Below are 144,179 nucleotides of genomic sequence, written 5' to 3'. Positions count from 1 at the left end.
TACTTAGAGATTTTGTCACCACCAGGCCTGCCCTACAAGAGATTCTAAGAAAGCACTAAACATGGAAAGGAACAACAGATACCAGCCATTGCAAAAACATATCAAAATGTAAAGTCCATCGATGCTAGGAAGAAACTGCATCAACTAGTGTGCAAAATAACCAGCTAATATCATAATGGCAGGATCAAGTTCACACATAACAATATTAACCTTAAATATAAATGGACTAAGTGGTCCAATTAAAAGACACAGACTGGCAAATTGGATAAAGAGTCAAGACCCATCAGTTTGCTGTATTCAGGAGACCCATCTCACATGCAGAGACACACATAGGCTCAAAAGAAAGGGATGGAGGAAGATCTACTAAGCAAACGGAAAACAAAAAAAGCAGAGTTGCAATCCTAGTCTCTGATAAAACAGACTTTAAACCATCAAAGATCAAAAGAGACAAAGAAGGCCATTACATAACGGCAAAGGGATCAATTCATCAGGAAGAGCTAACTATCCTAAATATATATGCACCCAATAGAGGAGCACCCAGATTCATAAAGCAAGTCCTTAGAGACTTACAAAGAGACTTAGACTCCCATACAATAATAATGGGAGACTTTAACACCCCACTGTCAACATTAGACAGATCAACAAGACAGAAAGTTAACAAGGATATCCAGGAATTGAACTCAATTCTGCACCAAGAGGACCTAATAGACATCTACAGAACTCTCCACCCCAAATCAACAGAATATACATTCTTCTCTGCACCTCATTGCACTTATTTCAAAATTGACCACATAGTTGGAAGTAAAGCACTCCTCAGCAAATGTAAAAGAACAGAAATTATAACAAACCATCTCTCAGACCACAGTGCAATCAAACTAGAACTCAGGACTAAGAAACTCAACCAAAATTGCTAACTACATGGAAACTAAACAACCTGCTCCTGAATGACTACTGGGTACATAATGAAATCAAGGCAGAAATAAAGATGTTCTTTGAAACCAATGAGAACAAAGATACAACATATCAGAATCTCTGGGACACATTTAAAGCAGTGTGTAGAGGGAAATTTATAGCACTAAATGCCCACAAGAGAAAGCTGGAAAGATCTAAAATTGACACTCTAACATCACAATTAAAAGAACTAGAGAAGCAAGAGCAAACACATTCAAAAGCTAGCAAAAGGCAAGAAATAACTAAGATCAGAGCAGAACTGAAGGAGATAGAGACACAAAAACCCTCCAAAAAATCAGTGAATCCAGGAATTGGTTTTTTGAAAAGATCAACAAAAGTGATAGACCACTAGCAAGACTAATAAAGAAGAAAAGAGAGAAGAATCAAATAGATGCAATAAAAAATGATAAAGGGGATATCACCACCGACCCCACAGAAATACAAACTACCATCAGAGAATACTATAAACACCTCTATGCAAACAAACTAGAAAACCTAGAAGAAATGGATAATTTCCTGGACACTTACACTCTCCCAAGACTAAACCAGGAAGAAGTTGAGTCCCTGAATAGACCAATAGCAGGCTCTGAAATTGAGGCAATAATTAATAGCCTACCAACCAAAAAAAGTCCAGGACCAGACGGATTCACAACCGAATTCTACCAGAGGTACAAGGAGGAGTTGATACCATTCCTTCTGAAACTATTCCAATCAATAGAAAAAGAGGGAATCCTCCCTAACTCATTTCACGAGGCCAACATCATCCTGATACCAAAGCCTGACAGAGATACAACAAAAAAAGAGAATTTTAGACCAATATCCCTGATGAACATCATGCAAAAATCCTCAATAAAATACTGGCAAACCGGATTCAGCAGCACATCAAAAAGCTTATCCACCATTATCAAGTGAGTTTCATCCCTGGGATGCAAGGCTGGTTCAACATAAGCAAATCAATAAACGTAATCTAGCATATAAACAGAACCAAAGACAAAAACCACATGATTATCTCAATAGATGCAGAAAAGGCCCTTGACAAAATTCGACAGCCCTTCATGCTACAAACTCTCAATAAATTCGGTATTGATGGCATGTATCCCAAAATAATAAGAGCTATTTATGACAAACCCACAGCCAATATCATACTGAATGGGCAAAAACTGGAAGCATTCTTTTTGAAAACTGGCACAAGACAGGGATGCCCTCTCTCACCACTCCTATTCAACATACTGTTGGACGTTCTGGCTAGGGCAATCAGGCAAGAGAAAGAAAGAAAGAGTATTCAATTAGGAAAAGAAGACATCAAATTGTCCCTGTGTGCAGATGACATGATTGTATATTTAGAAAACCCCATTGTCTCAGCCCCAAATCTCCTTAAGCTGTTAAGCAACTTCAGCAAAGTCTCAGGATACAAAATCAATGTGCAAAAATCACAAGCATTCTTATACACCAGTAACAGACAGAGAGCCAAATCATGAATGAACTCCCATTCACAATAGCTTCCAAGAGAATAAAATACCTAGGAAGCCAACTTATGAGGGATGTAAAGGACCTCTTCAAGGAGAACTACAAACCACTGCTCAGTGAAATAAAAGAGTACACAAACAAATGGAAGAACATACCATGCTCATGGATAGGAAGAATCAATATCGTGAAAATGGCCATACTGCCCAAGGTAATTTATAGATTCAATGCCATCCCCATCAAGCTACCAATGACTTTCTTCACAGAACTGGAAAAAACTGCTTTAAAGTTCACATGGAACCAAAAAAGACCCCGCATTGCCAAGACTATCCTAAGCCAAAAGAACAAAGCTGGAGGCATCATGGTACCTGACTTCAAACTATACTACAAGGCTACAGTAACCAAAACAGCATGGTACTGGTACCGAAACAGAGATATAGACCAATGGAACAGAACAGAGCCCTCAGAAATAATACCACACATCTACAGCCATCTGATCTTTGACAAACCTGACAAAAACAAGAAATGGGGAAAGGATTCCCTATTTAATGAATGGTGCTGGGAAAATTGGCTAGCCATAAGTAGAAAGCTGAAATTGGATCCTTTCCTTACTCCTTATATGAAAATTAATTCAAGATGGATTAGAGACTTAAATGTTAGACCTAAAACCATAAAAACTCTAGAAGAAAACCTAGGTAATACCATTCAGGACATAGGCATGGGCAAGGACTTCATGTCTAAAACACCAATAGCAATGGCAACAAAAGCCAAAATTGACAAATGGAATCTAATTAAACTAAAGCGCTTCTGCGCAGCAAAAGAAACTACCATCAGAATGAACAGGCAACCTACAGAATGGGAGAAAAGTTTTGCAATCTACTCATCTGACAAAGGGCTAATATCGAGAACCTATAAAGAACTCAATCAAATTTACAAGAAAAAGACAAACAACTCCATCTAAAAATGGGCAAAGGATATGAACAGACACTTATCAAAAGAAGACATTCATACAGCCAACAGACACATGAAAAAATGCTGATCATCACTCGCCATCAGAGAAATGCAAATCAAAACCACAATGAGATATCATCTCACACCAGTTAGAATGGCAATCATTAAAAAATCAGGAAACAACAGGTGCTGGAGAGGATTTGGAGAAATAGGAACACTTCTACACTGTTGATGGGACTGTAAACTAGTTCAACCATTGTGGAAGACAGTGTGGTGATTCCTGAAGGATCTAGAACTAGAAATACCATTTGACCCAGCCATCCCATTACTGGGGATATACCCAAAGGATTATAAGTCATGCTGCTATAAAGACACATGCACACCTATGTTTATTGCGGCACTATTCACAATAGCAAAGACTTGGAATCAACCCAAATGTCCATCAGTGATAGACTGGATTAAGAAAATGTGGCACATATACATCATGGAATACTATGCAGCCATAAAAAAGGATGAGTTTGTATCCTTTGTAGGGACATGGATGTAGCTGGAAACCATCATTCTCAGCAAACTATCGCAAGAACAGAAAACCAAACACCTCATGTTCTCACTCATAGGTGGGAATTGGACAATGAGATCAGTTGGACACAGGAAGGGGAACATCACACACCAGGTCCTATTGTGGGGAGGGGGGAAGGGCGAAGATAGCCTTAGGAGATACCTAATGTAAATGACGAGTTAATGGGTGCAGCACACCAACATGGCACATGTATACATATTTAACAAACCTGTATGTTGTGCACATGTACCCTAGAACTTAAAGTATTAAAAAAAAATAAAAATTAGCTGGGCGTGGTGGTGTGCTTCTGTAATCCCCGCTACTTGGGAGGCTGAAGCACGAGAATCTCTTGAACCCCGAAGGGAGAGTTTGCAATGAGCTGAGATCATGCCACTGCGCTCCAGCCTGGCCAACAGAGCGAGACTCCATCTCAAAAATAAATAAATAAATAAATAAATACAAAAATAGAAAAAAGAAAGAAAAGAGGCTAGCATTAGATTGTGATAAATGTTGGCTATGATTATCTTCTGTTTTTGCATCTTCATCTGGAGCTACCTCCTAGGATCCCTCTTCAAAGGTAGGGATCATATTTTATACCCTCTCACCTAGCCTTGGGTGTTGCCTGCAGTTGCTGCTGAGTAAATATTTGCAAGTGCTAGTAACATAAAGACAAGATTGCTTTCATTTTGTTGGACCCCAGCTGAGCAAGAGTGTATGACTGTATCCTCCTCTTAGGCTCTCCTCTCTACCCTTTGTGGGTTTTTCTTTGTAGTACCCAGACATTGTCAAGAGGACAGTAGGAGAGAGCATGAGCTGGAGCAAATAACTGGTTTGTGTCCTTGGAGAGGTTTGTTTTTCTCACCTTTCTAAGCTTCAGTTTTCTCCTCTGTAAAATGGAGATGAGGATGGAGAGAGTTCTGACGAATGGACACTGTGAGCTGTCCACAGTGCTCTGCTTACTTCTTGGAGGGACTGACCAAGCCTGGTTCTTCCCACTCAAGTTCCACTCCCCGCACTCTCGGTTGGGCCCCAGACACTCTCTAGGTAGCAGCATCATTTTCAGTTAAGAATTAGCTGTATGGAGAATCTTCCTTAAGAAGAGTTACAACTAACATTCTTGCTGATTTTCACACACACCCCAACATGTGAACAAAACAATCAAGAAAAATAACATCAAATGCCTGCCTTGACATTGGTGGTTTCAACTAATGTAGAAATTGTGGCCTTGGTGGCTCTGAACTGTGGGAGTCGCTAGATTTGTGGGTCACATCTTATAAAATATATGCTTTGGCTGGAGACACTCCTGGGCAGCAGCTGTCATGGGCGAGACCAATTTTAAAGGCCCAGCTTCACTTTCAGCTGACAAACATTTAAAGTCTGTTGGCTCAACATAGAGAACTGAGGAGGGAAAGCAGGGCTGAGAGCTCCCTGGGAGAGCAGGACTTGCCAGAGTGATAGATGAGGTGTGTTTAGTAAGGATTGTACAAATTGTTTCCTTTTAACAAGATGGAAACCTCCTGAAAACATCATCTGTTTTTGGCTTGCTAATTATGCTTTTGCCTTTCCTCACTTAGCTGAAGCTTTGACGGCCCTAAATTTCCTAAAGGCCTTGTTAAGAAAAATAAAATTAGAATTTAATTATATGAGTATACTACATATATATTATCTTTTAGGCTCTAGGGAATGCCACACATTTATGTGGATTCATTCACTCATTCATCCACTTTTATCAGGCCCCCAGTCTGTCCCAGGCACTGCTAGGTACCAGAGTTGTTATTTACATAGCAGCTGCAAGGAATTGAGACTTGTGGGGACCATTTTTGATGCAGTTGTATCTCATTCAATCACCAGTGTGTCTGTTCTAGCACTGGAGCTAACATTGAGAGCCTAGATTGAGACCAGTCTTGTTCTCAAAGGGTTTGCCATCTGGTTGGAAGGAGAAGAAAGACTGGCCTGCAAGCTTCACAGGTGCTGTAAGAATAATATCATGACCTGCACAGTAATCACACTAGTGGTAAGAATAATGAGAATAGATAACATTGATGTTTTTGTGATACACCAGGTCATTAGTGATCTAAATAGATTCTAATATTTAAAACTCTCATGAACCTAACAAAAGAGGTGCCAATGTTATGTACACTTTGTAGATGAGAAAACAGGGGCACAGAAGTGAACTAGCCTGCTCGAGGACATATAAGTACTGAGGAGCAGCACTGTTCTGTCTGACTCCAGAACCTGCCCACATGAGCAATTCTCTGTGCTGCACACAGAACCTCCATTTGAAACAATGTCACCAACTGCAGCTTTATATACATAAAGCCATTCAATTTTATAGAAGGATTTTGTGAAATGTTTCTGTAAATAGCAAATGCTCTTGACACATTCAAAAGAAGGTTCAGTCAGTAAAAGGTTGATTTATGCTTTTGTCTTCAGGAACATATCCATTTTGTAATGGAAATTCCACCTAGTTATGTGGATATAAAATTTTAATCAGCTTACATATATGGCAGAGGAAGGTAAAAGCAATACAGTGGATACCCCTTTCCTTCTAGTCTACCCGTGAAAACATTTTTGACAGGTTTTTTAATACAGAAAAATAAGAAAATCAAAATGTAAACTATGCCACTATTACAGATCATCCTTATTGACTTTGAACCTTAATCATGCATCTATTACTTTTATTTTTAAAAAGTACAGAGAGGTATAAAATGAAAAATGAAAGCTGTCTTTTCCACCTTAACCCCCTAATATGGATAAGAGTTTCTGGAGAGTCCTTGAGGAAACTGATGTGGAATTGAATGCCTTTTGAAAGGGCTAGAAGGAGTGAAAAGACACTTTCTTTGTGTGCTGAGTCCCCCCAGGAGGTACGAGTCACAAAAACAAATATTACTTTATTTCCAGGCATTAAGTGTGGGGAGTCGGTAGGAAAGAAGATTGTCAAAGAGAATCCTTAACCATTGAGTCTCTTTTTCTTTCTCAAGTGTCTTCACCTGTATCTCCTTTGGTCTCCTCATGTGTCTTCCATGACCCAGGCATTGCTCACTCACTTCCATCCGGACCAAACATGACTCATATGCTTTCAGTAGCCCTCCGACCCAGTTTCCTCATTTTTATCCTTACAACTCTGAGATGAACTACACTAAAATCTGATGGAGACTCTCCTTTCTACTCATACTCCTTCCTGTTCCCTCTTCTTTCCTCTTTCTGTCCCTATTCCTTCCTTCCACTTTCTGTCTCAGTCTCTTCCTCTCTCTCTTTAAGCACCTCCGTGCATTTCCACTCAAGTTTAGACCCTTGCTATTGCCACTTTTTCTGCCCACAAATGGGTGCATTTGATGGCAAGTAGTGATGGTGTTTGAGTGCATGTGTCTTTCTAAAATAGTCTATGGCTTGCCTGATTCTGTTTAAGTCCTTAACAGTATGTACAAATCCTTTGTGGGAGATATTTGGAGTCAAACGAGTCCTCACTCTCATCCTACAGGCCATCGCTGAGTGCTTCTTTCATCAATACACCATTGCTAGGCGTGAAATGGGCTATTTCAGATTTTAAGAGCCAAATGTAAATGTGCTTAATGAGCCTCGAGGGAGCTGTGGCATGGCCAGGGAAAAAAGGCTTTTAGCAGCAGATGCAGACAAAAGTATTGGATTTCAGTCTCTGAGTCTCCTGAAAAGTCAAAGACAAAGAAAATGGAGATCCTGGCCGCTGATGGGGTAGGAGTCAGTCAAAACCTAAAACCCTGAGCAACTGGAGTCTCTTGACAGTTTTCTCTGGTAAAGAATTCAACCAACGGTGGGGGCACACATGGAGTGTAATTATTTGTTATAGTAGTGCAAAGCCCCTGGTACTGTTGGGTATTTCCTAAAAGAGCTCAAGTAAACCAGCGATGGGGAGGAAATCTCTGCAGCAGTTTTAAGGTTCTGAGAAGTCATTTTAAACATTTTTTTAGATGTAACTTGAAAAACTCATCTGAGTATTCAAAATCTGCCTGAAATCTCCGTTTGGCTCTGTCAAAACAACATTCTTTGTCTCTTTACTAGTAAATATGAAGGCTAGTTCAGGCATCTCAGCGCATTAGAAATCTGTTGAATGTCTCAAATTTACTCTGCTGTAGCTTGGGGCTGGAGTCTGGGAGACTTCCTGCCTCTGACAACTGTTTGATGCCTACCCTACTGGGTTGGGCCAGCTCTTCTTTAGTGTGTTGAAAATGGCATGTTTCTCAATATAACAATGCTGATACTTGATCCTGGCAGAAAAAGAAGTGAAAAATAACTCACACACACACCATTTTTTTTATGGCTTTAGGCAAGTCAGTAACTCTGGGCAATCCGTATGGTTTATATTCTGCAGCAGCTGAGCTTCCAGCATTCTTATCCTCTGGGAGGAGGAGGAAGGCGGGGTCACCCACACTGTCTGCTTGATACCCATGTTCCTACACTCTGGTTTGGAAACTTGAGGCTGGCTGTGTCCACGCTCAGCCTACGCACTGCCACTCTTCACATTCCTCTTCCCCAGTTTCTATTCTCTTTCTTGATCTATTTGTACTCCTATGTGTTCTCCACTGGCTGGAAAGCTCTGGGAAGACAGAGGTGGAGTCCTTTTCTTATCTCTCAGAGCACGGAACACGGAATTTTGTACATAGAAACCACTAAGTAGATATTTGCTAAATCATCATAATTTTTAAAAAAGTAATGTATTTTTGTCTTTTTGGTAAGTCCCTGTTCTCTTGACAAGTATGGTTAATTTTATACTCTAGCCACTACTAATAATATGATGATGTCTTGCTTCGTTTTAGGTGTTCATGAGCCTAAATTCTGTGTTCTTTTTTTTTTTTTTTTATGTTCAATTAGAGGAATATCAGATTGTGTGGCTGTGAATAAATCACTTAAACTCTTGGTGTTTCAATTTTTGTGTTTTTTTTTTAAATGGATAGAGCTGTTATAAGGTATTGGATTGTAAGATTGGGAATGATAGGGAATGATGATTGTAGTCCCGGCTTACTCTCTCTGTGATCTTAAGTTAGTTACCTGAACTCTCTGAGTTTCAGTTACCTTCTCTGTAAGGGGATGTGGCTTCGTGTTCAGAGTGGTGGTAAACATTGAATGACATTCTACAAGGTGATGCCTCCACGACTTTTGGAAGAGTGCTTGTACTTATCCAGTGCCCAGTAAACTCCACTAAGAGGATCGACTTGCTGCTGGGATGGTAGTGGGGAGAGCAGGTCACTGGGTCCTGGAGAAGAGGCCATGGGGCTTGTTCTCTGACTGTAACCTGTTCTGAAAGCACAACCTCAGGGGAAATGATCAGTGGCTGCCAGAGGGAAAGGTTTTAGGCCTGGGGTGCTGACCTAGCCCAAAATGTGCAGGCCTCAAGTGCACCTCAGGGTACCAGAGTGGCAGATCTAGAGAGACTATGCAGGTTAGGACAGAGGATACCTCTGTCCCAACAACTCTGGGCAGATGGCTAATGACCCTTAGGGACTCCACGATGCCTTGGAACTTTAAAAGACCCAGAATATCAGCCCAACATGAGGGCTCTCAGCATGCTTGAAATTGCATTTCCCACCACCCAGACAGGAGGAGACTCAAAACTAAGTCAATTTATAGAAATTAAAGATGTGATATTTCTTCCATACTTACTATTTATAACATTAATAATATATTAAGTCTGCCACAGAATTTCACCTATGTGTTGAGTCTATTTGACAATATTTGAGGGCTTTGAGGAAGAATAAAGTTTTAAAAATAATATATTATTAAATAGTTTCTGATTACAAATTTGGTGGTTTTATGTCTTTTCGATTTTTTTGATTTTTTTTTTGAGACAGAATCTTGCTCTGTTGCCCAGGCTGGAGTGCAGTGGCACGATCTCGGCTCACTGCAAGCTCCCCCTCCCAGGTTCACGCCATTCTCCTGCTTCAGCTTCCTGAGTGGCTGGGACTACAGGTGCCCGCCACCACACCCGGCTAATTTTTTGTGTTTTTAGTAGAGACGGGGTTTCACTGTGTTAGCCAGGATGGTCTCAATCTCCTGACCTCATGATCCACCCGCCTCTGCCTCCCAAAGTGCTGGGATTACAGGCGTGAGCCACTGCGCCAGCCATCTTTTTGATTTTTTAACAATAATTTTTGATGCCCGGTGCCATGGACTGACTACTTGTGTCTCCTGAATATCCTTATGTTGAAGCCCTAACCTCCAATGTGATGGTGTTAGGATGTGGGGGACTTTGGGAGAGAATTAGGTTTAGATGAGGTCATGAAGGTGGAGCCCTCATGAACGGAATTAGTACTGTTATAAAAAGAGACACAAGAGAGATGATCTCACTCTCCACCATATGAGGATACAATGGGAAAATGACCTGCAAATCAGGAAGAGGGCCCTTACCAGGAACCAAACCTTGATCTTGGTTTCCAACTTTCTCAGAACTGTGAGAATTAAATTTCTGTTAAGTTACCTAGTCTGTGGTACTGCATGATAGTAGCTTGAACTAAGATACCTGGACTCTGCATAGAGTATGATTTTTACCCTACTATATGGCATGGCCACCTCAAATCTTATGTAAAGTCAGACGGAATAACATATATACTGATATGAGTAAATAGACAATAGATTGTTGATGTAATAATCCCTAATGTAACACCCTACATACTGACAGATTTAGTAAATATTTGGGAAATGAATGAATTAATGATCAGATTCTGACAAATCTTTAGAATTATCAACAGACATAAATTTTGTTCTCCTTAGCTTTAGTGTTAGAAAAACATTGTATTCTAATCCTTATAAAATTAGTCATTGGTGTATAGAATATATGGCAATTCTCCACTAATTAGAATATGAGTAATCAAAATAAATGTATCTTTCCCCGACCATACTGAATAGCTGAGAATTTGTAGAACTAGGTGACACTCTTGGTAGGTATTTTAATACCTCATAAGCTGAAGGCAATATTGTCCTTAGATAATATTGAGAAGCGAGCCACCTTTGTGCCTCTTTAAAAAATTATTACTATTAATATGATTTTTTATTGGCAAATCATAATTGTATACATTTATGGAACACAGTGTGACATTTTGATGTATGTATACAATGTGAGATGATTAAAGCAAGTGAATTAACATATCCATCTCCTTGCTTACCTATTGGTTTTTATGGTGAGACATTTGAAATATACTTTTTTAGTTATTTTAAAATATGCAATATATTGTCATTGACTACAGTCACCCTGCTGTGCAATAGATGTCAAAATCCATACCCCCAATCTTTCTGAAACTCTGTATTCTCTTTTTTTTTTTTCTTTTTTTTTGAGACAGTTTCACTCTTGTTGGCCAGGCTGAAGTGTAATGGTGTGATCTCAGCTCACTGCAATCTCCGCCTCCCAGGTTCAAGCAATTCTTCTGCCTCAGCCTCCCAAGTAGCTGAGATTACAGGCATGTGCCACCATGTCCAACTAATTTTTGTATTTTTAGTAGAGACGGGGTTTCACCATGTTGGTCAGGCTGGTCTTGAACTCCTGACCTTAGGTGATCCACCTGCCTCGGCCTCCCAAAGTGTTGGGATTACAGCAGTGAGCACCACACCCAGCCTGAAACTGTGTATTCTTTGATCAAAAACTCCTCATTTCTTCCTTCCCCAAGCCCTAACCTATGGTAAACATCATTCTATTCTCTATTTTTGAGCTCAACTTTTAAAGATTTCACATATAAGTGACATTGTGTGGCACTTGTCTATCTGTGCCTGGCTTATTTCGCTTGGCATAATGTCCTTCAGATTCAATCATGTTGTTAAAAATGACATGATTTCCCCATTTTAAAGGCTGAATAGTATTCTATTGTGCATATATACCACATTTTCTTTATCCATTCATCTATTGATGAACACTTATGTTGATTTCATATCTTAGCTATTGTGCATAATGATGCAATGAACATAAGAGTGCTGATATTTCTTCAATATATTAATTTCAGTTCCTTTGAGTATATACTCAGAGGTGGAATTACTGGATCACATGGTAGTTCTGCTTTTAGTTTTTTGAGGAGGCTCCCTGCTATTCTCCGTAATGACCATACTAATTTACATTACTACCCACAACGTGAAAGAGTTTCCTTTACTTTGCATCCTTGCCAACACTTATCTTTCACCTTTTTGATAAAAGCCATCCTAACAGGTAAAACATGATGTCTCATTATGGTTTTAATTTGCATTCCCTAATGATGAGTGGTGCTGAGCATTTTTTGTGCACCTGTTGGCCAATAGTGTATCTTCTTTTGAGAAATGTCCGATCAGGACATTTGCCCATTTTTTAATTGGGCTATTTGTCCTCTTGCTGTTGAATTGTTTGAATTCCTTATGTATTTGGGATATTAATTCCTTATCAGATGTGTGGTTTGCAAAAACTCTTATTTATCTTTGTTCTCTCTCATGCCTCTTAGTCTTAGGTGAGAATGTAACTCCCTATGTAACCCCTGTCACTCAGGGGCTTTCCACTGTAGCAACTTGTCTTTGGCATTTTTCTCTGTTCCACCCTCTAATTGTCTTGCTACAAGATTTAGGTAAACAGATGCTCATTGCTGTTTTAGATATAATAGTGAAAAACTGGAATTACAGTAAATATCCAAACAAGTTGAGATAGTCCCAAAATAGATATCATGGGTCATTATCAATGGTGTTTGAAAAAATTATTTCGTAACCTGAGAGAATGTTAGCATCAGTATATCAGATGAGAAATTAGGATATAGTTTAGGTGTGTGGCTCTATGGGAATATCAGGGTAGACTATGGAGTACAAAGAGGAATCATTGTGCTGGCTCCCAAATATCCTTGGTTAATAATTTTTTTTAAGTAGAGTTTTTGAAAAATACTGGGGGGTAGTGACTCTGAGCTCACAATCTTTCTTACAAACACCTGGAATGCAGTCTTTCTATATTGCTGATTAGGAGTAGAGTGTTATTTTTCTAGTTAGAGCCAATATGGGGTTGGTCAACATCCTCATCTGAAAACTAAGGGGCATTGGTCTGATGCATGCTTAAATAAAAGACCCTTTCACCTTGGCTTCAGTGTGTATCAAAAGTATGTATGGGCAAGGTCAAGAATCTCTTCAGAAAATAGTTTTGAATTTCTTTTAACCCAGAGGTAAATGATCAAAGAAACAGATTACAAAAATGCCTAGCAGTAACCATGATTATCTCTTGGTGTTGGAATTGTGGCTTAATTTTCTTGTTGGTACCTTTATTTTCTAATTTCTTGGCAATGAGCATGCATCAGTATTATAATCAGAAAAAATAACATTAAAGCCTTCTAATTTGCTTGTATGTCTGGCTCTCATTGGCCTGTTTGGTCAAAAGTAGGTCACATTTTCAGTAATAGGCATATTATTAATACCATGCCTTTCCCCCCACCTGCCAATGAAAAAACTTAAACTACTTTCCAGGTATTTACAAGAGCCTTCAGTTATGTCCTTCCAGGGTATTGCTTTCTCCCATTCTGGGCTCTGCATCCAGCCATAATGCCCAGGCAGGTTCTCTTACAGGGCTGGATAACTGACCTTTCCTGAGTGACATTGCTGACCTGCACAATGGCCCTGGCCAAGGAGTAGGATTGCTTTGCTTCCTTTACCACTTCCCTCTGTGTGTTCTAGGACACTTCCTCAAATTCCCTAGAAGCACAGCTGAGACTAAGCTGAAAGTTTTTGTAAGAATGGAACAATGGAAGGGAAATCCATTCTAGACACTAGCTTTTAGCTGTGACTATGTGGGATTGTCCTCAAGGCCCACAGACCCAGGGCTACCCTCAGAATCTCCTTCCCAGTGCTTTGCTGTTCCCCTGCCCCTACATCCTGGAATGCTCTGGGCTACTTAGGCCTCAGAGTTCATATCTGTAGGCAACTCAAAGAGATCAGGGGACTTCTTCCTTCCAGATTAAGGCTCCCCTCTGGGGCCTCATTTCTGGTCTCTAATGGAAACTACCAAAGACAATGACAGAAAATATCTTTTCCTTTGGAGAGAAACCTAAGCCCCTCCCCTCACTCCCCTCAAGGGAGTATGGTGAGGTTCTTCAATGCCAACAGGAAAGTTACTATAAATTATCTAAAAATCAATATATTACATTCGTTCTTTCTGGGGTTTTTAGTCATCAGTTCTACATGTAGTCCAGTCCAAATTTCTCAAAGGTTTTTCGATCTAGTTCTTTTTTATGGTCTCTCATCTTGACCTGTCTATGGTCAAGATCAGGTTGGTGTGACTGACCTTTCTCTTATCCTGTCCAACCTGTCTCCTCTGAGTGGTCAGGAAAACACACACACGCACGCACACACATCCTCAGACTCACATAGCTCCCCAAGAACAAGCAATAGTTTGTCCCTGTCAAACAGTACAGTAAAAGAAACATTTCCCTGAAAGAAACAAGTGTGAAGAATCTGGCTAAAACTCATATCCCATGGGTTTCTGTTGGTTTACATTACCAAACAGAACACTTATTTTCTCAGTAGAAAACACCTGCACTCAGTTTACTTCACAGTCTTCTCCAATAACAATAATGGGTGGGAACTTCCTTTCCATTTGTGTCACTAAGGAAGCCCACTTGAAGCAACGATGTCAAATAAAAAAGGAACAGTTTACCTAAAGGTGAATTCTGTTCTCTACTTCTTTGGAGAGAAAATTGCTTTGTTTTTGAAAATGCAGTTTTTCAGCCTTTGAGAGAGAGAGAGAGAGAGAGAGAGAGAGAGAATATTTGTCTTTTTAATTGACACTTTATACTGAGTTTTAGTTATTTGTGCATGAAGCTTGGCTTTACATTTACATGTACCATGTTTTTTCAGGGCTCTTTCTGTTACAACTAACCTAAGAAACAAATGATCAAGAGTGCAACATCAACTAATAATAGCATACTCTTAGTCTCTTCTCAAGTATCATTAATAACTTGGAAGCTACCTTCAGTGCTCTAATCTGGAGGAGTGGCTTGCATAGACACTCCCAGTCCAGGATTGGACCAGGACTAGGATGGCCTTTGGGGCACTGAGGTGGACGTGGGACAGGGTCGGGAGCTGTGTTCACGTTGTCTTCACTACCACTACCTCCAGCCAAGAAGCTGGAAATGCGGCATCTGAGAAAGTCAGCGTTTCTTGGTCCTGCCCAAGTCTCCATGGGGCTTCCATGTTGCAGGAGATGGAATGAAAAGGCCCAATGTGGAGATGTCATATGAAAGAGTGACTTTCGAGAAAGGAAAGCTGGGAGTAGCTTCAAATGAGTTTCAACCATTATGGAGTTGATGACCAACAGAGTTTATGATTGCAGATATATAAAGGCAGAACTAGAAATAATTAACTTGTATTGCCCCAAGAATGATGTTAAAAAGCTAGCAACATCTCCTAATAATAAATATGATTTGGCACAAGAGGATGTGGCGTGCTACTCACAGTCCTATCTCTGTCCCCCTGTACATCTTGTGCCCCTTAATCAACTCTATCACTTATTTTTTTAAAAATATTGTCCACCTTAGTCAGGATGATCACCTTATTACATATAGCATACAATTGTATCCCGGCCCCACCCCCCATACGTTTTTACAGATAATGCCTCTTCCAAGACCTGTCCATGAGTAATACATCCCTCAAGGCCCAGCTTACACTTCCTTTTCCTACACAAGACAGTTCTTGAATGTCTGCACTGAATCTCATAGAGCGTGCATTTTAGTGCTTAATTATACACAGTGAACACTCTTTCCTTTGCATGCCTGTGACTCTTTCCATGGGTACAAGTCATTTGTCATCTGCAGCATTGCACTATTAGTTTCTGTTTTATGTCCACTCAGTCACTCAATAAACATTCACTGAATATCTATTTGAGTCCAAGCACTGTGCCTGGCACCGGTAATGGAAGAAGAGCAAGGTATCGTATCTGGTCTCAACAAGATCTTGTGTTAGTAGAGGAAACAGATGCTAATAGCATTCTCTGGTTTAGTATGTGCCTTAAGAGAGGTATGAAGTGACTGCTGTAGGAATCTTAGAGGAGGGAACACCAAACTCCAACAGAAAAGGCTTCATGGGTACTAGGCTGAATTTTATAGGATGAATTTTATAGAAATTTTCCAGGCAGAGGAGGGAAGCTATTCCAGGAACAGGGAACAAAAGGTGTAGAGGTAGAATTATTGGAGGGGATGATGTCGTTGGTGACTCGTGATCTGAGTTGTGAGGGTTAAGCATATGCTGCATAGATATGGTTTGGACAGTAAAAGAAACAATCAAAGTGATAGCCTGGGGTTGGCTTGCCAGGGTTCTTATCTGCTATGTGGAGTTAAGAAGTGTGTACATTTTATATAAGGTTCTAAAATTTGTAAGAGAAGTGACAGAGACTTATTTGATAGGAAGAGAGTTCTGGTACAGTTATGGATTAGGGACCAGAGTGGAGAGAGACTGGAGGCAGGGAAGTGAGTTAAGAGGGTGAATTGTAGCTGTGAGATGCTGAGGAAAAGACCAGATTCTGGAAAATAGGGAGAGAGGAGAAAAGCCTTCTGTAGCTATGATAGTAAGTTCAGTTAATTGTACTTGCTAGAAGGAGATGTCCAGTAGGCAACTAGAAATAAGAACATTATCTTAGTAGGCAAGTCTCTGCCTTAGGTGGAGAACTGGGAGCCACTGGTCATTGAAGCCATGGCCATAGAGGGTAGAAAAACTTACTTTAGGAAGAGTAAGTAGCCAGAAGAGAAGGCTGAGTGGACAGATGAACAATACAGGAAAGGGAGGGATAAGGGATAATTAGTAACAAGATCTCAGAACTGGAGGACATGGCCGGCAGTAACCAGATAAAAGGGGTTTTTCCCAATGAGATGGGCTGTATTTGAAGAAAGGTGAGAGTCTATGAGCTAGGGTACTAGGCCTGAGCAATTTGAGGGTAGGAACTATCCCTTTTTATATTTTTACCCTTTATTGTTTTTACAACATTGCCTTATATATAATAGGTCCATAATAAATGCATGTTGATTTGTAACAGTTTACATTTTGTGTGTAAAACTCTCCTGTTTTTCCTTCTTATGCTTCATCTGTTTCTTCACAGTGCTAATGCTTAGTAGGTTTATTCTATAACATTTACTTCACAAACAATTATCGTTAAATAGTTTCATGTTTTGGATTTCTTGGTTCCTGGGGGATGGGCCGCTAGAAACTTGCTCTTCAAAATGTGGCCCATAGAGTAGCAGCATGAGCATCCCATGGGAGCTGCCTCGTTGTGCAGAAGGGTGGGCCCTACTCCAGGCCTGCAGAGCCAGAGTCTGTGTTATCACAAGATTCCCAAGTGATCTGCATGTATCTTACAGTTTGGGAAGCACTGTTCTATAGACATTTTTTGAAATTCTTTCCTTTTTGGAACTCTTTATTTTCATAGTCTTTACTTCTTCATCAGAATCTCATTTTGGCTCCTGTGGAGTCATTTTGGTACTTCCAGGACCTATTGTCCCTCGACAAAGTTTGATATATCTGATTTTGTAAAATAGCAAGTGTGGCTGAGTTCGTTCTACTGAAATTCTTCATGTCAATATAAAAAAAAATCTATAATATATTCATCTTATAATCACACAAAGAAAACTAATGCTGATATTTAAAAAAATTATGTTGCATAGGACCCTAAGGGTTTGTGTTTGGTATAACTTAGAAATTCTCAGTTGTGTGTCTGCTTTATTGCTGTTTTCTCTCCCACTGACATGTAATTTGCAAAACCACAAGTTCTACCTTTATGATGTGAAGAGTGTGTCAAAAACAGGAGAGAAAGGAAAAGTTCCCCTGAAGAGTTGAGTTCCAAATAGAAGAGGTTGCAAAAATATTGGGGGAGACAAATCTAGCAATGCATGCACCTTCTGTTCTCATTGCTTTTTATATAAGAGCATTTGGCTCCGTTTCCAGTGGGCACTAACACTGCCAGGTTTTGCTTATTCAATTGACTTTTATTGTTTTGATTCAAGCTTTTAAAATATTTGCAACCTAAAAAGAGCTTATGTAATTCTGGGTACTGATAGATGAGTGTCAAGATCTTTGGAAAACAGTTTGTTAGAAATGATAGATTAAGTGTCTTACCCTCATTTTTATTATTTCTTTTGGGACTTTGTTTTACATTATCACTATGTGAATAATAACTGCTGCACTTACTTTTAAGAAAATGGAGAAAATTGTATTTTTTTCAAAATTGTTGCCTATGATTCTAGGTTGTAACAGAAATCCAATTGTAGATGTATCTTGGCAATGTCCAACATGGCTGGCCTTTATACTTTACTGGTATCATTTGCTTTCAAAAAAGGAGCAGAATTTCTTCTTATTGGATTAAAATTTGTCTTGAAAGTAAAAGCAAATTATGCTGAGCATAGAATTTCAGACCTGAGTGAAAAACATCTGAACGCTGGGTGTTCATCTTTCTAACAAGCTTACCAGATGGATGGGAAGTGGTGTTTGCTGTGTATTTCCTCAACATATCAATATGTGAGGATGTGGTACAAAATATGGTTTTCCTGCAAATGAGCAAAACCATGCCAGAGGAGTATAAGCAATGTGCTTGTGCTCTGAAAGAACTTTAGAAATTGGAAGGCCACTATTGACTTAAAACTTGCCTAGTGCTTTTTACTCCTCAGAATCTTAGAACTGATGTGATAGGGGTTGAAAAGATACAATTGTTTCTGCTATTCATCTAACTATTTCGAGAGCACTTAAAGGGTTCTTTCAGTCAAGAAACACAAGGACAACTGAAAAGCTATCTACATTCACGGCCTTTGAATTAAAAAAAAAAAAGAAACTGTAAATTTAGGCCACCAAAAGAAGCAGTGCGTGTCAAGAGATTTTTCCAGCATTTTAGTGTATGTGTTTATGACCAGTGACCTTTCTTTGGCTGTCAATCAGTTAAGAATTAAGCCACAGTCATGGATTAATGGTCAATTGGTGTTATTTGAGAACAGTTATGGAATTAGTCATAGCAGTGATGCAATGATTTCTGATCGTTGCAGCTATTAGGAAGGGGGAAGTGGCTAATCGGCTTATAAGATCCTATGAACTGTCTATTTCTTCTTTAGGATAAGTAAAACTGTCTTGGCTTTTGTCTTAAATTCTTAGTGCTAGTCCAAAACCTTTATTCTTTCTTTGTTAATTATTATTTCTCAGTGGCTCTCGTTCTTATGGTATTGATCATGGGTTGCCCACATTTCCCGGAAAAAAAAATAAAAAGTTCTCCAAGCCAAGTGAAAGTTATCTTATCATCCCAAGGAGAATAATGAAGTGGCTCAAATGTTGAAAGATTCATGTTCTTACATGTCAAAATTAGACATTTATAGTCACCATATTGCTACTAGTGACCTATAAAAGTTTAATCCATGCCTGGGGCTGAGAAAACCAGATACCTTGAATGCTCATTGTATTCTTGGTCATAAGTTTCCATCATCTTGCTGCCTCTGGGATGGAAGAGGAAATATTCTAAGCCACTTCCACTGGGAGAATTGTATCAGTTCCTGAATTGAAGGTGACTCCTTCGAACTGAGAGGTGGCATGTGTGAAACTTTGCCCAAGTGCTAGTGTTGGGCTTAGGCTGATTTGATGGGAAATTTGACCCTGCAGCTGAAAAGAGGGCCCCTTGGTTCCAGGCCCAGTGAGATCCCATTTTTCTAAACTCTAAACAGATTATCTTTGAATATATTAAAGAAATAGAATATTCTTTGATTTCTCAAAGAGAGTTCATAGAATCATATTATGCATTGAAGTAGATAAGGCAAAGGCATCTGGTCTTTGCATTTTTTTTTTAATTTTTTTATCTATTATTTATTTTTGGAGGTAGAGTTTCACTCTTGTTGCCCAGGCTGGAGTACAATGGCATGATCTTGGCTCATTGCAACCTCCGCCTCCCAGGTTCAAGCAATTCTCCTGCCTTAGCCTTCCGAGTAGCTGGGATTACAGAGCATGGACCACCATGCCCGGCTAATTTTGTATTTTTAGTAGACATGGGGTTTTACTATGTTGGTCAGGCTGGTCTTGAACTCCTGACCTCAAGTGATCCACCTGCCTCGGCCTCCCAAAGTACTGGGATTACAGGCATGAGCCACTGCACCCTGCCTGCAAGGGTTTAAATATCTCCAAAAAACTTGTTTTGTGACTTTTATTCTCTTTACTCTGTTAAACTGTTGTATATAAAACCATTGTTTTACGAAGGAATTTTAAGAAGTAAATGTGAGGCTGTGTACTGTCACAGGTGGAAGACTACATTATGTGTTAGAAGATCTGGGTTCTAGGCCGGGCGCGGTGGCTCAAACCTGTAATCCCAGCACTTTGGGAGGCCGACACGGGCGGATCACGAGGTCAGGAGATCGAGACTATCCTGGCTAACATGGTGAAACCCTGTCTCTACTAAAAAAAATCACAAAAAACTAGCCGGGCATGGTGGTGGGCTCTTGTAGTCCCAGCTACTCGGGAGGCTGAGGTAGGAGAATGGCGTAAACCCGGGAGGCGAACTTGCAGTGAGCTGAGGTCCGGCCACTGCACTCCAGCCTGGGCAACAGAGGTGACAGAGTGAGACTCCATCTCCAAAAAAAAAAAAAAAAAAAAGATCTGGGTTCTAGGCCCAGTTCTTTTCTTTGGTGGTTGTTCAACTTCATAAGGTCACTTGACTGCTCTGACCCTCATTTTTTATGTTTACATAATGGGGGTTCAGTTAGTGGCTGTTATCTATGACCTTGCCCCTTGTTGTTTAGTAATGTAGCTTCTCTAACTTTGCTCTTGGGCAGTACAAAATGGCTAACTGTTGAGACTAATGCCTTTTCAGGCAAAAGAATAAGAAGGACATTTTCAGTGCATTCTAAAATGTTTGGTATAGAAAGCTGTACAATAAAACCCAGGGCAGGGAGAGGGTACCTGTGTCTTAAATGTGTTAAGAATAGAGTCATTATTTCACAAGAAACTGGGTCATGGTCATACAAATGGGAAAGCAAAAATTTATTATGTGGACCAGACAGGTGGTCTTTGGAAAGAAATGAATCCATGTGCTGGCAAGGTGTGTTATTAGCTAGCTTAGAAGAAAACCAGCCATGACTAATGTAAAACCACCATGGTTTTCCCTGGATCAGAGCTCAAGGTGGAAATACTTTTTAATGAAGCCAGCAGAATGGAGACGAAAGCCATGGACATTTAGCAAAATATGTGAAGCTATGCAATTTACAAGATGAGAAAACAAACCAGGAGACTGGAATATGCACAGCTATCCAAGCTGGAGAAATAGTAAAGCCAGTCAATTTCTCTGGAATTTCTTCTTTCCAGGGAGTACTAGAGGCATACCTTATATGGCAGAGAGGAGGAGGCTAAGGGCTTGCATTATACTAATTTTGCCTGGAACTTCTAAATCCTCCAGTCCACGGGTCCCTGATGTATCTCTTTCACTGGGGACCACATTGTGAAGCGTAAAATACAAATGATATAATTGGGTCATATGGTAACAGCAGAAAATAGCCAAGAGTTTCATGCTCTTTCATGACCTTAAAAATAAACCATTGGACTCTCTTCTTAAAAACATTAATAAGAAATTAATGCAATGGGTGCGCTCACCTTATTTCTGATCATCAGGGAAAAGTTGTGTAATGGTTTGATATTTATTTTTTGCTTCTGACCCAGAACCACATTCAGGCAAAACAATCCTAGTTTCTATGTCCTATCCTTAAAAGGAAAAGAGCAGGGAATGGAGTGGGGGCCAAGCTAGGGAAATGAGCATTGGGTATGGGGTGGAGGATCTACCTAAGTTTTAATTATGTTCCTTTTACTGTACATGTCACCATGTCACTTATGTCAAAAGGGACAGTTTTGCTGTTATCATCATCCTGGTCCACTGTCCTTGTTTCTGATTTCTGCTAGGAGATACCACTTGGTTGGGTGGTTCATGTGTATTTCCTTTTCTAGCTTTCTGGTCTATTTAATTCTTGATTCTGGATGTATTCTTAATTTCATCAACTCTTACTGTATTCTTATAGCTCTCAATGATTGCCCTAGTCAATCTCTCAGGAAAGAGGGATTTGGACATTGTCTATGTCATCACATGATTGCAAAGACAGGTGAGATGGTATACGAACAAGTTGCTTTGGAACTAGATGGGTGAGTGTCCTCACAGACAAGACAGCAGTGGGAGGTTGTACTACTGTTTCAGCAATCAAAAGGCCTCTTCAGCAATGGCTGCTTCAGAATGACACAAATGATCAACCATGCTAGAATGACCACCACCGCAAAAACAACAGGAAAATAACCTTCAATTAAAAACTCACTGATATGCCCTGCATATTAGAGCTCATGAAGATTAAATTAGGTTAGCACATAGTAAGACATTCAAAAATAAGAGTTTTCTTCCTTTTATTTGAAAGAGAAACACTTTAAAAATGCTTTTGAACTCTCAAATCGTGGGTGTCACAAATAGAAGTCAAGTCCAGACAGCAAGACTTTCAGTGGCATTTACCTGACTCAGGTTAGAAAAGGTTTTCTTTTTTGTTGTCAGAGAAGAAATCCTGATAGTGGATGCTGTGAAATCCTAATGTAATTATTTTAACAGTATTCTTCACATATGACTGTGATACTCATACTAAAAATCTGTCAAGTAGTACAGTTACTGTCAGCACTGTTAATATGAATTCATTAATATTAACCTTTAATCCAATTTTATAGCTAAGTGGCACGGTTAGATACTTATTCGTTTCTTAAAAGGCGGGAATTTCTATCAGCCCTTAGGCAAGTGTTAGTGGATGAAGCACAGGTCCAGGGTTCCTGGCTCTGCCACATGTCAGAAGACCTAGTCAGAATACTCTGGATGCCAATTTTTGCATCTAACAGTACTACATGCTGTAGGTTAACTTTTGGAGTTTAGTGAGGATCAAGAGAGGTTGTAGAAATTAGACTGCTGAGAAGGCAAAAAGCCTGATGAGGAAAAATCTGACAACTTTGTAATGACCTTTCTTTCAATATAGGTTCCATGCTTTGAACCAGTTTGGTCTTTCAAACTAACCTCTTTATTTAAAATACAGATATACCTCAGAGATACGGCAAGTTTGGTTTCAGACCACTGCAATAAGCAAATATTGCAGTAAAGCAAGTCACACACATTTCTTGCTTTCCCAGTGCATATAAAAGTTATGTTTACACTATACTATAGTCTATTAAGTATGCAATGCCATTTTGTCTAAAAAACAACATACATACATTAATTAAAAAGTCTTCATTGCTAAAAAAAAAGAAATGCCAATGATCCCCTGAGCCTTCAGTGAGTCATGATATCTTGCTGGTGGAGGGTGGAGGGTCTTCAATGTTGCTGGCTGCTGACTGATGAGGGCAGTAGTTGCTAAAGGTTGGGTGGGTTGGCTGTGGCAATTTCTTTTTTTTTTTTTTTTTTTTTGAGATGGAGTCTTGCTCTGTAGCCCAGGCTGGAGTACAGTGGTACAGTCTCAGCTCATTGCAACCTCCACCTCCTGGGTTCAAGTGATTCTCCCACCTCAACCTCCCGAGTAGCTGGGATTGTAGGCACATACCGTCACACCCAGCTAATTTTTGTATTTTTAGTAGAAACTGGGTTTCACCATGTTGGCCAGGCTGTTCTTGAACTCCTGACCTCAAGTGATCCTCCTGCCTTGGCCTCCCAAAGTGCTGGGATTACAGGCATGAACCACCATGCCTGGCCTTTAGAATGGTAAAAGATCATTAGATTCAACTTAAAGTCACCAGCTGCATTTGACTCAAATACGCGGTCAACCTGTCCTTTGAAGCTTTGAAGCCAGACATTGACTTCTAACTATGAACATCTTACAGGGCATCTTCTTCTAATTTAAAGCTATTTCATCTACATTGAAAATCTGTTGTAGCCACCCTTGTCATTGATCTTAGTTAGATCTTCTGAATAACTTGTTGCAGCTTCTCCATCAGTATTTGCTGCTTTACCCCTTACTTTTATGTTATAGAGATGCCTTTTTTCCTTCAACCTTGTGAACAAACCTCTGCTAGCCTCAGACTTTTCTTCTTCAGTTTCCTCTCTCAGCCTTCATAGAATTGAAGAGAGTTAGGGCTTTGCTCTGAATTAGGCTTTGGTTTAAGAGAATATTGTGGCTGGTTTGATCTTCTATCTAGACCACTCAGACTTTCTCCATATCAGCAGCAAAACTGTTTTGCCTTCTTATCATTCATGTGTTCACTGGAGTAGCACTTTTAATTTCCTTCAAGAACTTTTCCTTTGCATTCCAATTTGGCTAATTGGTACAAGAAGCCTAGCTTTTGGCCTGTCTCAGCTTTTGATATGCCGTCCTCAAAAATCAAAAATCATTTCTAGCTTTTGATGAAAGGTGAGAGACATGTGACTCTTTTTCACTTGAACACTTAGAGGTAATTGTAGCGTTAGTAACTGACCTAATTTTAATATCGTTGTGTCTTTGGTAATAGGCCTTAGGAGAAGTAGAGAGATGAAAGAAAATCGTCAGTCCATGGAGAAGCCAGAACAGACACAACATTGATTGATTATGTTTGCCATCTTATGTGGGCACCGTTTGTGGTGCCCCCAAACAACTGCAAAGTAACAGCCAAGATCACTGATCACAAATAGCCGTAACAGATATGATAATAATCAATAAGTTTGAAATGTTGTAAGAATTATCAAAATGTGACACAGAGACATGAAAGTGAGTACATGCTGTTGGAAAAGTGGCACCCATAGACTTGCTTGCACAGGGTTGCCACAAATTAATGTGCAAAAAAATGCAGCATCTGTGAAGTGCAGGAAAGAGAAACACAATAAAACAAGATTTGCCTGTATTAATTTTTAATTTCTTTGTTCTTTTTTGTCATTATAAAACCTATGTCATTGCTGGCCAGATATTCTGAGCACCCTGAGATGTAAATCATACATTTATTTTCTCTAAAGCAGGTTAACGAAACATTCAGTCACAAATCACCTTTTTAAAAGTTAATTCATTGCACTAAAATTGACTGTAATTTTGTAATATTACAAATCATTTACTAAACCGTATTACTAGGTTTGTAGACTTTTTTTGTTTTGTTTTGTTTTGTTTTTTGCCATGTGGGGATTGATAAGCATTGAGCTAAGGGTGGTGGTTTTCAGTGTCTATCTATCTTTATTTTTATATATATATGTGTGTTCATATATTGCAAAGGTCTTTCTTAAGTGAAATAAAATGAAACCTGCATATGTGGAATAGCTAAAATATTGCTGATAGTATTGAACTGCATGCTCCCTTTGCCTCCTACCACTGTCACTTAATGGGTCCTAAGGTGCTGCCCCAGAACTCTTGGGGTCTCAAGAATATAGTTGAGATCCACTGGGCCAGCAGACAAAAAAATGAAGAAAAGCATTTGGATAATTCCTTGATACAGTATCCTCTGTCCTCCTCTCACATGTATTAATAGATAGGAAGTAACAGGGGTAGTAGTAAATGGGTTGAAAGGTAATTTATCTTTGTTTATCTGCTTGGGAATCATTCATATATTGCTCATAAACCAGAGATTTTGACTTTCTCTTCCCCATCCCATTTCTCTAGACATGTAGAGGATGGTGTTCTGTGATCATATTTGGTAGGACTGAATTAGATCATTGTATGGAGAAAACCAGAATGCACTTGTTTACAGAGTTCTGTGCTTCATCATCCTGTAGAATCAAAAGAAAAGATGGGAGACTAATATGGGCTCCCCAGTATTTTATTTTGCCACAAAAAAAGGATACTTCAAAGATCAATCATTAAAGGATACTTCAAAAAGCTTTGATACTTCATAAAGGAAAGGACACTATAACAGCAAAATTTTGGAATACCATAATCTCAGAGTTATTCAAGAGTCAACTTTGGTGGCTACTTGAACAGAAGGAAGAATACTTTCTTTTTGGAATAAGACTTGGGATTCAACCCCAGCTCTGCTATTATTACCTATGTAACACTAGCTAAGATCCTTCCGAGCCTCATCTGCAAGATGAAAACATGTATCTCACATGGTTGTTACAATGCCACCAATGAATAAATGCCACATTCCAATGGTATTTGGTACATAGTTGGTGCTCAATAAATATCCATTCTCTCCCTCTTGCACTGCCTTCTTCCTTCCTCTTCTTCTTATGTTAGAGGATTGTTTTGATGTTCAAATAAGAAACTAATGAGAAAATGCTTGGTGAACCATAAAGCACTATTTAAATTTAAGGTTCATGGGACATACGGTGCTTTGTGTTAAGCATATGCATTTTCCTTTTTATAAGATGTGTAGAAAACTGGCACAATCACACTCAGGAAGCAAAATGTATTGCCTTTGTCTTATTTCTTGAGGGCTCACATGGTCTGTTTGGTGAAACTATACATAAAATATAGATGGTATTTTAGTAAGTACTGTCCATATAGTGCATATAGTGTTACTTTTGCGTGTTTTTTAAACAAAGAACATTAACCAGTCAACTCACAGATCTTCCTGTATGACAAACTAAGGTGTAGTTATAAAGTCCATTGGAGCCGTAAAGTGTTTGGAGTTATATTGCATTAAGTGCTATTGCATTCAATCTCACCAAGCTGTTAAGGTGTTTTATAATGGGATGTAAATATTTATGGTCTGTTTGAGAATAACCAAAGAAAAGTGCCTTTCATTATTTTAGTTCATATCCTATTAGCCAGGTAGATCTTTTAGTCTTTCAATGCTTTCATGGCTTGGGAAAGTGATGTCAACTTTGGGGCAATATATGGTTGGGGAAAATAGTCTACTTTGTCACTGCGTCAAATTGCCTGGGAGCTGCTTTGCTGAAGGAGTGCCTGGGGAGCACATACTACATTTTCTCTGTATTCTTTTGGTACCAAGTAGAGCCTTAAGAATGCTTCTATAGATGTATAATGAATAATAATTGTCCACAGCTAACCAAACACTCTAACATTCTGCAGGGAAACTGGCGAGTTTCACATTCTTAACCTGGTGTGATACCTCCCAGATAGTTTTAAGTTAAGAAAAAGTATCTCTGCTTTAAATTCCTTTCCTTTAAAGAAAACTTGAAAAACAATTGCATATGTTTCTTCAAGAAGCAAATTCTGTTTTTAGGACTCAGTCTTGGTTCTGACATATCTGTATGTGTATCTCTAAGGCTATTGCAGCCATCAGAGGTAGTTCATGCAAACAAATTTAAGCTATTGCTCATCACTAAAACAAATAGGAAAGTCTGGAAGACACACTTTTTATTAAGGAAATAAGAAAAGCTGATACTATTTTTATGATCACATACCGTACTTTACAACATCTAGTTATAGAAAATAGGAAAGGTTAAAGATTTAAAAAATAACGATTTAAAACCACTTTGTTCTCAGATCTGTCACTGTGGTTTTTGTCAGATAAGTTTAAATCCTGGTAATTGGTTTATGCCAAAGGACAGAGGACAGTCATTTCAAAGCTTTCCTGTTCACAGACTATTAAATTGCCAGATATAACACTCACAACAAAGTGACATATAATTTAGAAAGAATGTAATGCGTGCTTTTAATCAGAACAACAACACACACAAAAAAACTAATAACAAGTATGGAAATGGCAGAAGCATTGAATTCAGTAATGGACACAAATAAAAAGCAACTGCTCGGCAAAAACAGCTGTGAATGGTCTATGTACCCCTCACATCCCCCCACCTCATAAAAAAGATATTCACATTTGGAAATATGGTTACAAATGTAAATCACTGATTGCTTGCAAGACCATGACGGCCCTGTAATACATATCAAATCAGTCCCTTTTAGCACTGTAAAAGGATTCTTTCAGATGTGAAGACTTGGGAGCAACTGTGAAACTGTCTTTATTCAGATCCTTTGAAATATAAAGCGGAGATTTTAGACCACCATGGATTTTAAGGCATGCCAACTGATGTTTATAACAACTTAGCCTTCAGTTTTTTCATATTTGATTTTATTCAATGTCTGTTATTGAGTATATTTAACTTTGATGTTTCCAACAGAAATTCATTGTCTTTAACTTTTATTCTATGTTTTAACAGGCAGGTAATGAAAAGAATGATTTGCATGTTGGATTTATACCTCAGGCTATCTCCACAAAGAAGAGAGGTCTGAAGTTACTGTTGTGGTGGGATTTCCCTCCTTAATAATAAATTCTATCAGAAAGGTGGAGATATCATTAAGAATGAGGTTGGAAAGAAATTTTCAACATGACTTTGACAGATGAAAGCGTTGATTATTATTTATAAAAGATAACTTATTTAAAATATATGCTTTCTCAATTTAAAGAAGTTAAAAACTTAAAAGCAGAACTACCATTTCATAATTTAGACACTAGGGACTATGTAGAGAAATTACTTCATTTCCAAACAAGCAGACAAAACCTGGAAAACCCCAAAGAAAATTTTAAGGAAAATTAAGAGACAGTAAAGCTGATTAAAAACAGATATCACATTAATTGGCTTAGAAAGAGCAAACTACAAAAATTAAGTCAATAAAATTTCATTGTAAAATTTTATTGTTTTTAATTTACTGTTGACAGTTTTTTAGAGCTGAGTTACTTAATTTGAACCTAATTAATTAATTCAATAAAAGTGGGATTAAAAAAAATTGTGGTTGTTTTCAAACCATGAATGAAACTCTGAAATTAGGTTAGTCTCTTCTACCAAGTTGGAAATAGGCCAGTTTCATTGTGTGAACTCTCATCCTCTCTTTAAACACATTTACTGCAAAGTTCTTAGCAATGTCTTGTCCAGGTCCAGGTGATAAACAATTTCACTAACAATAACAACAAAAATTCAATAAGCAATTTGCATCGTCATTTCTCTCACCTATCACACCACTTTCTAAACCATTTTTCACTTCTGAAATGCTCTCAGTTTGGACCAGTCTATAATATAAACATTCTATTTTCTATTCAGTTTTGTAACAGCTGTAATGAGGTATAATTTACATGCTATAAAATTCACTAGTATAATTCAGTAATTTTTAGTAAATTCACAGACCTGTGCAGCCATCAGCACAATCGAATGTTAAAACTCTATGCTTACATAGTTTCAATGATTTGTTTTTGTATATTCATTAACTGCCATGGATGAGATAAGAAGAGTTTTAATAACTGGATAAAGGAATAGGGGGAAAATGTCATAGGCAAAAAAGTTAGTGTTCATTTATTCATTCATTTGTCCATCCATCCATCCATCCATCCATCGTCATTTAACAGATACTGTGTTCCTAGCATAGGCCAGGTATGGGGCTTAGTGCTTTTAATAGAAAGATTTTTTAGACATAATCTGGTGGGTGGACAAAAAATTTAGCCTTATTACTACCATGAACATGACAGTGCTATCGTAGGGTATTCACAGGGCAAGGTGGAATGCACAGGAGGTCAGAGCTGGCTTCCTGGAAGAAGGGCTTTTGAAGGGTGGGTGAGCAATAGCCAGCCAAAGAAGAGCAAGGCTGTGTCAATGCTTACCGTCTTACCACCCTGCACCTGTGTCTAAGCAGGTCGACCTGGGGCATTCAGCTGGCATAGCAGAGCCTGGAATCCAAGCCTGGGGAGGTGAAGGGAGTGGTGAGGCTGGAGGAGAAAACAGTGACCAGACCCGATGGACCCTGAGCAGGCTCTCAAGAAGTCTTTGTTCACATGCAAGGAAATTCAAATTGCTTATTAGATTTTCCTGGTCTTGAGGATTTGAGAAATTGTACCCTGTAAGATTTAGCCTCCTTCAGATTCATTGTATGAAAATATCTGAATATAACTGCAATTTTATGTGAGAAAATAGGGTTCTCCTTTTATCTTTCAAGATCAACACGTGATTATCTATTAACCCGACTTCCATATCATTTACATGTATAATAGTTCAAAGCCTTTGATTCCAAAAGAGAGAAGAAAATATTAATAGAGCAAAAGATTGAGAAAGAGAAAGGAGAGAAATACTGGTGGTATATGCTAATAAATTTAACGTAGAGAGAATTTCTGGCAATGATTTTCGATTTTAGTATTTAAGTTGATCCAGGATTCACTTCCAAAGTCAAGGGTCTGAGGAAGCTGAGGGAGGGTTTCTCAGTGTGGATTCTAGGGCTACTAGACTAACACTTTGCTTACTGTGGGGCTAAATGTTCTTTGGATATTGACATTGCAGAGCTAATATCTTCTTGGACACATTGTGTGCTTCTCCGCATCTCTCATGGCCAAGAAGCCCACAGAAAAAGCCCCAGCATGTATGGCTTCAGCTGGCTGTGGATAATTAGGGTGTCTGCTTCGTGTGCTGCCCCACTGGGAAGACAGCTAGCTCAATCCATTGGTATGGATTGTTCTGCCAGTGTAACATGATCGTCAATTACTGCCCAGCCTGTTAAGCAGACTGTCCTCTCAAGATCACTGAAACACAACTGGAGTCCCTGACTAGTCCATCCTCTGCAAGAAATGTGAATGTCATCCCAGTCAGGTAAAACTCTTTAATCAGAAAATATATTTTGTTCCTTGCAGTTGGCTAACCTCCTGGTCAAATAAAATGAATATTTCCAATTGAGGTCCAAGAATAGTTTCAATAGTAATTTTTCTTTTCAGAGAGAGCAAATTCTAAAAGTGGTTGGTTTTTTTCATTCTCTGAATCTACATACCAAGAAACCCTGTGGATGAAGGTGGAAAGGCTGATCCCTCTTATCTAGTCTGACACTAATAAAGCTGTTAACAAGGTTCAACTGAAGCAACAATGGATAAGAAGAGCAGAGCCAAATTCCTTAGATCAGCCCTATTAAGTTAGACAGATGTCAAGTTTAATCAATCTGGTGACCTTAAGGACTTTGGCAAATGCCCTTTTTTATATCTTAATGCTGTTTTCAGCTGTTGGATTAACCTGTTTTGCATAGAGGTAATTACCCTTCATAGATATTATGTAATCAGGGCAGTTTAAACTTATCTATCAGTTTTATTTATCTGTACCTTATAGTAGAAAAGCTTCCTAGTGTATTAATTACTTTAAATTTAAGGGATTTAAAGAAATTAATTTCAGGGCAGTTTTTATTTATCTACTAGTTTTATTTATCTATACTTAATAATAGAAAAGTTTCTTGGTGTGTCCATTTCTTTAAATTTAAGAATGAACATACAGGCTAGGCACAGTGGCTTATGCCTTTAATCTCAGCAATTCAGGAGGCCGAGGCAGGTGGATCACTTGAGCCCAGGAGATCAAGACTAGCCTGAGTGACATAGCGAGACCGTATTTCTACAAAATATTTTAAAACATAGCCAGGTGTGGTGGTCTGTGTCTGTAGCCCCAGCTACTTGGAAGGCTGAGATGGGAGGATCACTTGAAACCGGGAGATTGAGGTTGCAGTGAGTGGAGATCGCACCACTGTACTCCAGCCTTGGTGGCAGAGTGAGACCTTGCCTCAAAAAGAATAAAAGAAGAAAAAAGAGAGAGAATGAACATACACACAAGAACAAAAAAACAGAGCCCATAAAGCATATTGAAGATACCCAAGTATAGTTGGATAATATATATATTTATGGTTTGGAGAGAGTGAGAGTGACTTAAGGTATGCCTGTGATAATAAATAGGCCTTTTGCATGCATTCCTTGAATGAACTAGTACACTTCTTTCAACTATCATTTAAAGATTTCATTGACAGCCACCTCTCTCTAGTTGTTTTCTCTAGTGGCCGATACCTAGAAATGTAACATTTCACAGTTAGGGAGTTGTTTCTTCGACCTGAGATTTTCCAGCACAAGTGATAATGAACTCAAAAAATTTCCATATGAATAGTTGGATGTTTAACATAGCGTTTTGTAAAAGTAGATTCTTACGGGTAGAAGAGAGGGCATGCGGAATAATAGTAAGAGTTGAGTGGTGGAGTAGAAATGATAGGAAAAGATGGGCAAAGAAAGTGGAGCGGGGAGCCCGGGGGCTTTGAAAACTGACTTTACAATCTTGCCTGGCTTTTGAGCAGATCGTTAATTCTGTCAGTGAATATTCATTAAATACCTGCTCTATACTCAGTAGTGTGTTGAAAATTATCTGTCATTTTCCTTTTGGTTGGACTTTGTAGATTGTGGAGTAAAAGGAATTCAATGGAGGAGAGTAATCTATAACAACTATTCTGCCTTTAGCTCCCTGGAGTGGGCCTATATCTTGTCTTTATAGAAATAAGAAGATAAACACTTTATTGTCACTTCTAGTTAAAAGCTAACTATATTCAAACTGAAGTTGGATAAATGTAGGTTGTACTTCAGATTCTAGAGCACAAATGACACCCAAACTTTAGGCTGGGGGATTAAGCGTCAGTTCCTCATCTGCTTACTGTAGGGCTAAATATTCTTTGGATATTGACATAGCACAGCTAATATCTGCTTGGACACATTGTGTGCTTCTCTGCATCTCTCATGGCCAAGAACCTCACAGAAAAAGCCCCAGTATGTATGGTCTCAGCTGGCAGTGGATAATTAGGGTGTCTGCTTTGTGTGCTGGCCCCCTGGGAGGATAGCTAGCTCGATCCATTGGTATGCATTGTTCTGTCAGATGACTGTCATACCTTCCTCATGAGTGGTTGTGAGCATTACATATGACAAAAATGTATTTAACATACCTGGAATGTATTTAAAGTGCCTTACAAAAATTAATTAAAGGCACAGTGTCTGGAACAAATGAGGAAGTCCCTGTCGATTGTAGGAGGAGAAGACAATGAGAGGAGATCCATCAGGAAATGAGCACCTGATCTAGCCAAGGGGTGAAGAGGTCCTAGTTATAGTGAAAGCTGTGGAAATAGGATTAAGTTACTTTTTAAAAGAATTACTTATTGTACAAACAATATTGCAGCAACAATATGAGAAATCAAAGTCAAGCAAAAATTACTCCAATACAATCATTTCTCAGATTCTAACAGTCCTTTAAAATTTACTCATGTTCTTATCTACTCCTTGTTTTACATGCACACATATGATGCAACTATAATACAGGCACAATTTTACATTCTCTGTTTTTTTCCCTTATATAATTAAATTACTTGTTTACCTGATATTGGACACTAAGTTGTTTCTGGATCTTTCACTGTAATGAATCTTGTAGCAACAAAAATCTTTGTGCTAGTAGTTTTGCTCATCTTTCAGCTGTTTCCTTAGAAGACATTTCTTGGATAGGAATAACTGGTGAGAGGATATGAACATTTTATGTCTTTAAGGGTATTGCCAAATGGCTTTCCAAAAAGGTTGTTCTGGTTTGTAGCAGCTTTGTTAGTGAATGGATAGATGCCCAGTCCTCCTGACAACATCATCAACAATGGTGATGCAATGTCATTATTTTTATTTTGTCCTGTAAAATAATAGATGTAAGGTGTCCTACAATCTGCAATTCTTGGATAGCTAGGAAGGTTGAATATTTCCTCATATTTGTTTCCTAATTGTATTCCCTCCAACATAACATTGTTTGTTCTGGCCTTTCCCCATTTTGGTGTTGGAGTACTTGAGGAGCAAAGAAGAGAAGAGAGCTCAGACCCTGCTCTTGGCACTTGAAATGCATCTTCTCACTTAATCTACATAGAACCTCAGAAGGTGGGTACTCCTACCTGCATCTTATAGATGAGGAGACTGGGTCTTGAAGAAATTAAATTTCATACCCAAAGTTGAATTGCTGATAAGTGGCAGTAGTTAGACATTTTTTCTTATCATTTTATATGAGTTTTTATGTAATATAAATATTAACTCTTTGGGGAAAATATTTTCAGCAAATATGGATGACAATCTGTTGTTTGCTTTTTTCTGAAATTATGCTATTTTTTGCTCTGCAGAAGCTTAAAATTTTCCCCTGAAATGATAGATTCTAGAGATACTGGAGTGGTGGATTGGGCCTCAGCTTCTGCCTTATTTCAGTACCAACACCAGCTCAGGGAGGATCAAAAGAAGGCAAGAGACAGGGCTGTATGTGGATCATTTGCTAATGATTCTGCAATTGAAAACGTCTCCCAGCCTCTCTCAGGACTTCACATGGGAAAGTATACCAGGACCTTGAGTGGCTCTCTGTGGATGAGCTGCTCTCCTAAGCTACTTACTGGGTGGTCTCCCAGTGGTTGCTGTGTGGTCACTCTATTACTACTTTATCCACTCCTGCCAAAGAATATAAAGAGCCCCATGACAGGCCACATATAAGACTGCTGGCCCTCCCAGTAGGACCATCAAGGATATATGGCTGGTATCCAGTAAAGACAAAGTCATAAGCTGTTGAGTTTAGTGCTAGTTTTATTCAGAAGAAGGACAGAATCTCACTGAAATGGGTCTCCATTGTAGCTATGTTGTTAGGAGCATGAGTTGGAAATTTCTCAATGGCCTGGCCTAGAATGGATGGTTTGGATCAGAATAGGGATGGCAGTGCCAGAGGAAGTGTTTTGGAGCACAGGAATTGTAAAGGTCTCCTCTTATGACAGAAGGGCTACGATGTGTTACATGACTATTTGAAATACCTTAACGCATCACCCAAGCTTGTCTGCCCTGTTATTCAACTGACTCTAACCCAGCTGTGGGGGGCACAATAACATCCCCCAGGTGTGTGCCTGCTGGGATGGGGAGATCCAGCAAACTCCCTGTCTATGAGGCTCAATCCAAAAATAATTAAGAGAAGCCTTTTCAACAGGGGAAAAGTGAACTCTGGAAAGTCAGACCAGCAGCCAAGATTGCCTGGGCTGTTAAATTCTGCCCAGCTCAGCTTTGCAGACACGGTGACAAAGTCTGAAAAAGCACTTTTGGCTTTTGCCATCATCACAACACAAGATATTGTTCACATCCTGTAAGAAATGGTGGCTGCTTCTTTCTCTCTCCCTGAAAAAATGATGACAGTTCTCTTATCTGAGGCACAGAATTCCCAGGGTCCCAAACATTCCGTTTCTCAGGTGCTTCAAGGACCAAGGGCTTTTGAACAAGTGGCATCTGAGGATGAATACATTTTAGAAATGTTCCTCTCCCTTGTGTTTACGTTAACACTGATTGTACTGTCAGACTGGGCTCTGATCACAGAAAATCACAAAAGTACAGGGATACAAAAGTACACGGACCTCATGCAGAAAGAGTTGGAAGAAGAAGTATATGGGTGGTGGTTGATGATACCTTCCTACATTTGAGAATATACTAAGCTAATTGAAATAGTTACTACGTATTATAGGCAAATGATGGAGACCATTTGTAAAATATTTTTGTTAGTATTTTAAGGTTGAAACCTTAAGCTTGTAGATGAGGAAATTAGTAGGAAGCTGAATCAGCTGGAAGAGAATTCAGGAGGGATATTTGGGACACCCAGAAATCTGACACAGTTCCTGATATAAGCTGGTCTGTGAATCCTTGTGGTTAATTGGAGGGTGGCTGTCAGTTATGACACTCTCTGGACTCCCTGAAGGGATGAGAGCCTCCCCCAACAACACTGCTAATTATGTACCAATTATAACTTTGTCTTCTCATTCTGTCTCATAGAATGAATGGTCTCCATCATTTGCCCATAATATGTAGTCACTATTTCAATTAGCTCAGTATATTCTCAACTGCCTCTTTTTTAATGTGCATGTCAAAGTTTGTGTTTTCTCTCTGAGATTCATAGCTTCTTTGCAATATAAGCCTCATTTGCTTAGAGACTTTACATAGTGCCCTACCATGCAACTTGTACTTGGGGGCTCTCTTAACTACTTTTGATGATGGCAATAGTGACCACTGTTCAGCTATCCCACTATCAAAAACCAGAACCCTCCATTCTTTGTGGGGCGAGTATCTCAAGGCCTGCACGTCACACTATGGGCTGATTGTAATCTTGGAGCTAGTTAATCCCAAACATTGTTCACTGCAAACTGCTCTCCTATTACTAAGATGTCCCTTTCATCTTACGACTTCCTTGCTTCCTGCATTCCTGTTATTTATAGTATCCCAGGAACAAACCACTCCCAAATTTCTCAAGAGGATTTACAGTTGCTACTTGCAATTCCTCACCCAGCTCATGTCTCCATCCCTTGCAGCCTGTGTTCTGCTATAACCCCTCTGCTGCTCTCCTGGAGGTGGATAGTGACACCTTTGCTCAGTCCAAGGGCCTACTTCTCAGTCCTTGGTTTTTTGACCAACTTATTTCTGTTGCCCACATTTAACCTGACTCCGGGCTTCTGGAACAGTGTATTTTCCCTACCTCCTTCTCTGACTGCTCCTTCATGGCTCTCTCTCTTTTCTTGTGCCACCAGAATATGGGTGATCCTCAAGCACTTGCTTCTCTCTAAGCATGCTGTCTCTTGGCAACCTGATGCAGAGCGATGGCTATGATTATCACCTCCCTTTGGGCAATGGCCGCACCTCTACCTCCAGCCCCAAATCCTTTAAGCTTCAGACTCACAAGCTCAACCTTTTGTTTGCTTTTTATCTGCATAATATGCTTAACACTTCAGACTCTGCATGCGTATCCCTGAACTCCCCTTTTCCCCTGCCTGTGCTCCTCCTGACATTACCATTTCTGTTGATTCTGCACTAGCTCCCAGATACTTCAGAGGGGAAGCATGAGGCAAGTTCTGTTTGAGCAAAGGCTCTTCAACCCTCATTTTTATTCCCATTGTTATCACCATATTTTACCTCCTTTTTACATCTTGCCTGAGTTTTTGCAACAGCTTTCTTCTTAGATTTTTTCAACTTTTATTTTTTACCCCAATGCTCTTGAGGCACACAGCACACTGTAACAATGGTTTGCAAAAGGAATTATTCTCAATTACCAGTAATGAGTGGTGTGGGAGGGGCATTTCCAATAGAAGCCATATCAAAATCTTTGGGATCAGGCTGTGCAATTTGAAAAAGCCCTACACGTGATTTGCATATGCCCCAGAGAAGACACATACACCTCTCCCTCCCTGCTTCTACTACCTTGAACATCATTCTTCTAAAGGTTATGCAGTCACTTTTCACTCTTTCCTATTTGCTGCTGGCAGATTAATTTTCTCGATTCTCAATAAAGATTAAGATACAATTCTTTCTCTCCTCCAAAGCCTTCCATGATTCTCTACTGCCTACTAAAAACCCCAAACTTCTTAACCTTGCTTCCTTGATGAATCTTATCATGGTGACCTCTCAACTGTCTTCTATGCTTACCCTATATTACAGCCAAACAGGGATATCTCTGTACACCCCAGGCTACTTCATCTCACCACACCACTCTCAGTTTGAAATGTTCTCGCCCTTTACCTCTGCCTGGTGAAATCCCTCACAGGTCTGGTATCGTTTCTACCAAGATATCTTCCTGTTCCTGGGGTTTGAAGCACCCCTGTCTTGTGAACTCCCATAGGACATTGTTTGCAGCTCTTGTTCAGCACTTCTGTTATACTTATTTGTAAAGTTGTCATTTCTCCCACATCAGAGTGTAAATTTCTGAAGAGCACAGACTCATTGCCAATTTTCAGTACCAGGACTTTAATAAATGGTATCCAGGCTACTTATAATATAGAGTCCTTTAATTTTGTTCCATTCTTTATTTATAATGTACTCTTCTATTCAAGTAAAATATTTTGAAGTAGGTTGCCATACTGAACATAAACCAACACATTAAAATAAAGATTAAAAACCAGTATCAGAGATCATTTAGATGAGGGGTCAGTAAACTACAACCCATGGCCCAGTTCAACCCCCAACATGCTTTTACAAATAAAGTTTTATTGGAAAATGGTTATATTCATTTGTTCACATGTTGTCTATGGTTGCTTCCATGCCATCGTGGTGAAGTTTAGTAGCTGTGACAGAGACCATAAGACTCGCAAAGCCTAAAATATTTATTATCTTGCTCTTTACAGGAGTTTACTAACCCCTGATTTAGATCAATGATTCTGAACTCACGTGAGGTGAGAGAGAGGACAAAGGAATGAGTGGAATACAGGTGCTCAGGATAATCTGGGGTGAGAACCCAGCTTTGAATCCTCACTTTCAAATTGAACCAGTTACTGATGAGAGTCTATCCTCTGTTCTCTCAAGGTGACATCTTTGCTCAACAGAAGGACCTTTTTGGTGGGCCTTTTAGTCACTTCTCGGTCAGTGTGCTATGGTTATAGTGAATCAGTGTCATTGATGAGCCTGTACTGTATTCTACTATTGTGGTAGGGAAGAGAAGTTGGAAAAACTGATTTAGAAAGAAGGGGAACATAATTATGCCAGGAACTCTCAGTGAGCTAGTCATGGGAATTAAATAGTAAATTTAGTTCTTTGACTCCTAACTGCTAAAGAAAAAGCAAATATAACAAGTTATTAATATATAGCCCTCCTTGACTAATACAAAATTGTATCCATTTGCTTAAAAAGGACAAACTTCTCAATGCTTACATCAAGGAGAAATTTGTTAAATTGTCTCTGAGAAACACAGTAGACATTATATCAGCTACAGTTTTGAAAACAATCTAGCCCATATATTGAAATGGCAAATTCCCATTATATTAAATTGCAATTCAGTAAGTAGGTTAGTATAGTTCAGGGACATTGGATTTTGATACCCTAACTTGCCATGGGAATAGAGCCTAGAAACCCAGAGAATCGGGTAGTTAATGTGTTCCTCCATTGGATCATTAATTGGCAGGCTTTGGCAGGCCCTGAATATGGGTCACTTAGGGGTAGAGATCCAATGGATGCTGGACATGCAGGTTTTCTGGGTTGATGATTTATCCATAAGCAAGAGGCAGGCAGCAAAGCTGACATTTTGGTGTAACAACAGAGAAGCCTTGTGCGTTTTTGCTCGGCTGGCTGACCAGCTCGACTCTGCTTGCTGATGGGTGGTAGAGATGGGCACAGAGCAAGTTTATGTAACCCTGTGGGGGCAGTAAAATAACTGAATGAAGAGTAATGATGGCAGTAAATAGATCGTGAACCATCGCTTGAGTTTATATGGTTATTACAAGCTACAAAAGTCATCGTTAAAAAGTTATTTTGGAGCTTAGAAAACTACAAATGATGTCACCCTAACTACCCACTCATTGTGCATATTTAATGAGATTATAGGTAGGTTTGATTTCAGAGAATTAACTTTTGGTACCTTTCTGCTAGGTCAGCAGAAAATAATGCAAATTATAATTATGCATGTGTATTATTTTTTTATGTAAATAATTTTGAAGATAAGAATATCAAAGCTTATATTACACAGAAAATACCTATTTTGAAGTGGTATTTCCAATGGTTTATGGAAAGTTTTTTAAAGAGAATATTAAATTTGTATTTTCTTTTCTTTTTTATACCTAGTGTACTCCAAGGCAGCAAAAATATTTGTCAGATATTGTATAAAAGAATAATTCTATTTTTAATTTTTTAATCTTCCAAAAAATTCTGAAAAAGGTGATGCTAGCAATTTAGTATTATTTTGGATCATTGCATGAAATGCTGGAGTTACAATCAGTAAAAGGATATATTAATAAAATAATTTTAGAAGTGATATTCATTTTAAAATATGATTAAGACATAATTTCTCAGCTGGGTGTGGTGGCTCATGCCTGTAATTCCAACACTTAAAGAAGCCGAGGTGGGCAGATCATTTGAGGTCAGGAGTTCGAGACCAACTTGACCTACATACTGAAACCCTATCTCTAATAAAATACAAAAATTAGCTGGGCATGGTGGTGGGCACCTATAATCCCAGCTACTCGGGAAGCTGAGGCAGTAGAATCCCTTGAACCCAGGAGGCGGAGGTTGCAGTGAGCTGAGATTGCGCCACTGCACTCCAACACTCCAACCTGGGTGACAGAGCAAGACTCCCTCTCAAAAGCAACAACGACAACAAAAATTAAAAAACCAAACATAATTTCTCAGTCTAGCACACCTATGTTAATCTTAATCACGTGATATTTGTTCTCCCAAGCATGCTGAAGGCAGGGCTATCTCAGATTGCTTCTCTCTGGGATTTGCATATTGTAACCTTTGGGACAAATTTACACACAGTGATAGCCAAAGACCAGGGTAGCTCTCTACCCTTGGTACAGCTGTCTGTGGACATGAGGAAGAGGTGTTGCTGGTAAAGATGCTGGATTAGAGAGGATCTCAGGTCCTTCAGAAAGTATTCCAGAAGAAGGCATTGAAATCATGGAACATGAGAGTTCCATGTATGTTATTGCCCCTGAAGACCTTCCAGTGGGACAAGATGCAGAGGTGGAAGACAGTAATATTGATAATCTTGACCCTGTGTAGGCCTAGCTTAATGTGTGTTTGTCTTAGTTTTTAACAAAAAAGTTTAAAAGGTAAAAAAAAAGATTAATAGAAAAAAGCTTATAGGATAAAGATCTAAAAAAAGAAAATACTTTTGTACAGCTGTAGAATGTACTTGTGTTTTAAGCTAAGGATTATTCCAAGAGTTTTAAAAATTTAAAGTTTATAACAGCTTAAAGTTTATAAAAAGTTATAGTAAGCTAAGGTTAACTTATTACTGGAGAAAGAAAAAATTTCAAAGATAAATTTAGTGCAGCATAATTATACAGTGTTTATAAAGTCTACTGTAGTGTACAGTAATGTCCTAGACCTTCACATTCACTCACCCCTGACTCACTGACCCACCCAGAGCAACTTCCAGTCCTGCAAGCTCCATTTATGTTAAGTGCACCATATAGGAGTACCATTTTTTAAAATCTTGTATACCACATTTTTACTGTACGTTTTCTTTGTTTGATATGCTTAGATATACAAGTACTTACCTTTGTATTACAATTGCCTACAGTATTCCGTACAATAACTTGCTGTACAGGTTTGTAGCCTAGCAACAATAGGCTGTATCATATAACCTAGGTGTGTGCTAGGCCATACCATCTAAGTTGGTATAAGTATACTCTGTGATATTTGTGCAATGATGAAATCACTTAATGTACATTTCTTAGAACGTATTCCTATCATGAAGTGACACATGACTGTACAATTTGTGTGTAATGATGTAAGAGTTGAATGAAACTGTAGTCACCTAATACACATTATTGTGTTCTGTAGAAAGGTAATTGAGCACATTTCTCAATTACACATGTAATAAGAATAGTATTAATTACTATTCTTCTTAGTATAGTAATGTGATAAGTATTAATTACTATTCTTATTATAATACTTTTGAATCAATCATTTTTCTTCCAGGACTTCAACATTTTCCTAAATCCTTAGAAAGCAGCTAGAACTCAGGTATCCCACCTATAGTGTTAACTATATTTTAAGGAAAATCAACCTTGGTACATTTATTGGTTCAGAAAATTCTTATGCAACACCGTCTGGTGTTCTGTACTGGCAGTGAAGGTACAGTGATGAGCACAATGCAGTTTCTGCCCATATAGAACAAAGAGGCAAGGGAAGAGGGAATAAATGAACATTTGCGCTAACACATGGTGGCAAACAGTGGTGCATGCTATTTAGGAGATGTGAAGGGTACAACAGAAAAATATAATGGGTGTTTTAATTTAGATTGTGGACAGGCTCAGAGAAGCCTTCCTTATAGATGTGAATTTTGACTTGCAGCTTAAAGGATGAGTGGGAGTGAGCTGGATGAAATGCATTTCAGGACTTAGAACACACATATGAATGTCCTGGCTGGACAAGGGAAAGAAGATTAGAGTAATAGAGAATGAGAATGGCTTAAGATAAGGACAAAGAGGTAGGAATTACCAGAGTATATAGAGCCTATTGGTGTGCAAAAGTTTTATTCTGAGTGCAATTAAGCATGATCAGAGGAACGTTTAAAAGCATACATCTGCTGGCTGGCACAATGGCAAGCACCTGTAGTCCTAGTTACTCAGGAGGCAAAGGCAAGGGGATCGCTTCAGCCCAGGAGTTTGAGGCTGGAGTGCACTATGATTGCGCCTGTGAATAGCCACTGCACTCCAGCCTAGGCGACAGAGTGAGACACCATCTCTAAAACAAGTTTTTTTTTGTTTTGTTTTGTTTTAAAGCATGCATCCTCATGTATAGAAAGGATTGAAGATGAAAGTGAGAGATCAATTAGGATGTCATTATAGCTGGCCAGGTAAAGGATGCTAATAACTTAAGCTTGATTGTTAGCAGTTGTTGAGAGAAATGAGCTGTATTCTGGAGACACAATCCACAGACTAGATGTGGGATCTCTTGAGTTAAGGTCAACTCTGAGGACACTGGCATGGACAATAGGTTATATATGATATAACTTAAATGCTGAGATGATGATATGGTTTGGCTGTGTCCTCATCCAAATCTCATCTTGAACTGTAGCTCCTATAATTCCCACATATCATGGGGGGAACCCAGTGGGAGGTAACTGAATCATGGGGTGGGTCTTTCCTGTGTTGTTCTCATGATACCGAGTAAGTCTCAAACTCTTTTTGCCTGCCACCATGTAAGACATCGCTTTGCTCTTCCTTCATCTTCTGCCATGATTGTGAGGCCTCCCCAGTCATGTGGAACTGTGAGTCCATTAAACCTCTTTCCTTTATAAATTACCCAATCTCAGGTATGTCTTTACCAGCAGGGTGAAAACAGACTAATACAAATGGGGTCCATTGAAAGACTGGCTGATACAAGGTTGGAGGTGATAGCAGAAGTTGACTTTGGACTATTTTAAGATACCTGTAAAAAATCAAGGAGAAACATCAAGTATTAGTTGGGTATACAGCTCTAAAGCCTTGAAGAAGAGGCTGGGCTGAACATAGAAATTTGGAAACTATTTCATGTATTTGGAATTTAAAGCAATAGGAATAAGTAAAAATGCCAAAACTGGGGGCAGTGGCAGGAAGGTGCAGGGTACACTGCTAAGAAAGCCAAGATAAAGAAAGAAGCAAATGGTCACATGTGTTGGATGCTGCTGAAATACTGAGAATAACAGAGCATGAAAAAAGTCCCATTCAATCAAATCATGTGAATGATTTTATTGAGGATGATTTTTAGTGTGGGCAGATGCCTGATTGGAAATGATTGCAGAGGGCATGAAGGGTCAAGAAGTTGAGGCCAAATGTCTAATTTTTGAGATTCTTGGCTATACAGGATCCTGGAGGGAAAGGACAATAGCTGAAAGATGACATGGGGTCCATATTTTCCCCAGACTCCCACGTGAGAGATACTTAGTTATGCATATTTGAGTGATGGTGGAGAGGAACTTGAAGACTGATGATGCTGGAGAAAGACGGGCTAATTGACAGGGTTTCTGCAGGGTTGGAGAATTTGGGATCCTGGGTCTATGTGTAAGTTTTAGTCTTTGAAAGGAAAGAGACATTTCTTCATTGTAATTAGAGAGAAGGGGGCAAATGGCTACAGATATAGATTTTGGTGTTTAGAGGGTGTATTTAAATGCATGCTGTGCAATATTTATAGATAAACGCTCATGTTATGATCAAGATTCATAAACCCCCATGAAAAACAGGAAGACTCATGATGTGTAAATTAGAAGTAATTCTATGTAAACACCAGTTTGGATGTTCCCATTTTTGTGTCTCCTTCAAACAGAAATGTCTTTACATTAAAATAAATGCATCTTTTCTTGCATTTGTACTCCTATTGAGTGGTTTTCATACTGTTGCTTGTTCCACTTTTCTCTTTTGGCTCTGATCTGCAATGCATCAGTTTTCTATAATCCTACCAAATGGGAGAAAAATTACTCTCTGTACACAGACTTTCAGTGCTCATAAGGATATTCATTTGTAATATTAGAGCTGTCACATGCCTTCCCCTTCATCTAGCCATGCAATTTACCTCTACCTGTAGTTGTAAAAAGGAGCAAACTTAATTTTACTCCCTACTTTTCTGACAGTTTTAAAGTTATATAAATGTAACTTTGCCTCCTCTAGCAGTTCCAAAATGTTGTTAGGCAGCCAATGTATCAAGAGTAATGAGATTGTCTTTGAAGTCAATGATTTTGTTTCATTCATTTCTGTAACAGCAAGGCAGCTGCAAAAGTATATCCTACATTTCAGATCCTATTGGGTACAGTCTTTCAAGGTAGTTCTTGCTCCTCCTTCTCCTGTGCAGGTAGAGTGGGTCAGAGCAAAGCTACATTCTGGCATCCCGTTTTCTGCCTCAGCAGCATTCCACACACGGCTGGATTATTTTCTGTGCCTAAGCCTGTATTTTGCTTGTCTCCAGTTGTCTTATATATCATAATAATGATAATTACTAAGATTTATTTGAATAGCATTTTATAGGTTTAGTTTTCAAGACCCTTTCTCACGTGTTGCTCTTAACAGTCTTATAAGGGAGAACAACCAGTAATTATCAGTTATCCCTGTTTTCTGGGTGAAGCCACCAAGGCACAGAGAAATTAAAATGGTTTACCCAAAGCTACAGCCCTGTGACTGCTAGAGCTGTGACTTGCATTCAAATATTCTGACTCCAGGTCCCCTGTTTTTGTAGTTAGCATGACAGAAAGCACAGAAGCTTTGAAGTCAAATAGATCTAAGTTCAAATTCTGACTTGTACTCTCTGAGCCTCAGTTTTTCTGACCACAAAGCAAAAAAAAATACTGATTTATATGATTTTTCCCAAGGAACAAGTGAGATAATGTACATAATGTCCCCAGTAAATTGCAGGCATATATAGTAAGGCAAAATAATCTTTTATTATCATTATTAATAGTAATCAAATATAGATCACTCAGGGCCTAAGAAATCAACACAGGCCTGTAAGCATTTGCATCCCAGTATACCTCCTGGGAGGCTTCTGATTCTCACCTCCCTTTGGTTATAGCCAGCACTCTAAGTCAGTTTCCCTGTGTGAAAATCAGGAGTAATTGGCGATAATTATATGTATGCTTTGGCGTTTCATCGGAGATGAAATGATTCTGACCATTTTAAGCAAATGGTGGATCTCCTTCCAAGGCAGCCTAACCTCCCTGCTTGTCCCATTCCTTCATTCCCTCACTCTCTCCCTGCACTATGCTATCATTCTAAGCAGAAATGGAATCGAGGAGTTGACATTTTGCTCTGATCTCAGTAGAGATGTTTGATGCCGTAGACATTTGAGATTTTGACTTCCTGTCATTCCCCCTTCATGACAGCACACAATTTCTTTTGGGATGATTAATCTCCTCCATGAGTGGTCTTGGTGGAAATGTTACTTGTGGTACCTGCTGTCCATTACAGAAGCTGAAGGGTCTGGACTTTTTCTCTCCCTATCTTCTAGGTACCTAGACTTGACCAATCTGTCACTTTGTGGGTGGGTGGGGGTCTTTGAATGCTGAACATGTGGCACTAGGACAGTTCACCATAGTAGGGCTGGGCTGCTCAGACTTGCTCTGTGCTGATGCCTACAGAGTCTGCCTCCCAGCCCTATGGAGTGTATCCTTCCATTCTCAAGCCCCTCTTCATTTCTGCCAGCCCTCTTCTACCTTTCTAAATGGTTTCCTTTTGCTAAAGCTATCCAGAGCTTATTTCTCTTATTTGTAACTGAGGATCATAATTATGCTTTTCATAATTGGTAGAGGTCATCTGATCACTTTATAGCAGTGTTGTGGTTTAACAAAAATAAAAAAAGAGAAAAAGAAAAAAGTGTTAGAAGAAATGGAAACTTACAGTCCTAATGGCTAGGATGTGGTAGTAGTCAGACAAGTTATTGGAATTGATTCTTTGATCCAGTCAGCATGAAGTCTTGGAAAGAGTCAGGAGACTTGTACTTGAGTTCTTTTTATGCAATTAAGTAGCTGTGTAGCCCTGAGCAAAGCCCTTCGCATCCAAGGATCTTAATTTTCTTACCCACGAAATGAGAGACTAGTACTGGAAAAGCTCTAACTTTTCTTTTGTTTAAAAGGCCTATGATTCTAAGCATTGCCTGAAGATCAACTCTGTACCGTGTATGCAAGGCCACTGAGTTGGCTACTGCAGTCTTAAGGCCCCTGGAAACTTACAGTTTTAGTGTGAAGATATCATATAGATTATATAAAGCAGGTACATGATATTTCAAGGTGGAATATAAAAATATGTGTTAGGCTAGTCCTAAGGTAGTGAGTTATCGCAATTGATTTTTCACAGTCAGTTATGGATCAAATTCCTTGTTCCACTTTCTTCACTTCTCACTACTGCACTTGACTAGTCTTAAAAAAATATCAAACTGTGTGCTGCTGGATGCATGCACTGTAGACATTCTGAGCTGGAATCATTGAGAAGGGCCTGAGAGGAGAAGGTGGTCTTTGAATTATGACCAGAAGGACAAGTCATATATATGGCTGATATAAAGGAATAAAGCATCCCAATCTTGGAGATATGTGACTGTGAATCAAGAATGTTTCATGCCGAGATCAGTTTATTTTATTTTATTTCATTTTATTTTTTTTTTTTTTTTGCCTTAGTGGTGATAATGTTGGGACCATATTGTGAAGTTCTTGATGACAGAATGAGAAATTTGAGCTTTTTCTTATAGCCAGTAGGGAGCCAATGGCTTCCTTTTCTAAAGCCAGAAAACAGCATGGATGGGTTTGTATTTTTGGAAGATCAATTTAGCACTTCTACTAAATGAATTGGATCTTGGAGAAACTAGGGGCAGAGATACCAGCTGGAAGTGTACTGTAATGGTCCATGTACAAGGAAATGTAGTTCTAGGATGAAAACAAAAGGATGGCCATGTGAAGAAGAATCAGTGGAATTTGTGAGCTGAAGATAAATGATAAACATAGAAGACAATGAGAATAGATATAAATTGCTATTGGTTGGAACATTCCCTTAAAATATAAATAATCAGGTCACTCCTTTACTCAATACATCAATAGCTTCCCATAACAATAGAATTAAACCCATCACAATGGACCATAAGAAGCAACATGGGGCTCCCGGCTGCATCTCTGACATTGTTTCTAGCACCCAAGCTCCCTGTGGCTCAGGTACATGGGTAACATGGGAGGCTTCTTATCCAAGGACCTTTGCCTTTGTTTTCCATGTGTTCCCCTTGCCTGAATTGCTCTTCTTCAGTTGTTCATATGGCATTGCTGTTTCACACATACAGTCCTTACTTAGAAGTCATTTCTTCAGAGAGGATCAACCTCTGTTAACTGACAGCATCTGTCCCTGTCTATCCCCTAGGCTGCTTGACATGTGTATTCATAGCAGTACCTATGACAATGCAGCCCTTATACATTTGCTTATTATCCCTTAAGCCAGTTCAGTGAGGAAGGCTTTGTTTATTTTCCACTATGGTCAGGTACTTTGTAGGTGCTCAGTAAATATGTGGGAATGAATTACTGATTTCTCAATTGCTAGGTGCCAATTAAGTTATCCAAGAAAACAAGAAAATTTGAAGATGGAAAATCCTAATGTTGGTTCTGGTCTTGTGACTGTGAAATGAGATTTTGGTGCCCAGCGGTATAAAGATTTTTCCGTTATTTTGAAAAGGACACTCTTCAACAAATTAACTCCCTACCTCAATAAATAAATAAATAAATAAATAAATAAATAAATAAATCCCTTTAAAAGGATGTTTAAATATCCCTTTAAACATATTTAAATATTTAAACGTATTTAAATATGTTTAAAGCCCTTTAAACATATTTTGATGCTTACAGTAAAAAAAAGCACAATGATTTGATTCCAATCAGAATTAAGAACTTTCAAATAATTTGTTAAATTTATTTTTAGTGGCGCTCAGAGCTTTTAAACAGAGGGTTAATTTGAACCAAAGGAGATAAAGGTGAGGCATATTAATCGAATATCATATCTGTCCATTTTAATATAAAAACCAATGTCTAAAGTATAGTTATAAAGAATGTGATTTGTCTAACTTACAGGCCAGACTGTGTTCCCCCATGCTGACACCACCTCCACCCCTTCAGTTTCTTGGCAGCCTTGTTCTCTGAAAGGGCCAATTCACTCATCTTTCTGGAGACATTTATGTCATCAAAACTCCCTCACTGTCATGGCAGCAAACAGCACATATATTTCCTTATCACTTAAAATACAAACATATAGAACATCCTCCTGTCAATTTGCAGCATTTAAGTAACAGTCATAGGTACTTGGCACTGCCAGAAGTAAGAGTGGATTTCTTGCTATATTAGTCCAACATAATCAAGTAAAAGTAACCTGGCAATGGGTAAAACTCATGAAATTGTGTTGGGAAAGACAAGTTAGAGCAAAGCCCCTCATGGTGAACAAGATGGTCTCCAGTTACTGAAAGTTGTTTTAATCCCTCAGGCCAATGTTGGGCCTGGTGAAACCAGAGACGTGACTTCTGTGTTTCCTTCACTATCTTGAAACTGCCAAACACTGCATTTAGGAAAATTGGAAGTGAGGGCTGAAGCTGCATGGAAGAGTTGTGTGTTTGGGGTTTGGTGGGAATTAGAAACCCTAGTCATGTGTCAGGAAGATTCTTAGTGAATCAGATGGATTTCATGTTTAGATCCCATTCAGAATCCCACATATGCATCAACTGAGCTGAAGAAATGTAACTCTAGTCCAGGGGTAATAAGAAAATAGAGTTGAGAGTCAAGTCCTTAATTTGGAGGGTTTCTATTTTCATTTGAAAAACTAAAGTTCATTATTTTAACATTTTCTTAACATCCTCCAAATTAGCCTTCAGTGTACTCTGCCTGGTCTCAATGGAAAAGCTTTGCTGGAGCTTGAGAGAATGCATTCTCTGTGGGGTGCTGGGCAATTACATTCCAAATAACAGCAGGCTTCTTAGTAGGGAAGGCGATCCTATTATTGCTGCTGGAGGATGCGTCCAATCATGGCAGCGGGGGAGGAGGCAGTGGCGGAGACACGGAGGGAGGAAAGGGAAGTCACTTTTACATCCCATTGAAATATAATGCCATGAGAGTATTTGAAAAATGAATTTCTTTTGAAGTATAAACAAATGTTTGTTAGGCTGTGAGCATTTACCTTTAAATATATGACTTAAAGTGGTGCTATTGGAGGTATCAGACTGCAATGTGGAGCGGTAGGGAGATGTTTGCTTCTTCTAGACATTGATTTTATTCTGCAGTTGTTTATGGGCCACATTCATGTTGTCAGGTCCAGAGTTTATTAAAATTTTGTTATAGGAGATGGAGTTTCAGGCTGGGAGGCCAAGGGTTCTTGTCCCAGAATTTTCATAAACAACTGCGTGGCGTTGTGTAGCTGTCTTGATATCTCTGAGCCTTAGTTTGTCCATTTGCATTAAGCTGGGGCTGGTGGGGAGGGGAGATTTTCAATCTTTTATGAGTGATGGATGCTAATAAGAATGTGATAAAGATGTGGATTCCTCTTCCTAATGTGTATGTTCATATGAGCATAGGCAGACAGGTGAAAGGTGGTTCACAGGTTCCCAAAGCCTAGTAAGACCCTGAGGATCATTCTGCTCCCTTCCAAAATTACTATGGCATCAAAAACAAATGACATAGTTGAATCCAAAACAGTTTTATTAATTGTTTATTTGTAACCTGCTGTCTTACAATTGCACTCCCTACTAGATCTTCTTTTTATTATTAGTGAGACTGATTGTTTGGTGAATCAGGCAGAAAGGAACGATTCTCAATTACCTGAGGGTCCCAGGGGGCTGATTTCTAGGGAAGTTCATTACATATACAATAGATATGTTACAAAAATAATTAAATGAAGGGTGGCGTGCTGGTCTTTTGAGCTACAATGTTGTGCTGTGACCTAACTATTGGCTAATATCTGCCTTAGCTGAAATTGTCTTGTTTACACATTTTCCAACACGTTAATTGTTTAACAAAGTGTTTACACATTGATTGTAGATTGATTAATGGCCATTGACAAACACACTGCTGTTGAATTTCACTCAATCAGCATTTTTATAGGCTTTACCCCCTGTGGTGAAAGGATGATGATTTACTTAAAAAACTAACCATTAACCCTAGAATTGGAACACAAACGAAAAATAATTGGAAATCTTGCCAATTTAACTCTTAGTATAAGAAATAAGATTCAAGGGTTAGGAGTCATGTGGATTTGAGTTCAAGTCCCAACTCTGCCTCTTTCCAGATCTGTGACCTTGGGTAACTCTCTACGCCTGCTTTCTTCATCTGTAGAGTGAGGTTAACAACAGTATACAACTCAGAGCATTGTGGTGAGGATTAAATGAGATAATGCATCAAAAGGCTTATCATAGTGCTTGTCAAATGCTAGTTACTGTTACCTTTATTATTTTTATTACTATATCTGCAATAATAGAAAACACATTTCACATCAAAATTATTCAGCAAACGATTACTCACTATCTGCTGCAGGTTATGTAATATCCAAAGACACCATGGATATTACACTATTTCTGCCCTTAAGGACACATACTGAACTGAAATGATTTGCTCGTATATGATCTCCTCTGCATGACAACGAGGCCCTTGAGGGCAGGCACTGTGTCTTACTTAGTTTTCACTTTTAGTTTAATGAGCAACTCTGAAACAAAGGGCTGCCTGCAGAGTTACGTCCAAGCTTCCACCCAGCTCTTCAGGAGTGGTCACTGCCTATCTCTCTGCCATCTCTGTTCTCTTTTCTATATTAAGCTCCCTCCAAACTACTCTCTTATAGACTCCTGAATCCAATAATCTGTTCCATATCTCTGTGACTTGGTACCTGTGGTTTCCTTGGCTTGTAATGTCAATAACTTTTCTTCCTTTATTAGTCAGTGAGTGGTCGAGTGGTCTGATATTTATTGTGCAACTAATGTGTGTTATGGGTTGAGTTATGTCCACCAGAAAGATATGTTGAAGGGCTAACTCTGGTACCTAAGAATGTAACCTCATTTCAAAATAGAGTCTTGACAGAGATAATCAATTTAAAGTGAGGTCATTAGGGTGACCTCTAATCCACTACGACTGATGTCTTTATGAAAGGGGAAATTTGGACACAGAGACAGGCAGGCAGAGAGAGAAGATGATGTAAAGATTCAGGGAGAATGCCAGTGAAGATGAAGGATTGGAGTGATGCTTCTACCAGCTGAGGAACACCTGAGGCACCCAGCAACTGGGATAATACAAGAAATGATTCTCCAATAGGCTGGAGTCAGCATGACCCTGCCAGCACCTTGATTTTGAGCTTCTAGCCTCTAGAACTGTGAGACAATCAATTTCTTTCTTTTTTTCTTTTTCTTTCTTTCTCTTTTATTTTATTTTATTATTTTTTTAAAGACAGGGTCTCACTCTTTTGCCCAGGCTGGAGTATAGTTGCATGATCTCAGCTCACTGCAACCTCTGCACCCTGGGTTAAAGTGATCCTCCCACCTCAGTCTCCTGACAAGCTGAGACTACAGGTGCTTGCCAGCACACCCAGGTAATTTTTATATTTTTTTTGTAGAGACAGGGTTTTGCCATGTTGCCCAGGCTGGTCTTGAACTCCTGAGCTCAAGTGATCCACCCGCCTTTGGCCTCCGAACTACTGGGATTACAGGCATGAGCCACCAGGCCCGGCCAATTTCTGTTGTTTTAAGCCTCCCAGTTTGTCGTACTTTGTTATGGAAGCCCTAGGAAACTATTATATGCCATATACTAGAACCAGGTAAAAATGCAGAACCATACACTTTTAAAATTACCCTCTAGAGTTGTATTAGGTTGGTGTAAAAGTAATCGCGGTTTTTGCTATTACTTTTAATGGGAAAAAGCACAATTACTTTTGCACCAACCCGATACCTCTCTTCTCTTATGTGTGAATTAGGGATGATGGCATACAACTGCTTTGCTTCTGTCAAGGGGCTGTGCCTATATTAAGCACACAGCACATACTAATGTATGGAGAAGCAACATTGGGCTGTGAAACAAGCTCTGATTAGAAGCTACTAGTAGCTAAAAAGCTGAGTATTTCTAGTTCCCAGTTTCTAATCCGTCAAAAAAAATGACTGGGCCATATGGTTTCTTCCAGATCCCTTTTGAATAAAACATTCTATGATCCCATGTTCTGGGTCAAGCATTTTGAAGTAGTGTAGTTTTCTTTTTAACATTTTATGTTGAAGTAATTGTATATTCACATGTAGTTGTGAGAAATGATACACAGAGATCCTGTGATCTCTTTACCCAGTTTCTCTAAATAGTAACATCTTTCAGAGTTGTAGTAATTGTGCAGTTTTTAATGTAAGCTATACTTCTTGGAATGAAATGCTGAAGACATTTTTGACAGGCAGTTATGTTTACCTATGAGGCTTAAACAAGATACTCAAATCTGGCCTCTGATCATCTCTGTGATAAAATCCTTGGCCTCTTTGCTTTATTGACCATTTCGCCCATTGGCCTTTGTCCCACTTAATTTTGTTTGGATCAGGGTGACTTTAGAAATGAAGGTATTTGTCACTTTTTTGCCACTTTCTAGAAAAACGTGCCTGACAACCAAGGTACGTATTCTCATGATGGTCTGCTGCCTTTATAATAATAACGTAATGATAATATTAACAGAAAAAAATTAGGAATTTTTTGAACTCATAGTATATGTCAGGCTAGCTTTGGGCTAAGTGCTTGAGAATCATTGTCTTATTAATCCTTAAGTTGGACACATGGCTCATGCCTATAGTCCCAGAAGTTTGGGAGACTGAGGCAGGAGGATTGCTTGAGCCCAGGGTCCTGAGGCTGCACAGTGAGCCATGTTCACACCACTACACTCCAGCCTGGGTGACACAGTGAGACCATGTGTCAAAAAAAAAAAAAAAAAAAAAAAATTCAGTCCTATAAGGGAGATGCTATTAGTATATTCATTTTACAGATGTGAAAACTGAGGCCCAGGATTCTAATGAATGACTATAACTTGGATTAGAACATGGATCTATCTGACTCCACAGTGTGACTTAAACTGCCATGTCGCAGTGACAATGGGTAAAAGTTAACTCATTCACAATCATTATCATTTAGTTAAGTTTTCAAGCTGAGCCCAAGACACTTCATTAAGTTCTGCCGTTTATAGACAATTTTGCATTGTGATTGCATAGGCACAGTGGTACTTCTTTCCTGCCAGTGCCCTAAGTGAGGAGCAGACAAAAGCCCCTCCTGGTTAGACACAAGACTTTGAACTCTGCAGTTAAGCCTGGGGGTGAGGGAAGGGAAGAGGAGAAGGGGTGAGTGAATAGTATTGGCAATCCCATTCCTCTCTTCACCTTGGACTTGGATCTGACCCACAGTGTTACTTCCCTTTTCAGAATGGGAAGAAAGTTTCCAGCTGACTTCACTCTCGCTGGTATTCTATCATGCCAAGGGGCCCTTTCCTTCAAAGGTCATACAAAGGAACCCCAAAACGTTTGCAGTAGGCTTGTGTCTAAATTATTTATTTGGTTTGTGCTATCTTGTATTAATGACCTTACTTGTTAAAAACACCATAAAATGACTCATAGGGTGGTATGCTGTTAAGGCTCGACTCATGCTAATTAGCTACTTTTATTTTATTTATCAACATGGTTCAGAACTGGGGCAAAAGTCAACCCACTTTAAAATGGTTGTGTTTTTTTCCTCTTGACATTTACATTTTTAAAACTTTATTCATTTGCTCCAGGGTAATTCAGAGACCTGTCCCTCTTCTTTCACCTTCTTGTTGACTTTTATTTGGTCTTTTGTAATAATTTCTTATTATTTAGCCCAGTCATATTTATATACATTACATATATAACATTTCTGTGTATCTTATCCTCATGGCTTTAAAAGAAACTGTAATGACCAGGTTCTGTTCCACAGTCCATGTCCAACATAGCTTTAATTTAAAACACAAATGATGAGATGTCAGAATGTGTCACCTGGGCCAAGGTGGCATTACCAGTACCCTCTCTGGACTCTCTGGGGAGATCACCATGTCTTTTCCTGTGTTCCTCATTTCCATGAATGAAAGGAACCCCAAGATGGAAGAAGGTTATCTCTGAGGTCTAATGCATGAAGAATGAGCAGTCACTAACTCTGCAGTAGGAACTGATTAATGATTAACTAGCATGACCTAGCTGCCTTAGAGGAAGTGAGACACAGGGGAGGTACGGAAGTGGCAAGGCTGGGGCATGGGTGTTATTGTCAGCAGCTTGCAGAAATGCCTGATACCATAGGCACAGGGGAAGGAATTGGAGAAACAGAGAGAAGGGGAGTCAAAGGCCTCCCATCTCATATCTCCATTCTGCCATGAGTGGGTGCTAGCCCCAACAGCACAACATGAACATCTTCTCAACTACCTCTCATCTCATTTTTTTCATCCTAAGTGACTCCATTACTATAATATTCTTGGAATTTGACACCTTGCTTCACAGTGCATCTGTGGGGAAAAAAAAAAAAAATCTGTGTTAACAAAGGCATATCTACTGCCTTGGATAGCTGAAACTGGGTCTGGAATTATTGAGAGCCAATCACTTCCTTATTCAACTGCAGAGTAAAGGCAAGCCTGCTCTAGAAGTCTTGTTTTGTTTTGTACCTACACCAGGTAAACAGGATTGTTGGTTTGAACTATATTTCTAAAGGGACAGAGGACTGTATTTGAAAACTCAGGTATCTCCTTAGGATTGTGCTGTAAGCATTTATTACAATTAACTCTTCTGTCAAACATATAAAGTATTCATATTGCCTATGGAAAACATAAAATTCCTTTAATTTGTTAAGGTGTCAAAGTAAGACAGATGCTCGATTTGTAAATATTAAAGAAAAACCTCAGATCAGGTTTGGAGTTGAATCTAGTTCTATTTGATAACCTACAGCTGGAGAAAAGATTCAGCAAAGAAATAATTAGAAGAGACCTTTCCCCAAAAATATCAGTACTATTCTCTCGATTATGACAGACACAAGATAATTTACACAGTGCAATGCATAAAGCTTACTAATGGTTATTTACTTAGATGTGCAAAATACAAAAGGCTCAGGTTAAAGCAATGGTGATGAATTATTTATGAGATATTATCTACTGAGATGGATTGGGTCCATCTGTTATAGCTGGAAAGTTTTTTGTTGTTGTTTATATATAAATTCATTTAATTTTGTCTACAGTGTTCACAATGAAAGAAGAATTAGGGCAGATAAACAAGAAGAGATTTTTTCAACTCACAGATAACTCACAGAGAACGAAGTTAGCAGTTTCCACATAAAAGTCAAGTGCTATCTATGCAATCTGGAGAAAGCATAAAGTTATAAAGCTCTGAAGAGCAGTATCACACAGTGCAAGTCCTGTTGTGGTCCACCGATGTTCTAAGGGATGCAAAGTCTGTCTTCTTTTGTTTTTCCATTCATCCCGTCTGGGAGTTGTTATTTTCTTCCCTCAGAAGAGACCCAGGAATGTTGCATGGGATGCACTGTGGGAACAGAACAGGAAAGTCTGAGAATCATGGAAGTAAAAACTATTCCTGTGTCCAACATTAAATCCACAAAATTAGACTACTGTTAGGGCTGCCCACCATCAGGTTCGAACTGACTTTCGGATTGAGGCTCAGAGCGTCTGCTTAGAGAGCAAGCTCGTTACTGCAGGACATCCCTCTGATTTTCAGTGCAAGAGGGAATGTGCCTGAGAGAGTGAGAACCTGCTGGCACACGTGGACTGGCACAGGTTGGTCCTAGAGTCTGAAGGTACAAAAGGTTGAAGTATCATATGTTTGTTCTCATTTGAATTCCCTTAAACTTTCAGTATCTCTTCAAATAATTTGTCATTATTAAAGTCAGAGGCCTTCTCGTATTTATTTATTCTCTGTAGGTTTGGCTGGATATATAATAAATTCTCCATCAATATTAGCTAGTTCTGTTTTCATAAAGTGGCAATTTAAGTTAGCTTTTTCCGAAAAATTTCATTGGAGAACATCTGGAAGAAGTTATTTATGGGTACTTTTTGAGATTTGCTTGGCTGATTAGCAAACAATGCGGCCGAGGCTTGTCCAGTCTTCTCTCTGTATCTTGTCCATGACTATTGATTAATACCTTAAGTAAGCACTGATTATATGGATGTGAAAGAGGGACTATGACTAGCTTCTAGTAAATGTATCTTGCAACTGGAAAAATAGCCTTCAGTGCGTGTTGAACTATTTTTTCTTCACATTTAGGAGGTTAAACAATGGGTCCCTGGTAGATGGACGGCCCTTAGGAACCACGTAGGGAGTGACAGAGATCAGAAGATATGGGCACCACCTTTTACAGAAGGAAAACACAACAGGCAACTGTATGTTTCAGATTAATACAGAAGCACATGCAATTTGTCCATCAGCAACTGAGGAGAAACAGACATATGTCCTGAGGAATTGGGGAATGATAAGAGCTCAAGCCAGGGGTTCAAAAGGAATGACTGCTTCACAGGGGTCTGAGCGCTAGTGCTGCTGGAGCCAAATGAGAGCAGTGAGAATGCTCTCGGTTTCGGTCAAGAGGTAAGGATGTGATTTCATGATATTCCAGGTGGGAGGAAAGGCATATGGTAAAGGTGTCAAGAAAGTGGGGGAGATGTATGACAGGGGATAAGAAGTTTGAGTCTGCAGATGCAGAAATGAGGAAGAAAGGCGTATTGAGTCAGGGGATAAGTTTAACGAGGAGACGGGGCGAGGAGACAGCTGGTTGAATATGCAAAGGTCAGATGGCTTTATCATAACTCCAAAATTGCAGATTAGCAAAGGAATCTAAATCCAAAACCATCTCGCAACTCCTTTTGTTTTTGGAATGGGATTGTAAAACTTGAGCCCTTAAACAGTTGTATCTGTTTTTTAAATTGTTTAAGTAACAGAGAAATTTGACCTCAATATCAGGCCAAGGAATGACTAATATTTAAAACTTTGTCTCTCCATTTTCTGCTGGGTGGGCTGCACTCAGAGATCTTGCCACATTCCCCTCCACGGTAGATGTAAATGAGGATGTAGGGGAGAAAATGATGACTTGTGACGTTAAATAAAAAGTAAAAGCCTTTTTTTCTGAGTATTGATGGGTCTAAGCAGATTAAAAAGACAGTCTTTACCACAAAAATCTTGTCCTGAGAAATACACAGGCATCACTATAATTAGTGGTGGAAAGTGATCCACATTCCATGAAAAGTAGTGAGAGAATCCTGAAGTCGGGCAAATGCCTCGTAAGAAGATGAACCTGAAAAATGTATTTCTAAAACCAAGGGTCAAGTTCCCACTTGGATAGTTGAAAATCACTGTTTTGGGAGACCACTGGAAGAAATTTGGAATGGGCACTTCCCAATGTTCTGAAACTCTCTATTCTTACAAGATCAACCACTTGGTAAGAAGATGGGTTTTATATCAGCCTCTCATGAAGGGAGACATCTACTATGGAACGGGAGATTTCCAGTTTGGGCCACTTAAAAACTCAACAAAGAGTGAGGCATATTAATAAGAAATAATGAGGCATTTTGAGTTCTCTAGAACTGTGAGTTTTTGAGGAATGAGTTATCTATCTTTTGATGGTGGTGGTGTGGGCAGTGGGGTATGTTCCATCCAGGTTTCATGTAGGACCTGTTTGGGGGAATAAGGATTTAGATCTTTATTTTGAGGGAAATAGCATATGTATATCCCAGGAAGGTTAAAGAAGGCGGCTTTTTTTTTTTTTTGGCTGTTGTGATATTAATTATTGTGATGATAAGTTTCTATAGTGGGGGGTGTGTCTCCTTTTCCATCTTTTGAAAAGCCTTTAACTGTTCTGAGAGAAAGATGTACAGGGTCACCTGTGGTGGCCATTTAGGTGACGTCTTTCCTCAAAAAATTCCTCCTCTGCCATAGTGTGCCTAGGACCCACCATTAATGCCTTAGTCAATCTTTTGGATTGAGGCCTTGAAACCTATGTCGAATTACATGTGTTACCTGAAAGACTACATTAATTAGGATGTATCCAGCTATAAGAATTAAAACCTATCTAACTATGGCTTTAAGCAAATAATATTTATTGTTTATAAAGACTTGGAAATTAGGCTACTTGATTCATGGTTCTCCTGTTCAGAGTATCTATAAGGGCTGTCCCCGTGTTTCTGAATTATCATCCTCATGATATTGGCTTTTATCTTTATAACAGTCATCTCATGATTGCAACATAGTGGTCATGGCTTCAAGCCTTATGTCTTCATATCATGTCAAAGCCAGGAAACCAAGCAGTGAGAGCCAAAGGGATTTCCTCTTGGGGGTGGAATTAGTCACACACAAGGGAGGCTGGGAAGTTGAGTATATGAAAAGAGAAAATGACCCAGTACAATCACAGTTCATTCCCCAAACTGGAATCCTGTCATCAGGAAGAAGGGAGAATGGCTGTTAGATCCATCTCTGTGAGAAGGATATGTTCTCCTCTACCATTCATGGGCAGAATTAGGAAATGGCTAGGTGAGAATCATGAAATCCTGCCGATGTTTCTGAAGGACCTGGGACATCACGCTACAGGAATGAGAGGACATTTGGATGGGGAAGAGAGAGAAGCAGGAACTGAGATTGAAGAGGTTGAATTCAGTGTTTTTTAAGGTCCCTTCTTGTTCTCACACTGTGGTTTGAAAGAGTGGAGAGGCACCAAATATTTATTTTCTACTTTCTCATTTAGTCAGTGCCTTGTTGTGGATATTAATCTGTGATCTATACAGTTATTTAGGAATAATTGGTAAAGGTTCCTTCTTTACAGCTCATTTTGGGCCCCTGTTTCCAGGAGCCGTGAGGGTATATCCTGAGAACATATTCCTTGTATTTCACTGATATCTTGGCAGTCATGAAAGCTAGAAATTATAGTTTCAGGCTGTCTATAGTAAAACATGGGGCTCCAGGTTTCACTGGGCTAGGCAGTCTAGGTGCCAGCCAGCAGCTATCCCATGAAGACCTTCCCCTGTGGTAGGGAGACAGTCCGACTTCAGGGTGCCCATTCATTCTGCCTAATTTCTATTTACAACAACCAAATCTCATGCAAAGAAATGTAGGTCAAGGGCAGGTCATCTTCTCTGTTTGTTTCTTTATCTATTCAGTGGGAAATCTTGCTGTAATTACTTCAAAAAGTTGTTGTGAGAAGAAAATGAGATAATGTACGAGACGGTTCCTTTGAGAAGCTGTATGGGTGGCATAATTATCAGCTCACTGCTGCTGACTCAGAGTCCACAGAACTGGACAGCAATGGGTCTGAGGTGCCACTGTCTACTAACGTAATTTAAATGCTCACCTCTGTTTTGTTTACTCTTAGCTTTCATTTCTTTTTTCCATTTTGACCTCAAATATTTCCCTCTGCCTCCAGGTTTTATGGGCACTGGAAAAAATTTGGACAATCTAGAATCATTTCTGATTGTCTTCAGAAGGACACTTGTTATTGGCATCTATTAGCAATTTCATCTACAGTCATTGGAAAGAATCTATTATCTCATGGGAAAGCATGGTCAGGAAGGTTAAATAATTACAAGATATCAAAGAGTATGATCTTGCAGGTGAAGGAGTAATATCCTAGCAAAGATAATTTTGTTATGTGGAACATATGTAAATTTTAAAAATTGCCCCCTAGCAAAGCCAGCAGAGAGCTTGTAAGGAAATAAGCATATGTGTGATGGTATGTGTGAATGTATGCATTGGAAAGGTCGTTGGAAAAGGGCATGCCAAGTGTTCAATAATATGAGAGAAATTAAGCGAATTGTACCACATCCACTTAATAGAATATTATGCAGCTTTTAAAGGTGATATTTATAAAGATTATTTAGCGAAATGGAAAATGCTTATTTTGTAATGTTAAATGAAGAAAGTAAGATGTGAAATTTTATAAATGCTTTAATCACAACTATGTTAAGTATGCATCAGAAATACTGCAAAGCAATATATCAACATTCTAATAGTGTGATTGTATTATGGATACTTTTTTGTTTCCTTTTTTGCAACATAGTTTTATTACATTTATTATAAATGGGTTTTAGTTAATTTTACAGTTATTTTTTTAAAAAAGAAAAGACAATGCTACTAAACAGCAGGTGTTTCAGTCAGGGTTCCAGCAGAAAACAGATGGCATACTAAAACTGAGATCATTTGAGGAGGGTTTAATGAAGAAACTATATTCGAAGGTAGAAGCAAGTTAGTGATGTAACCTGGGGCTGGAAAAAAAGGGGTCTGGAACTCTACAGGACAGCCCTTGGAGAGTGCTGTCACGAGAGAAATTATGATACTTGGTTAAGGAATGAAGGTGGCAGAGAGAGGTGACACCACAAGGAGGAGCCAAGGAGATAAATATTCCAACCTCTTTGTCTTCTGTCTCTCCATTGTCCTACCAGGTGTCTCATTAGCCAAACCCAGCCAGCCAGACAGTGGTCATGATGCTCTCCATGCAGGTCTCCCAGGACAGAGAGCTGGGTGGAGAAAGGTGGAGTCTGTTTTAGGACAAGTAAACTGAAGCTATCTAGAATAGCAGGACACACAGGAGAATGGCTTGTCCTACTAGCCTGCTAACTGGTCATAGGGCTGGTCTCAAAATTCATTTGCTGACCCCATTCCCCTGAAACAGATGACCATAACAGCCTTCTGGGCTAGAATCTCTGGACTGGTATCCCATAGATAGAGCCATTTGTGGAACAGTTCTGGGACCTCTGATATCTATGAAGCACACTCAAGAATTGGACATATAAAGTAAGCATGGCTTGGTCCCATTAGAAAAACAGGGCAATTGCCTCCTAGAAGGAAATAAAAGAAGTGGAATGCAATGCTGCAAAACCCAAGGGAAAAGGAAGTTTTGGGGAGGTGGGTGTTCAATGGTCAGGAATGTTAAATATGGTAAGGGCCAAGTGGGATGAGGGCTGAAAACAAGTCGCATATGACAATCTCCCCATCTGTTTTTAAATAGAGAATGCAGGGTGAATAGGTCTAATACACTTTTTGGGTAGATTTGCTTTTTGTTTTTATCCTGAGCCTATATTTTGAACTCCACAGATGCTAATTAAAATTTTATTATTTTTATATTGGGTGTAGTCTTGAATTTCGATCACAATCTTGTTTTCTTTCAGCTTCCTTTGGCATTTTTGTCTTGAAAGGGCTGTCTTTGATTGAGCTTGATAAGTTACATGTTGGCTTTGTGAATGTGTCTATTGTTTAAGGTTATAGATTTTGGTTTTGGTGTTTATAAGGGAATGAGACCCAAGCTGCTGAGAATCATTCTATTCACATATGTAGACAGGAAACAGCATGTGTATTAACAAACTGATTGGAATAGGAGTTATATCTCATACTCTGAAACATTTGACTTGGGAGCCATCAGGCATTAAGCTGTTACCATATTAGAGAGCAGTAAAAAGGCAAATTTAGGAAATTCCTAAAAAGATGATTTCTTCTATGATCTGATGATGGTACAGTAAATTCTTAGTTTCAGAGTATAGATGCCATTTCAAGTTAAGTATATGCAATTTAAATTAAAGATGCTCAGATGTTAGCTGGCTGCCACAGCATATTGGCAACAGCATGTGTTTGAACTAGAGCAGATAATTCAAATGGCTCGTTATCCACTTACATTCTAATCATCTGTGAGGTGGCTTCTCTCTGGGCAGGCTCAGCATGCTCTCAGGGGAGATTTTACAGCTTCTGAACTTCTGACTGCTGTGACTCAGCCCATCCTACCCAGTTTCTGGACTGCTGTAGCTTTCTCTCTTTATGGGCAAAGCCCAACTTTTCTTTGGGTTTAATTCTCATGTTAGCAGGCAGTGGCTCTTGAGCCCATTTCCTGGCTGTTTCAGTTACTAGTGCTGCATAACAAATCATCCCAAAATGTAATGACCTAAGACAGTAACAAACATTTTATTGTCTGTCATGGTTCTGAGGTTTGATTGGATCCATTTAGATGGTTCTCTCTTACAGTGTCTCATATAATTGGAGTCAGAATGTGGTTGGAGCTGGAGTTATCCTGAAGGCTTCCTTGTTTGTATGACTGGTGGTGGATGCTAGCTGTCAGTTGAGACCTTGGCTGGAGATATGGGCCAGAACACCTACATGTGGCATCTCTATGTCCCTGCTTGGCTTCCTCAGCCTGGTTTCAAGTGCAAATGTCCTAGATACACCAGACAAAAGTAGTATCACCCTTATGACCTAGCCTTGGGAGTTACACAGTCTCACTTTTATTGTAGTCTCAGGCCTGCCTAGATTTAAGGGGAGGAAACACAGGTTCACTTTTTGATGGGAAGAGCATCAGTGTCATATTATGAGAAGAACATGTGGAATGGGAGATCATGTTGTACGATCTTGGAAAATACAATCTGCCTTACTTGAGATTTTTCTGTAAACATATCCCTAGGTGAGTCTGTGAAGCTGCAAAGCCACTTTTCCATTTTAGATGCCTCTTTGGTTTTAGCAAGCTTTTTCTCTGAACTTGTAGGTTTCCCTGGGGAGCCAAGATTTGATTTTTCCCTGGGCCTGCAACCTGGCACACTTAAACAATGATCTGTGATCAAGATCTTTCCTCTGGGTATTGCCTCACCAAAACTTGCCTTTTCTTGGCATTCAGGGCCCAAGGTCCACTCTCTCTTCCTTGTAAATGGCTGAAATGTGGCTACCTATTCAAAGGAGCTATGAGGGCTTATATTAGGTGGGCCAGCTAGCCTTGTGTAGAGCATCCTGACCTGTTTTTATGAGCCAATAAACTTACATTATCATTTAGTTCTATTCCAGGCACTCTGCTGGGTGATGGAAATACATATATGATCAAGACATGGATTTTACTCCAAAGGTGCTCACATGGACATCAGTGGCCAGAATTCCCATAGTAACTACTGCTTTGAGTTAAACGTTAATAGCAGGTGGTTAAGTGGAAACCAGTGTGATCTTTAGGAACTAACATGCTAAGCTGTTTTTAATTTGTTGACTCCTTGGTGTGAACCTATTTATTCTATAAACCAGTAAACATCAAGACCCTGAGGAAATGGAATGTCACATGTATAAGCTTTGACAGGAGAAAAGGGAGGTAAGAAAATGTCCTAACTTGGTGGAGGGAAAAATGAAATGAGCTGCTGGGAGAGCCACTGATAAGCTTTCTCTACCATTTAGCTTTTTGGTACAGATGAAAGACCCCAGACCTTAGTGATTCACTTCGTGGATTCTGGGGCCAGACTGCCTTGATTTGCATCTTTTCTCTGCTGCTTACTAATTATATAGTCTTTGGTAAGTTTCATATTTTTTTATATGCCTCATTTTCATAATTTGTAAAGTGGAGATAATAAGAGTAAGTATCTCATAGATTTTCTCTGAACATTAGTCAAATGAAACACTGGCCAAATGCTTAGCCCGGTGCCCAGCACACAGAAGACTGTCTTCTATGCTTGTTAAATAAGCAAGCGGATTACTTTGTCTTAAATATTTTGTATTCTGTTGTCAAAGTAACTAGAGAATTGATATATCCTTGGATTGGTGATGTCAGAAAGTGTGTGTTTGTTTTTTGTCTTGTTTCGTTTGTTTGTTTTTTGTAGAATCACTTCCCTTCTCTCGTCTGTTTACTGTACATCTCAATATACATTCTTATTACCTTGTGGTCTTACATTTGGAAAATCTGATTTTTTTGTTTCTAGATTTCTTTTCTTCAATTTTCTTTAATATGATTGGGAAATAGTGAGGGGTGCAATAGGCTTTCTGTTCAGGGAACTCATCAATTTAATGTGATTCTATTTGACAGTTTTATATTCTTCTATTCTTCTACTCTCTGCCAGTTAACCTATCTGCAAGGTGAAATTCTTGAACAAATTGTCTACCTAAAGCACTGCTCTGTGAAATAGATGATGTACCTGAAGTGGATGTGAGCTGTTGAGTCATACGAATGGTCAAGGTTGGAGAGGGCATTGGGTGTACCTATGTAATAGGATAATATAAAAGAAAACCGGACAAAACGTTTAGGTGATCTTCTTTGCAGTGATATCTCAGAATTGTTTAGAACACTTGTGTTGTGCCTTCCCTTGGAAATGTCGATGATATTTTTGCCATGAGAACTTAACCCCGCCCCCGCCTGGAACCTTGGAAAGATGGGAAGTTCATTTGCTTCTTATATTGTAGAAGATCTACTTCCTTAAGGCCAGGGGAGACCTGTGATTCTTAGCCTGGATAGGGCATCAGAATCACTAGTGGGGCTTTTAAATATTTCACAGTGCTCACTACTCCCTGAAATTCTGATGCATTAGGATGAGGTGGGTCTAGGGCTTCTTATTCATGTATTTTTCTTCAAATACTTCTCTGGATGTTCAAAATCAGTGGAGTAGACACGTGAGGTAAAGAGCAATAATTAATCCGTATTATATCATATCAATACAAACACTGACATCTTGCACATATCTGATTACATAATTATCATGCTGCAGATTTTGTAAGCTTTTTGAAAACATGCCTTTAGATCTGCGGTTATTGCCATTTTCGGGCTGGAGTTTATGAGGCTGGAGACCTTGGAGATGACCAATGGAGAGTCGTCTCTTCAGTAGCTAAGTCCTTATGACTTAGATTCAGAATGGTAGAAGTATTTTTTAGCATCATTACTGACTTTCAAGTGGACTGAAAGAATTAAAGATGCACAGAAAAACATCTTTACTCCTTAATTATAAAGAAGCCCTTTTGGATCCAAGGAAATAGGAAAATAAAACTAACATCCTGGAAAGTATAATGGGAGAATGTTAAATGATGCCTGCCAAAATCTCTCCTTGCATTACTCCAGTTGAGATGCCAAAGGCCAATTACAACTTGTTTTGTGGTAAGGTATGTGTCTGATTTAAACAATTGAAGATTATAGTAGAATGTTGAGAATTTTCACAATTAAAAAAAGCAATGTTTCCAGGTATTTGCAATGCAACAGAATTCTCTCCAAAGGTTTAAACTTGTGCACTTTATACAATGCTGTCTTTGTTTCTTTTCTTCTCCTTTTCTCTCTGTGTCTTTCTCCTTGCCTCTCTGTCTGTCTCTCTCTCTCTCTCTTTTTAGTTCCCTGATTGGTTGCTAAATGCCTTTAAAGTTCTAAGCTATATGTCATTAAGGACTGATAGGAAAAAAGAACATTGAAAATGGTTTTGACTCGGTTAGAAAAATACCCCTGGAGAAGATATTTTACCGAATAATATTGCTGTTTTGCAGAAGATTCGGTTTTATCTTTTGTGTGCTCAAGTTCTTGTGCACCTTTCCCAATGCAAAAGGAAATAAATGCACTTCTCTTAAGTATCATTCCTCCAAGGAGAACATTCTGGTTTAAATGAAGGAGATAACTGTGGCTAAATTATATTTCTTGGCATCATTTGTGTGATATAAAGATGTTCCCTTCCATGTAGAGGATGTAAAGGAAGTGGCCGACTGTGTTTCCCTCTAGATCAGGCCAGCCAGGCTCTTGCTGTATCCATGACAGTCTTCTTTCATGATTATACTGGGAACACCCCTTTCTTAGGATCCTACCCTAATCCCTGTGGCCTACTAAGTAAGAATATACTAAGTTGTCAAATTTCCCCATTTCTCTGCTTACTTCTTCTCCTATGTTCATTTCTGGGATTGAAGTTGGAAGAGGGCTAGGAGTTACGTTTCTAATCTGTATCTAAATGGCTCTTGAGTAGTGGCCTGATTTTTCTCCCTAAACCACAAAATGAAATTACTTTTTAGTTGTTTTCTTCTTGTCTGCTGAATATAGCTCTAATGAAGTTCTCCGATAAACAATCAACATAGATTATAGTAGAATATAGTGTATACAGTGACCTCCTTCAAATGAAATACCCTCATTCTTCTTGCTGTTTATATTTCTCCAATATTATCATCTCCTTGAGGACTGGGACTGTGTCTGGCTCATTTTTGTATAATATTCTATATAGTGTTCAATAATATTTAATGTAATGAAAGTTTCACAAGTTTCCACAAGATCAATTGCTTTTGGAATCCTATTTCTTTCTTCCTTCCTTCCTTCCTTCCTTCCTTCCTTCCCTCCCTCCCTCCCTCCCTCCTTCCCTCCTTCCCTCCTTCCCTCCTTCCCTCCTTCCCTCCTTCCCTCCTTCCCTCCTTCCCTCCTTCCCTCCTTCCCTCCTTCCTTCCTTCCTTCCTTCCTTCCTTCCTTCCTTCCTCTAGAGGTATAACCGGCAGTTTACCTGGACCAATGTAGTTTAGATTCACCTTGAGAGCAGATCACCATCTGTGCCCTCTAAGCAAAAATTAGACCCAGATGAGGAAAGAGTTGATTAAAGTTGTTACTGGACAGGTAAAGCCTCAAATCATTTGCTAAGTCATTTCACAGCACATGAAAAATGTTTGCAGTTTTCTTTTCAACCTCCAGCCTGACACACGAGGCCACTTAAAGTCGTTAGTGTATCACTGACACGCTCTTTTTCAAGCACTTTAAACTGTGATAATGTTCCAGTGGATGAAGTGGGAATTTGACTCATGGCTCATTAGTTGTCTTATTACAACATGCATGTTATCATAATCTGCTCTTGCCAAGTATGTTGTTTGACTTTTTGTCCCAGAATTCCTCTCTTGCCTCACCATGTCACCAGTGGGATATGACAACTCTGCTGAATTTTGCTAAGAGGGTAAACAAACTTGCTCTCCCTACAGATGGGCCTTGGGTCGGTACACAGGGTACACAAAGCAGCCTAAGGTAGCTGAAGGATTTAGAAGAAGACATAATTGAAAACAAAAACAACTGGCTTTTAGTATTGTCTCTGCTACTTTACTGATTACTTAACTGTTATAATTCCTCCATGATTTTTCTTCCACATCTTTACTTCTCACAGGAAAAACAACCAGAAAACTTTTTTTTTTTTTTGTTTTTTTTAGATGAACTGTGACATGTAGCACTGGAATTGTTGAGAGTAGCATTTCCACCTAGATTTCTTGAATGTAAACTTCTTTTTCCTCCGATTGGAGAATTGTTGATTTTTTCTGCTGTGGGATGTAAGCAAGGAGCATTTTTGCCCTGAAGGGAGACTTAGGTGATGAGCTAACTCATTTCCCAGAATTCCGTAGACAGCATCATCATATCCCACTCTAAAATTCTCTCATTGTCTTCTTCAGAGAGAGAGGCTGGGGAGAGATGACTCTAGCCTAGGATGTGAATTGAGTCCCTGAGATTTATAATAATCAAAATATTAATGAAGTAGTCGATACAAATGCTGTTTGTGTAGAATGCCTAAGTAACCGGTTGTGTAATATATCAGGAAGAGATCCAGAGATGAGCAGAGGCAGAGCATAATAAATCAGGTCATTTGTTTTGCAATAATGGAATGATAATTGTGATAATTTCAGAAGTCACTATCATCCTGCAGCGTGAAAGAATCTTTTTGCTGGCTTTCCATTGTTTAAATATTCATGTGATGTCTATGAGTGACTTCCTGCTGAGAAAAATCTTTGCATATCTCCGGCTGGCACAAGAACTAGAAATTGTGCTTTGCTTTACCCTGGGAAGGTTTTGCAGGAACCTGAGTGCTCTCATGGTTTAGGGGGAATATTCCTCAAAGAACAATTATTTCGGTGAAATAAAGGCCTGTGTTACTGAATTATTTTCCAAATGCCTTCTCCTAGCCAGCAGCTGTGTGAATTTATAGGCACTCACCTCTGCCCTTTTGCACTGAGTGATGAGGCATAGGCAAAAATAACCACGCTAGCTTGTAACACAGTTATGCTATAGAAATATAAACGTAGCTAATGACCCCAGAGAAGAAAATTCACAGTTGCTGTCACCTGCGCTTGTCTTCCCTCCTTCCCTCCGCCAGCTCTCTGCTTTCTGTTCTTGGTGTGGATGAATGGGGCTGTTTTAATTGAGCTATCTAAATTTGGCAGGCCATACATCCCACTGTCTCATATCCCAGGACTTAGGTCCACCTGTTGCCATTATCCCCCCCAACTCACACAGTGGGAGGTAGACAACACATGCTTGCAAATTCCTTTTCAGTATAAAACCCCAAAAGAATGGCTGTGAAGCTTTTAGAATTACTTGAGTACTGCAATGAATATGGATGCGGGTTTTTGCAATGGGGGTCATTTTAGAATGAATAATATTGTATAATTGCTTTGAGTAAATTGTATCATCAGTATATACATTAGATTGTATATAGAGAGTGTATATTAGAATATACTAGGATAGGTATTCTGAAGGTGCATTAGGCAAAATTCTCAAGTGACTGACTGAGGGGAAAATAGGAACGATAAAGAGGCAACAGCCCTTTTCTAAGAACCCAAGTGCTATGTGTTCATTGTTTTGTTAATCCTCCTAATTCTTATCTAGCATTGGGAAAGAATCACAATTCTCTTTTAAGGAGAAAAAAACAAAAACAAAAACAAAAACAAAAAAAACAGGGGCAGATGGAAGAAGATAAGTGCAAGCCCAGGATATTATAAGAATTAAAGGTAGAGCCAGCATCTCTTTATCTCTGATAGAATTCTGACTGCCAACTGAGTTTCCTTCCTTTAAGAGTTAATGGCCTCTAATGGCAGTTTGATTTGGAGGTGATTATGCATCTAAACTACCTGATTAAAAAATACGTTTCCAAATGTGGCTGATTACCTATTTACATATTGCTAGGGTTTAGGTGAAATTGTGAAGTTTAGTTGGGTGGTGATTTTCTGAGAAACTCTGCTATGTGCTGAAGTGAATTCTGTTTTTAGCTTCATGATTAGATTGGGCATCAGTTAATGCTTAAATTGATAGTCATTTTTCCACTAAGTTAAAGGAACCAGTCCTGCATATATTCTTTCAATGAAGATAAAAGCAATGACAGCATTTTCTGAGTTGGGTGGAGGCTGGTTGGTTGGGGCTGCGGAGGGGGAGGGCTCTGGTAAAATCATCAAGACCAAAGTGAAATCCACAGCATTTGTTTAGCACAGATCTATAGATTACAGAGAGCTGTACAGTGACATTTGGATCCACTTAATAGACTGCCCTCTGGTATTTTAGAGACTAATGCCAGCCAATCACACCAGGGTGGGATAGTTCTAGAGAGGATCAAGACACTTAAAATGGCAAATAAATTGAATAACAATGCAGGAATGAAGTAACCTTACATATACAAAGAAGGGTTGCTAGGTAACAAGTGAGGGGGTGTCATGGCTTCAGATCAGAGAGGGCTGGTTAGAAAATAAAATGACATCCTCTCTTCTAATTAGTCCTCCTTCCCAATCACATGCATCAAGATAATCTTGTGGTTTGGGGCCTTAGCCTAGTTTGCAAAGCCCAGTGCTTTATTCTCTTTGTTTCACAGAGCCGTTTTCCTTTCTGTGCTTTAGGCTTGGTTCATTGGCTGCTGTTTCATCCTGGCTGACTATAGCAAAGCCGGTTAACTACAAGGTACTGTGTTTGGTGGTGTCAACTCACCAGACCCAGTTCTCTAAGCAAATGTTTGCAATTTGATGAAAGACAAAGAAGGCATATTTGTCTGTGTAGATAGAAAAGCAGAGCTAGCCATGCAGTTAAGGCCTTACAAAGAACTCGAGGGATCAGTTCTCTAAATTAGAGCTTTTTTAGCTGCACATAATTTTTAGATGAAAAAAGATAATTCAATATGCAATTGTTAGTAAAAACAAACACTTCTATGTTACATTAAAAGAGTTCCTAAAGCAATGGACCTGGGAATCACCAGAGGAATTTTTCCAGACCATAAATATTCCAGAATCTTAAGTGGGGATGGACATTGTAGTTTGAAACAAACAACAACAACAACAACAAAACAAAACCAACACCTCTTCTGAGTGATTTTTATACATTTACCCCTAAACAGTTTGAGATCCACCACCCTAAATTTTTGCTATATCTCTATCACTTACATTGTTATGGATCCCTGGAAGTCCTGGCATTTTAAAAGGAAGAACTAATTATGTAAATAACATGTATTGACTACAATAGAAAAAATATTTGCCTTACAAAATTTATTATAAAAATAAAAAAATATGAGGGCATTGCTTCATAATAAAGCATAAAATGAGATTTGATTCTATTTAAATTAACCAGAAAAAGTGAATTAACTAGCTTTAAATAAGAATACATTTTGGTCTTCTGATCAGTTGAGAATTAATTATTTAAGGTTGAAAAGAAGCAAACATATACTAATTTCCAATTATCTTATTAGTTTATAAGCTACATATTCAGTGCATTTGTTGTAGAATTTTGCAAACAGAAAGACTATGGTGAAGGCACTATTTTGTTTAGTGCACATTTTGATAACTTCAAAAAACCTAATATATGTATAAAAAATGGGACTCAGAAACATTTATAAAACCATTTCTCTATAGGAAAAAATTGAAAAATAGTAAACAATGTTTGATGTAGTTGAAGGCAGTACAATTTCTTTTCTCTGGTTTATGGGCCTATGCATTTTTTATTTTAAAATTAAATGAGATTATTATATATTGATTTTGTTTGTTCCTCATAACTAACATTACTATATATGCCTGTTCACTACAGATATTTTGAGTCAAGTCATGATTATGATGGAGTAAAGAAGAATTTTATGGGGACAGCTGCTTTTCATGACAAATGATTTATAGACATAAAAACAAGAGTAGAAAAAGAGAAACTAAAAAAGACTCCCTTGACTATTACAAATAAAGGAAAAATGATGTGTTATGAAATAATGTACATACATTTTATTTTATACCAGAATTAACATGCCACTATTTTATACTGAAATTAATGTTTATTTTATACTGGAATTGATGTGTGACAAGAAGAAGTTGTCTTAACTTCTAAGCCTGTTCAAAGTATGATGTTCATATATTCTCACATAACTTGACATGGAAAAATAGTGAAGACATTAACCCAGTGCTCCTTTCTCTGTTCAGATCTATCCTTGTCAAGTTCCTCTGATTTTCACAGAAATGTTTTGGAAATAACCCAGCAGCCTCTTTCTAATTGACGTTCCCTGTTGTCCATTCATCTGGATTGAAGAAAGACAGCATTTCTGTTCTTGGGTTTTCTTCTATTGGCCAGAACTTCACATTTAGGAGAAGATTTTTGCCAGATTAAAGAATGACAATTGTTAAACTTCTGCCAGAATGTTTTCAGAACACAGAGATTGGGTGGAGGTTGAATTAGTGATTCTTACTGCATTAAAGATGCCAACAGCTAGATGAGAATTTGTTCAGGAAAAATTAAATAACTTTTATTTATATCTGCATTCTCCAATATGAAATTATTTTCTCCAGCTAAAAATGCTCATCTAAAATTACTTTCAGGTCAGTCTGTTATTTCTATAGATTCAACTTCACAGGATTATTACTTTATAAGCCTGCTTTGAACTGGCTGAATTTTATCTGGTGTTAGAAATCATTGAGAGTTTAGCTGCAGGGCATTGGAGATGATAAAACAATCATGGCAACAATAATTTTAGTTTGTTAGTATCTATTTCTGGCAACTTTTCAGCTGTTCTATACTCATACAAATTATTCACTAATAGAAATCCCTGAAATATGTCTGTGATGAAGGCAAAAGTGTTTCTTGATTTTTTTCCAATCAACATTTTCTCTCAGAACCAGTATCCTAAAAATATACAGAAAATTCCGTTTAGATGAAACTGCCGCTGGTGAACTCCATAACCAGCAGACAATCACAAAAACTCTTTGTGGACAGCACTTTTTGAAAAACCTATTTATTTAATTAAATGTTAGAAATTTTGTGTTTTAACAAATTACACTATATGCAGCAGTGTCTGACAGCCTTAAACTAATCATAATTGATAATATTAATAACAACAATGTGACAGTCAGGATAGGCTAGGTTATGCTGCAATAAGAAGAACCCTCCCCTTCCCCTCCCCCCGCCCAAGTCTTAGTGGTTCACAACAACAAAGTTTTGTTTCTTGCTCACAATACATGTCCACTATCATTAGTTGGGGGCTCTGCTCCAGGTTTTCTTCATCTGGAGCCAAGCTGATGGAATCTCCCTTGTTTAAAGATTTGTTGATCATGTTGGTAGGGAGAAGAAAGCCTCCAAAGCAATACACATTAGTTTTGCTCACATTCCATTTAAGACAGGAGAATAGGGTGTGGAGGCAGAAAACCTAAGGCAGATTCATGCTGATTTCTTAGAACTGAAAGGAAAACCCCAACTTTTCACGTCGAGGTAACAAGAGGAACAGAGGCTACTCCGTTTGCATATTGCCCCCCACCATACGTTTGCATAAAAGTGTAACATTTGTTAACTTCACTTCAGTCTCTGATTGGTTGCTTACCACAACCAATCAGACTGATCCTGGGCCACCACTTCATTTGCATGGGGTGAAGACTAAGTGGCCAGTGGGAGACCTCCAGGGGGTATTTGAACCCCAGTAGATTCTGTAACCGGGCTCTTGAGCCCCTGTGCTCCGCTGGCTCCCACCCTGACGAATGTACTTTCATTTTCAATAAATTTGTGCTTTTGTTGCTTCATTCTTTCCTTGCTTTGTTTATACATTTTGTCTAATTCTTTGTTCAAAACACCAAGAACTTGGACACCCTCCACTGGTAACACAAAATCGCACGCCTCTGCCCAATTTCAAGGGGCAAGGAAATGCAGTGCCACTCTGGGTCTAATAGAAAATCTTGACTCTTAGTGAACACAGTCAATATGAATATTCAGAAAACAGAAACAAAAAAGTCAAAACATCATTTACTATTCCCTCACTAGGGAAATGAGATAGGATATAGAGCAGAGGATGTTAATGGAAAAATGAAAAAGTCTAAAAGTAAAAAGAAAATGTGATGGATAGACATATAAGAAAGCGCTTCCTGGCTGGGTGCAGTGGCTCACGCCGGGAATCTCAGCACCTTGGGAGGCCGAGGCGGGCGGATCACTTGACGTGGGCGGATTACCAACAGGAGTTCGTGACCAACCTGGCCAACATGGTGAAACCTCGTCTCTACTAAAAATAAAAAATTAGGTGGGTGTGGTGGTGGGTGCCTGTAATCCCAGTTACTCAGGAGGCTGAGACAGGAGAATCCCTTGAACCTAGGAGACGGAGGTTGCCATGAGTCAAGATCGCGCCGTTGCACTCCAGCCTGAACTACAAGAGCTAAACTCCATCTCGGGGATGGGGGAGTGCGGGAAGTAAGCACTTCCTTTATCTTTCCCCTTTAAACAGCTGCCTCAACCCAAGTACAGCTGCCTCACACCTCTGTCTCTCTCTTTCTCTCTCTGTTTCTGTTTTTTCTTGTGAATCTTCATGATCCTCTGCCTTGGGAAGGGTTCAGTGCTAATGATTTTCAGCTGAAGATGTTGCAGGTTCGGTCATTTAGTCTTGTCCAGGCGCTAGCAGTCTGCCCAGGTATTCTCAGATGCAAAGACAGCAGGAGAAAAACTATATCACAAATCCATCAGCACTTTGGGAAGAACATCCAAATGTGCATTTCAGAAGTATTTGTGTGTAATTCCATCTTTCCATAGAAAGGAGAGTGTAGGAGCAGATTGTTTGGAGAAAAAGCATACAAATTTATTTAATGTGTATACCCTGGAGCCTTTAGAATGAAGATCCAAAGATATAGGAGGAATTGTCCATTTTAATGCTTAGGCTCAGCAAGCTATGGACAGGGTTGTGTAAAAATATGGTTGGACAAAAACAGTGCGATCCAATGCTAATAGACTGAGTAGAAAACCCAGAAAAGCTTGTCTGTCTAGATTCTGCTTGGCCTTTCTGAGCATGTGTTCCTTTCTTCTGGGCCCTGTCTGGAATGGGGGTCTTTTGGCCTACAGTCAAACAAGATAGGTCAAATAATTTCTTTATGGCCAGTTTTTACACAGAAAGGCAGAGGGAAAATTAAAGTGATATATTTAGGTTTCATGTCTGGCTTAGGGGAAGCCAGATTGACCCACCTTGGGGAAGAGAGATTCTAGTTTCTGTGGCTAGCCTCGAGGAAGAATGGGACTGAGAGAGGAGGGCAGGAGAAAATCAAAGAAAAACTTGCTTCTTTGGCTGCTTCTGAGTCCTTTATTTTGAGGTATTGTTTTCTGAGTCCTGATAAGAGCCAATTCTATTGATTGGGGATCTCTGGAAAACATAACTGGGCTCTTCAGTTCAAGTTACTAAGCTCCTACTATATAGTAGGAGTTTGGAATCCCATTTCCTTGGCAATCATTCTCCTCCCTTGGTACAAATTACACAAAAGATTAATGAAGAAAAGCATGACATCCTGGAAGTTTCTCAGTAACTATGGCACTGCATGGACTCTCACCTCCCTCTCTGTTTCCTCTTGTCTCCCTAGCTACACCATCTGTGCGTCCTTGGTAAAGAATCATAGAGGAAAACAGATGAAGGAGAGGGGCGATATTAGCTCTGATCCTTAGTTTAATGAGTGAGGACTCTGAATCTCAGGAAGATTACGTGTCTTGCCCACTTTGAATAGAGGCACCAGGCCTCAAACTCAGATCTTGCAGCAACAAGTTCAATGTCTTTTTTCCACCACACTGATCTAACGGATGGCTAGGGACCTTGGTGTTCAGGTCATCCAAATAAATTTAAGCAAAAGGTGACTGTTGAGAAATCAAGGTGTGGATGATCTTCCCAAAGCAAATTGACTTATTTTGTGATATTAGGTGGATGTGGGTGTTTCCAAGGAAGAACAGGCTACTTTGGGCCTCTTGATTTGGAAAAAAAAATCACAAAGTTGAAGTTACCTCCGAATTACCAAGCAAAATGAACTCAGTGTTGGGGGAGCTCAATGCTAGAAGGTCCTAATAGGTACTTTAAGGGAGAAATGGTAGCACCCAGAATACTCATTTTCTCAAATTGGGAAAACTAATTTTACATGTTTATTCTGATTAAAAAACCCTGCACTTGTGACACTTTCTACTGAAACTAGATTATTTTCTGAAACTATTGATGAAAAGAAAGGAAGAAATGATTGAAAAGTGAATCTGAAACCCTAGCAATTCATTATTGGTCACTTTTTGAAAACAGTGTCCAAATAAATGGCACTTAGCTATAAACTTTCACTAACAATACATGTAAATGTTGATTTTTCTTTAATGATGAAAGCCAAACCCTTTAAGAACATCTTCTGTTTTTTCTCTTAATAATTTCTTTTTTGGCAGTTTTTTTATTCTTTGTGGGAAACAAAAAGCCTTAGTGACAGTATCTGCCTGTCTGTAAATGTGGGTGGGCCAAAGACCCTGGCAGCAAATGCCATTGCCATGAATACCCTACCCTCTTGTATCAAAATGTGAATATCAGAGTATTCAATAGGTGAGTTCCAGACCAACCAAGGAGTCAGTTAATCCACAAGTCTTTACTGAGTGCTTTTTGTAACTTGGTATTTCCTGAAATAAGTAAGCCATTGCCCAGAGGTGGGCACCTAGAGTTAATATTGTGTTGTCAATGTTGGTGTTAATGGTGTTGTCCTAACTGCTTTCGGCTTGTAAAATGTTTCCTCCAGTGTACATGTAGACTTGTTGATGATGGTACTTGAGTATCCTTGCCAAGGAGAGCAGAGGGCAGAACAAAGCCATTCCTCTTTGGTATGCCTGATGTTCCATCAGCCAGAGCCCCCCAGGAAAAATCCCATGTGCAATGGCAGGGCACCCTAGTTTCCTAGGAGGCAATAAATATGACAACTGTTGTTTTCCTGACAGGCACAGAAGCAATTCCTCTCTCAACACCAGTCAGTGATAGTGTTAAAATGGATACTCCACAGTGTTTTGAGCCTGGAAGCTGCATTAGGCAGCTGCTTGAGGTAATTAGGAACTGGAAGGCAACTTTCTAAAGGCATCCAACAAGAGAATGGAACATTCATAGGAGTGAATGGCTCTCAGGGATGACAGAAGAGTTGGCTGAAAGCAAGGCTAGGGTTCCCAAGGGAATTGCTGCTGGTGTGTAAAAATAGACACTTGTAGCTTATGTCTAACTGCCTATAGTTGGGTTACAAGTTATCGGATGATTTTAACATCCACACCAGACTCCATCGCGTTGACAAGAGTTAGAAACACTGTGGCTAATGTCTAGGTCGCATTCTGAGGAAGCATTTCCCCAACTTGTTCTTTCCCTCGGCCCCTGCTAATTTAGCACCTGAGCTCTCTAAGTTATGCATTTCTTCTGTATTTGGTTTTTAAATATGTGCCAACACTCTGGATTCTGAAAAGTGCCTGAAGGAACATTGAATATTCTTTTGACTACTGTATTATTCCTTCCTGACAATCCTGATAAGATTATCTTGAATGCAGGCAAAACAAAAGAAGTTATATTTTTCTTGTACAATCTGTAATTTAAAATGCTGGGGTGGTCTGTACATGGCTCAAGAATCATTTTTCACTGCCCTTCAATTGACACTTTGCAGTCATTAGGATGGCAAGATATGGAAAGGATTTTTGTGAGAGCCCCTTCCCTTGTGGTTAAAGGTGGGGGTCTTCTACCACAGTGAAATGAAGCAGGAGCTGGGTTCAAGGCCTTTGCTGCTCAGACAGTAGACATGAGGCTTCTGTGGAAAGTCTGTTAATATGGCTCTCTCCTGACCTGGAACACCCTTGCTGTTCAAGTCTCAGGCTCCCCTTGTGTTGAGACTGTCAGTGGTAATAAATCCAGCTCTACTATATGACATGAATTAATTCCCAGCAGAGACTCTAATTTCCCCATGCCCCAAACCTGATGGGCACCATGTCTCTAGAGGGAAGGTGCTAGATGATTAATTCATCTGTAGATTAATTAATTGAGCTGCCTCAACCCAAGTACAGTTAAAGCTGATCCATCTCACACATGTGTTCAAACAAACCCACACTCCTAGAAAAAAATGACCAATTGTATATTACTGGGGAAAACACTTTCCTGGAAGGATATTCAGCCTCAAAAAATCAGGGATTTTCTGGGAAATGTGAGAAACATGTGCACCCTGAATTAACATTTATGTCAAGTGCTGGACTATCAACCTCTGCAGGTGCTGTTCCATTTCGTTCTCACAATAGCCCCTGGGAGGTAGGTGCTACTGATATTGTCCTTCAGAGCTGAGGACCCCCAGGCTCTGTTGAAGCTGCCAGTGGCTTGCCTCGGGTTATTCAAATTGGTGGCTGAACCAGGTTTTGAACCAAGTTTCATCCTGATTTTGGTGCAGTCTGTTTTGACACTGCTCTGCACAGCCTACCTTTATTTTTAGTATAGAAACAAGACAGAAGTTGGAGTGCCTGGATTCCCTCCTGCCTGGATAAAACAATTAGCCCATAATCATTGGTCCATCTTCTCCCTCCCTTGCATCCAGATGGGAATCTCCTTGTGGAAGGGACTAATCTCATTTATCTTGTCTCTCTAACACCTAGCTCAGAGCCCAGTAGTTAAAACACACTCAGTAAATAAATATTTGAGGAAATGAATAGGAATTAAACATCTGAGCAGAATGCTTAGTAGGAGGAAAGAGGAAGAGGGAAGGGCTGAACATAATTCACCACCCTCCTGTGTAAATGGGAATTGACCAGTTAAAACAGCCTGTGTGAGCTAACTCAGGCTGTGGACAGATGACACGAGACTTGCTGTGAGGAACGGGCCACTCATGGTGGGAAAAGAAACACACTAATAGCAGCTCTGAGACCTTGAGGGAAGGAGAGGCAAAGGGAGACATCCATAGGTATCAATAGGTGTGTGTTGTGGCTGCTGCTGTAAAAATTCTCTCTGTTAGGCTCCAGAGTAAGATTATAGAGGGCAGCCATCTTGTCATTATCAAAAGCAAGTGAAACTGGAGCTTAATGACATGAGTGTTCAAAGGGCAGTGGAAGAGGGAACAATGTCATTAGAACAGGTAAGAAGGGGGCCTGTGAAAGGGGTGCTTTTAAAAGCTGATAGTGTAGTGAGACTAATAGATTTAATGGGCATGGTAAATAGGGTGAGACAAGGCCTATTGTGGAGTGCTCAGCCAACAGTGTCTCACAAAGAATGATGGATTAAGAAGAGCGGGGGAAAGAATGAAATTGGAGACCCAGGGAAACAAAGAGGATATGAGAAGCAGTGGTAAGGAAGAAGTGCAGCTGAAATTGCAGGGTGAGTTCTTTAGTCAAGCCTACGAAGAAAGGGATTGACTAACCAGTGCAAGAATAATTCATGATGACAATAATCATTGATGAGTTGGGGGTGGAATGTGTCCTTAGGATATAGCATATCACAGACTAACAGGACTGGAGAGCAGTTTGTCTATCCCTGCTGCAGGGCTGTGTTTAAGTATTGGCTCTTCCATTTTACATGTATGCAGCATTATCTATCTGTCTGTCTATCTATCTATCTATCTATCTATCTATCTATCTATCTATCTATCATCTATCTATCGTCTATCTCTATCATCATTTATTCCCACCTATCTCTATATATGTATACACATATATATATATGCATATAACATATACATATACATAGATATATATATGTGTAGGGGTGTGTGTGTGTGTGTGTGTTTGTGTGTATCTCCATTTTATAGGTTCGATAAGAAAAAAAAAACACAAGAAGTCTCTAGGGAAGATTTTTATAATGTCTTTCCATGGCATGTTTTTATTCTTTTATTCCCACGAACTGTACTGTAGGGAATTTTGTTCCCAGATATAATCCTGTAGCCTATCAGTAGTGGAAGAGAACAGCTGCTCATGACAATCATCCAGCCACCCTGATGAATGGAGGCTGTTACTGTCAGTCTCTCCTTTTCTCTGATTTTTATTGAGCAGCTCTATGAAGCTCCTGTTCTTCGCTCTCTACAGCTATATCCACTCAGGCAAGTTTCTCTTTCTGATGCTCAACACAATCAAAGAGACACACCTAGTGGCTCATGGCCAGCTCATCTATCTCTACTCCAGTCTTTCCAAATGTGACCAGTCCTGTGAAAGCTTGACGGAAGCCAGATGGGGATGACACTTCATGTTTTTGTATAGAGTGAGAGAAGGCCCATTTCAGCGAAGACATTGCTTTTCAGAGGATGCATCAATTCTGGAGCAATTTTTCTAGGATAACAACAATGTTTGAGGTTCTACTGCACCATTTTGGGGACATTTCTAGGCAGATTTAGAAAGAGCAAATTGGTGGGGGCTACTTGCTAGACAAGGTCAGTGGAGCGAGTATGGGAAGGAACAGCACATATCTGGAAGGCAGGATCAGAGAATTTCTCCCAGTTCCTTCACTTTCACTATACTGCTTTGCTGTTTCTCCTCCTCCCTTCAGTCATATGCCTTTGGTAGGAATCATAGAATCAAGAATGTTGGACTATCTGTGTTATCTTGGATTCCCTAGACTTAACCAAGACACAGATAATCAGCCTCAGATAACAGAAGACCCAACCCAAAATGGCTTAAGCAATGAGTAAATTAATTAGTTTACTACCAAGAAGTCTAGAGGGCTTCTTGTTAGGATACATTCATATTGATTTATTCTTTTTCTTTTTTCTTTCTTTCTTTCTTTCTTTTTTTTTTTTTTTTTTTTTTTTTTTTGAGACCAGACTTTGCTGTTTCCCAGGCTGGAATATAGTGGTCTGACCTGATCATGCAGCTTTGACCTTCTGGGTTCAGGTGATCCTCCCACCTCAGCCTCCAGGGTAGCTGGGACTACAGGTGCACACCACCACGCCTGTTTAATTTTTTGTAGTTTCCATAGAGACAAGGTTTTGCCACATTGCCCAGGCTGGTCTTGAACTCCTGGACTCAAACCATTTACCTGCCTCAGCCTCTCAAAGTGTTGGGATTACAGGTGTGAGCCACTGCGCCCTGCTGATTCATCTTTTTACAGTGGTTATCTTTATGGTCTCAAGCTAGCCACTGGAGATAATTCCAAGTTCCACATTTCTCCTTGAACGTTTATTTTTGAGAGGGAAATATACTTTTCCAAAGTCCCCCATTGACTTCCTATTTAGCTTCTTTTCACAAGTCCATTGTTAAATCAGTCACTGACCAGGAGAAAGGAAATACCAGCATTAGCTTAGATCAATCATGATTTGCTACCTAGGGTTAGTAGGGGGTTCCTCATCTCTTTGGGACCTGTGGCTGTGGATACCTGGAATAAAATTTGGGATCTGTAAGTAAGGAAATATAAAAGGAGGAGGCGCAGAGTGTAGGGGTTTGGTAAATCCTGTTGAGTGGGCAACAATAATGTCTTTTGCAGAAAATTTAGTCCAATAACCAGCCAGTTCACGTGTGTGATTAGGCTTATATTTTTGGTGAATGATATGATGTTTCAGAGTCAATGTAAGCCACTATTCTGGGTTTTTTAGATTAGAAGGTTGAGACCAAGTTTCACTTAGCATTCATTTAATCTTTTATGCATTTGTGTGTATGTGTGTGTGTTTATAGTTGCTGACTAAAACAAGCCCTGATTAGTTATCTTTTAAGCACTTGATAGTCTCAAAATACATAGGTAAAAGAAGTTAAATGGTAATTGCAATTCTCCTAATTAATGAAAAGCTAGTACTAATATCTTTATTCTTAATAATGAAAATGTAGCTATATGACTTAAAAATTATCATTTTATTAGTAAAATCTTAGAGATTATAAAAACAATAATCTATCAAATATAGTAATAGCTACTATTTAATGATTACCTTCTATGGGCCAGGAACTACATGAAACATTTTACATGTATTATCTCAGTTAGTTTTCTCCTGAATTTTGCAAGATAGATAGCATGTTTTTCATATTATTGATGAAGTAACTGAAGTCCAAAGAAGCTAAGTTGCCCAGAGCGTAAATCCAAGAAAGAAGAGTCTATTAATCCTTTTTCACATTGGTATACAGAACTACCAGAGACTAGGTAATTTATAAAGGGAAGAGGTTTAATTGACTTACAGTTCTGCATGGCTGAGGAGGCCTCAAGAAATGTACAATACGGTAGACAGCAAAGGGGAAGCAAGGCATGTCTTACATGGTGGCAGGAGAGAGAACACAAAGTGGGAGGTGTTACACCTATTTAAACAATCAGATATCATGAGAACTTACTATCATGAGAACAGCAAGGGGAAAATCCACCTGCATGATCCAATCACCTCTCACCAGACCCCTCCTCCAATCTCCATGAGATTTGGATGGGGACACAAATCCAAACCATATCAAAAAGGTAATATGGCATAAGGGTTAAGAGATATTACACAGATATAGAAGCAAATCGTGGCTCCCACTTACTGTGACCTTGGCCAAGTTACTAAACTCTCTGTTTCAGTTTTCTCCTCTATAAAATGACTTAACTCAATAATTATTAACTATTAATGATTACAACTAAGTGACAGAGCCAGGATTTGAATGCAGGGCTTGCCAGCTGCAGATCTTGCATCCTTTCCCTATGACATGCTAAATACAGGGCCTAGCAATGCAAACACTAAGCTAAATTGCTACATTAAGCTTTGTGTCATTGAATAACAGAAAGGCACACTTTTCCAAGAAACATTTTGGTTTAACAGTAAGAAGTAACATGGAAACATTCCACACCAAGAAATCTTTCATTATTTTTGTTGCTTTTCATCCCTCCACTTATAATATTGTGAGAAATTACACAACCCAGAGACAATTAGTTATTATTAAATAAAAATGAATCACTCATATATGTTGAGGAAGGACTAATCTTTGAGCTTATTGAGACTCATGAGGACGGAGCTATCACAATTCCTAGGCATGGTATTTTAGCTCTACAATTCATTGCCCTGTTATTGCTAAATCTTTCTTCAAGATCTGACTATGAAAGTAGATATTTCCTTTTTTTGTCAATAAATACTATTTTAGTATAGGATTCAAGTTTTGCTCTTATTTCAGTTTGAGCATTTCTTCCTGAGAAGCAACCAGTGAAGATTATACACATGATTATCTGGTATTGTTTTCCCTCCAGAGCAGGATCACTGAGAGCTGACGGTGTTATTGTGTCTAACTCCCAAGCCACCGAGGGGGATTCTGGGGGCACAGGCTGCTACGTGATTTATTCCCGAATCTCATTCCTAGCTTTGTGTCCAATTCCTGCACCCATTTTTCCCCTTGGAAAGTAGGAGATGTCTCTATCATATGGGGAACAAATTCAGATGAAAGGAAGCTTTTATAGAGCCCTTGTCTGACACTGTGTGCCTAGTCTGGGAAAGAGTATATCTCTTCATTCTCAGTGCCACACAATTTACATCTTTCTCACCCTGGTTTAATCTCTCTGAGTTCCTTGGATAACATCTATTAGATAACATCCCATTGCCACCTCCATGTATGCCCTTCCTTGTCTTCTTTTCTTAGTTGTCTATTTTGTCCACATTTCCAGCCCTCACATCTATGACATCTTATTACAAAGCCCTGTTCTACTTCTTCGGGGTAAGTGGCTATGCTCTTCCTCACTGTTCTGCTCGTAGGCCTCTATTTGATTCTACTTAAGTTTGCCTATGACATTCCTGGGATCCATCTAAGGGTCTCATGCATACTTACCTTTCAACTGGGATATAACTCTTAAGGTGAGGTTCAGTTACACCACTGGGCATCATGTTCCAATTGTCTTTTTATTCCAGTGCCTACCGTGCAGTTGTAGTAGGTGTTCGACTCATGTTTTATAATTCAGATTCTTCTGCTTTCTTCCTCCTTTCTTATTCAAATGAAGGTGGACCATAAACGTGCCCTAAATAATGAAATATAATCAAATGTGGAAAAGGATTCAGATTCCGTCAAAGGAAAAAAGGGGGTCATAATTCATTGTAATTTACCACAATACCCTTCTCTGAACTCCATAATTATTTATGGCTTCACTAGCTTCACTGGTGCTTTGGTTATGCTAGGGTTGTAATTATTTAGCCTTTTGTGTACGTGTCTTGGCTCACTTATCAGATTGTTAACCCCTGGAGGGAGGTCTCCAACAGATCGTCCAGCTCAGTTCCCAGCACATTCTGTGTGGTGAATGGTTGTGCTGATAATGAGGTGAGGGGATACCAGAGAAGGAAGGTGAGTTGAAGCTCGGTGGGAAATAGAACCCCTGTGTGAGGCCCATTGAACCCCTCTAGGCCACCCCTGTGTTCTCAATGGGCATCTACCTTCCTGTAGGAGCTCATTCCCTTATGGGTTGGGGGTATGTATCATGGATTCCTTGAACTAAATTACCTGTTCACTAACTCATCCCATACCATGAGTAGTGGTAGGGGCTGCTTAAATCCCCAGGTCACTGTGGGACTGGCCCCAGTTCTCAGTTCCCACTGACTTCAAAGTGAATTCCCTCTAATCAGGTATGGAGAGAAACACCCACTGGTGCAATTTCAGCAGGGCCTCCAGGTGGTCGATTTGGCTTCTGATTACATTATTTAAACACTATTTCACAAAGGAGGTGATTTGGCATCACACTAATGCAAGCTTGAATTCACTGCCCATGATTTGAGTTTGCCAGTGTAAAGTAATTCTACAGTAACGGTCTTTACCACATCAGCCTTTTTATGTTTAAATTTGATGTTAAATTTTTAAAATCTCAGAAGAAAAAAGAAGAGAGCCTAACACATTTTAAGAAACCACAAACACCTTGTGAAAAGTCAACTTGTAAAATCCCAGCTGTTAAAGTGGCAAATTTAGCTCTTTATACCTGCAGTAGGTATGAATGCATGGGCATGTGTGTGTACACACACATGTTTTGGACTTATTTCTGTAGGGACAAAATGTCCAGGGACAATAGATCAGGGTCTGTATATATCACTTTTTCTTTTTGTGACCATCCCATGGCAATTGGATATTCTGGGAAAACTGTTTCACTTTTTTTTTCAAGTCTTAGTCTCTCATATCTAAAATATGAGGATGTGACTATGTGCTTCCTAAGGCTCTTTCTAGCTCTCTCTTTATAATTAATTATCAGTAATGTAGAAAAATTATGAAAAGCTTATTTTCAGAAGGTGTTGCCTGGACCAAAAATAAGGAATGATGACCAGTGGCTAAATTTTGACCTGATGGAGTAGCAGAGGAGTGGATGCCAACTTATTGTTATGGACTGAGTGTTTGTGTCCCCAAAATTCATGTGTTAATATCTAATTCTTAATGTGTTGTTATTAGAATGTAGTGCCCTTGAGTGAGATGACTGGGTCAGGAGGCCTCCACCCTCATGAATGGGATTAGTGCTCTTATAAATGAGACCCCAGAGAGCTCTCTCATCCCTTCCACAATATGAGGACACACCAAGAAATGGCTGTCTGCAAACCAGGAAGCACGCCCTTACCAGACACCAATTCTGCCACTGCCTTGATCGTGGGCTTCCCAGCCTCCAGAACTGTGAGAAATAAATGTTGGTTATTTATAAGCCAACTGAGGCTGTAGCAGTCTGTTACAGCAGCCTGAATGGACTAAGAAACTTAGTGACAGTGCTCTCTCATCTCTCATTCTGCCTCTGCAAATTGCTCCACAAATGCACTTATTGTCCTCCCTCTTCCATTCTGAATTTCTTTCTCTCCATTTCTTATTTATTCACTCATCCATTTGCAAATATTTTCAGCCATAACCTGCAGAAGAGACTTCCCTCTGCCCACTCTCAGTTTCCTTGCGTGGAAAATGATGGATTTGGTTGAGGTGGAGTCTCAGGTTCCTGGCAGCACTAACATTCTTTAACTCCATGGAGATCTTCCCTCCATAAGCCTGTCAGGATGAAGAGCCGATCCAATCCTTCACCCTCTGTGCATTTGTTCTGCCTACAGGTGCACTGTTTTTCCTGGTATGCTTTCTCAGATGGCAGCAGAGCAAAGAATGAGGTAACTGCTGAGGATTGGCTGCCAAAACCTTCTGTGGGAAAACAGAGTTTTCCAGAATTGATATTTCTAGGAATGATTAAAGAAAAAAAAATAGATGCAGCTCAACTTGGCAAGGTTAACGGAATAGGCAGCAGGCTCTTGGGCTCAGCTGCCAGGGTGACCTCAAATAAACCAGCTTTGCCTGACAGGACACCTGGCAGGAATGCAGGCTGCAGAGTGGCCCGCAGGCTGCAGGGATGACATGGAGGCAATGGAAAGCTGGAGAACTGTTGGTAGAAGATGCGAGGGATGTCTCTAGTGGACTCCAAGTCAGTACTAGCCAGAGATGACCACTAATGACATCAGAGATGAGGAAATGTGTCAGGACAACTTCTCTGAGCACTGGGGAAGTATGGTAAATTGTTGACTCTTAGCTCTGGCTTCTTTCAAATCTCATTTTAAGTGTCTTCAAGAAGAATTCCTCTTCCTTCTGGTTTCCCTGGAGATTGGTGTGCAATGGACTGAGCCACCTATCTGGGGAATTCTTCATCTTTTAGTATCTTGTTAATATTTTCTTTGGTAGCATGTACTTTCTGACTTTTAGCTGTGACATCTTAGTTGTAGTTTATACAAGTGGATTAGGTGGAGAATAGGAATGCAAGGAACCTGGTCCTTTTTTAACTCTAGTTAACCTCTGTTTGCTAAGCAAATTCTCGTCTAATGATAACTCATTCAAAGGCCTGAGAACTAGAGAGATATTATTAGAGCTGGAAAGAACTGTCAAGGATAACCTAACTTGGACCATCTCTTCATGGATGAGGGCAACACTGTGTGTCTGCTCGAGAGAGCCAGAAACAGAAGCCACAGCTTCCGAACTCCAGGTCACTTTTACCCCACCATCTTTATCCTTTCGATAAAAAAAAATTAGCAAACGTGCTATTTGTGAGTGTGTAGAATAAGTAGATGGTTTTTTGGATATGTGAGGAAAGAGGTAGGCTGAGTGAAGCAGGATGTATGTTAGAGAAGAGTTCCCCAAAGTGAAGTTGGAGCTGGGTTTAGAAGAAGTTGAATTTTAAAAACTGCTTTGGGATACATATAATCGGCACTAAAAGAGGCCTTACCAACCTTCCTTTTACAGTTGGGGAAACTAAGGATCAAACAGGTGAGGTGATTTTTGTACTCCCTGGAGAGGTAGCTTCATATATACAATATTTTAAATTATTTCCCAATTGTTATGATTTGGCTTTTGAACCAGTTTCCCTTTCCCTGTATTGACTGAGACTTGCCAATCCTTTTATTTATTTACTTATTTATTTATGTTGGAAGCAGACTCCTATCACCTTTGCTTATTTATCATTTACTGAATTTCTTCTACTTCTTTTTCTGTTTTTCTTGTCCCTTTTTAAAAGATGCAAACCCAGCTATTGTACCTTAATCCAGATCCCATGATCCTTCGTAGAGAAAGCAAATGGAGTCCTCGCCTGTCTGTTGGACCTGCATGGCTTGCAAGAGCATTTTGGTGCTCTGCCATGCACACATTCCTGTCCCATTGGCCACCCTTTCCAGCCTTCCTAGCAAAAGTGTATTTTCAGACCTTCTATCACTTTGCAATTTTTATTCCCCTAGGTGTACTTGCCTGAACTATTTTTTCATGCCAAACTTCAGTGGATTTCCTCCCCTTGTTTTCAAGGCCCTTTGGCCTCCAGCTGTTGGAGACAAACACTATTGTGATCTCATAGCAGGACTGATTTAACTGATAATTCGCAAAACAATCTGGAGCAATCATCACCTTTCACTCATGACTTCTCTGTTCCACATTTTCTCCTCAGAGGCCATAGATTTGGCTAAAGTTTTCTTGTCCCAAAGTCTGTCAATATCTGGCTCCCAAGCCCGCACTGTGTGTATAATTATCTAAAGGCATTTCTGGGCCTTCACATTGTTTTCCACTCTTCTGCTTTCACTTAAATATTGCTTCTCTTCTTAGACGTTCTCCTTGCCTCTCCTGCTGGGTTGATGATGTGTGCCACAGTTCGCTAGTATTTAAGATGCAAAAAGCTAACCTGGTTTTAAGAGCAACAGAAAAGTCGTTCTGCAGATCTACCTGATATTGTTTGGGTGGGGGAACCTAACTGATGCCAGGAGGAATTACTCTAAATATCAATGGCTTTTGATGAGTATAGGTGGAGATTAAAATAACCCAGGCAGCTCCTTTCTCAGCACAGCTTCTTTGGGTTTAGGCACACTAGTCCTGTGAAATCCTCTGTACCTCTTCTACCCATCCACAGCCAAACCTGCAGAACTCTTTGCATTTCTCCCATCTGTGCCAGCTCTGTAGGATCCTCTGCCCCTTTCCCATCCCTGGCTCCATTCAGCTGCCTGGATATGTAGATGGCTTGAAGTGCCTATGTGGAGCAATGTGCATTTTTGTTTATTTTCATTTATGAATTGCTTTTAAGTATGAATTTCTCTCTCTCTCTCTCTCTGTTCCAAACTACAAAAGAACCTAGATCAGATAAAGTAGGTACAAGTCATCACCATTTTGCTCCATGTAGAGGTATTATGAAGTCTCTAAATCCTTCCACTTCTTTTCTTTTTTTGAAGTTAGATGACAGAGGATAAAGCACATCAGTAACATCTCTGTTCCATGGAAGTCACTCTTATCTATTTTGAGTTATCCTTGAAACACAAATTATATTCTCAGTAAGGTTCTCTGTTTACCAAAGGACTTATCTCAATGACTCTGCTTACAGGTCCTTCGTTTTTTTCCATAGTTAAGGATTTCATCTGGGGGCTGAGTAATCAGGGTATCTTATTGGAGAGGTTCTCCCTAGTTTGACCAGGGCCATTGGTCCAATGAAAATGCTTTTCTAAAATTTATTGTCAAGGCAAGCTATGAAACACATGAGTTCTGTCTACAAATTAATACTTATATTAAACCCACAGATATTAATATCAACGTGAGCTCTGTCTACAAATTAATACTTATATTAAACTCACAAATATTAATATCAACGTGCTATCACATTTGTCTTCCCAAGTATGCTATTCTTCCCATGAACAAAAAAATCGCATTTCTTTTCATTTTTTTACTTATGACATGATTTTCAAGACCCATTGCTAACCTGGTTTCTCTTCACTATGGCACAGTGTATGTTGTCTACATCCTCTCCAAGCATCCCCATAAGTCATATTTAGTTTTACTTTTCCTCAAAAAAGAAAGCCATCAAGTAACAATATTATTTTAACTTCAATAAGAAATCAAATATTTCTCAACATTTACATTTATTGTTGCCTGGAGAGAACTCTTCTAAGATGCATTTTTAAAAATTCCTGGAAGATAAGTTGGGTCCAAATGTCTATCTGATCTGATCCTGATAGGACTTGAAATTCTTGCATAAGAAGAGAGGAAGCTAGAAGATAGAAGAGGATGAGAGAAATTTTGAGATCATTGACTTCCTGTCTGCCTGGCGCTAGTACATTAGCCCTTATCAAAGTTAGAAGAGCTGGTACAACACAGCCATTGTAGGTATTGGATCAATACCTGGCAAGCAGCCTGAAGGTCAGATAAAGTACTTAGGCAGGCAGTTTGCCAGGCTAAAGAGATGTCAAGAAAATCAATTAGACTCTAAAGAAAGAGTAGCAAGCTAACTAAAAAATCCCATCTTGAAAGGCTCGCTGTATTTCAAAGGTAGTTTATATGCATTCACAGTATCTTTATCTTGTTCGTAAAAGTACATTTGCTAAGCAATTAAAACTATCCTTGGGTCACCTGAGGTCAACTCACAAAAGATTGTAAACACCTGCACAATCCTAGATTAGAAATTGCTACAAAGGATGGGGATTTAATCAAGTTCTTTTCAGAGTATAAGATTACATAACTTTCGATTAATTTGTTCTTTTTCTATATTGATTACTTTATGTGCATTTGGAATGCCAAAGATGCCCTTGCTTTTTGAGTGGTGAGAGACACCATGGACTTTGAGTACTACAGTGATGCCAGGTAGTTTACTTAGTAAGTTGCAGCCATCTCAAATCGAAAAATAGAAGGGGAAAGACAGGACTGATTGCTTTGGTAAATTTTTTCGTCAGCAAGCAAAAGAAAGAAGCATAATGCTTACTGTGTGAAAGGCAGAAGTATTCTTGCTATTTGTTTACCAGCGAAATCTTTTTGTTATTTATATAGTCCCTTCTCTGTCCCAGGGACCTTGTGGGCATATTTTGGTATAAATAACGTGATGACACTCTATTTATCCCAGGTCTTATGATTTTCTTGGTATTGTTACATAAGACTGACAGATAATTTGTAGTACATATTTCTTGACTTCAGGGAAATTTTGTTCAGTCTGGTGGGAGAAATAATATTTAGACCATTTCAATGCTCTGCCAATATAAATTTATTCATAAAGGATAATTATCAAGGGCAAATGTATTGAGCCAGGTACTGTGCTAAATGCTGGGTGGAGGTACTGCAATGAACCAAGCAGATGGATCTCTGCTCTCATGGAGCTTACAGTCTAGTGAGGGATACAGGCAAGAATCAAGCAATCTAAAACAAGCGAAGAAACAACTAAACATTGCGATGTGTACCCAAGGGAAAAAAAAATAAAATGTGGAAGGTTTAAGCTTATTGTAAAGATTATAAAGATGGGGACAGCAGCGAGCATTTCAAGGAAAGGAAACAGCCAGCACAAAGGGTCTCAGGATGTGGGGAAGTCAAGGGGTGGATCACACAGGCTCTGGCAGGCCATACAACTCATCCCACACAAGACCACAAAGTTTCCTTTCTTTTTAAAAATCTTTATATTTCTTATCCATGGTTGATAAAGAACCACAGATGACTAATTACAAGAATAATAAACAGCAATATTTGTTATTTTAGGTTTTGGAGAACTTAAGATTTATGTATTTGAAGGGTCTTTCTGGGTCCCTGTCTCTATAGGTCTTTAATTCCAATAGGTGAACCTAACTGACCTACACTTTTACTCCTGGGTGTGATGCAGACAGAAGGCAGAAGAGCTACCCTTACTCACCCTGCTTAGCACTGAGTTCGTCCTGCTGTTCACTCAGGGAAGACATGGGGGATCTCAAATTTCTAGAGCTTAGTCCCTCCACCAGACACCCTGATGTTTTAGCCACAGGTCCTAATACAAATTGCTTGCCCATTTGGTTGCCTACCAATTGTTCCCTGCCTGATTCTCCACTTGTTCACACCTTGAGTCCCTACTCACACCTTGGACTTCTTTGACCTTGATTAATTGGACGCAAATCTAGTCTATCCTTTTGCCTTGGAACAATTACCCTGCCTGGGTTCTGCGTTGCATCCTGACAAACCTATAGAATTGTGGCATCTTCTATAGTCTAGATGCTTTACTCCAAGTTGCTAAGTCTTTTTCTTGCAAGACTAATAAGATCAGTGAAAATAACTTAAAAGCCTTTTTTTTTTTTTTTTTTTCCTGCGGAGGGGGGTATAAGGGTATAAGTTTAATCTACTTGCATGCCCTGATCAGATAGTTTATGATTGACTGATAATATTAACGTGGTCATTAAAAGCATGAGCTTTGTAGCTAGATGGCCTGGGCTCCACTGCTTACTTGCTGTGTGTAAATCTGGGTGTTATGTAATCATTCTGGGCCTCAGTTTCCTTCTCTGTAGAAGGGGAGAAAAATAGGACCTACCTCATAGAGTCGTTGTGAGGATTAAATAAATGAATACATGTGAAACACCTGGAATGTTGCCTGGCACTTCGTAAACTCTTCTTAAATGCTCATGAGTAAGGGATGGAATTAGGATTTAAACTCAGACTAATTCTAGAGCCTGTGTTTTATTACATATTTCTCCCCAGCCTCTTAAGACAGGGATCTTTAAATGGTCTACAAACTACCATCTTTGGGCCAAATCCAGTCAAGGAGTTAAGAACAGTTTTTACATTTCTAAAGGGTTGTAAAAACCAGCCTACAAACCACCAAAGAAATAAAGACAAATATGTGACAGAGACCTTGTGTGACTCACAAAGCCTAAACTACTTATTGAATCTTTACAGAAAATTTGCTGATACTTGGCTTACATGTGTGGTTTGGGGCAATATCTGTAAATTCCAAGGCTCTATTTTCTCATCTGCAAAAGGGAGATTATAATATCCATGCTATAAGGTTGTACAAGGCTTAAACAAGATCTCATACGGCAAAGTACTGAACATAATGTTCTGCCCATAGTAGGTGCTTGCTAAATGTCAGATTCCTTCTCTTCTTTCCCTTGTGAAGTTATGTTGGCTTCTCTTAACATACATTTAAACTATTTTTAATATTGTAAAAGCGTCCACATATCACTCTAGATAAGCAGCCTGCTGAAGGGCTTCTGAATGATTTACCAAAGAGGACTGGAAATGTGGAAGGGGCTGGTGACATGAAGCAGCTGTAATTTGGCTACTTTTGAGGCCCAGGAAGGTCAGCTCTGTAAATGAGCTGTGAAGGGGAGGTGACCCTACTGGGAAATGGTGAAAACAAAAACAATGTGTTATCTGCCATATAAGTCAAGTGAAATTTAGTACAATATGTGAAACATATTTGGGTGAATTTAGTACAATATGTGAAACAGCTTAGCTTCCCCACTCTTAATTGCCACGGTAAGATGTGAGTGTGGCAAACTAAAGATGTTGAGAGAAAGGCCATTGTGGGGATGATTCCTCAGAATGCCCTGGAAAGAAAGAGTGATTGCATGACCAAGGCAAGACATTTAGAGCCAGAAGAATAATATTTGGGGACTGGTGCCTTGCTTTCTTGAGGTTTACAGGCCAGGGAATGTCCTTAAAGTGTGGGGTAGTCTCTGAGTAGAAGTGGAACATTATTTATGCTCAGGGAAAGTAAATAAGGAGCTATAGCCAGAAAAAAAGACTAAGGGTAACATGTAGGGAGGCATGAAAATGTCTTGAGTTCTGAAATCCCTGTCAATCTTGAAATAGACATTTATGTTCATACTGTTTGGAATGTTGAGCCTTGCTTAAACTTTTCCTCTCCCACATGTGACATTTTATTCTCTCAAAATTAGCTAACATTTCAAGCCTTTAGGGGCTTTAAAAACTTTTATTGAAGAATAATACATGTATAGAAAAGTAAGTCAATTAATTTTCACAAAAGTACATGCATTTGATTAACCAACATCCCAATTAATAATGCATCTTAGATTAACTAGCATCTTAGAAGCTCTCTTTGTAACTCCTTCCTGTTTCTACTCCTCTTTAAGGGTAACAATTTTCCACACTTCTGAAAGAAAAAAATAATTTTGCCTCTTTTTGTTCTTTACATAAATGGATTCACATGATATGTACTCTTTTGTATCTAGCTTCTTTCACTCATCAGTAGGTTTGTGAGCTCCATCCCTATTGTTACATATAGTTATTAATTGCTATTGCAGTAAAGTATTCCACTGTGTGATTACAGCACAATTTAGTCATTCTACTGTAGCTGGACATTTGGATAGTATCCACTTTTGGACATTACAAATGACACTACTATAAACATTCTGGTGCATCTCTTTGGGTGAACATATGTAGGCATTTCTGTTGCTGGGTTATAGGGCATGCATAAGTTAAACTTTAGTAAATATTTTTTTTTTCTAATGTGGTTACACCAATTTAAATTTCATATTGGTATATTTTGAGGAGGGTAAAGTGTGTTTTTAGAAGTCTATTAGAATAGAATATTATCAATCAAGGCAATTCTAGGGGCCACATACGCTTATGCTACAAGTAATGGGATCAGCCTTGGAGCCAAGGGAAATCAGAGAAACAAGCAGATGGAGAACCAATGCCCTGTCAAGTATAGAATTGGCATAAGCTATTGCTGTTGGTGCATTTTCACTCTGAGGACCCTTCAGAGTGACCTATTAGTATTGCAGGAGCTAGCTTAAACATTGTATTTGTTGGATGAATGACAGTAACAGGAATTGAACATAAAATTTCAGACATCATTTATTAATTATATGTACTACATTGATTTCCTGGATTGTTTCCTTTTCCTATTTAAATACATATTAAATATTAGCTACCTGCTTTTGACAGGAAACTATGATCACTGAACCATCTAAATAGATACTCAAGCTACTGCTGAAATTCTTGAGTGCTTTGCACTGTTATTAACTGTAGAATATTCTCTGCAAAAGTAAAAAAAAGTCCCTGAGATAAGAAAATATGATGCACTTAAAAAAACTGGAACAAATATTGGCCCTTAAAATTATGGATGGATTATTACATTTTTGAAACCTGGAAGCATAACCAGCAAGTCATCAGATAGTTGGCTTCCTGAATTCAGAGTATCAGGAAGTTGCCAGAATAGTTTGGGATGAGCTTATATCAAGTCAGTTTTATGTCATAATTTGGCTGAATGCCACATAAAGAGGAAGCAGTAGACACTATCTGGACTTCTGAAATGTTTAGATTTCTTTTCATTTGTGTTAGTAAATCAGAAACATGGGGGAATGTTTGAAAGGCAGTGTGTTCTGATGCACGGACTTTGGAGTCATATAGACCTGCACTGGGAATCCAGTTCTGTTACTTATTAGCTGGGGGGATGTGACCTCAGATAAGTCGCCTACCCTATTAAATTGCTGTTTCCTCATCTAGAAAGTTGGAATAATAACACTTGCCCTACAGGGTTGGCATGAGAATTAAAGGAGCTAATTTACATATTGGTACAATTTCTCAGCCTTTTAGCCTCTCCCTCTTATGTACCCTTCTCTTTGGAGGTCAGATGGTACTGCAACATGGAGCCACAACTTCTAGCTCCATAAGTCTCTCTGTGCCCAGTCCCCCTTTGTCTGGTTGCTGTCTGCCACTCCTATCATAGAACTTCTCGTATAGGGTTCTAGTTTACTATTTATTGATATCAGTCTCTGAAAGACTGTAATCTATCAGGAAGCAGGAACTAGGTCTATTTTACCCTAAACCACTAGCAGAGAGCCTCCCAAATAATTGAAAAAAAAAAAAAGTATCGAACTTTCCTCAACTCCCCTTAGGCTTGATTATTTGAAAGTTAGAAAAGAAAGTCCTCATTTTGGCAGTGTTATTGATACATGGAAGTCTGAAAAACAATTCAATGAACTCGAAAATTTAGAGTGGCCAAGCTAAACAGGTTGAGATTACGGATAAAAACAAACCAAGCTGACACAAGACAGGGAATAATTATGTACATACAAAGGAAGTAGACATGACTGAATGTGAGTCAGCACCCTAGTGCTGTTATTAAAAGTGCAAACATGATTCTAGGTTGTATTAATAGATGCAAGACATGCAGAAGCCATGGAGTAATCTGCCTATTTTGACTTGGCATTGCCTGAGATCTTGTTGAAGAGCTGTGTATTTTTTGGTGCTCCATATTTATTAGAAGTTACTAAGAAATTGAGGAGGGTCTGGCTGGTGGATACAAAAATGGTTAAAGACATCAAATATATCTGCTATGAGGAAAATTTAAACCTGTTGTGATATTTTTGCTCTGGAGAAGAAACTTGAGAGTATTAAATAAGCATCGAGTATATTGTGCTTTTCAGGACACTGTGTAAATATATGATGAATATAAGATAATGCCATTAACTCACAGAACTGAAGTATTCTTGAGAAAGTATATGATGCATGCGCCTCCCTGTAGGAAGCTGAGTGCTTAAGGCTTTCAAAATAGACAGTTTTCAATCCCTCTTGGAAGGCTGTATAACCTTGCTAAGTAGTCATTCAGAGTTTTAACACTCAAGAAGTCAAACGATTCTTTTTCCTAAACCCAAATCTCTTCCTCGTTGATTTTGACAATATTTCTCTGGTTTTGGTCCATCACTGATGGGGAGAACTTGAATATCCTTTATATTAACTTCTTAATATATCTCAAATCACTAGTCATCTCCTTGCTGTGATTTTGACATCTCTTTCCTAGCCTAAAATTCTCTAAATTCTCCTTTCCTTAAGCACTCTTTGTAATTCTTTTCTGAACTTTCTCCCTGATATCCATACTCTGTAAGTGAGCTTGATGACTTAAATGGGATATAATAATCTAAAAGTGTCTGACTTGTTAAAAAAGAAAAGAAAAAAACAAAACAAAACCAAACAAAAAAACTCATATACAACTTTAGTTAACTATACTTCTCATTCTTTCCTTTAAAAATTCCTTTTCACCTTTTTTTTAAGAAGTTGCCTATCATTTATACATTAACATTTAATTTCCATTTTTGTAGGAATAGTTTTCATCTAGTAAAGAAAATTTTGAATCTGATTTCCCTGTCACAATATTAGCATACATTTTGTGAACAGAGCATTGCTGCCTTTGTTCAGGTGTGGGTTAGACAACCTACTAGGAAGAGTACCAGGGCTGAGTCTTAGGGAGCTTACTAAAGGCAGCACGCCAGAATGGTACAGAGGCAGCAATAACTATTGCTCACTATAGTCTTCAAACCGGGCATCCTTTCACTCAGCAGTGATAAGGTAAATTGCAAGATGAATGAGATAGAGTGAAAATTCTTTTCATCATCATGCTAAACCATCTTTTGTTTTTTCTTGTCTATGTGGGCTACTAACTAACCTAGTTGCTAACCTAAAATTGAATACTTAGTAAAACTATCTTAAAACTGTTTCTCAACAATAAAGGGTAATAGAAACATTTTTGTATTTAAAAAATAGCAGGGTTTCAGCAATGTAATTAAATGAGTGAGCCAATAAAAAGAAAGAACTGGTGGGCGGTAATGGGTAAACATGTACCAACAAAGTCTCATAAAATGATAGTAATAGTAACTGATTTGTAGAATGAAAGAAAAAAACATTTTACTTTTAAAATACTGGACAACAATAATATGTGGATCAGGAGTCTTTAAAATGGGTTTAAAGTCCTTGTATTGTTCAGGAAAAGGATTAAGATATTAATTTATATTAGAGTTTATTAAGTATATATAATAAAAGTTCAAAGGTGAAAAATAAAATAATAAGAACAGAGTACATAATTCTTAAACTAGTAATGGGAGCCAGGCACGGTGGCTCATATTTGTGATCCCAGCACTTTGGGAGGCCGAGGTGGGTAGATCACCTGAGGTCAGGAGTTTGAGACCAGCCTGGCCAACAGAGCAAAACTCTGTCTCTAGTACAAATACAAAAATTAGCTGGGTGTGGTGACAGGCACCTGTAATCCCAGCTACTCCAGCGACTAAGGCAGGAGAATTGCTTGAACCCGGGGGGGCAGAGGTTGCAGTGAGCCAAGATCACACCACTGCATTCCAGCCTGTGAAAGAAGAGGGAGACTCCATCTCAATAAAAATTAAAATAAAATAAAATAAAATAAATAAAAATAAACTAGGAATGGGAAAAACATTAAATTATAAACAAAAAAGCCACAGATAATAGTAACAATAACAATACAGGCAAGAGTAACTCAGGCATACAAGGATGGGGCTAATTCTATGAGAATTGAGGAGCTTTCACAGAGGAGGTGGTGTTTAAGCTGAATTTTGAAACAAACGAAGATACGGCTGGGGAAAGTGCATTTTATGCAGAATAAAAAAGAGTGAAAGTATAGAGAGCAGTAAAACTTTATGGGATCTGGGGAGCTGCAAGAAGTTCAGTGTGGCTGGAATTAGGTTTCAGTAGCCTACTCCGGAAAACTAGGTAGAAACTAGACCATAAAGCAAGAGCCTTACAGGCCATGGCTGGGACCTGGGACTTTATCCCATGGGTTCCTGAGACAGCCTCTGAAAGAATCTAGACCCTTGTTACCTTTTCACTTGGACTGAAATAACAGCAATGGGGCTAGAGCAAAGGACAATTACGTGTGGCATGTTATGGAGGTGAAATTAATGGGACTAAATGATGTGCAGATGAGAAGGAAAGGAAACTGACCAGGGAACAAGGTTTACAGCTTGTAAGATTGCATGCGGTTATGCCATTTGTTAAGAGAGATGCTATAGTAGATCTTAGTTTGAGGAAAAAGATTGTGAGAATAGTTTAGTTTTATTTTTTTTGAGATGGAGTCTTGCTCATCGCCCAGGCTGGAGTGCAGTGGCACGATCTCGGCTTACTGCAAGCTCCGCCTCCCGGGTTTACGCCATTCTCCTGCCTCAGCCTCCGGAGTAGCTGGGACTACAGGCGCCCGCCACCACGCCCGGCTAGTTTTTTGTATTTTTAGCAGGGATGGGGTTTCACCGTGTTAGCCAGGATGGTCTCGATCTCCTGACCTCGTGATCCGCCCACCTCGGTCTCCCAAAGTGCTGGGATTACGGGCGTGAGCCACCGCGCCCGGCCGAGAATAGTTTTAAAAGTTTGCGTTATAGATGCTTATAAGGACACCCAGATGGAAGTGTCTAGTTGAAAATATAGTTGTATTTAGCATTAAAATTAAAATTAAAATAGGTGGTTGTCTGCCATGAAATGTTGCATCTACACAGATCTACACTCAAGGGCAATGACTCTTGGAAATTAAGATTGGAGAAATCAAGGTTTTAATACCTAAATATTCTAAAGAGGAGCATGGCCTTCAAAAACAGTTGTTTAATAAAAACCGGCCTAACATAGAGGGCTTTCCCCAAATTTGTTTTACACGTGCCTCTGGATGGATTCTACCAATATGTACTGCATGAATAATTTTCATGTCACACATTGGCTAAAAGTTGAGCACTATTATAAGATTTCACACCAGGCTGCATTCATGGTACCATGTTCTTTGCATGCCTGTATTTTATTTTTGTTAATTAAAGGGAGAAGAAATAGATAACAGGTCTTTTGAAATCACAAAAAATTCAGACATTTTTTGAGTTTGTTTTGGAAGGCAAAAAGTTGGCAATCACACACATCACACAAACACATACAGATACACACACACACACACACACATCTGTGCCTTCTGTTCTGACAATGTATCTTGCCCAGCTCCTTCCCACTGCCAGCAGCCTGGAACTTAGTGAGCTGGTGAGTGGAGTCAAGGACACTGTCTTTCAAGCAAGTCTACAACTTGGCTTCCTCAAATCTTTTATTTTTTTAACTTTTACCTACCCGCCAGGTTGTTGTAAGGATCAAAGGATATAATGCTTGTGAAAGTTTAAAGAAAAAAAAAAAACTGTAAAGGACTATACAAATGTAAGAAGGTAAAGAAACATAGAGAACTATTCACTTCCATTTGCAATACAGAAATGTACCTGTTTGTACTTTTCTTTGTGCTGAAGATGTTTAGTCGTAAGTGGGGCTGTGGGAAGACTTTTGATCATGCATAATTTCTCAGGCACACACTGCTTAAAGATACATTTATCTTTCTCTGACCTAATCCCTCTGTGTATTTCAATTCAGTTGAAGTTTCTTGCAGGCTTGTGCTGTTTTCACTCATTTTTACCATCATACACTTCATAGTCATTCCTACAGACTGTAATAATGTATCAGATAATTCTGGGACAAAAAAGCCCTGGGAATCTGCTTCAGGGAGAACCGTTTTCCACAAATAGGTTCTAATGCCATTTCTCCAAGTATATTTATCTTATTGTTTACTTTCATGGTTTGTTTTGATCAGCTCTCTATCAAATTGCTTTGTAAAATCCCAGAACTCTAGGACTGTGACGGTACACACCGTGCAGTCTCCAGTTGATGTTTGTGGGGAAGCCGCGAAGTGGCCACGAGCATGTGTTCCCAGACTCCCTTATGAGAATGCCTGGCCAAACTGCGGTCAGAAAAGCTTACCCAGGAGCCACCAACTGCTGGGAATCTGGCTGCCTACCCAGAAGAGATGGTGTCATGCACTGGCTGGTTTTTAGCCCTGGTGACTTTGGGAGGGAAACTGAGTGAGATACACAGATCCTAATAAACAGGCATCAAAGTGGTTATACCTGTTGAGTCAACTTAACAGAGCAGGGCCGATTGTCAGTATTCTAAAATTAAATTCATAATGACAACTCTTCAACTTACAACTACTGTTAAGGTTGCTATACCTCACACTTGTGTTTTTTCTCAATTAGAGAATGATATGGTTTGGCTGTGTCTGCACCCAAATCTCATCTTGAATTGTAGCGCCCATAATTTCCACATGTTGTGGGAGGGCCCTGGTGGGAGATAATTAAATCATGGGGGTGGTTTCCCCCATACTGTTCTCATAGTAGTGAATAAGTCTCACGAGATTTGATGGTTTTATAAGGGGAAATTCCTTTCACTTGATTCTCATTCTTTCTTGTCTGCAGCTATGTAAGATGTGCCTTTCATCTTCTGCCATGATTGTGAGACCTCTCCAGCCACGTGGATCTATAAGTCCATTAAACCTCTTTTTCTTTATCAGTTACCAAGTTAGGGGTATGTCTTTATTGGCAGTGTGAAGACTGACTAATAAAGATAATGAATGTAGGTGCCATTGACTTTGAACCTGACTCCAATGGTCTAAGGAAATATCCATGCTGGTTTAGAGAAGAAGTCTTATTATGCCATCCCAACTAAAGCAATTATTGTAAGAAAGCAGAGAGATGCAATGGCTTTGAACTACCATGAGAAAATGTGTATTTGTATAACAATATCATTGGGCTGTACTTAGCGTTTATAGGAAAGGAGAAAGATACAGAATGTTACATCAAACAATGATATATCCTTTTTTGTGTATTTGTAGTGTCCTGCGAATTGACACATAATGTGTTCATATATGTGAGAATTATATTAACTCACTTTAATTTTTTTTAAAGTCAGCAGGTTAATTTTGTGACTCCATTTCAGTGAGTCAGAGAATAATTCTGATAGACTCATTGCAACAAACACAGAAATTTTAAAATTAATTTAGCTTATAAAATTACATCTTAACAAGCTAGAAATAGTTCATAGAGAAAAATCAGTGGTGGAAGCACCCTTCAGTATGTTTAGATTATCAAAATGTTCTTAAATGGCTCAAAATATGGTTCTTATATATGATAAATATTTTCCATACTGAAACTATATGTTGACAAATGAACAACATGTACTGTTGGTGAAGAGGCTGTAAGTGTCAAACACTAATTACCATGATTATGATTTGAACTTGTCAGAACTAACATCTTGAAATCTTGAGGAGGATTTGCAGAAGGATGGGAACAGAGCATATTGCAAGTTCGTTTTTTATTTGGTTATTATTAAACTATTGAGAATATACAAGTAATGCACACAAGTAATGTACATAAAAGATGGTGCTGTGATGTAATTACATCCTTCTTAAAGACCGTTCAACATAATACCATGTTGTATTTCATTACACATGAAATACTGGTCCACATTGTTCATCTTCTGCACTTGCCTTGATAATTTTTTTCACAGCTTTTTCTAGATTTCTTACATGTTTTAATTTAAAGATAAATGTAATATATCACCAAGTAGGAGGTTTTTAATCATCTTTCCTTCTACTCAAATGAGACTGGTTTATCTTTAGGAAATTTATGGGAAGGTAAGTACACACTAATACAAGGGATAGGATTAAGATATCTTTCCAGGTCTAAGGTAATTTAATTAGGCTTTTAGTACTTATCGAGAAGAAAGTTACCTCTTTTTTTCCCCAGACTTTCGCCCTTCTGATTAATTGCCTACCTTAATTTGTACAATCTTTCTAAAACTTAGAGCCCACTATTTTAATCTCCAGCTAAAAGTCCTTGACTCTGTCCTCCTCTGTAAGATCTTTCTGGAAGTTCCTCTCTACACTATAGGATTCTTACTCCATCTTGTTGCCCTCAGGTGGCTGCTGTGACACTCACAACACATTATGGCACTCATTGGTCTGCACATTTGCATATCCTGTGCTCTGCTGTATATTTCCTGAGCACAGGGACTGGGGATGTCATTTCTACATTCCCAGTACTGAGCACAGAGTTTGGCCGAAGGGAGTTCCTTAACGAGTATTTCATGGCTGCGTAAAACAGCATCATCTTTTGTTGCATTCAAGACCCCTCAAAAATCTGGCTCACTCTTTTTTCCCAGCCTCTTCTCCTTTCCCTTGTTCTTAGCTTCCAAATGGCAGTCACTCAGGATCATTGAAATACTCAAGTTTTTGCCCTGTGCCCATGCTGGTCTCCATGTCTCTTCTTGTTAAGATCTTATTTACTCCTTTCAGCCTAATTTAAATACTCATGTGTATGTCTGAATGTGTGTGTATGTGAGAAAATTTTGACCCTTCTGTAACCCCAGCTAGAATTCATTTTGTCTCCTGTGTGTGCTACTCTGTAATCTGTTTAATCCCAGTTGGCTTGCATTATAGCTAGCTGTGCATATCATGATTTCCCTTCCTTGCTGGTGAGTTCCCTGAAGACAGGAACTGTGTTGATATGTTAATTCATTCAAAATATGTATTGGACACTTTCTATGTTCCAGGTGTTGTCGTATGTTCTGAGCACAATGTGGTAATGATAATAAACAAAATTATTGTACTCAAAAATCTCACATTCTATTCAGGAGAGAAAGATAATAAAAATAGAAACAATGCAAAATATGTCTGATGGTAATAAGTACTCTAGTGAGGCATAAAGCCAGAAAAGAGGGATACATGCTGATCACCAAAAGTCTCTTTGAGGAGATGACCTCTGTGTAGAGATCTGAAGGAAGGAGCATCTTTGTAGAAGAGCATTTTATGCAGAGGTACTAGCAAATCCAAGGACCCCAAAGCAGGAGTGAGCTTGCAGTGATTAAGGAAGAGCAAGGAGGCTGGGATGTGTGCAATAGAGTGAGTTGGTGGAAAGTAGAGTGAAAGGCAGAGCTCCAGGAGTCCAGATCAGTAAGGCTTGATATGCCCTGGCACACATTTGGGATTTTACTCCAAAGACATGGGAATCTTTGATGGGTTTTTGGTAGAGGAGTGATATGAGCAGACTTATGTCTTAGAGGCATCACCCTGGTTACTGTGTCTGTGGAATTATCTGTAGTGGGGCAGGTATGGAATTAATGAGATCAGTTAGGATGCTGATGCAACTGTTTAAGCAAGAGATGGTGGTGCTTGGATGAAGTTTGTGGAAACATTGAGAAGTGGTTGGATTTTGGACATATGCAAAGCACTGACACATTTGCTGAAGGATTTGTTAAGAAAAGAGGGAAACCAAAGATGACTTTGAGGACGTTGGGCTTAGTTAACAGCAGAATGGATGTGCCGATTACTAAAATAAGTTGGACTACAGAATGGATAGGCTGGGAAGGGGAAATAAGTTTGAGATATGAAGAGTTTGAGATGCTTATTTGATAATTTCGCAGAGATGTTAAGTAGGTAAGTTTGTATTTAAATCAAGAGCTTAGGGCTAAAGAAAATTTGAAAAATTTTTATCCTATGAATAGACAATACTGAAAACTCTGGGACTGAATAAGTATCAAACCAAATTAATTATAGATTATAAAGAGATTTTTAAGAACTGAAACCTCCCCCGTTTAGAGATCAAACAAATGAGGGGAACCAGCTAAAGAGACTAAGATGAAGCACCTTCAGAGGTACTTGGGAGGGGTAGTCACTCAGTAAGGATTCCCTGAGTGATTTGCTATTTCTAGTGTAGGGGCAATTCCTTTCATTTGCTTCTGATGGTTCTTGTGACTAGGGAGCACTAAAGGGGAAGGGAGTGCTTCTACCATTTGACCCTAAAGACAGAGTTTTACCTGCAGTTATCAGCCTGGAAGTGTAGTTCTATCCTTGCCATCTGTGCTGTCCCTGGATTTCCACTTCATCCTCAAGGCAAGGGAGTAATCCTCTTCTCCTTTGTGTATACCTCTACTTAGAAGGTATAATTTTGTGGTTTATCATCTTCTCAAGATTGCTCTTGATATTTATTTTAATTGATTTCATCTCTACTGGGAACGTGTCATGATTTGGCCGGGGGCAACTGTATGATGACATGACTGGTTCAGGGGCTACCTCATGACATTGAGGTATTTTTAGTGCAGAAGCCCTACTTGATCACCTTCATCACTTCACCTAGGTCACAGCAACATCTTTAGTAAATCCTTCAGTCACTTAGTTTCTACACTCGGGGTGTGTTACTGTCAAATATTTTTGAGAATGTAAATGAAGCTTGACTCATTGTAAACCTGTGAACTCACCCTAGTCACTAGAGCAGATGGAATGTGAACAAAGGTCAAAATAAATTCATCACAGTAGTATGTCTGCTGACACTGTAATAGGTACTTAACTTTCTCCATTCCTTACCTTACCCCATGACAAACTATGAAAACAACAATGTGGTTGTGAGCATGTTTAAAGCAACATCTCACTCTATGCCCAGCGGTGTTTCTTAGCTTTAAAGTGGGGACTGCCATCTTGCTAAAATAGTGATCAATTAAGACTGGCAACATGAAAGCCTGATAAAGAAAAATCGAATTTTATTTCCCATAAACTATCAACTTACTGCTTTAATGGAGATTGACAGAGAAAAAATATACATAAAAAGGATAACATCCATGTAAATTTTGGTGCCTTTGGAGCATATTTTATGATTTTCTATAATATAGTTTTCTCTTGGGTATGTATTACTTCTTATAATAACAAACTTTGTTTACCTATTTTTAGCACCTAGCTGAAGTTAGGTGGGGGGTGAAAATAGGTTATGTTAAGAAATTTGTTATCAATAATTTATAAAGTACTCAACACATGAGTGTGTATAATTGTGCAGAGTATACTTTTAGTAGTTAATAATAAAAAGGCAGAAGCCCCTATGATGCTTAATCTATCTACCCACCCATACACATATACATGTATATACATATACATGTAGGCTAGAGATATATATGTGGATAGATTAAGCATAATAGATGCACATATATGCCATATATATGTATATCCAGCCTACAGTAGGTATTTTCAGCTAATTCCTATTATGGAATTCCTTAGAAATAGGTTAAAAAAATTTACTGGAGGAATCCAGGCAGCCCAAATGAGTGGGCTTTCCCCTAGTGAAGCACACCCTCTCCACCCAGGGACAGTCAAAGTGCTTCATTGAATGGGTCCTGCTCCCTGTGCCACCCAACTGGGTAAGACCCTCCAACAGGGGTTGTCGACACCCTATACAGAAGCATTCCTACTGGCAATCAGGTCAGTGCCCCTCGAGGCAAGAGATCCCAGAGGAAAGGGCAGGCACCCATCTTTGCTATTCTCCAGCCTCCTCAAGTGCCATCTTCAGGCACAGGAGCAAACCAGTTGAATAGGGCCTGAAATGAATCCCCAGCAAACCACAGCAGCCCTACAAAAGAGGAATCTGACCATTGAAAGAAAAACAAACATACAAACAGAAAGCACAATAATAGCATCAACAAAAAGAGTTCCCACAAAAAACTCCATCCAAGGGTCACCAGCCTCAAAGATCAAAACTAGACAAACTCACGGAGATGAGAAAGAATCAGTGAAAAAACTCTGAAAGCCCAAAAGACCAGAATGCCTCTTCTCCTCTGAATGATCACACCTCTCCAGCAAGGGGACAGAACTAGACGGAGGATTAGATGGACGAATTGACAGAAGTAGGCTTCAGGAAGTGAGTAATAACAAACTGTGCTGAGCTAAAGGAGTATATTCTAACCCAATGCATAGAATCTAAGAACCTAGATGAAAGATTACAGGAGCTGCTAACTAGAATAACCAGTTTAGAGAGGAATATAAATGACCTGATGGAGCTGAAAAACACAGCATGAGAACATCATGAAGCATACACAAGTATCAATAGCCGAATTGACCAAATGGAAGAAAGGATAGCAGAGTTTGAAGATCATCTTGCTGAAATAAGGCATGCAGACAAGATTGGAGGAAAAAAAATAAAAAGGAATGAACAAAAGTTCTGAGAAATATGAGACTATGTAAAAAGATCAAACCTACGATTGATTGGAGTACCTGAAAAAGACAGGAAGATTGCAACCAAGTTGGAAAACATGCTTCAGAATATTATCCAGGAGAATTTCCCCGACCTAGTAAGTACATTTTTAATATGTTCACATATTTACATAAAGGGAAGCACATCATACTCAAAGTGGACATCTCAGCAGAAACCCTATAAGCCAGAAGAGAGTGGGGGCTAATATTCAATATTTTTAAAGAAAAGAATTTTCAACTGAGAATTTCATATCCAAACAAACTAAGCTTTATAAGCAAAAGAGAAATAAAATCCTTTTCAGACAAGCAAATGCTGAGGGATTTTGTCACCACTAGGCCTGCCTTGCAAGAGCTCCTGAAAGAAGCACTAAATATGGAAAGGAAAAATCGGTACCAGCCACTGCAAAATACACCAAAATATAAAGGCCAATGACACTATGAAGAAACTGCATCAACTAGTGTGCAAAAATAACCAGCTAGCATCATTATGACAGGATCAAATTCACACATAACAATATTAACCTTAAATGTAAATGGGCTAAATGCCCCAAGGAAAAGAGACGGATTGGCAAATTGAATAAAGAGTCAAGACCCATCTGTGTGCTGTATTCAGGAGACTCATCTCAGGTGCAAAGACACACAGAGGCTCAAAATAAAGGGATGGAGGAAGATTTAGCAAGCCAAAAAAAAAAAAAAAAAAAAAAAAAAAAAAAAAAAAAAAAAGCAAGAATTGCAATCTTAGTATCTGGCAGAACAGACTTTAAACCAACAAAGATTAAAAACAAAGATGGGCTTTACATAATGGTAAAGGAATCAATTCAACAAGAAGAGCTAACTATCCTAAATATATATGCACCAAATACAGAAGCACCAAAATTCAAATAACAAGTTCTTAGAGACATACAAAGAGACTTAGACTACCACACAATAATAGTGGGAGACTTTAACACCCCGCTGTCAATATTAGACAGATCAACGAGACAGAAAAGTAACAAGGATATTCAGCAGTTGAACTCAGCTCTGAATCAAGTGGACCAAATAGACATCTGCAGAACTCTCCATACCAAATCAACAGAATATACATTCTTCTCAGTGCCACATGGCACTTATTCTAAAATTGACACATAATTGGAACTGAAACACTCCTCCTCAAATGCAAAAGAAATGAAATAATAACCAACAATTTCTCAGACCACAGTGCAATCAAATTAGGACCCAGGATTAAGAAACTCACACAAAACCACACAACTACATGGAAATTGAACAACCTGCTCCTGAGTGACTCATGGATAAATAATGAAATTAATGCATAAATCAAAAAGTTCTTTGAACCCAATGAGAACAAAGAGACAACATAATAGAATCTCTGGGACACAGCTAAAGCAGTGCTAAGAGGGAAATTTATAGCAGTAAATGCCCACATCAGAAAGGTAGAAAGATCTCAAATTGACACCCTAACATCACAATTAAAAGAGCTGGAGAAGCAAGAGCAAACAAATCCAAAAGCTAGTAGAAGACAAGAAATAACTAAGATCAGAGCAGAAATGAAGGAGATAGAGATGTGAAAACCCTAGAAAAAAATGTATGAATCTAGCAGCTGGTTTTTTGAAAAAAATAACAACATAGATAGACTGCTAGCTAGACAAATAAAGAAGAAAAGAGAGAAGAATCAAATAGACACAATAAAAAATGATAAAAAGATGCCACCACCAACCTCACAGAAATACAGACTACCATCAGAGAATACTATAAACACTTCTATGCAAATAAACTAGAAAATTTAGAAGAAATGGACAAATGTCTGGACACATACGCCCTCTCATGATTAAACCAGAAGAATTTATATCTCTGAATAGACCAATAACAAATTTAAAATTTAGATAGTAATAACCTACCAACCAAAGAAAGCCCAGGACCAGATGGATTCACAGCCAAATTCTATTAGAGGTACAAAGAGGAGCAGGTACTGTTCCTTCTGAAACTATTCAAACAGTTGAAAAGAAGGGACTCCTCCCTAACTTATTTTATGAGGCCAGCACCATCCTGATACCAAAACCTGGCAGAGACACAACAACAAAAAAAGAAAACTTTAGGCCAATATCCCTGATGAACATCAATGCAAAAATCCTCAATAAAATACTGGCAAACTGAATCTAGCGGCACATCAAAAAGCTTATCCACCATGATCAAGTCAGCTTCATCCCTGGGATGCAAGGCTAGTTCAACATATGCAAATCAATAAATGTAATCCATCACAAAAACAGAACCGGTGACAAAAACAACATGATTATCTCAATAGATGGAGAAAATAACTTTGATAAAAATTCAACATCCCTTAACATTAAAAACTCTCAATAAACTAGGTATTGATGGAACATATCTCAAAATAATAAGAGCTGTTTATGACAAACCCACAGCCAATATCATACTGAATGGGCAAAAGCTAGAAGCGTTCCCTTGAAAACTGGCACAAGACAAGAATGCCTTCTTTTATTACTCCTATTCAACATAGTATTGGAAGTTCTGCCCAAGGCAATCAGGCAAGAGAATGAAATAAACGATATTCAAATAGGAAAAGAGAAAGTCAAATTGTCTCTGTTTGCAGACAACACGATTCTATACTTAGAAAACCCCATCATCTCAGCCCCCAAAACTCCTTAAGCTGATGAGCAACTTCAGCAAAGTCTCATGATACAAAATCAATGTGCAAAAATCACAGGCATTCCTATACACCGACAATAGACAAGCAGAGAACCAAATCATGAATGAACTCCCATTCAAAATTGCTACAAAGAGAATAGCAATAGCAACAGCTAACAAAGGAAGTGAAGGACCTCTTCAAGGAACACTACAAATCACTGTTCAAGGAAATAAGAGAAGAAACAAACAAATGGAAAAACATTCCATCCTCATGGATAGAAAGAATCAATATTGTGAAAATGGCCATACTGACTAAAGTAATGTATAGTTTTAATGCTATTCTCATTGAACTACCGTTGACATTTTTCACAGAATTAGAAAAAAATACTTTAAATTTCACATGAAATGAAAAAGAGCCTGTATAGCCAAGACAATCCTAAGCAAAAAGAACAAAGCTGGAGGCATCACGCTACCTGACTTCAAACTATATTACAAGGCTACAGTAACCAAAGCAGCATGGTACTGGTACCAAAACAGACATATAGACCAAAGAAACAGAACAGAAATAACACCACGCATCTACTGCCATCTAGTCTTAGACAAACCTCACAAAAATAAGCAATGAAGAAAGGATTTCCTATTTAATAAATTGTGCTGGGAAAACTGGCTAGACACATGCAGAAAACTGAAACTGGACCTCTTCCTTACACCTTATACAAAAATTAACTCAAAATGGATTAAAGACTTAAATGTAAAACCAAAAAGCATAAAAACCCTAGAAGAAAACCAAGGCAATACCATTCAGGACATAGGCATGGGCAAAGACTTCATGACAAAAACACCAAAAGCAATGGCAACAAAAGCCAAAATTGACAAATAGGATTTAATTAAACTAAAGAACTTTTACACAGCAAAATAAAGTAATCAGAGTGAACAGGGATCCTATAGAATGGGAGAAAATTTTTGCAATCTACCCGTCTGACAAAGAACTAATATCCAGAATCCACAAGGAACTTAAACATATTTATAGGAAAGAAACAAACAACCCCATCAAAAAGTAGGCAAAGGATATATGAACAGACACTTCTCAAAAGAAGACATTTATGCAATCAACAAACATATGAAGAAAAGTTCAACATCACTGATCATTAGAGAAATGCAAATCAAAACCACATTGAGATACCATCTCACACCAGTCAGAATGGCGATTATTAAAAGGTGAGGAAACAACAGATGCTGACAAGGCTGTACAGAAATAGGAATGTTTTTATACTGTTGGTGGGAATGTAAATTAGTTCAAACATTATGGAAAACAGTGTGGTAATTGCTCAAGGATCTAAAACCAGAAATACCATTTGACCCAGCAATCCCATTGCTGGGTATATACCCAAAGGAATACAAATCATTCAACTGTAAAGACACATGCACAGGTATGTTTACTGCAGCACTACTTACAATATCAAAGATGCGGAACAAACCCAAATGCCCATCAATGGTAGACTGGATAAAGAAAATGTGGTAGTAGTACATCATGGAATACTATGCAGCCATAAAAAGGAATGAGATCATGTCTTTGCAGGGACATGGATGAAGCTGGAAGCCATCATTCTCAGCAAACTAACACAGGAACAGAAAACTAAACACTGCATGTTCTCACTTATAAGTGCAACTTGAATGATGAGAATACATAGACACAGGGAGGGAAACAACACACACTGGGGCCAGTCGGGGGTTGGGGGAAGAGGCAAGTGAGAGTATTAGGACAAATAGCTAATGCATGCAGGGCTTAAAACCTAGATGATGGATTGATAGGTGCGGCACACCATCATGGCACATGTATACCTATGTAATAAACATACACATACTGTACTTGTATCTTGAAACTTACAGTTAAAAAAAATGCTTTATCAACCACATACTGGCAATGTCATAAGTGACCTTTAAAAAATGGAAATGGTTGCCTCCAGTCTAGGATTTAGAAAGGTCAATGGGCAATTTAAAATTTAAAAAAAACTAGTATATTTTTACAGCTTGTCTATGGAGACAATCTATTTTTTACTCTACTATGTAAACTTCCATTGGACTCTTTTAGACACAACAGAATAGTGTTTTTTTAGTGATAATAGATCACACAGAATCAAAATAGTTGTGAAAACTTTAACAATGATGAACAATTACATAGCACATTTAATTAATGTCATTTATTCATCATTGTAGCCCATGAGGCAACCACTTTTATACAATGAAGATGAGAAAATAGTCAGTGAGTTAACTCCTAGTGATTCTACCACTGGCCATAAATTTGTCTTGGAAATGATGCAGTAAAAGCTCTCTCAGATATTTATTTTAACAGAGGAATTTTAGATAGAGAAAATCCTGGAAGGAGGATATAGGCAGCTGCAAAATTTAAGGAAGGCACAGAACAAAAAAAGAAAAGGGCCTTTTAAGAAACTTGCATTGTGAAGTGTGAAGGTATGTGTGCATGTGTCCATGTGTGTGTTATTGATGGTGGTGGTGTTGGTGGGACTCTATTGGACCACATTGCCACCTGCCTTTAGACCACACTCTAGGGATGAACTTGCTGGAGCTTCAGGCCACTCTTCTGGCGACCAGCCCCCAGACTCTCTTTTCCTCTCCAAATCTTATCAGTGATTGTAACATGTTGTTGTATAGTACAGTTTTTACGAAGTCAAGTTCTCCTTTACATACTCACATCAAGTATTTGATAAAAACTGTTCAACTTGAGCACATTTTTCTTATTAAAAATAGTAAGTATTAAGATTATTTTTGCATGAATATGAGATGTTTCATGCTGAAGGAGATTATTACTCCTCAATAAGCATTTTAATTATAAGGTGCTCCTGAAAGACAAAGCAGACGTTTTGTAAGAAGCTGTTCTTTTTCTATATTTCTTTTAAAAATAATGTTTAATATTTCTGATTAAAATATTAAAAAGTATGAAGAATAAAATGAAATATTACCTCTGATTCCAGCCTCCAGAGATAACTACTATTAATATTTTGGTGTATTTCTTTGTCTGGGTGTGAGTATATGTATATATTGACCTGCCCTATACTATATGTATAATTTTATATCCTACTTTCTTAATCCACCAATATATGAATTTTTCAGGAATCCAATGCTATTTTAAAACCTATTAATTCATTTTATATTTATTGCTTAAATATATCTCTACCTAGAGATATGCATTTATCTATTGTTTGTTTTATACTATAAATAAAGCTATGATAAAAGTCTTTGAATATAAACTTTAGTCAGCAAAAACTGTGGCTATTTTGGTCTGTTTTTTGAATCTCATAAAAATGCTTCCAGTGCTGTATTTTCTCTTTTTTAAAAACTACTTTTTCTTTTTTTTCTTATTTAAAAAGTATGGAATGCTTCACAAATTTGTATATCAACCTTGCACAGGGGACATGTGAATCTTCTCTGTGTCATTCCAATTTTAGTATATATGCTGTCAAAATGAGCACAAGTGCCTTATTTTCTTTAATTTGCTCTATAGAATACAAATTCACTGGTCAATAGATGTTTCACTATTTAAAAGATTAAATTGTGAAATAAGTTTGTGAAATGTTGAATTCAACAAAGATACAAATTTTTCTACAGGACTTCTCAGAGCCTTTAGTATGCAAATATGTGCTGAAAATTATTAAAAGAGAGCTCAGGTATGCAAGGCACCACTTTTCCAAAGATCACAGAGTGATTGTTCAATGGAATTTTGGTTTGGAAAATATTAAATGTGATTCTGTCTTTTGATTCAGAAGAGTTGTATCAGTTATTTTAGTTGGGGGTAACACAAGGCTATGCTGCAATAGCAAAAGCACTGAAATCTCTATAGTTTAATACAACAAAAGTTTATCCCTTGCTCATGTCATAGTATATAATAGAAACTCTTATGTGTTTCTATTCCCAAATAGTGTCCCAGGGGCCCAGCCTACTTCCAGATTCTAACTCCACCAGCTCTTTTTTTTTTTCAACCATCTGCATGAGATTGCATGTGGAGAGAGCACACCTGTTCTTCTTTCTTCCAATGTTTAATTGGTAAGAATTAGTCATATGCCTAGACCACTTAGATAAAGGGACTGAAAGATTATGGAGCACATAAATGTTTGATGAACAGTAACAGTCTTTGCCATACTTTTTCTTTCTTTTTTTTTTTTAAAAAAGTAATAGACATTGGATTTTGTTGAATGCCTATTTGGAAACTGCTGGGATAATAACATTTTAAAGCTTATTAATATTATGATCCTGCTTACTAAATATCCTAATATCAAACTCTTCATAGTCATAAAATAAATCCTTTGCTAAGATGAGAAAGCATTACCTTAATGTTCTTTTGAATTAGATTTGATGGTATTTTAACCTAGGATTTTGTATCTATATTCATGAACAATATGAGTTTACAATTTTCTTATTCATTGCTTTTTGTTAGAGATTGTTATCAGGGTTTATTATGGAAAGTTTTACATATATGTATTTTTAAGTAAACTTTTTATTTTGAAATACTTGTACGTTTACATGCAATGAATCCATGCACTCATTTTTCAGTTTCTCTAATGTTAACATTTTGCAAAACTATACTGCAATATAAAAACCAGTATATTGGCATTGTTACAGCCAAGATAAAGAACATCTCCAGTACCACAAAGATTCCTTGTGTTGCACTTTTATGGCTGCACCCACTTCCCACTTGTCCCCACTTCCCTCTTGCCCCCACTCCCTTCTTAATCCCTAATAACAACTAATCTGTTCTCCATTTCTATAACTTTGTCATTTTAAGAATGTTTTATAACTGGTATCATAGAGTATATAAACTTTGGATATTGACTTTTTATTTTTAAAATTATTTTAAAATACCCATTTTATTTCTGTTTTTTCTGTTGTTACATGGGTGTATTAGTTTGTTTGCACACTGCTATAAAGAACTGCCCAAGACTGGGTAATTTATAAAGGAAAGAGGTTTAATTGACTCACATTTCCACATGGCTGGGGAGGCCTCAGGAAACTTACGGTCATGGTAGAAGGTGAAAGGAGAGTAAGGACCTTCTTCACATGGCTGCAGGAGAGAGAAGAGTAAGGAGTGAAGGGGGAAGAGCCCCCACCAGATCTCATAAGAACTCACTATCACGAGAACAGCATGGTGGAAAACCACCCTCATGATCCAATCACCTCCCACCAGGTCTCACCTTAGGCAGTTAGGGATTATGGGGATTACAACTGAAGATGAGATTTGGTGGGGACACAGCCAAATCATATCAATGGGTGTATTGCATACTGGTGGAGACTGGGCTTCTAGTATACCCATCACCCCAATACTGAACATTGTACCCAATAGATAATTTTTCAACTTTTATCCCCTTTCCACCATCTCCCATTTTGGAGGCCCCAGTGTCTATTATTTTTATCTTTATGTTCATGCATACCCATTGTTTAGCTCCCACTTATAAGTGAGAACATGTGATATTTGATTTTATGTTTCTGAATTAGTTCACTTACGATTATGGCTCCATCTGTGTTGCTGCAAAGGACACGGTTTCATTCTTTTTAATGTCTGCATATTTCTGTGGTGTAAATATACCACATTTTCTATGTCCAGGATTGGCTTTTTTACTCAGGATAATTCTCTGGAGATTCCTACAGGTCGTTGTGTTTATCAATAATTTGTTCCTTTTTATTGCTTAATAGCAGTCTATGATAGGTGTGCATCAGTTCGTTTAATTATTATGCACCCAGTGAAAGGACATTTGAGTTGTTTTCAAGTTTTGGCTATTACAGACAAGCTACTATGAACACTTGTATAAAGGTTTTGGATGAACATAAGTTTTCATTTCTCTGTTATAAATGCATGTGGCTGAAATTGCTGGGTTGTATAACAGTTGCATGTTTAGTTTTTTGAAGAAACTGCCAAATTGTTTTGTAGAGTGACTACACTGTTTCATAACTCCACCAGCAGCATATGAGTGATCGAGTATCTCATTATCCTTGACAGTATTTACTGCTATCACTTTCTGTTTCCATGTCAGCCACTCTGATAGGCATGTAATAATGTTTTATTGTTGTTTTAATTTGGATGTCCCCATAGCTAATTATATTGGACCTAATTTCCTATGCTTATTTGCTATCTATTTACTTTCTTTGATGAACTATTTGTTCACTCATTTTTGCCTATTTTCTAGTTGTATTGTTTGATTTAGCTTTTTTTACTATTGAGCTTTGATAGTTCTTTATATATTATAGATACTAGTTCTTCGTCAGATATGTGGTTTACAAATACCTTCTTCCAGTATGTAACTTGTCTTTTCACTCCCTTAATATAATTTTTTCTCAGAGCAAAAGTTTTTAACTTTGATGGTCTAATTTATTAATATTTCCCTTTATAAATATGCTTCATTGTCAAGTCTAAAAACACTTTGCCGAGACCTGGAACCCAAACATTTTCTCAGGTAATTTTTTTCCCCAAAATTTTATACTTGTACAATTTACCTTTAAGTCTATGATGCATTTTGAGTTAATCTGTGTAAGGTGTCAGGTTACACAAATTTGTGTAAGTGTAAGGTGTAAAGTTTGTGACAAGATTACTATTATTTTTGCCTATGAATGTCCAGTTTTTCTGGCACTTTTTGTTGAAAAGACTCCATTGGTTTTTGCTTCTTTGTCAAAATTCAGTTGGACATATTTGTGTTGATCTCTTTATGGTTTCTCTCTTCTGTTCTGTTGATCTATGTGTGGATTGCTCCATTAGTATCACACAGTCTTGACTACTGCAGCCAGACAAAAAGTCTTAAAATCAGGTAGACTCATTACTCTTATATTATTTTTCTTTTGCATTTTGTTTTTAACTATTCCACTTCTTTTGCCTTTTCATATTATTTTTTGAATAATCTTGTCTATATCTATATCTATGAAAAATGAGCAGCGAGGCTTTTAATAGGAATTGCATTACACTTACATATAAATTTGTGGAAAACTAATATTTTTACTACGTAAAGTCTTTTGATCCTTAAACTTTATCTCTCCAGTTCTTTAGATCATTGATTTCCTCCATCAGCATTGTTTTAAATATTTCATTGACATACATTTAGAAACATATCAGATAGTGTTATAATTTTGCTTCGATTGTCAAACATGATTTGGGAAAATTTAGAAAAGGAAACTATTGCATTTATCCATATTTTTATTTACAAAGTTCTTCCTTCTTGTTGCTTCAAGGATCCTACTTTTATCATTTATTTTCTGTTAAGAGAATTTTCTTTAGCCATTCTTTTAGGGTAGGTCGGCTGAAGACAATTCTCTTAGTTTTGCTTCATCTGAGAATGTCTTGAGTTCCCCTTTATTGCTGAAGCATATTTTCTCCGTGTATATTATTCTTGGTAGATAGTTGTTTTCTTTCAGTATTTGAAAAACTGTGCCACTTCCTTCTGGCCTTCATAGTTTTTGATAAGAAACCCACCATCTCTGATTTACTGTTTTTTAGTATAGGTAAGCTTTTGTCTCTATCTCATTACTTTTAGGGTTTCTTTGTTTATAGAATTTTGACTATGATGTTTTGTAGTATGATTTCATAGTATTTCTCCTGCTTAGGGTTTGCTTAGCTTCTTAATCTTTAGGCTATCTCTCTTGAAAAATTTGGGAAAATTTCAGCTATTATTTCTTTGAGGTTGTCAGTTTCTTAGGAAACTGGAATATAGAGGCATAAAGAAAACCCAGGGAACTTATTACCATGCTGTTTCTTGAGTCCTGAAGGTCCTATTCAGTGTGCCTTCTTTTTTCCATTTTTGAGTTCACTAATGTTTGTCTTACGTATAATGTCCAGAACTTTTAATCGTACTTAGTGAGAGGAATAAAAAAATGTATTTTTATTCCATATTCTCAGAATCTATATATGTTTTCTAGTTGTATCTCTTGAATATTTATTGCACATAGGATTACCTGTTCCCTAATACTTTGCAAGAGTTTTCTAATGGAATTAGTTGACTGATTAACAAAAAATAAATCCAAAAGAATTTACTTCTCAAAATGTTAAAGATAATTTATAGTGAAGATTATATCTGAATTGGGCTTGAAAAACTAAATCTCACAGGATAAAAACAGGTTAAATCCTTTCAGGTGTAAAGAACAGTAGGAGTCATCATACTAAAGAGCATCTTCTAAAAGTTAAGGCAAGACAAGAGTAGATTGAAAATAAGATTTTAAATTCCCAAATCTTAAATGCTTATACACCGTTGGTGGGAATAGAAATTAGTTTAGCCAATGTGGAAAGTAAGTTGGAGATTTCTCAAATAACTTAAAACAGAACTACCATTCAATCTAGCAACCTCATTACTTAGTAAATTACCCAAAGGAAAATAAATTGTTCTACCAAAAAGACACATAAAGTTGTATGTTCATCACAGCACTATTCACAATAGCAAATATATGGAATCAATCTAGATGCCCATAAGTGAAGGATTGGATAAAGCAAATATAGTGTGTGTGTGTGTGTGTGTGTGTGTGTGTGTGTGTGTGTGTGTGTGTGTATATATATGTATATGTGTATGTCATGGAATACTATGCTGCCACAAAACATGAAATTATGTCCTTTGCAGTAATGTGGATGCACCTGGAGGTCATTATACTAAGCAAATTAACACAGAAATAGAAACCTGAATACTGCCTATTCTCACTTATAAGCAGGAGCCAAACATTGAGTACATATTGATATAAAGATAAGAACAATAAATACTGGGGACTACCAGAATGGAGAGGGAGGGAGAGGAACAAGGGCTGAAAAACTACCTAGTAAGTACTATGCTTACTACCTGGTGACAGGACCAGTCGTATCCCAAGCCTCAGTGTTATAGAATATACCCATGTAACAAATCTGCAATCTAAAACAGAAACTTAAATCATCTTTAAATAACCCAAATAATGTTATAAAAATAAACAAATTAAACAAATCTTTATAATGAGAGAGAATAGAAGGGTTTTTTGTTTGTTTGTTTGTTTGTTTGTTTTCTGGCAGTATAGTAGATGAGCAATCTTCAGATGTTTTGTAGTGGAATAATTTTCTAACATAGCCATATCTAAAATTGAAAAGGAAAGAAGCAAAGATAATTTTTTCCCATTTTCCCCCCCATTTTCATCAGGAAGGAAAATATTTTCCAGAAATGCTCCCTCTCAGCAGATTTTTATTTTATGGCTATAATGCCATAACTAACAGATATATAATTTTTAGCTAACTTCATATTGGATTTTATTTATTTGCCTTTAATGTGATATGTTTTCAATACTTTTGTAGGCAAATACATATTTCACTGATCTCAGTCCTCACCACTGGTCATTTTACAGTCATTGTTTTCATTTTTGAGCTCTTAATTTGCTTAATATTTTGAGTGGCTGAAATACACACCCATATACACACATACTCTTAAAGAATGGCATATAGGTAATATATTTTCCAAGCTCTTGAACGTTTAAGAATATGTGTGTTTCATTCATTAATATGTTCATTCCTATAACAATTATTTATTGAACATCCTCTATGTACCTGGCACAATGTTAAATATTAGACTTATAAGGGTTAATAGGACAGATATGGCCCATGCCCTCTTGGAGCTTATAATTTACTAGGTAGCAGATATTTAAAACATAAAGGATATGAAGACAAAACGGAGAGATAAGGGTGATTATATGGGTATGTAATTCAGAAGGAACAACATAACAACCTAGTTTGAGGATCAGAGAACGTTTTCACTTTAAAAAATTGCATTAGACTGAGACCTGAAATTTTAGCAGAAATGCAGAGTAGGAGGAAGAATATTCTGAGTAACAGAAACTCCATGAATGACGCATTGAGGTAGGAGCAGATGGCAAATTTGAGAGGCTGAAAGAGGACCAGTATACTTAAAACACTGAAAGTGAAGAGGAGTGGGACATATAAATCCTATAAAGAGTGGGTAAAAACTCAATTGTGGATGGTGGATGGCCATGTGAATCACAGTTGGGATTTGGTACATTGTTATAAGGGCAATGAAAATCCTTGAGAAGTTTTAATATGGAGATATGATTAATTATGCATTTCAAATAGATTACTCTAGATATTAAATTTACTTTCAAAATTCTGTATGCATCTTCCTTGTCTTCTGCAATTTAATGTACAAAGTAGAAGTCTGAGGCTAACTTTAATTTTGTTCCTTTAAGTGTAGAATACATTTTTTCTAAATGTTTATAAGAAATTTATTTATTCTTGAAAAACACTGTCCAAGGATTCTTCTAGATATAGATTTTTTTTACTTATTTTTTTTTCTGGAACATATTGAATTATTTATATGCATGTATTTAGGACATTTTTAAAAGCTTGGAATGTTTTCTTTAGTTATATCTTTACTTATTGCTCCAATTCTTTTTTTCCTGTTTTTTCCCCTTGGGATCCTCTGTAAATTTTGAGACTAAATTTCTACTTTTTTCCCTATGCCTACCTTCATTTTCATTTGACACATACAAAATCTCTGACAAACACACAGATACTCATGGACATGCACATACATTTATATACATATTGATGTAGAAACACACATGTAGACACTTAGCAATTTTCATGAAAATTTAGGAGAGGTTCTGTCACATGTGTTAGCCATTTTAGTCTGAAATTGCTATTCTTGTTTTGGAAACTTACACCTGAAATCTACAGTGAAGATATAATCCATGCAGGAAAGGGGAAGATGGTACATAGAGCGGTTTGGAACTTTTTTAGTGGCATTGGGAATATTCCAAAAACTATCCTAAGTGAGTAAAGAAACAGAGTGTGACTTTGTTATCTGCTGAATTAAGGTCTTACCCTATTCAAAAGCCAGAATTGCCTTCATGAAATGACAGAGATCATTAATTAGTCTCTCTTTAGGAATTCACCAACCATTCTAGTTCTGTAGCATTTTACTGTATTAAAAACCAACATCAGACGAAACAAAATACAAACGTAACTTCTAGAAGAACAATTTTTATAAATCTTTTTGGGAACTCATTTTGGCAGACAGAAAGCTCTTCTAAAGTCTCACCCAACCTGAACAGACTTTTTTAGAAACCTATTTCCCTTTCTTCTCTCCAGGAAACAGAGAGAATAGTCTTTTCGAAAAATGTCCAAATTTCTTGATATATTGAGGACATGAGCTTCCTTAATTGATTTTCAGTCTCATGCAGCAGGTGTATATGTGCATTAAAAATTTTCTGCCTTAGCAGGACTTCTAAGTCTAGTCTCCTTCCATAGGCTCCTTTTTAAAGTGAAATATCATATAAATGCCCTTTAATATGAAGGAATTATTAATATCTATAAAATTTTGGTTTTAAGTCATGTATGATTTTTTTCTTGCATGTTATACTTAGTTTGAAAGAAGTGGCCGGGCGCGGTGGCTCAAGCCTGTAATCCCAGCACTTTGGGAGGCTGAGATGGGTGGATCACGAGGTCAGGAGATCGAGACCATCCTGGCTAACAGGGTGAAACCCTGTCTCTACTAAAAAATCCAAAAAAAAAAAATTAGCTGGGTGTGGTGGCGGGTGCCTGTAGTCCCAGCTACTCGGGAGGCTGAGGCAGGAGAATGGCGTAAACCCGGGAGGTGGAGCTTGCAGTGAGCTGAGATCCGGCCACTGCACTCCAGCCTGGGCGACAGAGCGAGGCTCCGTCTCAAAAAAAAAAAAAAAAAAGAAAAGAAAGAAGTATAGTGTCCATGTGGAGAACATGAACTGTAGAATTAGAAGCGTGGGCTGAGATCTTGACCGTTGCTTACTAGCTGGGTGAGTTTGGACAAGTGATAGGGTTTCTGTGCTTCAGGTTTTCCATCTGAAAAAAAGAATCTCTTCATTTAAAGAGCTAATGTATTCAAGAACACGAAAGAATACCTGAAACATACTGCTTTATATATATACTTGTTATTGTTATTTTTAAGGTAATTGGCAATACAAATCTGTCCTTTTTAGTTGACTTGACAATGCCTCCTGAAGAAAAGAATTAATTCTTGATAAACATCAAGACTCAATAATAAAATTTAAAAATTCCTATGTTATGAAGATTATTATTAAGAGAGACCAACTACTTTATTACTTTAAAATATTGATTAGCTTTTTTGAACTTATTTTATGTCTAAATACTCTTTATGAATCTTATATTCGTAGAAATATGTCTTGAGTGGTCATCATCAAGAAAGATGACAACTTCTTGTAGAAATTTAACCCTTGGTACCCTTGGAAATTAATCTTTAATTAATTACATTTCCAGGGATATTTGGGTCTCATTTGTTTGTATTGTTTTGTTTTTCTTGTAAATGGCTTCTTAAGCTGTATTATCCCCTCCAGTGTCCATTGATTCAGAGAAAATACCAACAATTAGAATTTATTGCTCTGATTTTGAACTGAATCTTGTGGCTGTTTTTACTGTAATTCAAGGCACTGTTTAATCCCTTTGCTTAGAAGCCATTGAAGTGAAAATGTTCATATTGCCAATTTACTTTGTGACAATGATGTATGGGAAGATTATTCTGCAAGAACCAGAAAATATGATACTTGTTGGAAGAAATTAAATGTCGCAACCAGTTGAAATAAAGAACACCCAATCCCACGTGCTAACAAAATGGGGATTCCTTTCCAAATCTTTGTACTATGCAAAGGATACTTTTCTGGTGTGCCGAGAAGTTATCTCTGGGACTGTCACACTTGGAATTCCAGCAGATTACCCTATCATCAAGTCATCAGTATGCTGCTATTTGAATAAACACAGCTGTTGTTTTCCAAGAAATATGGCTAGGAGCAGCAAGGAAAAAAAGGGCAATTAGTGTTATTGAAATGAAGGGGTACTCAGGATGGCATATATATATTTATGAGCATTTTCGTTTCCGAATAGCCTATTTACCATGCTGTGACTTAACAGTGGGGGAGTAATGATCCCCTCTCCAAATCCTTGGTACTTTACTGCATTTTGCTATTTGCCTAATATTAATTACAAATAATTTTCATAATTAAAATAAATGTATATATTTTAATTTCACATTACCTTGTGCTATCTTCTATCCACAAATCCTTGAAGTTTTGATGGCAGCGTGTTCCAAAGACCTATATATAAGGATAGATGAATAGGATAACGTATTTTAAAATTTATACTAATCATTTCAATATGTGGAGCAAAGATGTTATTGTCCTGGATCTGGGAATAAGGCTTGTTTTTAGAGGGTCAAGGGGAACCTTCAGCATGGTGTAATGCGGAGTGGTGGACCAGGAAGATGAGACTGTTAACCAGCAGTGTGGCCCCAGGCAAGGGATTCCCTCCCCTGGATCTCAGCTTCTTTATCTGTAAACTGTTGAGATTGGATGATATGACCTTTAAGGTCTCTTCAAATTCCATGATGCTTTGAACTTAGGCCTTTACTCAGGTCTGACACTCAATGCTGAGCAACACATTTGTTACAGAGACCCATTGGAACTGGTGGTTGTCATCTTTATAAATAAGCAAACATTCTGACTGTTTTTGTGCTTTCAGTATAAATGAAGACAAATAATGGGATGAGTTGTTAAGATCTTAGTGCTTTATTCACCTAAAGTAGTTTGTTCTGAATTTGTGTGTGTGTGTGTGTGTGTATATATATATATATGTGTATATATATATGTCTGTTTGTTTGTATTTTTTTTTTTGAGATGGAGTCTCACTCTGTCGCCCAGGCTGGAGTGCAGTGGCGTGATCTCAGCTCACTGCAAGCTCCTCCTCCCGGGTTCATACCATTCTCCTGCCTCAGCCTCCCTAGTAACTGGGACTACAGGCGCCCACCACCACGCCCGGCTAATTTTTTGCATTTTTAGTAGAGACGGGATTTCACCGTGTTAGGCAGGATGGTCTCGATCTCCTGACCTCATGATCCACCCACCTCAGCCTCCCTTGAATTTGTGTATTCTTAAATCTTTAGTCTACGGTTAAGAACTCTGGTTCGGGGTATTGGTTTGGCAAGTGTAAGGGGGATTGGGGGGAAGATTGGAGAAGTATGTTAAGGTTCTGTTATTTCTGAGGTAAAAAATAAGAAGATGCCAGGAAAAAGAAACTGAAGTTAGAGGCAATGACTTTTGTTTAGAACGTCAATGCTGTGGTGCATTTTAAAACCATCTCATTTAAAAAGTACAGAGAGTACACCAGCACCCACTAGCTTGGTGGCTGTGGTTGCTTTAGCATCTTGTCCAACAGCCACGATAACCAAGCTATGTATCTTCCTTTTATTTTCTCTCAAGAGGGAGTTGATCTCCAATTTGCAAGTAAGTCTTCGAAATTTAGTTCAGTTAAGCCCAAGGATTTTAAAGACATCTCATACACAAAATGACACACATCAAGGGTGTGGGTATGTTGTTTTCCAGTGTTTCTAAGTAGGTGTGAAAGAAAACCTCATTTAAACTCTATTGAGAAATCAACAAAAGCCTTAAAACAAGAATAATGAAGCAGCATGAGTAATGTTCAGGGTCTATACTGAGACAAGGATGACGAGGGCATTGGTTCTTCAGTCAGAACAGCAACTGTCTATGCAATGTCTGAGGTCTGACTGTGCGACCTTGGGCCCAGCCATGAAATACTGTCACCCAAACCCAACTCCCCCCTCATTAACAGTAACAACACACAGCAGTTTAGTGCTTTATGGTTTCAGAGCTCTTTTGCATGTATTATCTCATCTCTGGTCCATTTTTAGGATGGTGTTAGCCTTACCTCATGCCCCAGCATTTCATCATGTCTTTGGAGACATTGCAGCTTAGCTGATAGGTCTGATATTTCACCTTATGCTTTGGGCAACCTCTGGAAGGTGATGTTTTGGCTAGTAGTTTAAACAAATAATAAAGTTGGACTGAAATGGAAAGTTTCTAGTGAGATCAAAGAATACGACATAAGGGATAAAATTAAGCAGGGTTTATGCAGTGGTGGCTTTTCTCACTAGGGCTGTCAGACAAACTGTTCCCACTCATTTTCTCACTTGGCCCTCATGGGAACCCCCTGGAGGTAAGAGCATTTATTATTATTCCTAGTGTACAGATGAGGAAACAAACACTTGGCCATTTACATAGTTTATAGAAGTCACAGGGCCAATGACAGAGCCTAGTTCTTTTGCCTCTTAGGCCAATGCTCTTTCTTCCGTACCCCAGTGCCTCTCTAGGTATAAGATCACTTCTCAAGTTTGGACATTTTCTTGTATACATCACTTTCCTCCCCCGAATTAACACTGAGAGGTAATAAATTTCAGAGGAGAGCTGGGACTAAAGATGCAGCCTTCACTCTGTCGCTGGGTTCTCTTTTTTTCCCTTAAAGTGAAGAGAATTCCTGTTTCTTTTGTACACTGAGATCCATGCTACTTTTTAAGTCCTACAGACAGAGGAGTATTAGACACTCATAGAACTCTTTTTGCTATTGCTTCTCATTATATTGTTGTGGTTAATGTCTTGATGTTCAGTATTATGAAACACACTGTCTTGAAACTTGTCCACTCAAAAGCCATCACCTACTGCTTCTTTGGTTGTGGGCTCCATGGACTTTAAAAGATCATTGAATGATGGAAGCAAGAAAGTTGGAGAATGAAGAGGTCTGTTAGGCAGTTTTCTACCTTCAACGTACCTGTGGAGATGCTGGGTGAGTAATGTAAGAGAACAGGTGAATGGCACATGCGGGGGGGCGGGGGGGCCCTCCTCTCAGGGTGTCATTGTTACTTTTGTCTGTTTTCATTTTTGTTTTTTTCTTTCATTCTTAGAAAGGTAGGTCCTGTGTGCCAGGTAGGGCATGGCAACAGGAGTCTAGAATTTAGGAGAATGGAGAGGCTACAGTTGGACCCAGTTAGTGTTTTCAAGATTGTGTCTTGACCACTGTCTGAAGTTAGTGGAATTGGATCTGGACAGAATACCAAAATCCCAGCCAAGAGGGTCAGGTATTACTCAAAAAAATCTGTGCATTTGCCTAAGACTAGAAAACTTTTTCCATTCCTCACTGGCAGGTCAACTGATCTTTTTGATATACTTTAATCCAGTCTCAGGAACAAGCATCAGTGACTCTGGCTAAAAGCTCTAGGTAAGCAATAGAAAAACTTTTGGCAGTAATGTCATTATTGGCATTTGAGTCAGTTGTTAGTGGCATTTATTATCCCCAGCCCCAAATCCTTCATTTAGCTTTTATGTGTTTTTTTTAGTTTTACTTCCCTGGATTCTTTTCTTCTCTTCAATTGTCGTAAATCAGTAACAGTTGAACTACACTGTCAAAATACAGTATTTTTTTTTTAAATGAATGAAGCTCTTTGTTAAGGAATGGTTCTTTCTCTAATGCAAATAATTACTTTCTAATTGTTCTGTAAGATTATACTTTACTGCATATATTTTTAAAGCAGGCAGCACCTGCAAAGTAATCATCTTATTTACCATTTTAAAAATTAAGTAGCAAGTCTATAGGACAATTCCAATTAAATAAAAAATAATTCAATAATGGAAATAGAGTAAGGACAAGGGGGAACATATATTACACAAAGCAAAACTATTTTGAATCACAGCATCTTATGTGGCCTTCCTTAGATTTTAGTGGCTTTTTGAAATGATGGCTCCACACCTTGATTTACTACTCATCCCAAAGTCTAAATCCAAGGTTGTTCTTGGAACATTGCCTCTTCAAAGCATTCTTATTAGGAGCTGAGAGCACCCAAAGAGAGTGGTGAACATTTAAAGCATACAGCATATAATGTAGCTGCACTAATATGAAACAATTGTTCTGTATTAGACTCCAGAGATTGAATTATACAATTCATATCTAAGTGAAAGATGAGCGCCATATTAAGCATATTTCCCCGTCTCTGAAAGCAGGCAGAAAACTTACAAATGCATCTCAACAATCTTCTCCAAAGAGCATTCTTACTGGTCTGAAGCTATGGAGCACTCTGTTCTCTCTTGAATGTACTTTATTATCAATTCTTAAGCAGTTGAAAGGAGGCCTTGAATCTGAACCTATCCCACAATGCCCTTTATGTAGTGTGACTCTCAGAGGTCCCTGCTGCCCACACTTTGGCAAAGACTCATTTAACTTGATAGGCTTATGTATTCTACTCTTCTTTTCAATAGGAGTGGCTGGAGCAGGGTAGAGGCAGAAGATGATTCCGTGTAATGGATCCAGTTACAAAGACTTTTGGAGGAGTGCTGAGAAGAGGTTATATTTGGTGGGAGGAGTGATCCTTTAGAATATGGTATGGCCCAATATCGGTCCTGGAAATAATCCTATCTATAGGAGACAGTTCTACTTCATTTAGAATTTAAAGGGATAGAATATTCACAAAAAATTTTACATTGAAAATTTAATCCCAGCCTGGGGCTTGAGGAGCTAATTTCATCCCAGGTCTCTTTGCTCTACCATTACTGCTTTCTCCCACTTTATCAGGAAAATTTTGTAATACCTTTGTGCAATTAAGAGATACTGAGCTTTGTGCAATTAAGAGATACTGAGTGGCAATTATTGGCTCATTCTACATACCAACTTAATGGCCAGAGATTCTTTGGTTTTAATATCTAGCAAGTTTTACATGAGGCCACTGAATCAACTCTTAATTCATTCAGTAGTAATAGTTCAGTACTATCTTGGTGGTGTATATTATTTGTAGAGATCACAATTTTATGACTTGAGACTTGAGCAGGGCTTAGAAAAGTTGGTGGGGTTTCTGAGTGAGTAGTCAATAGTCCCAAGAATTGACAGACACATGGGGAAAGGAACAGAAGTTGTGGCAGACAATCATAGAAATGAAGAAAAGACAGAAAGAACAGGGAACGAGAAAGAAGTGAATGGTGGAGTGGTGGATGTCCCTAAATCATCTCGTACTGCTGTGCTGGAGCCAGTTTTGAAAGGCTCACCGAAGCTGATTATAGTTTTCTTTTGAACTCTGTTCTGTGATTTTGTTTTGGTAACTTCAAATTGGCACAGTGGAAGCATTTACACCATAGATATTGGTGAATACTACAAATCAGGGCTTTTCTCCCCCCCCCCCAGGGAGCTGGTTGTTCGAGGTTGTTCAATATTTACCAGCATACTATGACCTTAGATGTTTCTTTGTGATACAAGAAGCCTAAATTATCAAATGTGTCATAGCAGGAGAGAGTTTGGGAGACACTGGATTAGTTGGGCAGGGGCCAGTTCCATGACTAGAAATGACAAACTGGAGTTTCTTTTCCCACAGTTGACTGAAATGAGAAGCAGGTCAAGGTATGGAGAGAAGAGGTCAAACTAGTTGAGGAAGATGTATTGTAGGCATTTTGCAGAAAGCAGGAGCAGTCCTATTTAGCACTCACAACAGATGAATAAATGGTGGTTGGGAGAGGTTAAATCTGTATATCACACAAGTTAGAACCAATTATAATTTATTTTACCCAAAGTCCTAATTTCTAACCCCCACACTATAGGCTTCCTCTGTAGACCTCTGCATTCAATGAGGCAGGTGGTGCTCCCCACAACTTTTGGGCTTAGCATCGACATTGTAATCTAGATTGAGCTTTCTAGTGATACCCTATACACAGCTCTGCATGGCAGCCCTGCCTGCGGGTCACATCTCTGACTCTATACACATGAAGAACATCCCCAGCCAAAACATCCCTGCTGCACTCCAGAGCAAACATCAGTTTCCCCTCCTCTTCTAAGTTTATAACTTTTTCTTTATTTCTACTGCCTTCTCATTCATTCATTTATTCATTCAATAAACATTTGTTAAAAGCCTGTGTGCATTGTGAAAGAAAGAGGGAATTCAACCTAGGAAGGCCTACTGGAGGGAACACATGTGTGTGTCTAATTTGGAAGCTGCAGAAGAAGAAGGAGTAAAGATGTGGGTTTGAGGACCACAGATGGGGGGCTAGACTTTCTAGGTCATCATGGAGACTCCATCTGTTTTGACTATTTCTCTTCAATATGAGCAAAAGCCTTAGCCTGGCAACTTACTCTTTTCTTCTAATTTTCTTTCATCTTTTGTCTCTGGCCATTATCCAGGACCAGGTGGATCTCACTGACTTAGATATTCTCCCTTCGGAGATCCTGGTGCCTTCTGTGCCCCTACCCCCAAAGTGAAATCACTTTAGATACAATAATTCTATATGATATTTTTGCTTATCTGAAAAGCATAATTTAATTCTATTTATTGAAGTGGACTGATTCGTATAAAGTGTACATAGTAAATCATTTTGAGTTATTGATTTGGTAAAAAGGTCTATGGTTTGAAACAATTTTACATTTTGATCATGTGACATTATCCACTGAATCTCTTCTGATTTACATTTATTTATTTTTAATTGTACGTTTATTAATGATAAATGGAGTTCAACTATAAACGACTATAGAATTTCATGAGATATTTTAAGGAGGTGTTAGAGTTAGGAACGTGTGGGTGGGGAGCCATATATGAATAAAGATAGTTTCAGTCAGATGTGAGAATCACACTTTGAGAAAGTGTGGTCTCTGGACCAGAAACATCAGTATTACCCAGGAATTTATTTCAAATGCACATTTTTGAGCCCCACCCCAGGCCTGAATCAGAAATTCTGCAAGTGGGGCCCAGTAATTTACATTTTGACAAGCTCTGCAGGCAACTCTGATGTTAGCTAAATATGAGAATCACTGATTAAAGTAATACTAACAAAGTTAGCAACAATCAAAGAAAATTTTAAATGAAGTGGTACAGTTATGTCATTAACTCACTTTGGTCAGACCAATACTTGTTTGGATCCTTAGGCAGATTTTCTACTTACTGTATTCTTAAAAACCAAAAGTGTTTCAGCATTTTCACTTCTTTTGCAAATAACCATTAGACAGACTTGTAAAAAGATTGATTGTACACTTTCATTTCCTCAAGCGGTCATTTATTCTTTCAGATAATACTCATTCTCCAGGCAGCAGACAAAAGACTTGAAGACATACACAGCTGAAGGAAATGAAAAGGCGACAAGGCTAAGAGAACAAAGATGAGCATTGTCATGGTCTGGAGGGTGGTGGTGGAGGAAGCCTTCTCTACGCTGGTGCCTCTATTGGAACTTTCAGGAAATGAACATGTGTGTTTTGTGTTTTTCTCTTTACACCTCAAGAAACTTGGAACAATGATTTTCTTTTATGGAGAAGCTTACATTTAAGCAGATGAAAAATTAGCCCCAAGAATAGAAATACAGAATCAAAGTCCACAAATTTAATTGTTGCTTCCCCTGGTTAGCTGATCTTCAATTCTGATATCTTCCTCTCTGGTGTAGGGGAGTAAGGGTTATACCCATTTTTAAATTCTTTGTTGTATTATGACTACTAATACACAGGGAAAGTTTCTATGCATTCATTTATTCAATAGATATTTATTAGGACTCACTGTTTATGGAACTGCCCAAGATACTGTGGGAGATACAAGGGAGAGGACAACATCAACCCTGTTCGCAGAGTGTTTGAAGTCTACCAGGACTTCAAATGTGTCCATTGTACACATAAGCATAATAAAAGCTAAAAGTAGGTGTGCCATACAATGGATCAAAATCAAAGGCTGTAAGAAGAGAAAAGGCATTCCTTCTAGCTTTGGTCAGATTTGGTCTACAATCAAATCAAATTCTTACTAAGTTCATATTCTCTTACTGACAAACTAAACTGCTGCAAAAAATAATCCTACCCCATGGGAGATCTTACGGTCAGACCCTAATTGCCCTAGCTCAGTTTAGAATGTAGCTTTGAAAAGAATGACAAAAGACCTTGAAGAGGCGAGCAACAGATTTTGAAATATCTGGTCTATAAGGGTAAGAGACTGTATGATGCCAAAGCCTGGGGGTACCCAGCTGGGGTCAATCGATCTTAATTGCTAACACCTAGAGGTAATTAGCAGTAATTACCCAAAGGAGTGATGGGATGGCCAGACTGACTTAAAGGCAGCAATTCCAGGAGCTCCTAGCATGTTGGGAACCTACCAGTTTCTAGGTAACCATAAATAAATTAGGTTTCCCCAGCAATTTATGTAGAGAGTTTTAAAATTGCATTACAAAGGACCCCTGGGGCAAGCTTTTATAAATATATTATTAAAACTTGTAACCCTTCCTATCCAGAGGTGAAGTTTATTTTCTCACACTTTGAGTCTGAGAACTTGCTTTAACCAATAGAATATCGGGAAAGAGAAATTGTGCAACTTCTTTTGCTAGTAAGTCTTACAAGACCTGCACCTTCCACCTTCACCTTCTAGGAACATTGCCCTGAGATCAACTTGTGAGGCAGCTGGTCTAGCCTCCCGGAGGAGCAGTTTTGTGGAGAAGACTCAGGCATTCCTGCCAACAGCACCAACTCCAGATATATGAGTGAGTGCATCTTAGAGTCTCTGGCTAACAGTGTACTAAAGTGTTGGACACTCAGAGTAGATCATTTTAACACCCCCTTTTTCCCTATGGCAAAATTATATTCAACTACAATAAAAATTATAATTTTCTTTCTTAGTTTTAAAGCAAACAATTGGCAAGATAACGAATGTCAATTTCAAAGATATTCATATTGAGCAAAATATTTCACAGATGAAATAAAAATTATATTCAACAAAAAAATACTTCAGTTTTCACCTTGCCTCAGTTTGAAATTTTTTTTGCACAGAAATTCCCAAGAGTAAGAATGATTGTAAAGACAAGGAAACACAACTTGAGTTCCTTCTATTCTGTGATTTTATCATTGCTAATTTCAAATCTACTGATTAAACACAAGAATATGTAGTACCATGGAAAGAGGGATGTAAACTGCGCACAACGAAAGCTTGAACAAGTCCTAATCGCTATGAAACTATTCTTAAACATATGTAACAGACACTGGGGGGGCTGGGGGTTGGGGGGCGACTGTGTGAGTTCTCCAAATTAACTTCTAGGTAGAACACAATGTTTATGAAAAGATAAGGAATAAAATGGGCTAATTTTAAACTTCTGTAAATGTTATTAAAACTCAAGAGCTCCAGTATTTGTTCAGAAATTAGGCCAACACCCTTCTTCGGCCGCCTGCTCCTCGGCCTCATCGCTCGGCGGCCTCTGCCTGGCCTATCGCCTGCCGCCGGCGTCGGACGGGCTGGACCTGAGCCAGGTGGCGGCGTGCACCAACGAGTACAAGATCATCCGCACCAACGAGAAGGAGCAGCTGCAGGGCCTCAACGACCGCTTCGCCGTGTTCATCAACAAGGTGCATCAGCTGGAGACGCAGAACCGCGCACTGGAGGCCGAGGTGGCCGCGCTGCGACAGCACCACGCCGAGCCATAGTGCATCCGCGAGCTCTTCCAGCGCGAGCTGCGCGACCTGCGCGCGCAGCTGGAGGAGGCCAGCTCGGCGCGTGCGCAGGCCGTGCTGGAGGGCGACGGGCTGGCTGAGGAAGTGCAGATGCTGCGGACGCTAAGGCGCCGAGGGTGCCCTGAAGGCGCAGCAGCGCGACATGGACGGCGCCAAGCTGGCCAGCCTGGACCTCGAAAAGAAGCTGGAGTCGCTGCTGGACGACCTGGCCTTCGTGCGCCAGGTGCACGACGAGGAGGTAGCTGAGCTGCTGGCCACGCTTCAGTCGTCGTCGCAGGCCGCGGCCGAGGTGGACGTGGCTGTGGCTAAACCAGATCTGACCTCGGCGCTGAGGGAGATCCGCGCCCAGTATGAGTCCTTGGCCGCTAAGAACCTGCAGTCCGCGGAAGAATGGTACAAGTCCAAGTTCGCCAACCTGAACGCGCAGGTGGCGCGCAGCACCGAGGCCACCCGGACCAGCGGCGAGGAGATCCATGAGTACCGGCGCCAGCTGCAGGCGCGCACCATCGAGATCCTGCGCGGGGCCAACAAGTCCTTGGAGAGGCAGATCCTGGAGCTGGAGGAGCGGCACAGTGCCGAGGTGGCTGGCTACCAGGATAGCATTGGGCAGCTGGAGAATGATCTGAGGAACACCAAGAGTGAGATGGCACGCCACCTTCGGGAATACCAGGACTTGCTCAATGTCAGAATGGCTCTTGACATTGAGATAGCAGCTTACAGGAAACTACTGGAAGGTGAGGAGACACGTTTTAGCACCAGTGGGTTAGGCATTTCGGGGCTGAATCCACTTCCCAATCCAAGTTATCCGCTCCCACCTAGAATCAGTTCTACAACCTCCAAGTCTCATCCACTGGGCTATCACTTAAGAAAGAGGAGGAGGAGGCATCTAAGGTAGCTTCTAAGAAAACTTCCCAGATAGAGGAAAGTTTTGAAGAAATATTAGAGGAGACAGTGATATCTACTAAGAAAACCGAGAAATCGATTATAGAAGAAACCACCATTTCAAGCCAAAAAATATAATTCCATTGCTTTAAAAAAGTTAATGCTTAAGAGGGAATGATACGCATTTGACTTGTTGAACAGCCTATTCCTGAACCATAACACCTGCCACCACTATAAAATATCTTCAAGGCTTCAGTCTCATATTTAGTATTGAATACTTACCTTCTGTAATAAGAAAACCACCCCTTAGATTGAAGTAAACTGCAGTCCTGGAGCAATCACAGATGAATTATCTACGAATACAGCTCTCTGACCTTTAGCTCATGCTTCACAGTGATCGATGATTCAGGTGCAGAGGAAGTACAAACTACGGTGCTAAATCTGTGATCATCGTCATTTGCTGTGAACTGAAATTAAAACTATTCACGCTACCCAGCCATTACCCAGCTAAATAATCTTATTCTAGATACCTAAAACGTAAGATCACTGCCAAAGATAAACTAATGGTCCACACCCAATTCCACTCTGATAGAACTTTCACAAATAATAGGTGTTTCTTTAATGGACACCTTCTACCTCCCTCAATTCCACATATACTTTTCTTCCATGTAGGAAAAAACTAGTCTAGTGTAGTATTCTTCCCATGTAAACACATTTTGGTTCTTCTCAAAAGAACTTACCCCCATTTGTTCTCTTTGGTCAGTGGGTAAAATTAGATGCATGTTGACTATGTCTATGATTCGTGTAATTACTTATCCCTGCCCGTTTCATTTTCTTTCAATTCTGTAGGTTAAAAAAAAAAAATGGCAGTGATGAATTTTAGGGGTTTCCCCCAACATATAAAATAATGAAAAGAATCCCTAGACTTTAGGCTTTCAGCTTACACAAATCCATTTCATTAGGATAAAAAAAACTATTAAGGATGTAGCTTTTCACCTTTACTTTAGAAGCACAGTAAATAGTTATTCCAAACTGTGATGAAGCTGACCTTAGATTTAGTAGTATAAGCTAGAGGAAGTGAGTGTTTCTATGAGTGGAAAAAGCCAAGGTGTCATTTACGTGTCAGTTCATTTGTGGTGATATAGAATTAGCTTTTTCATCCCCTTACCCTTAGAATCCATGTATTCCCCTTCCCACTAGTCTAGGTCCTAAAAATGCCTAGCTTTCACTCTCCTATGCCTTTTACGAGTGCTCAGTGTAGGGTATTTTGTCAATAGAACACAATGCTGCTGCCCCAAAGTGAAAAAAAACAAAAAAACAAAACAAAAAAACACAACCACTTCTGGTCAATCAACACCACCAGCAAATATAAGAAAGAAATCTTTCTCTTTTCTAAAAGACTTCCCCAACACTTACCCCATAGTTGCACAGATGGTGGGGTCCTGCCGGAGAGGAAGAGACACCCAGACCAGAGAAGGGGTGTGCATGCGCCTACTCGCTTGCTAGAAGTAGATTCTGGACAGTCAGCTCTTCATCTGCCCAACTGTGTAGCATCTGCATTGCCCAGTCTTTCATGTGTGCCAAGGCTGATGCAGGCTTTGTTCTCTGTCCAGCAGTCACTTCTGCCAGAGCTGAAGAGTTGCTCCATCTCTGTTCCATGTCTCCTTTGAGAGCTCTGGTGATAAGGACATGATGCTTTTACTGAACTTTCTTATCCTAGCACGTGCTTCAATAGTTCAAGGAACTTGAAAGACACTTTTCTCTTCTTCCTTACTTTTACCCCATCCCTGTCTTTACTCCTCACACTTATTGTAAGACATTAGTAAAATAAAAAATTAAAAGTCACACGAATCCCACAAAAAAAAAAAAAAAAGAAATTAGGCCAACACTTCCCCCCCCCCCCCCCCCCCGCCCCAGGGAGGAGTAGTTTACCACTGACACTGACGCTGTTTGGAATTGCTGGCACATGGTGATAATCAAAGGTAGGCTGATTTCTTGTCATTTAAATTGTTGCTTCAAAATTTACAGATGATGTACCCTATTTTTGCCTGTGCCTTATGTGGACTGCTCCTGCTGACCTATGCTGGGTATGCCTTTGCTTTTGTTACCAGAGGAAGGTATCTGCATGGGTCTGCAGCAACTTCAATTCTTGCCTCCTCAGAAAAAAGAATTTGACTGAGGGGCATAAGGCAGAAGGAGAGACCGGGGCAAGCTTTGGAGCAGGAGTGAAAGTTTATTAAAAAGCTTTAGAGCGGTAATGAAAGGAAGAAAAGTACACTTGGAAGAGGGCCGAGTGGATGATGTGAGAGGCCAAGTTCATGGCTTGGCCTCTTGACTTGGGGTTTTATATGTTGGCATGCTTCCGGAGTCTTTTGTTACTTCTCCCCACTCCTGAGATCTTACTGGGAAGCAGCTGATCACCAGTTTCAGGTGTTTTCTATTAGAGACTGCCGTTCCCTGGCACCAGCTGTGACAAATTGTTACTTTAGAGAGACAGTTAACAACTCCCTGACCATCACCTGTTGGTTGCCCAGTGCTCCTGGTGTGTGTGTCGGGGAGCCCTCTCTTGCCCTGCTCATATCTAATTAGCTACCTACTGTACCACTTTTAGCATTTCACATCCCATCTGACTGTGACTAGGTGAGACCAACAGGAACTGCTCAGTTGACCCAAAGAATCACCAGAAATAATAAATGGTTATTTCTTGCCACCAAGTTTCAGGATAATTATGTAGCCATAGATAAGTGGTGCAGGAAATGATCACTTAGAGTAATTGAGCTAGATTTTTCTTCCTGAGGCTGTGACAATTATAAGAGCTCTAAATATGTGCTGGGTAGAAGGTAAAGATTTGGGGACTATTGTTGATGGTATGGCTTATTAACGGAGGTGAAGTCATTTTAAATAAGATGGGAGAGGTGATGCAAGAAGGAAATGGGGAGGGAAAAATGTTTCTGTGAAGATTGGAGATTTAAAATTATCACGAATAGATTGGTGAGGGGGAGTGATTCAAAGAAAACAGTGTTTTAATTCCTGAAGCTAAATCATTTTTTTGCATCTTGAGTATGAAACCAGACCTTTGGGAATGGGATCTGAATGTCCCTGAAACAATGAGGTATGCTTCTACGTTCCAGCGAAGACATCAAGCTCTGTCCCAAAAGCCAGGATGAAGGACACATTGTGGAGATTATGTTTTCATGGTACAGAGCTTTAACATACTTATTTGGTAGGCAATTTCTGAAGCAGTAGCAAGGATACAATGGTAAAAAATTGGCAAACATCCATCCCACTCATTACTAATAACTTTAAATTTATGTGGTAAATTACATAACCATAGATAAATGCCATTTCCATATCCGGTTTCTGAAATGTCTACAAATATGAAACTGAGTCACAGAAAACTGGAGTGTTATTTTAAACATTTCAGTCCGTTCAGCTTTTGCTTTTTATGACTTTGATTGATTTCCATGCTATCTCAAACATTTATTTCTTGAAGAACGGATTTTTTTGGACCATGATTTGGCAAAGATGATGTGTGTACTATGAAGATTGGAGACTGTGGTTGTCAGGAGAGGTGATGTTCTGTTCAGTAAAATTATACTGAAACTTATCAGGAGGAGAAATAAATTCCTGGAATAATGAAGAGTTGTATGTTTGAACGGTTATGGAATACAACAGAGGGCTGTAGGTAGAAGAACAATGACAGTGAATCTGCAAGTGATTAGGAAGATAGGGCTGAAAATTATGACCTCAGTTGGCCAATGACTAACAAATTGAAAATTTAATTTGGAGCAAACTTTCATGTAATAGTGAGACTTAATTGGTAGAAATTTAGGAATGTCATATAACAGTGGGAAGTATATCTGTCTTATTCAACATGTTATACTCCATAACAACATGGGGTATAAAAGCATAGGAAGAAATCAATTTTTTTATACATTAAAGGTGTGATAAATATTGGACAGATTTCTGGAAGGATATAAAGAGGGAAAAATAGACCTGACATTATTGTGGAATGGACTACAGCATGCCTGGTCAGATGCAGAATATGAATGAAGTTTTCGTGATGCAGATTACAAAACTACTAAACAGGCAAGACATGGATACAAAAGAGTGGCAGATTTTTTATTTTTATTTTTTAACTTTTGGACATTACTAGAAGTCTCCTATTAAAAACAGAGGTGTTGGTACGTGGTTAATTTTCCTAGCTGACAGTGAATTATAAGAAAACATTTGTAAGAAAAAATTTTGAGAAACTGCTGGTTTGGATTTATTTTAACCAATAAGAAAGACCTGTTGATAAAAGAACAGTGTTAGGAAAATTGGGACAGAGATAACCATGATATAATAGAAGTTTGTTATAGGTACACTGGGAAAGGTGACTTGGTCAGACCTTATACCAGACTTCTCAAAAGAATACTTCAAAAAATTCAGAGAAAATCAAGTTGAAATTCCATGGCCAAGACTCAAAATAAACCAAAGCTAAGATGAGGTAGAAATTCTTAACAGTAGTAACAGTGATAATTGAATTTTTATTATAAGCTAATTACTCTGCAAGACACTTTGAATACATTATTTATAGAAAAACAGTTTTTTCTCCTCTTGGGGTCGTTCACCACTGACACCAAGAGGAGGGAACAAAAGTGTATGTGTGGTGGGGTGTCAGAGGGACACTGTGATGGCTCATAGGTCTCCTCAGATATTTTTAAAGGTTACATGTCAAAAATTAGGGAGGACATCCTAAATAAAAGGTAAATGTAAAATTGTGGCAGAAAATTGTAGGAAAAATGTTATGAATATCGTGGGCTTAAAATGTGCTGAGGCTTGGGAATGATGGCCACTTAAAACAGTTCTCAAAGGATGGACTTAAAGGCTGCTGTGGCACTCGTGGGATAGCAGTGGCAGCCTTGCTCAGTGTTCTTGTCTGCCTAAAAAGAAGAAGCTTCTAGCTGGAAAGATAACAAATACAGCTACAGAGCAGTGAAATTTATAATAGAGGAGTAGATGGCAAAGAGGCTCTTGCTCTTTTAAATGTTGTTATCTCTGCATCCTGGCTCTGAACGGACTTTGCAAGAGCCATCCTGGGAATGCTGTTGTGATATATTGTGCACTCCCAGAGGGTGTGTGAATAAGACAACGACAAATGCTCTAATTTAGAAAAGGATAAAAAGTCAGCTGTAGAAGCTAATATAATTTTTTAGTTCTTTCAGGGTTTGTTTCCTCATCTGTGATCCCACTGAAATGACCTCATCATGACATCACAGCAGCTTATGCATTTTGTCATAACTACTTGCATATATACTTTTATCATATTTGGGTTGGGAGCGCCTTAAAAGCAGGGACTGTCTTATGTTCATCTTTGTGTTCTTAGAGGCTGTTGAACTGCATGGAATCACAGGAAGGACTTTTGCTTATTGTCAGTCTCTTACTCCTTCTCCTGCTGTCTCGTGTCCTCTCCCTTCCTTGTCTTCTTCCCATTCAGCACATTATGTTGAGCTTTGATGCAATTAAAAGCAAACTTCTTCCATAGTTTATGAAACTTTGGTTGTCTTTTGACCTCTTTGAAAAAGAAACTGTAATTTTTTTTTTCTTTTTTTGAGACAGAGTCTTGCTATATTGTTCAGGCTGGTTTCAATCACCCAGGCTCAAGCAATCCTCTTGTCTCAGCCTCCCAAGTAGCTGGATTACAGGTGTGTGCCACCATGCCCAACCTGAAACTGTAATCATTTATCTAGTGTTTTCATGTAGGAATTTCTTCCAGGCATTTGTTGGAAAATTAATGTATTTTTCCCAATCTTTAATTTTGGGAAAAATTAGTTGAGAATATTAGCAAAAGCATTATAATTCTCTTGCAAGAATTAAAGCTTAGCAGTCAATGTAGGGAATCCACTGATGCCAAATTGAAACCATGAGCAGGAAGTGCTGATGTGGAAAGTTGAAGATTTGAAGGTCAAGGTCGACATGTTCCGGAGCTGGGACAGGAGCAGGTCTGAGAGAAGTAGTCACTATCAGGAATCATACTTCCAGCTGTTGTTTGTCGGCAGCCCTGTCTGCAGCAAACTGTCGTTTCTGAAAGTAAATATTAATAAGCTTATACGCATTCTATATGGTATACAATCTTATCAATGGTGTTTCAAGAAATGATGAGTTTAGAAACAAATCCTAAAAATGGCATTTCAATAAGTAATTCTGGGTAGTGATGGTGACCTTTCCAGGAGATCAACTGTTATGTTATTTCAATTACCTAATAATGTTTGCTGGCATTTTTCAGTGTTTTAATATTTGCTATAGGCTAGGTTTCTTGTAATTACTGTTAAACATGTTTCTTATTTATTTTTATTTATATTTATTTATTTATTTATTTTGAGAAGGAGTCTTGCTCTGTTGCCTGGGCTGGAGTGCAGTGGCTCGATCTCAGCTCACTGTATGTTTTAGGGTTCCCCAGTAAAATAATATCCTATATTATATATATATATATGTATATATATTATATATATATATATGTATATATACACACACACCCACACACACATAAAATCACATACATATATGATGGAAATTAGCTAATGCGATTATGGAGACTGAGAAGTCCGAAGACCTGTCCTCTGCAAGTTGGAGAACCAGGAAAGCCAGTGGTGTGATTCAGTTTGAATTCAAAGATCTAAGAATGAGGAACATCGATTTTTCCCACTAGGAGGAGATGGATGCCCTAGTTTAAAGAGTAAATTTGCCATTCTTCCACCTTTTTATTCTTGGATGCCTGTCCATATTGGTGAAGGCAATCTTCTTTTTTATTTATTTATTTATTTATTATTATTATACTTTAAGTTCTAGGGTACATGTGCATAGCGTGCAGGTTTGTTACATATGTATACTTGTGCCATGTTGGTGTGCTGCACCCATCAACTCGTCAGCACCCATCAATTCGTCATTTACATCAGGTATAACTCCGAATGCAATCCCTCCCCCCTCTCCCCTCCCCATGATAGGCCCCGGTGTGTGATGTTCCCCTTCCTGAGTCCAAGTGATCTCATTGTTCAATTCCCACCTATGAGTGAGAACATGCAGTGCTTGGTTTTCTGCACATGGATGCAGCTGGAGACCATCATTCTTGGCAATCTTCTTTCTACTTATTCAGTTGCTATTCTCTTCCAAAAACACCCTCACAGACACACTCAGAAATAATGTTTTACTTGTTATCTGGGCTTCTTTAACCCAGTCAAATTGACACAGAAAATTAGACATCACGTCATAATAATGAGTAAAGAGTATGAAGAATGTTGGAAGTATTTTAAGAATGACACAATTTCAGAAATTCTGAGAATTCTAATTTTTTTCCTAGCAGATACCTGAAGATTAGTATCTGTCACCAATTTATAAATACTAACGGAATCATCCTGTACTCAAATAAATTATGATAAATTAACTCGACTTTACTTTTGCTAGTGTGAGTAGAATATTTGTTCACTGGACTGTCTGAGATTTACTGCAACTGGATTTCAGTAAAATATTTCACAGCCTCGTTATATCTTAATGGAAAAGATGGAAACATCTGAGTTGAATAATAGGCCATTAAATTAATTTGTAGCTTGTTAAACAGCCATGTCTAAGTGTGGTGATTAGTGAATCAATATTATCTTGAAGTCACCTTACTAGAAGTCAGCCCTATGACTGTGTTTTTGATCAAGTTCTCACCAATGGCTTGAAAAAAGATTTAAAAAAAGAAAAGTCACTTTCTTGCATGCATATGATTATTAAACACACAGACACAATGTGTTGATAACATTTTGACTAATAAAAGTAAATACTTAGAAGTTTCCAGCACGTAGGAAACAGGTGCTAAGAACAACCAGTTGAAATTTAAGGCTGACAATTACGGTAAAAACAGACAAACAAACAAACAAAACCCAAGTATATAATGCGTGAGTCTTAGATTAATGATAGTTTATATAGAAAAATAACCCCAGAAGTTTTAATGGAGTGCAAGTCTAATATAAACTTATAATGAAACAGGGTTGCCAAGACATCTAATGGAAACTTTGGTTTCACTCACATAACTAACATATCTAGAACATGCAAGGTATTAGTCTCCTTGAATTCTACATTGGACTGTTTCTAGAGTATTATATTCCATTTTAGAATAGCATCAATAAATATTGATAAATGGGCATAAATATGGAGGAGAATGCCCAGAATATAAATTTATTTTTTTTCTAGAACTCAAACTATGGAAGAACTAGAGATGTTTCACTGACTAGGGAAATGTTGATGGGGAAAGGACCATTGTTACCAAATATTTGATATTTGATATTTTGCCTATGCATATGAACTAGAGGTTATACTTATTCGGTGTCACTCTGGGTAACTAGGGCCAATTAATTTAGTTTATAGGTAGGTAGAGTGCAATTCAAATTACAAAAAAGTAATGGGACAAGCTCTAAACTCCCCACCAGTGAAGACGTTTAAGTAGAGGTTAGAGTATTTGGCACTTAAAAAATCTGCCTAGTTCATTTTCCTGCATTTCTGGGAGATGATAATAGGTGACATTTAATGTTCTTTCATCGGGAATGCTGTATATGGTTCTATGCAATAATCAATAACGAGATGTCAAAATGAGAAAATGAGCACACCTTCCATATTATTGACTCTTGTGTTTTATGGTCTACTTAGTCTGACCAATCATCCTGCTTTACCTGGGACTGTCCTGGTTTTAGTATTGCAAATTCCCTGTTCCAGAAACTCTTTCAGTCTTAGAAAAACAAGAAAAGTTGGTCACTGTGGTCAGACTCACTCAGTCACTTAAGGAGCGCATCTCAGCTCTTGAGCTGTGCTTGGAGTTGATCCACAGGATAGGATTTGCAAGAGGCTGGTTGATTTGTTTCTTCCATGGATATGATCAATGAGAGGGAGGAAGCCCCAAAGTTCTAATGTTTATGAGCCTAGGTCGGAATCTTATTATCCAGAAACTCCTTCAAGGATTTGGGGGCAAAGAGTTCATTTGTATCATGATCCTGGGAAGCCTAGCTGTGGGAGTCGGAGAACTGAGATTGGAGAGGGAAGAATGCCCATATGGTGTACTTTGAACATGTTATCACTGTGGGCAACTGGTGCTTAGTCCTAGGGAGGGCTTCTGGGAAACTTTGCGAAACACATCTCTGTGTTGTAGCTGTCAAAAGCTCTATCTAGTGGTGTTAACTTTCTGGTATGTCTGGCCCATCCTGCTCACTCTTCCATCCAAAGAAAGTCCTCAAGTCTTTGATCAAATGGGAATGGGTTGGGGTTATGTTAGGACAACAACAGAGGCTGCCACCTGCCTCTGATTCAGACTTTTGTTGTTACCTTTATCTCTAAATTACCCTATACATATGGTCACAGAAACACAGTAGATTGAAAGAAGCAGCATGCATTTGTGGCAGATTGAATAAATAGACTCACTACTTCACTCCTTCCTGTATCTCTGCCTTTCGTAGTGACTCTTCAGTTCTTCCCATTAAAGAGAGTGAGAGTGAGTTCCAAAAAAAAAAAAAAAAAAGCCCCCTGACTTTGGATCTGACCATGTATCTGTTTTGGTTAATGGAACGTGGACAGAAGTGAGAAGGTTGCCAGGACTCGCCTGAGGCCTGAAGAGTGTTGTATGTGTCTGCAGGTGCTTTGGGCCTCTGCCGTCACCATGAGAAGAATATGCCCCAGCTAGCCCATGAGTTCACGGAGGGTGAGAGATAGTTGGAACAGCTCCAGATCCAGCTGCAGCTTGGAAGTGACCAGCCTAGTCCTGCTAAGATTGGCAGAACCACCCTAGCTGACCTGTAGAAATACAACAAATACAGGCTGTTGTGCAGTCTAGACTGCACTATCTGTAGTATATTATGAATGAATAATTTTATAATTCCTAAAATTACTTTTTAGCAATCATAAGTGTACTACATTGTTTTATTGCATAAAAGGACTAATTTATTAAATGTAAACATTACAGTATCACATTTGTGGGTGTGTCTCAGCCACCCCTTTATGTCTGAACCTGTAAATCTTACTCTCTCATGCTTTCTCTTGCTCTCTTTCTCTTGCTCTCTTTCTCTTTTTAAAAAATATAGACTTCTTTTCTCAAGCAGTTTTATGTTCACAACAAAACTGAGCAGAAAGTACAGAGAGTTCCCATATGCCCACTGCCTCCACCTACAGCCTCCCCCATTGTCAACATCCCACACCAGAGTGGTACATTTGTTACAACCAATGAGCCAACACTGACAGTTTGTTATCACCCAGAGTCCGTAGTTTACATTAGGATTCACTCCTAGTGTCATATTTTCTATGGGTTTTGGCTATCACATGATTTTCACACAATTTTTCTGTCTCTATCACCCAATTTTGCTAACTCTAATACAATTTTAGAGTTTAAAAAATATACTAGGAGTCTCAACAAATGCTAGGGGCCTAAGAATCTTGACGCCTAAAAGAGTCTACTCTTGAAGGAGTTAACTTCTCCAAACCTCATTAGCAAAATGGAGGACAATAACACCTTGGATGGCTGCTTTAAGGATTAGCAGTATTGTATAAAAATAACACTGTAATAGTGGAATTGCTATAGTGACATTGCTGTGGAGGACCCAGAGGGATGGGAAGTAATTGATTTACAAAAAAGAGGAAAACAGGGTAAAGCAAAGAATAAAATGGAATTGTCAGCAAAGCCACTTCTTCCCTTAGAGGGAACAGGGTGGGTTCCTATGACACTTTTGCTTCTGTTTGGAAATGATGTAAGGGAAGAGACTCCATCTGCAGTAGCTATTCTCAAGCCCTGTCCATGGGCAGTAGGATGCTAAGACATCACAGACTGATGTGCTCCTAAATATAGTCAGTAATGAGAGGTTGGACTTCGAGATAATTTTGGCTCAACAGGACTCTCTATTGAAGGCCTAGGGAGGGCTGTGTGGAGGAATATAAAAGCAAGTGTACCCATGCATGCATTGGATGATGTCAGTGTTTTTCAGCAGGATGAATGTTTGGTGTGCTCACATCTCCCGTGGATCCTCAGTGTCTGTTGCAATATTCACATTGCTATTTCTTGCACATTATACAATATGCTTTGTTACTTGTATGTTGTGTCAGAAGATATTTGTGTTTGCTCCTCCAAACCCAGTTTCTCTCCTTCACTCTGCCCTCTGTCCTGGAAAACTGGTCTGTATGGGTACATCAATAGGCCTCATTCATGGCCAGATATCTTTCCATAATTCTGTGTCAAGTTCTACGTTTAAGATACTTCCTGAAGTTCTAAAAGAGGTAGACAGTGACATGTTTTGTGGAGCAACTATTCCTAACAATTCATGGTTTGTGGGAAGTGATAAAAGATGGTGTGGATTGTGCTACTAGTACGAAACCTCAAACAAGGTCTGTTACATCAAATAGGTGCTTAAATGATAGATACAAGTATTATCACATTTCTATTCTGAAAATAGGGCTAAGAGCATTTTTATTTTCTTCAAAGAAGCACAAATTTTGCAAAACTGTACAAACTGGTTCGGGTTTCAGAAAAGGGGCAGCTGAACTAAGACAATCACCATTTTTACTCCTTTCTTTTTGCTTTCCTTTCCTTTTCTACCCTTTCTTTTCTCCTTACCGCTGCTTGAATAATGCAAGATGAGCACTGTATAAAAGGTAGGTATCTGGAAGGCATAGATTTATCAGAAGAGACTGCCACCTAAGCAAAATGTGACACTAGCTCTTGGAGTCTTCCTTCCATTTTAATCATCTTCAGAATATAGTCTTTGGATAATTACAGATAGATAAACAGAAACAAGGCTAATAATCAAAACCATGAATAGGTGAATTACATTTTAGTGCTAAGCTCACATTTACCACATAAGATATATGTGTGATAGTTTACCAGTTTGGAAGTAACTTTTTCTGATTTTTTCTCCATTATTCATGTTATTTATTGTTATAATTAAGACATGACAGGCTAGACACTTTAGCAAAAAGTTTCCCCCCAGATCCCACATCTATATTATTTGGTATCTAGAAAACAAGGGGTGATTTGCTCCAAGGAATCATTGAAATATTTACATTCATTTCAATTATCATTAATGGCAATTTTTAAGTAAATTATTTTACAAAATGCAGGGTAGGTAATAATATAGTCTTGTAAAATCTCTTATTTGGCTTATTGCAATTTATACTAAATTTTTATCACTTCTCTGTGTGCCATAACACAGCATGTTTTATCTATTATATTCATTTCTAAAAACATTTTGATGAATTATTAATGACTGAAAGGATTCTCGTGTAAACAGCTGTGCATCTGTCCATCCATCCATCCATCCTCTATTCATCACCTCATTTATGTACTAGGAAATGTGCTAACATGTGGAAAAAGCTAGAAAAGCATCAAAATGATTATTCTCATCGACTCACAAAACTAATGAAAGACATAGGCAAAAAAGTAAACATTTAGCTTAATGTGGTAAGGCTGCTAATTTAGGCTAGGTTTTGTGAAGATGAAGAGGTAGAAGTGTTAATAGAAAGGAGACATTGGGGGACAGTAAGTTGCAACTGAGCTGTGTTTTGAAGTATAATTAGGAGTTATCAAAGTGAAAGGCAGGAGGATAGAAGCTGAAGCTTAGATAAAAGCACACAGGTCTGAGAGAGCACGTGATATGTGGGGAGGTGTAATGTACATCATTTAATATATCTAGAACATAGTATATAGGCGAGAGCTGTTAAATATGAAAGACACAAGCAGGCAGCAGATCATGAAAACTCTTATGAGCTCGGAGAGTTTGCACTTTTCACAAAACTCACTGGAAAACCACTAATGGGTTTTGAGCAGAATAGAGTGATCAAATGTGTATTCTAGAAGGACTGCTCTCAGGGTTGTGGAGAATGGGTAGTTAGATAAGCCAAAAACTGCAGTGGAGACATTAGACTGTGACTGAATGAAAGCAGGTTGTATTCAAGGTCCTGGAGATACCGTGAACAGGGTCTGGCACATGGTAATTCCTCTATATGTATTTGTTGAATAGAGGAATAAATGCACAGATCATGCAATACATTTTTTAGGTAATTTCAGTAAGAAATGATGAAGGCCTGAACTAAGGTATTGGTAATGGAGAAGGAGAAAAAGAAGATCATTTAGATTAGTGTTTTCCAAACTTTTCTAATCATGACCTATCTTAAGAAGTAAATATACATGACTCCATATACACAACCCACATCAGAAACTAATGTTTTTACTAAACTATTTACTTCCACTACCTGTGATGTACTCTAATTTCTATCCTGTATTGTGCTGTGGCATACTACACTATTTGTATTAGTTTGCTAGAGCTGCTGTAACAAATACAGTAGACTTGGTGGCTTAAACAAAGGCCATTTATTTTCTCACAGTTCTGGAGATAGAAGTCCAAGATCGAGATGCTGGCAGGATTGATGTCTTCTGTGGGCCATGAGGGAAGGATCTGTTCCAGGCCGTTCTGCTTGTCTTAAGGTCATCTTTTCATTGTATCTTATGATGATTTTTCCTGTGTATCTCTGTATTCCTAATTTCCTCTTCTTATAAGGACACCCATCATATAGGATTAGGACCTACCCATATGACTAATTTTCTCTTAATTACCTCTTTAAAAATCCTATCTTCAAATATAGTTGCATCCTGAGGTACTGGGGGTTAGGAACTCAATATATAAATTCTGTGATAATTCAACCCACAATACACAATTTGTTTTTTTTTTTTTTTTTTTGACACAGGGTCTTGCTCTGTTGCCCAGGCTGGAGTGCAGTGGCATGATCATAGCTTACTGCAGCCTTGAACGTCTGGGTTCAAGTGATCCTTTGACCTCAGTCTCCTGAGTAACTGGGACTATAAGTGTGAGCCACCATGCCCAGCTCCTGTTATATATTTTTTAACCAACCGAAGTTTGTAATGTACGTTGGGGTTCTCTTTTTGTGGTGTACATTCTATGGTTTTTTAAAAAGTGGATAATTATATATACCCACTTTTATAGCATTATGCAGAATGGTTTCACTGGTCTAAAAATCCCTCATGTACTATTTATTCCCCCCCTCTCCAAACCTCTGGCAACCACTGATCTTTTTACTGTCTCCATAGTTTTGCCTTTTCCAGAAGGCCATACAGTTGGAACTACATAGTATGCAGCCTTTTCAGATGAGCGTCATTCACTTAGTAATATTTTCTTTTTAAAATGCTATTCCTATCCTGTTAAATTGCTTTCATGATAAACTAAAGATTGCTGTCTTCTATTTGGAAAACCCTAGTTTAATGGGATCGGAAATAGGTAGAACTGGAAGCTCTTGGTGACTTTTAAACTATGGGGAGGAAGAAAAGAGGGGTCTGGAACTCAGAAGACAATCTGTGATGAACATTTGGTTGGCACACAGGTGATAATTGGTGTCTGAGGTATGGTTGAGTCCACTCAGAAAGTGAAGAGAAGGTGAAAATTGAAGA

At 38.6% G+C, this 144,179-nt stretch overlaps 1 non-coding gene and 1 pseudogene across 1 annotated transcript; one reads left to right on the top strand and one right to left on the bottom strand.

Annotated features, from left to right (window-relative positions):
- Positions 1–39,928: 39,928 nt before the first annotated feature.
- LOC103218284 (alpha-internexin pseudogene) lies at positions 39,929–130,317 on the top strand (annotated as a pseudogene).
- Positions 109,942–110,048, bottom strand: LOC119625410 (U6 spliceosomal RNA). The gene has a single exon (XR_005241618.1). It is a non-coding gene; the product is annotated as a U6 spliceosomal RNA (small nuclear RNA).
- Positions 130,318–144,179: the final 13,862 nt, after the last annotated feature.

Source organism: Chlorocebus sabaeus, chromosome 10 (assembly GCF_047675955.1).
Source record: "Chlorocebus sabaeus isolate Y175 chromosome 10, mChlSab1.0.hap1, whole genome shotgun sequence".
NCBI lineage: Eukaryota > Metazoa > Chordata > Mammalia > Primates > Cercopithecidae > Chlorocebus > Chlorocebus sabaeus.
The sequence above is the reverse complement of the archived record's forward strand: the minus strand, read 5'-3'. Positions and strand labels throughout refer to the sequence as shown.